This window comes from Triturus cristatus, chromosome 2_1, assembly GCF_964204655.1.
Source record: "Triturus cristatus chromosome 2_1, aTriCri1.1, whole genome shotgun sequence".
NCBI classification, from domain to species: domain Eukaryota; kingdom Metazoa; phylum Chordata; class Amphibia; order Caudata; family Salamandridae; genus Triturus; species Triturus cristatus.
The window spans coordinates 1,171,455,905-1,171,600,083 of NC_140581.1; the positions used below are offsets into that span (position 1 = coordinate 1,171,455,905).

At 44.5% G+C, this 144,179-nt stretch overlaps 1 long non-coding RNA gene across 2 annotated transcripts; it reads right to left on the reverse strand.

Moving 5' to 3' along the window:
* Positions 1-14,351: 14,351 nt before the first annotated feature.
* LOC146866537 (uncharacterized) lies at positions 14,352-17,919 on the reverse strand. 2 transcript variants are annotated; one of them, XR_014976815.1, is made up of 6 exons: positions 17,876-17,919; positions 17,687-17,721; positions 17,566-17,590; positions 16,639-16,702; positions 16,468-16,544; positions 14,352-16,352 (listed from the first exon to the last, which is right to left on the reverse strand). It is a non-coding gene; the product is annotated as an uncharacterized LOC146866537 (long non-coding RNA). The 2 variants fall into 2 exon arrangements; XR_014976816.1 differs by lacking the exons at positions 17,566-17,590; positions 17,687-17,721; positions 17,876-17,919 and adding exons at positions 16,993-17,093; positions 17,268-17,368.
* Between the last annotated feature and the right edge of the window lie 126,260 nt (positions 17,920-144,179).

Consider the following 144,179-nt stretch of genomic DNA (forward strand, 5'->3'; position numbering starts at 1 on the left):
GAGATTCTGGCTCTGATAATCTGCTGTTTGAGTGCCACATTTATTTCTCAACTAATTAATTTTAAAGGTGAGTTATGAGTTTGAGAGGGGAAGTATGTGGTGTATTTTGATATAAATAATAGAATTGTTATTCTTGTTTTAAAGTTGTGTTTTACATTTTGTGATTTAGGAGAAATGTAACTGTCTTGAACTTGTAAGATATTATGGAGTATGTCTTCACTGTAAGTTAAGGTGTAGTGGTATTAGTGAGGAATATTGTTTTGTGACTAGAATTACATCATGAGTCTGTCTGCACACAGGATTTGTTGACAGAGATTTAATTTGTGTTGCTTTTGTACTGTTAGCCTTGCACTCGCAGAAAAGGGGTAGTTTGTTATGTTAAAGTGTGATGGTTAGCATTCAGCAGAAATCATTTACTGATCAGTGAGAGGCAAATGCAAACACATTTGAAAATAGTATGGTACATTTTCCTACCACTTTAAAAGTTGTGTTTTACATTTTATGTTAAGGAAGATATTTAAGTGGCTTGAACATGTTATATATTATGGAGTATGTCTTCATTATAAGTTAATCTGTACTGGTATCACTCAGGAATACTGTTTTCTACCTAGAATCATACCATGAGACAGTGAGCACATAGGAAATGTAAAGAGAGATTTCATTCCGGTTGGTCTTGCTCTATTACCCTTGCACTCGCAGGAAAGGGGCAGCTTGTTTTTTGTAACACTCTAGTCTAATCAGTCACCCTCTAACACATGGTCATGGACTCAAGGAGCTGTTAGGACATGTGCTCCTTTGTGCTTGTCTAAACTAGAAGGAACATGTGTCAGTCTGTTACAGTAATTATCACTTGCTCTACCCCAGTAGTAAATGTGCTTTCAAATTGCCAAAGGAAATATTGCTTTCTGCCTAGAATGAGACCATGAGTCTCTGTGCATACAGGAATTGTTGTTAGCGTTTTAATTTGTGTTGCTGTTGTTCTGTAAAACTTGCACATTCAGGAAAGGCTCAGCTTGTTTTCTTCCAATGTGTTGGTTAGCAATCAGCAGAAATCAGTATCTCAAAAATGTGACGCAAATGGAAACACATTTAAAAATAGCATGGTAGATTTTTCATGAATTCTTGCAATGGCTGAGGTGGTTCCTACATGTTGAAAACTCCAATTAACCCTTACCACACATGTACTCTTACACATATGTCTGTACTCTTCATGCAGTTGTGGGAGTCTCCATGCAGATCTCTCTTGCAGCTGACAATACACAGTCTCCAGAAACACACTCTTTGCACACACGCAGCAGCTTCTGCTACATTCCCATGTCTATTAGTCAGCTCTGTGTGCTGTTTCAGATAGCAGTGTGTAACGCAAACAGATTCTAAATCACCAAGGCTCATTTCCTTTGCTCTAGTCTAATCAGTCACCCTCTAACACATGGTCATGGACTCAAGGAGCTGTTAGGACATGTGCTCCTCTCTGCTTGTCTAAACTAGAAGGAACATGTGTCAGTCTGTTACAGTAATTATCACTTGCTCTACCCCAGTAGTAAATGTGCTTTCAAATTGCCAAAGGAAATATTGCTTTCTGCCTAGAATGAGACCATGAGTCTGTGTGCACACAGGAATTGTTGTCAGCGTTTTAATTTGTGTTGCTGTTGTTCTGTAAAACTTGTACATTCAGGAAAGGCCCAGCTTGTTTTCTTCCAATGTGTTGGTTAGCACTCAGCAGAAATCAGTATCTCAAAAATGTGAGGCAAATGCAAACACATTTGAAAATAGCATGGTAGATTTTTCATCAATTCTTGCAATGGCTGAGGTGGTTCCTACATGTTGAAAACTCCAATTAACCCTTACCACACATGTACTCTTACACACATGTCTGTACTCTTCATGCAGTTGTGGGAGTCTGCATGCAGATCTCTCTTGTAGCTGACAATACTCAGTCTCCAGAAACACACTCTTTGCACACACGCAGCAGCTTCTGCTACACTCCCATGTGTATTAGTCAGGTCTGTGTGCTGTTTCAGATAGCAGTGTGTAACGCAAACAGATTCTAAATCACCAAGGCTCATTTCCTTTGCTCTAGTGTAATCAGTCACCCTCTAACACATGGTCATGGTCTTAAGGAGCTGTTAGGACATGTGCTCTTTTCTGCCTGTCTAAACTAGAAGGAACATGTGTCAGGCTGTTACAGTAATGATCACTTGCTCTACCCCAGTAGTAAATGTGCTTTCAAATTGCCAAAGGAAATATCGCTTTCTGCCTAGAATCAGACCATGAGTCTGTGTGCACACAGGAATTGTTGTCAGAGATTTACTTCATGTTTTTTTATTTTGTAAGAGTTTGACTCGTATGAAAGGATCAGCTCATGTGATAGGATTTGAAAAGTTTTTTTTTAAAAAATGTAATGAATTTAAATTACAAAAAGGTAGTTTTTTTTAGTTTTTTGCAGGTATTGGTGAGCAACAGTGAAAAAATATAAAGATGACTATAAAGTCAAGAAAAAGAAAAGAAAAGAAACAACAACTATATTTGAAGACGACTGATAAAAAAAAATAGGAGGCGAAGCACGTGTTGGAAAACAGAAAAAGTCTTCTGGTAAGCAAACTAAAGAATTTTTAAAAAATATCTTCAAAAATAAAAAAAATGATCGGAAGATACATTCAAACAGTGTTTCAAGTACAAAACAACAACAGAGTCGACAGCAAAAAGAAAATGCTAATATATACTCAGAAGTTAGGAAGAGTGACTTAACACGGAAAATAGATTTTAAAAACATTCGTCGAAAAATGTTTCAGAGAAGAGTGATGTTAAATTTGCTGAAGGATGTGAAAAAATATAAGAAAAAAACAAAATTTTATAAGAAAAAGAAATTTATTGAAAGTATTGTTACAAAGGCTTTAGAAATAAAAAAAAACTATTCATTTTAATTTTGAACAGGATGCGTAGATTAGATAAATTAGTGAATGCAATGAAGTCACAAAGCAAAAGGAAAAGAGAAGTAAACTTTTGTAAAGTGTTCTTAGGAGAATGGAAACATAGTTCAAGTACTGAACCATTTTTAATGAAGAGAGTTATCTTCAAAGTAATAGTTTGTTGCATGCAGTTGACACCAATGGTAGAGCTTATGAAGTTAAGGATGGTTGTGTTATGGAAAAGGAGAAAATGGTTCCAAGAAATGAGGAACAAGTGATGGCTGATGAGGTTATGGGAAGACACCCTAAAGCCCCAGTGTACACTTAGAATTGTAGTAGTATTTGTACTGTGCGTCAGGAATCTATTGATAAATTACGTGACTTTCTAAGAGAATATAGTAAAAAGAGTGTTAAACAGAAAATTAAGGTGCTTCAAAGACTAGATCCATGCAGAGTGAGAGAGAATACTGGTTTGCAAGGACATTCTCTGGCTTGTCTATCTAGGAAAGTGTGTCAAAGTGTTTTTCACCATTTTAGGATGCTGGCTGTTCATCATACAGAAATGAGAAAGTTTGTGAGAACATTGTATTTTGCTAAAATTCCAGCACTAAAGTTAAATGAGTTGAATAATGCTCTGTTCCGTGGTTCTGTATCAGATGTAGTGAAGGTTACTGATGAAATTCAGTTTTGTTACTTTGGTCCAGAACAAAAAAGTGCAGAAAATGACACAGTTATTGATGAAAATGTGGAAGAGAATGTAGAACTCACTATTAGTAATAATTTTGAAGATGAAATGACAACATTTGCTATCATCTCTAATGAAAGACCAAATATTACTTGTATATGTTGCCGGAGAAGCCATTACAAAAATCAAACAAGGAATGTTGATCAGTATAAAAAAAGTGAAAATGAAGATAATTATAAGTGGAAAGATTTTGCAACATATATATTTCTGGAAAATTGTTTTGATTTGGGTGAAGATCAGCGTATTTGTAAATACTGTTATAACAAGTTAGAAGAAAATAGAATGCCAGCTAGAGCTGTACATAATAATTTAGAATTGGTTGATATTCCACCAGAACTTTCTGATTTAAATACGTATGAGTCTATACTCATTCAATGTGTCCATCCGTTTCAGACCATAGTGCGTATAGAGCCAAAAACTGGTAAATTACCTCCTTCGGATTTACAAAGAGGTTTAAAAGGAAGAGTTGTCTATTTGCCATTAGATTTGAAAAAAAATATGGAAACAATTGATGCAGATACTTTGGAAACTGAACCATTAGTTATTCTGGTTAATGGTGTACCTACAAAGAATAAGAAAATTTGGCAGGAGCTGGTGGATGTACGAAAAGTACAAAGAGCAAATTTGTATTTGAAAAAAAATAATAAATGGTATGAAGCCATTTATATGGATGAAGATGAAAAAGAAATACTAGAAGACACAGGAATACCAACTGGGCAACTTGAAAAAGTGGATAAGTCAAAAGAAGAAGAAATGTATGAACATTTCAGCATACATACTCTACATTCTAAAGAAGTTATGGGAAACGCTATTGATTTGTTTCAGATGAAGAAAGCACAAGGAACTCCCGTGAGTGTATGGGAGGAGAGCTTGGAAGCTCGTTGTTTTCCCCAGCTGTTTCCTACAGGAGAAGGAGGACGATATGATGAACGTCCAGTACAGATTCCTGCTTCTGAGTATCGGACTACAAGACTATATGCTGAAGATCCGAGATTTTGTCAAAGTATTCCTTATTTGTTCCATCTTTTATTTGAAAGTGACTTGTCAGCACTATCTTATGCAGTAAATCACATTTTGAAAACTGGAGTACATCTACGTAATGTGACTGCAAAGGATTTTATGAACAAAGTGCAACAGCGAGATGATCATTTGGAATCTCAATTGATCAATTTGATGGCTTGTCAGCGTGGGACGAATGAATATTGGTACCGACGCCATGGAGAATTGAAATGTATGTTACGGACTTTAGGAACTCCTACATGGTTCCTTACCCTAAGCTGTGCTGAGTACGCTTGGGAGGATCTTCTGGATTTTCTTCGAGAGGCAAATTCAAATATTGAAAACATCCAATACAAGACAGCAGGAGAATTGTGCTCATTGGATCCAGGTAATGTTTGTAGATATTTCAATCATAGATTTGAGGCTATGATGTCCTTCATCTGCAATAAAAAAAATCCACCTCTTGGAGAAGTTGTGGATTTCTTTTGGAGAAAAGAGTACCAAGCCAGAGGTGCTCCTCATATTCATATGCTGTTGTGGATCAAGGATGCTCCAAAATTTGGAACAGATTCTGATGATGCAGTTTTAAGTTTCATCGAAGGATATGCAACATGTGCTATACCTAAAAGCACAGAAGAGAAAAATGTAAAAGAGCAAGTTTTAAGTTTCCAAAGTCATCGGTGTGGAAAATACTGTCGACGAAAGTACAAGAGTAAAGAAAAATTCTACACAAAATGTCGATTTGGATTTCCACGACCTGTTCTTTCAAAAGGAAGAGTAAACAGTTTTATGTCAGCTGTGCGACATACTATTACAAGAAAATCGCCTAAGAATACCTACAACCTAAGAAGAAAAGAAGAGTCAAAATATATAAATGACTACAACCCAGTCATTTTATCCATGTGGAATGCTAACATGGATATACAGTATGTGGCTGACAATTCTATTGCTGTTGCTCGCTATGTCATATCTTACATCACTAAATCTGAGAAAACGGAATTGAAGGAAATGTGGGAAGAGATTTCTCACGAGAAGACTGTCAGTAAGAAGCTATACAGTTTCAGTTTAAAGATGTTATCGCATCGAGAAATTGGATCCTATGAATGCTCAGATAGGTTATCATCTGCAAGTCTGTACTCAAAATCCAGAAGAATAATTTGGGCAAGTTTAGGCCTTGCAGGAATGCGAAATCGGGTACTGAAATCTATTCGAGAAATTGAATATTTAGCAGAGTTCGAACCAGAAAGTACAGACATTTTAAGAACAAACATGTTGGACACATATTATCCACAAAGAAGTCATCACCTTGAGAACATGTGTCTCTATGAAGTGCTGCAGAACTTTATTTTTAAACGGAATGTCACAGAAGATATCAACAATGGAAAATATAAAGTCATTGGTGAGGAAGGATGTTTGGTGAAGCAAACAAAAGGAAGTTTGATAAATCACCGGAAGCTGAGTTGCGACACTCCTGACAAAAAGGAATTTTACTACTTGGCACTTTTGCAGCTGTTTAAACCATGGCGTTCAGAGGACGAACTACTTGGAGAATTCCAGAGCTATGAAGATTCCTTCAATGCTAGCAAAGACAGCATCGAATGCAGTACTTTCACACTTTATGTTCAAATGTTAAATGAAGAAATTGAACAAGAAGCAACAATTGCAGCTGAAGTAGCTAGAGACAGTTCTCAAGACAGTCAAAGTTCTGGGACATTCAGTCAAGATCCTCTAGGACAACTGATTATCAAAAATGAAGCAGCAATAGCCATGAACGAAGTGGAAACAGCTATGAATCAAGCACAGGAAGATTTAGTAGACTTAACATATTTGGAGGAGCAACTGAATGAAGAACAAAAACAAATTTATGAAGAAGTCAGACAAAAAATTGATCACGGATTACTACATGAAAATAAAGAGTGCTCATGCACATCTTTTGAACCAATGAGAATGTATGTAAGTGGACAAGCAGGAACTGGAAAAAGTTTCTTAATTAATGTAATTAGAAGCTACCTACAGAAGAAAATGGATTCCATTTTGTCTTGTGTTGTTACTGCTCCAACTGGGTTAGCAGCGTATAACATCAAAGGAGTTACCTTACATCATTTGCTAATGTTACCAGTAGAGCATGAGAACAAAATACAGTACCACAAACTAGCAGGAGAAGCATGCTTGGAAGTTTCAAGAGTATTGAAGAAAATGAAAGTACTCATTATTGATGAGGTTAGCAAGGTATCAAACTTAATGCTTGCCTTTGTGCATTTAAGAATGCAGCAAATTCTGAAGACAGACTTTGACGTCCTATTTGGAGGAAAACACGTCATAGTTTTTGGAGATCTTTTGCAACTTACTCCAGTTAAAGGACAACCGGTATTCTATACACTTACACATGAAGACACAAAAAAGTCATTAGGAAGTATAGGCAATGTAAATATTTGGACATATTTTGAGTATAAGGAACTCATTACCAATATAAGGCAAGCAAATGATGAGGACTATGCAAGTATTCTGAAAGATATAAGAATTGGACTACTCACAGAACATGGCAGAAAAGCATTACAGAGTTGATTGCTGAGTAATTTGTTTCCAACAGAACAAATAGTTCCAGAGAAAATATACAAGGAAATTGCAGAAAAATATACTGTAATCTGCTTAATGCCAACACTACATGTATGTTCTGTATTCAATCAATAACTTTTGAAATTGGAAAATGAAGAGATTATAAAACTGGAAGCTGTGGATAAAATAGAACATGAACGAATAACTGTTATATTGACAGGCAAATTGGGTACTAAATTGGATTCTCTGGAGAAAAACATTTCAAAAACAGCAGGTTTGGAAAAGAATCTTTATGTGTGTATGAACTGTAGAGTAATTTTAAGACGGAATTTGGATGTAGAGAAAGGTTTAGTGAATGGAGCTATGGGAAGAGTTGTGGGTTTTATTAATTACCAGAAAAAAGTTGGAATTGAATGTTTAAAAATAAAATTTGATCAGATACAAGAGGTTAAAGACATTTGTCGTTGTTCAGTTCGTTTCTTGCTTGTGAAAGACTTATGTGTGCGTAGGAAGCAGTTTCCGTTTTCTCTAGCATATGCTGTAACTATTCACAAGTCTCAAGGATTAACTGTAGATAGTGCTTTTGTAAACATTGGATCTAGTGTGTTTAAAGAAGGTATGGCATATGTTGCTTTGTCACGCGTGAAAAAATTATCTGGTTTATTCATGATAGACTTTGATGACTCAAAAGTAGGTGCTGATGCAAACTGTGTAAAGGAGTATAATAGATTAAGAAGAAGCTATGCTCCTCATTTAGGTCAGTATCCTGTGTTTGAAAAACGTGTTGTTTGTCGGAAAAGGAGATTTGAGGATATCTGTAATGAGGATGTACAGAAGAGGAAAAAAAAAGATAGTGATGTGACTGCAAGCAAAAAGAAAAAGGACAATGCTGAAGAGATTGTTGGTTGTCATTTTGAAAATAGCTCTGGTGTCAACTGCTACGCAAATGTAGTGCTGAATGTTGTATTTTATCTTGAATTTTTGCAAGAGCAGATAACACTAAATCATGAAAAAAGATTCTGTTCTTTGCTGAGTCTCCTCTATGAGAAGCTGAGTAATGATAAAACTAAAATAGAAAGTGCTTCTGATGTTAGAAATCTTTTAGATGTATGTTCTGGACGTACACAGTTTACACAAAATGTCCAGAAAGATGCACAAGAATTCTTGATGTATATCCTGATGGTACTGGAAGATTAAGGGGTAGAAGTAGAAAATGTATTTGGTGTCTCTTATAAATGGGAACATTGTTGTGATAACTGTATGAACACAAGCAGTAGTAATGTTGATTCTGAAAGGTTCATATATTTAGCATTACCAGAAAGTAAAACAGTGACTTTTAGTAAATTAGTTAAAGATGCTAATCACAACATGGAATGTTCTCAATGTAAATCAGACATGTTGTCAACGTTATTTTTAAAGAAATATGGACAGTATGTAATTTTAATGATGCAACGTTGTAGAGCTGATGGTTCAAAATTGGACACTTTAATAAAGAAGTTTACAGGACAACAATTATCAATATCTGGAAAACCTTTTGTTGCAATTGCAATAATTTTTCATGATGGACCTTCTATAACTTCTGGTCATTACACAGTTTATCTTAAATGTGAAAAAGGATGGACACTGTGTAATGATTCTCAATTGATTTTCAAGCAACGTTTGCCTTATGATTTACCCAATTGTTACCTAATTTTTCTGAAACCCAAATTTTAAATACTAACATCATCATTGGAAGAAAGCATTATTAAAATTTAAAAGGATTTAAATTGGATATTTCGCTCAAAAGAGATTTTAAACTTATCATTTGGCCGTAAGGAAAGGTAAAACAAACATTTGTGGACTTCTTTGACAGATATTATTTTGGAAAATGTTCTTTTGCAACAAGGTTTACAGACGTTATTTTTTGGAAATTGTTATTCTTCTTAAAAGGTATTTTTAACATTTCTATTAAGGTATGTTTTAGTGAGGATACATTTGGGGCTTTTTTAAACAATCTTTCAGATTGGTTTTTTTTTTGCCCGCTGTTAAATGATGAATACAATTGATTTCACTATTTTCAGTGAAAATCAAAACATTCTGAAAACAGCAAAAAAAGGGCAAAAAATTGCTTTGCTAAATATGAAAAAAACATGTACTGTTTAATAAAGTGTATTGTTGAATATTAATACTTTTTTTCTTTTTTTCAGAACTAGAAAGAAAATTTAGAAGATGTTATTCAGTTATCTTTGCAATTAAATAAAAACATTTAATTCTAAATTATGTATTTTGATGGTCAGGTAAGTTTAACATATCTGTATGTGTCACTGGTTTCGTTTCATGCTTCCTCACTCCTTCTATACTACTCCCCTACCTTTACTACCTCCATCACTAATTTTTCATCCATGTTTATTTTTCTGTATCCATATATCTTAGTCTTTTTAACTGCCTTACTCCTTGTCAGTTGTTTTCTCTCTGTGTCTGTATCTGTCACTCTTGGTTTGTTTGTTTTACCTTTAATTTCCTTAGCATCTCTGGGGCACATTTACAAGCCACCTGCGCCACCACTACGTCAATTTTCTTGACGAACTAGTGGAGCAGGGTGCTCCTCCATATTTACAAGGAGAGGATAAGCCTCTCTGTGTGTCTTTTCCTCTCCTTGTAAATACAGCCAATTCAAATGCAGCACTAAAATGAGCTATTATGTTTTTTGGGTACCTATACATAAATACTGACGCAGAGTTTAAAGTTTAATAGGAAGACTGTCTTCCGTTCATCTGTGAAATGTACACCATCTCTTTTTTAATTACTTTGCCACTCCCCTCTCTTTCTCAGGGAGTTCCTGAAGGTTTACTAAAGGTGAAAAAAAAAATGGGGTTTTTTTGTTGTTTTTTTTAAAACCATTGGGTGCGCGCTGGGTGCGCGCACTCTTAAAAAAAAAAAGAAATAGATTGTAAAAAACAAGTTGAGGTGTTTTGATTTTAGGTGGCTCTAAAAAGAGCCCTTGAGTTAATGTAGGGACAGAGGAAGAGAAATACGAAAAAAATGAAATTCGAAAATGATGGCCTCTCGCAAGGATGCTCCTCAAATTTTCTTTGAATGTGATCAATACTGCTCTCACCCAAAGTAATAAGACGACCACAATCCATGCAGTGAGTACTCATCCTCAAAAAACAAGTACGAATATCCAGAGGTGTGGTAGAAGGTGAAGGCACCACTGCAGAAGAAGTGCTTGCCTGAGCTGCCGAAGATGTGCTCGGCTGAGCTGCTGCAGATGTCGTCGGCTGAGCAGGTGGAGGGTTTGCTCCAGAAGCTCGACGAAATGTCACTGGATGCATTGTCTCAACGTGCCTCGTCATAGTATGAATACTAAAAGAATACTTCTTGTTAGGATTCCCACGTGACAAGACGAGCTGACACAGTTTGCAGGTGACCTTTGGTGCATTCACCTTCTTTTGTCCCTCTGGAAAAGTGAAAAACTGCCATATAAAGGAGTCTTTCTGCTTCCTCTGCCTCTGTCTCTCAAGAGTGTCCTGCTCACTCTCAGAAGATGGCTGCTGCTCTGCCATTGTATCTCAACACACAGATTAGCTCCTTCTCCTAGGGAATCAGAACTAACAATGAGGGGGGTGGGTGTGATTTTGGAAGAATCTGGAACTGAAAGTACTTGGAACCAATGAAAAGTGATGTTTCTGGATCACATGACTTGCCATGAGGGGACTGGGTGTGGTGTTGAAACAATCTGAAACTGAAAGTAATGAAAACCAATTAGAAGTGTTGTTTTATTCATCACATACCCCGAGGTGCGCGCACCGAGCAAGCTCCCTGCGCGCACGGTACAATTACGCATGCGCGAAGGCATATGCGCGCATGCGCCTACATACTATGCGCGTACGTAACGCGCATACGCAGGACGCGTGTATGCGTAAACGTCAGCGCGCGTAGTCTACGCATATACGGAAGTGTACCGCGTGGAGTACGTACGACGCACGTAAGCATGCATACGCGCAGTTAAATGTATGTATGCGTACGTAAATAACGTACGCCGTAATTCATGAAAAATATACGCAAACGTACTAATTTGAGATGTCATCAGTGATGTCATCAGTGATGTCACTGACCATGTCATGAGTGATGTAATATGTGACGTCATCAGCAGTGGATTGCGGGCGCGCGAGTTATAGTTAGCTGAACTAACTATAACGGGGGAAATTCATTGGTTTTTTACGACTAAAATGTACAGCTAACTATAACGTGTGTGAAACCTATGGTTTTTTCAGTGAATTAGCAAGGTTTTTTAAATGCTAATTCCTAACTATAACATGTGTGAAACCTATCTTTTTTTCAGTGAATATATATATATATATATATATATATATATAGCAACACACGCAGGAGGAGTAGTCATGAATTAGCGTATAAAACAGAAATGGGTGAGTAATAACCTTAATTGTCACCAGGGGTGTTGTTCGAGAAGCATTAAGGCAATAGTACTAAATGTTATCAGCACGTTCAATATCAGGGACAGAAACTGCAAGGGAGGTGGTAGAACCAAAGATGCCCTCATCTATCTGCATCATCTCGTGTATATCATTCTGCAACATAATTGCTGTAGTGTCATGGGCTGTCCTCTGCAACTTAGGGGAAAGCAGTGTTGTACAGTAAGAACAACACGAAGGAAGACACCGTACCAAAATACAACATGCAACCATAATCACAACAAGATATATCACTTTTTCCAGAAGCAAACCCCATCTACCAAAAAGGGACCAACTCCAATTTCCACTCTCCATTCCCTTAACGTTTTCTAAAAGTCCAGAATGTGTTGGGTGATATTCTTTTCCATATTTGTGATGCCGACTACACACTGATCTCCTACTACAGCACACACACCACCTCTCTTAGCTGGGATAAAATCAACTGCATATCTTGTTTAATCAGAGTATAAGTGCATACTTTCCAACTGAGTGGTGCTGTCACGCAAAGCTGCCACTGTAGAATTAGACAATATCTGTAATTTACATCCAAAATACTCTATAGCCCTTTCACCCCTGGCCGTGGAAGTACCACCAATGTAATAATGGAGCAGAGTATATATCCAAAGGTGATACCATTACTATAATTGTTGACCTCCAGATCTGTAGCACCCTCGCAAAATTCTTTTGTTAACGTTCTTTTAACCCATCCTACATTTTGCTTACTGTACTTACAAGTTGGAAAGCACAAGGGAACACAATCGGCAATTGGTCAGGGACCTTGGGTAGGTTAACCTATTTCTAAAGACAGTGGTCCCTAGACAGTATTCTAATACAGTAAGAATTAATATAAACTCAATCAATGCTATATTTCTGTCCAGCCGGACAGATATTTAATTTATAATAAATGTATAACATAAAGTAGGGGAGAAATATCCAAGTGGGACACAACCTGCGTCCTACTGACATGAATAGACAAACGTGTCTGTATACAAGTTTGATACAAATGAAAAACAGGATATCATAGAGACACCATTACATATTTTAACATAGCAGTTTACCAATTAGGTCCAAGTACGCCGAGATCCCCTCAGGCTGTCCGTTACGGAGATCGCGATTGCGGCTCCTCTCTAACCCCGCAACTTTCAATTTTCAAGGCTATATCATATCCCAACGCGGTCTCTACAATCGCTGTGCCTCACCCGGCACTCGAAATTTCACAGCTAACATCAGACTCTCAAGACGCCAGATGCAACTTCCTTAGTGCTCTCATATCGCACTTGGACCTAATTGCTTCTCTGCCTGCCACCGGTTGACTCAAACCGGATGGTGTCCTGCCGCTTCATTGTTGATTGCGAGCCCTGCCCAGCCCAGGATACTACTGTCCAACTAGCACTGGCATCACGACTCCTGTCAATTGCTTTTTGTATACAGGCATGTCACCCTAATGTCGTGAAGATGATCCCACTATTTATTTAAGGGATCGAAACGCCGTCGACAAAATGTACACCATATACATTCACTAAACTGCTATGTTAAAATATGTAATGGTGTCTCTACGATATCCGGTCTGCTTCATTTGTATCAAACTTGTATACAGACACGTTTTCTTTGCCTGAACCCTTTACTTAATGTTGTTTGTCTGTTCATGTCAGTAGGACGCAGGTTGTATCCCACTTGAATTTTTCTCCCCTACTTTATATTATACATTTATTATGTATTAAATGCCTGTCTGGCTGGACAGAAATATAGCACTGATTGAGTCTATATTAATTCTTACTGTATTAGAATACTGTCTAGGGACCACTGTCTTTAAAAAAATACTGTACTTACACCCCAAGAGGTAACACCATTCCTAAAGCCACGTCCTCAGTAACATTATAGACATTGGAGTATGTACCATTGGACAGGAAGTAAAAGCCTGGGTGTGCATAAAGCAAACCTTGGTAATCTACCGGAGCATACCTAGTATTCATCCCTATGGTGCTCATCTTTTCTGACTAAAACATTGTATTCTTGAACAATATCAGTCCAGAACAATTTATGTACAAAAAGGCATCAGTACTATTTACTATCAGGCAGCACACGGGATAGTAACCTGCTTCTCGAGAAACTGTCTAACAGGTTAGCACTACCAGGATTTAAGTGATGTTCTGTTCCTCCATATACAGATTGTCACAATACATATTAATGGTACAACCTGGGTATCCTGTCCCTCGCGGCTTTCTAGAATACAAGTAGGGACCGGGATATCCCATCCCAAACTCACCCTTCACATCTACGAATTGGGGTGGGCAAACATAAGTATAATTTATTAAAACTGCTTGTACCCCGGCACTCCAATATTTACTATCATAACAGCATGTGCTATTAAGGGAGTAGATTCCCAGTCCTGACCTGTTTAAAGTGTCCTGACTACTGATTTGTGAAATGAACACTGCTTACGTCTTAGGTCTTTATGTAGAAAGAGAACATCAGAATATTGTATTCATTTGGTGATTTAATGTCTCGTTGGATAAAGTTCCTCTCAATACAATTCTTGTCAACAAAACATAATACACTGTGTAAGCAGTATTGTTGAATGTTCTTCACTTTGATCCCGAAGAACTGATGCAGGCAGCCAACACGTGTTTCGTTACTAAACGTAACTTCCTCATGGCTGCAAAGGAATCGTCAAGAATAAAAACCCATTAGCTCTATCCTCTATCCTTCCTGTTTTTAATAGGGAGTTGTATGTGAAGCATACTATAAGGTGATCCTAGCAGTGATGTTCTCTTTGACACAAATTGTGCAAGAAGATGTTACGTGAACAGGCATTAGAAAGGTGATATTAAAAGTGAATGAAACATGAATAAAGTTCAGCAGGAGCTGAGAGCAAAAAGTATGAGATTTCATTTTTCAAACCTAATATTAATAGACCAACCAAAGTGCCTGATTTCATGCCAGAAAATGGTGTAAAGCTGCAGAATTTGTAGAGATTTGTAAAGTAAGTATCCAAAGGTGTCGCCCTCAATATTTAACAGAGAGGCAGCTGATGTCAGAGGCGTCTTTAAATTGCGAACCACACAGGAGTAGAATGACACAAGCTCCCAATGCCCTACTCAGAACCTTCCCCACTTGGTTTCTTTAATTCCACCTAGCAAGTAAGTACCGAGGGGGGAAAGGGGATGGGACAGAGAAGAGACAACTCCAAAACACTGCGGTTCAGCACGAACCTCCTTCCTCACTGGTAGTGTCAGCTGCAAACATAACATGGATTAAATGGCGAAACATTCATAACTTACTTGCATTTAGATTCTAAGATAACTTATCTTACCAGGAAATGTTTTGGGATGTGCCCCTCTTCTACTTCTCTATAGTGTTGAAACTGTCTGCAGAGAAGTCGTAACTCTATGTTTATTCTATCCTGACAGGAACGCTACGTATTCACTGCTCTGTGGGAAGTGAGAAGACAAGTAAGTATACATCATATTTTCGATATTCAGTAAATTGCGTTTTCCCTTCTCTATGGATACTCACTGGATAGTTAAAGAGTTGTTTTTATAATTGGAGTCTAAAAGGTTTAACAGTTCCAGAGTATTGCCTTTACTATTTAATTGGAACTATTCTTATTTGCTTATTTTACAGATGGTAGGATGAGACTCCCAACGTTATTAGGATTTTAACCAACTGAGAAGGTAATTTTGGATTCTAAACGGACTTGCAAGCGTCCGCTGTCTTTTATTGTATTTTGGCGGGTTACTGAAGCAAAGCGAGAAAGATTGTTCGCCTTCGCTAGTCTTTGCCTCAAGACGTGTTTTCCAACTAATAGACGCGTTTAAATAGCTGCCAGCTGATGCTTCAGTCAGTGCGCGTAGCGCGTCTTAATGAAATGCTTGCTCGTCTCATTTTATGCCAACAAGAATTCCTGTCAACACGCGAGGTGAACATGAATAAATTCACTTGCGCTTTTCAATTAACTTCATCAGAACAATGGCACGAAGACTCTGTGCCCGAGTGCTCTAAGATTTTAACTGCCTTAACACCAATGTGGATATTATTATAAATGCAGCGAAATGAAAGAAGTCGCCCGCGTTTTCTCAAAAGGCTTTTACCACAGTTATCTTTTATTTTTACCGTTTTCACTTCAGCTGAGGAATTACATTAATTTATAATTGTTCCACACATATTATAACTGCGAATGAATGGTTATCTAAATTCAGACTTTTCTCCTTACAAGATTTGAATTTCTAAACCTTTTTTAGAAATACTAAATTATGTTTTGACATTTCACACTAACCTTAGATTATTTTACCGACGGAACTAACCCCGAGAATGACGCCACTACCCTGACTAGCTTTCTCGACGCAATAAACAGGTGCTGCTCCTGAAGAATCTTCGGTGAAGTGCACCATGGAATGTTAGAGCACACCTCACCAACTGTCATTCACTGCAAGACTAGACTGCTAAACTGCAATATGCTGTAGCAGCAAGTTGGCAGCCATGTTGGAATTTCTACGATGCCAACAAGCACTCCAACTCAACGGATTGACTGCTTTCTCTGGTTGTAATGAGAGCATAGAGGCCACGGAAGCAGAAGGAGGAGGAAACCTTCCGTGATTCCTGACAGCTGATGAGTTCCTTATTCATCTTGTCATGAACAGACATCTTAGTCGTGTCGTAAAGATTTCCAGAATGAATACATTCTTAGACCTACGGAAGACAGAGAAAATTACAGAGAGATACATTATGTTCCAATGAGTGCTTATATTGTTTTAGCACGACGTTAATGAGGTCTTTTACAAATGACCCAAGACAGTGAAATTACCTTGTTTTAAAAGACATGTTGCTTCCTGATCAGACGAGTGCAACTTGTCGTACCCCCAAGGCCAGATAAATACAATTCTGTAAAAAACATCAAAATCAGGTGTTTTTATACTGTTCTTCTTAAAGATCAATTTCATGAGCAAAAAAAGACTATTCTTGCAGTTTTTATTACCTTTCTTGGAGATTTGGTTGTCTGAATAATATATTATTTCTCCAGATAAATTCTTTAGATAATCCTAAATATAGGTCCCAAAAATTTTAAAAACATTATTAGATATACTGGAGCGGAAGAAAAAGACGCATTTCTCACAATATTTAAAAGTCAGACATTTTACGCTGCGAACTTCATGGTGCTATCAAAGTGAGCACGTCAAATAAAATTGCATATTAATTCTTATGAATTTCCAGTCCAAGAAAAAAATATTTGGTGTTATATATTCTAAATTCCTGTGGCAGCATCAATCCCCAAGAATTAGGCCTGAGTCAAATAATACTTGTGGCACAGAAAACGTCATTTATTTGGTACCTGCGAAAACGACAGCGTGCTGCTTTTTGAGTACCTCCAACAATAGGATTTTGATAGGTCCTATGTACTCGACGCAGTGATTACGTGTAACCAATGACTTTCTATTGAGGAAAGAGTGGCACATGTTTATGCCCCGTACAATTGCAATGAGATGAACATAGTCTTATTTGCCTTTGCCCAATAGGTTAAAATTACTCGTGTGTTAGAGTATATTTTCTCAAAAACACATCGTTTTTTGAATACATTAAATCTTGTAGAAAGGTGCAAGTTGGTACCTCCGGATGCGGAAGCGTGCTGCTTTCTCGGTGTCTCTGGGGGTAGGAATATGATAGGTCCTATATTAGGCGCACGGTAATCGAGCGTGGGAAAACAACTCTGTTGAAGAAAACGGAGCATGTTTATCAATGGCGCAAGGATGCGGTATAATGAATGCCGAATTTCGTTTATGACCAGTTTATAAAATGTGCCCATTTCTTACGTACTTTGTTCATAAATGTCGATTTAAAGGTGAACTAAACATCACATTCTCGCATGAAGAGAGTACTTACTATAGCCTGAGCGTTTTTAACATACCCAATATCGAGGCTAGTCCATGCCTCTAAAAGAAGAAAAGAATAACAGAAAGCTACAGTAAGTTACCAAACAGTGGTATCCACGTGAGTTTTCTTATCTGCACTATTTCCACTGTACTTACACATGTAAGGGTCCTTAAGTGACACGAGGGGAACTCTGATATGTTCATAAACGCAGCAAATCCAAACGAGAAAAGAAAAGAAGCAAACATACTCAGGTCAATTTACTTAGTAACTCAAAGTTTAGCTACCGTGCAAAAAAGAAATACTTAATGAAAACGCATGAGTCCGTGATCCATATTGGAACTTACATTGAACGCTACCGCGCGAGTCGAAAATCCAGAGTAATCCGAAGAGATGTGTCTGAGAGGCCGTTTCCGGCATCTCCTTCCGTTTTTTGTAGGCCCGTGCGTTAAAGATAGAAAGCGGGCTTGACACCTATTCTAGCAGTTTTGCTTCCTGACGGAAATACTGAAGAGTGACTATTGAAATATCTCAGATGTTGTGGCAGACATCTTGGGCTGGAGTTCGTTTAAGATGATATTCTGATCGGGGTGATTCTGACCTTATTCAAAAGAATTGTGACCTAGTAGAAGAGACTCGAGTGTGTTCCTAACATACTTCAAGATATGTCCACACCGGGACAAATTCCCCATTTAGATTCTAGACTGTCGTGGTTTCAAAGAGAAAACCTAGAAAGAGTAAAATGTGGTGTTATAAATTTTGTGCAATCTTCAAAGGTGAATATGGTTACTACTTGCAGCAAGCTAATACTTCTTCTCAATGTTAACACATTCCATGACAAAGTTAGGCATTGCCCCATTCATCAATCAATATTCCAAATTGGACATTATTCCATATTCTCATATTGTGTCCTATGTTAGAAACACGGACATATTTAAAATACTTTCAGCATCTCAGAGTAGTTTTTACATGCATTGATTTATATATAGTTCTCTAAACAATATTCCTACCAGCCCAACCGGGCAAGTTCACATCGTTTTTGGCTCTCTCACAATATATCCTCTAACAAATTTCAAAGAATTCACTTAATTATGAGATTTGGGCTTTTACATCATTCATTGCAATATTGTTACAGATCATTTACTGTTTATGAGTTCTATTAGTCCTTTAGATGCACATGTAATTCCCACTAGTCTTTCAGAAACACATGTAATTCTTTATCAAAATTCAGGCCTCGTTCCACCATCCGTAGGCGAATAATCCATTGAGCCTCTAGTTTCCTGAGGGCAGCTGTCATTGTGGGCCTGTGTTATTCCATGAAATCTAATGTTCGCTATACATGTGTCTGGATGTGCCCTGTTGAAGTGTACTGCCATTGGGTAGCTGTCGTTATTACGGATTGCCCTTATGTGCTCTTGTATCCTTTCTTTTAATGCTCGTATTGTGCTCCCAATGTAAATTAAATTACAGGGGCATTGGATGCAGTACACTATGAATCTGGAGTCACAGTTCATGAATTCCCTGATGTGATGTATCGTGGGTGTATTGTAACTGAATTCCTTAATGCCATTCTGGGCAAGAGAGCACATATTGCAATGGGCACATTTAAAAAAAACTTTCGGTTTCTTTGGCAACCAAGTGTCGCTACTAGTTCTCAAAGGTAAATAGCTAGTACACAGAATGCCCCTTAGGGTTTTGCTCCTTCTGTGTATTATCTTGGGTTTGCTGGTGAGATGCTGACTTAAAGATTTATCTAAGGTCAATAGATGCCAATGCTTAGCAATGATCGTATAAACAGCATGGCTTTCTACATGAAAATCCGTAATCAGGCCTATTTTGTTTGTGTCTTTACGGTGTACATTCTTCCGTTTATTATTCTTACTTAATAGTGTGTATCTGGGTGTCTTCAATATACGTTTTTTGGCTTGATCTAAAATCTCTGGAGAATAACCCCTGCATTTGAAACGTTCCTGTAAGTTACTAATTTCACTGAGAAATACCTCTTCTTCGCTGCAATTGCGGCGAATGCGAGTCATCTCCTGCATGGGTATGGCCCTGATTTGACTTTTGGGATGCGCACTATCTGCATGCAACACCGCGTTACATGCTGTTTTCTTTCTGTGTAGTTGTGACATGATTTTGTTGTCGTTGATATAGATGATAGTGTCCGAGAATTCTATTTCTGTCGGGCTGAAGTTCGAAGGGAATTTCAAGTTAAAAGTGTTATCGTTATTATACTCTGTCAGAGCCAAGAATTTCGATTTGCTCCCTGACCAGATGATGAAAACATCATCGATGTAACGGCCCCAGTATACAATGTGTGTGGTTAGGCTCGGGGGGACATCGGTTCACAGATGTTTATGTTTAAATTTCCCAATGTATAGATTAGCCATGGATGGGGAAATTTGGAGCCCATTGCTATAATTTACCAATGACAAGGGGTAAGCAGTCCACAAACTTGTAACAGAATCAGCGGGATAACAAGCTGAACTTTCAGCAAAAAATGTCCTGTGTGTGTCTAAAAATTCATTGGTCTGCATTGCTCTTTTGGAATGATCTGAAGGAACAACATGGTATTTGACACACAATGGGGCATTACAGAACACCCCCCCAAAATCAACAAGAATAACAATACAAAAACCGCATAGAGTATCTTCTCCTTAACCGACCACCCAAACCCAATCTGCCCCAGACACAGGGCAGCAAAAGGCTGTTTATCTTCTGCAATGGGACAACCAAATGGATACATATTTACTATAACCTTTGGAATGAAATCACCAGAGGAAAAGTCATGTAATGGAGCCAACAGTGGAGAAGATAAAAAGAAAACGGAAGTTAAACACAAAAAGGAAAAACACACAAAAAAAAATCCAGTGTCCTTCAAAGCTTCACTGGTAGACTTCTATTGTCTATCCCTCGTGGTGCTATTGAGCACTTCGCTTTGGAGCTGCACTGTTGCAGCCCGTCCTGAAAATATTCACATCTCTCAGGATAGGGCACCCTTCCTCCTGGGAAGACACCCTCAACTTATCCTGTTCTGCGTCATTGTCAATTCACCAATCTTCCTGTCCTTAATTTAGCATGGGTATCTCAGGCAAGGGGTTTATACTTTATTCTTTATCCATAAGGTCCATCCCTACTACTCTGACTTTCCCCTTGGAGCACTGTTCCTCTGCCACGGACGCAAATTGCACCTAGCCACTTGGGTCACAAAAAAGAATCTTAACTTCAGAGGGGGACAGAGACTAAGACTCAAGCCCCTGTGGACCAGATGGAGGGGAAGCCTGGGCAGCCCTTATTTTTTGGGGGACTGCCGCATTCAAAGCAGCGTCGTTCTCCTCCTCCGTCTGTGCCCAGGACAGTTGTGCATCAGAAAAAGGAACAAAGCGTGGAACCTTCTCCGTCTCGTGGTCCCCTATACCATCAAGGACCCACTTGTCGTAGGGGAGAGGCAGTGGGACTTGCAGACAATGCGATGAATGGATCCAGTTCTTCCGGCCGTCCACTTTTACTGCAGTCCGGGTGGTGAGAAGGACCTGTAGAGGCCCTTTCCACCTTGGCTCCAAACACCCCTTCCTCTGGTAGTTGCGGGAAAGAATGAAGTCTCCGGGCTGTATAGTGTGCCCGGGCCCCTCAGGCATTGGAGACAAAGCTTCATGTATCTGTTGTTGGAAAGAACGCACATTTTTATTTAATTCATAAAGGTAGTCTACAAGCAAGGGGTATTCTATATCTGAAAACCTACGCGGTCACTGGATGCCCCTCAAGTTCGCCGGGCATCCAAACACGACCTCATACGGGGACAATCCTGTTCTAGAGTGGGCTGTGACTCTCGTGGACTGCTAGGGGTAAAGCATCTGACCACTGCAATTCTGTGCTCTCTTTGATCTTGGCCATTTTCAGCTTGAGAGTATCGTTGTACTTCTCAACCAAGCCGGCGGATTGGGGGTGGTTCGCTGCATGAAACTTTTGCTTAATGTACAACCTGTCGCATACCAATTGGATCACCTTTGAGTTGAAGTAACTTCCATTCTCACTCCAAATCAAACAGGGCATGTCAAAGCACGGGAAAACTCCTTAATAAGGGCCTTTGCCGTTGCTATAGCTGCGTTCTCTTTAGAAGGGTAAGCCTCAATCCTTTTACTAAATGCACAAACGACCACTAGCCCATATTTCAAGTTGTTAATTTGTTCCATTTCAATGTAATCCATTTTGAGAACCTCGAAAGTAAAGGAAGGTGGTGCTAAATTACCAGAAGGTGTAGGGATACCTTTTCCAGGTTTATGATTCAAGCAAACCATGCAGTGCTTCACTAGATGGGCAGCTACTTTAGGAATATTGTCATTTTGCCATACAGGATCCAATAACCTACATATCCCCTTCGCACTAATATGAGCTGGGCCATGCACCATTGTAACTTCAGGGAATACATATGCATCTGGTAACATCCATCTATGCTTTTCCGATATATCGGTGCAGCACCCCTCCTCATCTAAGCGTCCTGTACTCTCCTGCCACACTACCAACTCCTCAATTGTCGCCTCACTCTGTATCTCTTTCATGTTCTCCAGCACGTCCTCAAACATCCTGTTTTCAGGCACCCATATAGCTGGTCCTGCCACAAACATTCTCTTCATCTGATACCTGGCCGTCTCTTTAGCTGTCAGATCTGCAAACAATTTTCCCTTCCCCACATCGTCAGTAATTTCTTTATGGGCACTACACTTCACTATTTCCAATTGTTTGGGGAGTGTCAGTGCTGACAAAAGCCTGTCTATCAGGGGGCCGTGCTGTATTCTTGTGCCATGAGAAGCCAAAAATCCCCTCTCTGCCCAGAGTCACCCAAAATAATGGGCTACTCTGAAAGCATATTGGCTGTTAGTATAAATATTGACAGCCAATCCCTCACTTAATTCACATGCTTGCAAAAGAGCAACTAGTTCTGCATCTTGTGCTGATTGGTAGGCAACATGTGATGTCTAAACTAAAGTGTTGTAAATTGGCTGCGATTGGATTAGCATTAGCGGAATCCATCTGGTATTTAGAGGCTATCTTGTCCATTTTCTGGAATCCATTTTGTATTTCTGGCAGCCATTTTGTTTGCCATGTGCTCACCATGTGCTTTGTCCTCCTTTACTGTTAACTGCTGTTGTAATCTGCCTAGAAACAAACTATATTTAGTATCTTCTATCTTCGCACATGCCCAGTTGAGTTTACAGCTGTTAGTAGTATGTAACTGTCAGGATGTGTTTACTACCATTGGCAAACTGTTAACTCCTCCTACTTGTCGACTGTGCAGTTTCCGTATGACCATCTATGTGCATAACTCTTCTCATGTGTACTTGTAACGCCTTTGTTCAGCCCCTGTGTGGGTATAAAAGGACCATGCTCTTTCTGTTCAGTGTGCTACTTAACTCAATACCGAAGGGTGCTGTGTGAATGTAGTTCCACCTCATGAGGTTTATTAAACTTTGTATTTTCTATTCCAGTTTCTGTGCCAACTTCTTCCTATTGGGCTGAGTACTCTGTGCAGAGAAGGGCGAACCCCTTGCACTGGTAGGCCTAGCTGAGGTCCACTTCTACAAATTGGCGCCCAACCAGTGGGGTTCATTGGCGACTCGGATGCCCAAATGATTGGTCACGACGAAGGATTGGAATCTCACTCTGGACGCAATCGCTGCCCGATGAGACCCGAGTCTTGGCAACCACTGCGTTTTTCCTTTCTTTCTGATCTGATCATCCAGGTGATTCCGGTCCTCGACTGAGATCTCTTCTGTTGCTTCGCCGTGCAGTGACCATTTGGTCGATTTTAACAATTGGCAGTTGGAACCTGGACACCAAGTGATTGGTAAGTGTCCTTCTGCGGCGCTTGCTGTTGGTTTTGATGCCTGGGATTGGTAAGGTAGTTTAGTAACACTTACTGTGGCTTTTGGATTTCGGAATTTGTGTTGGCCAACTTGGTTTGTTATGAGATTTATATATGGATTGCAATCTATATAGGCAGGTAATGAGGAGAATTTTCTCTATTTGAATTGATTTGAACGGCACATCGTACTAAAGGTACCTTAAGTGCTACTTTGATTATAATACTGCATATTCTGCACTATTTTTGGCATGCCTGTTTTTAGCACACTTTGTAGGATGTGTTGCTTTTGTAGTGGTACCAATTTGAGACTCGATGAAGCATAACCGGCCCCCCCGGAGGGGACACCTAATAGGGATATGTATATTAAGCATGGTCTTTCTTCTATAATGTACACCACATTATGGAATAAATACACTCGTAAGGATCCTGAGTTGCGTTGGCCTATGTATGGGTCAGTTGATTTACGAAAGATTGAGTATGTGGAACAATGTCTGTGTAAGCGAAAGACTAGGCAAGATATGTTTGATTGTGTACGAATGTGGGAGAAAGAAGTGCGTGAACGAATGAAGCGTGAGCAAGTCTTGATTGAAAAAGAACAGCGAAAGAACATTTATGTGAAAGCATTAGAGCTGAAGAACAAATAAATAAAAGAGTTAAAAGAGAGAGAAGATAGGGAGCTCAATTTACAGGTAACTGGCAAATACGCTGTTCGGCGGCCCCTTTATCCTATGCTTAATAAACCACAAGATGATTCCTTATTATTAGATCGTCCTCCACCTCCGTATACTGTTCCTTCTGCCCCTCATGAGTCAGATGAGGACTCTGGTTCGGAGGAACACAAGACACGAGAAACTCGTTCTATGTTGACCGCTGCGCGTTCGACCCAGCTTAGATCTGCTGCTCGTAAAGCAGTTCGTAGCATTGCCCCTGCCTCTGAACTTCTAGATAGTATGAAAGGGTGGCAGGAAAGGGAGTAGCTGTATTTTAATGAGGTGCTTGCCGCAGAGGTCCTTGAGCTGTTTAGGAAATATTCTGAGGAGTTAGAGCCCGACGATGTAGCAGTTAATTGTAAGCAAATGCGTGATGGTCTTTTTGTTTTCCCCCAGGTGAATGATACAATCAGGCGTTTGGTTAAACTGCGTGTTGATGCAGTCCGTTTGCGAGAGGAGAAAAAGGCTGCAGACGTAGCTGCACAGACATCTCAGACCGGCATGGCACAAGCTTCTATCTCCGGAACAGATAAGACTATGATAGTGCATGCGAAACCTATGCGGGAGGCCGCGCCTTTGTATGTTCCTCCTAAAGGACAGGGTACAAGTGATGATAAGGCCTCTATCGATGCAAAGGGTTATTTTATTTATAATTGGGTTTACACTCCTTGGAATAGGACGGATGTCATGGCACTTAAAACTGCATTGCCTGATTCGCGGAAAAATCCAGCCGCTTTTTATGAGGAAGTTGAGGGTGCTATTAGCTCTTGTACTATGACTTTGCCTGATATTGTGGAGAACTGTTCGTAAAATTGATGATCGTGCAGCTTTTGGGGCTTTATGGAAAGACTTAGAACAAATGGATGTAGAAAGGGAACCCGCACAGAAGCCATGTCAGTTAATTCTAGATCTTCCCGCAGCTATATTAGTTAAGTTAAAAATGATTATTCCCCCTAAAAAGATAGATTGGACTGTTTTAGCATCTTGTAAGCAAAAGGCAGATGAATCGGTCTCTGATTTCTTTACACGCTTTGAAGAAGCATTCCACGATTTTAGTGGTCAGTCATTGACAGATGACACAGGCAGTCATCTGTTTGTCGATAAATATGTCGCAAACCTGTTGCCAGGAATAGCTAGTCGCCTAAAAGCCAGTGAGAGTTCATGGACTACCTCTTCCCCGGTTTCTCTCTTGACTATGGCTCAGTATTATGAATGCCAGGAATTAAAAGCAAAGGGTAATGAGGATAAGAAGACTAAAGAATTAAAAACAAAGGTTATGTTGGCTCAGGCTTATGGTCCGCCTTTTAGAGGTAGTGATAGAGGTGGACGTGGATCTTATGGTTCGTCTTTCCCTTCTTATACCCGTTCGAATTTGTCTGCTGACCAGTGCGCGTACTGTAAGAAATTTGGGCATTGGGCTTCCGATTGTCCAGCACTGTGTGCTCAGCAGTATCCACGTGGTCGGGGACAAATGAGAAATCGTTCAGGATATTCAGGGCCTAGAGGAAGCACAGGTGATCGTGCTAGGTTTGATGCTAATATACGTGGGCAGAATGGGTTTAACACTTTTGATAGAAGGAACCAATATCAAATGTCTGACTATGTGCCGTCTGATTCTCAAGATTCTGCTTATGCATAGGATTGCCTAGGATGGCATAAGGAATCAGTTGAAGTTCCAGTAGATCAGAGGGGCCCCTATGTCACAGCGAATGTTTTGGGTTCTACTGATCAGTTTCTGGTTGATACAGGAGCTACTCGTAGCGCCTTGTCTAAACAATTGGTTCCAAGGGCTCCCCTGTCTGGCTTAACCATTACATCGATAGGTTTCGATGGAACCCCTTCCCTTAGCCCATTGTCACAACCACTTGCATTCCATTTGGATAAATTTACTGCTCCGTGTCCATTTTTGCTTTCCCCAAATACACCAGACAATATTGTAGGTCTTGATATGCTCAAATATTTCAGGGCTACGATACGATGTTCTCCAGAAGGTGTACGTGTTATCTTGAATGACAACCATTCTGTGATGGAGAGAGCTTGTCTTGGTAAAGAGGATATTGCATTAGCTTCACTCCCTAGTACTTTGTGGGCTACTTCAGACACCGATGTAGGGCAAATGGTTATTCCACCGGTACACATTAGTGTCAAGGAGGGCGCTGTGCTGCCACGTTTGCCTCAATACAAAATTTCACAGGAAGGTCAAGAAGCACTCATACGTATTGTCCATGATCTCACTGAAGTGGGAGTTGTTGAGGAAGTTCCTTACAATGTTTGTAACAGTCCGATTCTTCCTATTTTGAAAAAGGATACTGACACTAGGGTTTACCGATTCATTATTGATTTGCGAGAAGTTAATAAGATTGTAGTACCACAATACCCCGTGGTTTCTGAGATAACGACACTTCTTACTTTGGTTCCTCCGACAGCAACTACATTCTCTGTGATAGACTAGAAGAATGCTTTCTTTTCGATCCCTATTCATCCTGATAGCCGATATTTGTTCGGTTTCACTTTGAATAATCGATCGTATAGATTTTGTAGAGTTCCTCAAGGCTACACTGAGAGTCCTAGTATTTACAGTCAAGCATTAAAAAGACAACTTGATTCTTTTGTTTTGCCTGAAGGTGTGGCTCTCATACAATATGTCGATGACATCTTGTTGGCAGCCGATACCCCTGAACAGTGTGAAAAATGTACTTTGTCCTTGCTATCTTTTCTTGCTTCCCATCATGACAAAGTGTCACGAAAGAAATTGCAATATTGTAGACCGAAGGTAACCTACTTAGGTCACCTTCTGTCTAAGGAGGGCCGTGCACTCACACCAGATCGCATTCAAGCTATTTTAGACACACCAGTGCCCCGTACTCAGAAAGATGTCCGTGCATTCATTGGTCTTACTTCTTTTTGTAGGCAATGGATATTAGGATTTTCGCATATTGTTAAACCCTTGCTAGTACTTTTGACTAAAGATACTTCAATGCCCCTCCCATGGATAGATGAATGTGAGATTGCTTTCCGACAGTTACGACAAGCCCTTTGTTCAGCACCAGTGTTAGGTACTCCAGATTATACGAAGCCTTTTACACTATATGTACATGAGAAAGATGGATGCGCATTGTCAGTTTTAGCGCAGACACACGATGACAAACAGCGTCCCTGTGCATATTTTTCAGCAGTACTTGATCCTGTTGCTCGTGCGTTACCTGGATGCTTCCGTTCAGTTGCAGCAACAGCTGTGTCAATACGTCAGAGTGAAGGGATAGTTTTGTCACATAAGCTGTTGGTGCTAGTACCCCATGCGGTTGATGCCCTTTTAAATCAGACGAAGAAGCAGCATTTAACTAGTGCTCGTCTGACAGGATATGAATTGACATTGTTGGCCCCTCACATTACACTAAAGAGATGTGCGATACTAAACCCAGCCACTTTGTTGCCATACCCGGTGACTCAGTCTCAGTCATAGGAGTCTCATGAGTGTATATTCCTTACTGAGGAACAGACAAAGGGTCGTGTCAATTTGCAAGACACGCCCCTTTCAAGTGTTGATGGGGAACTATGGGTTGATGGGTCCTGTTTGAAGTTACCAGATGGTACAACGTCAGCTGCATATGCAATTACAACACTTCAGACGGTAGTTGAGACAGCTCGTATTCCACAGAAGTCAGCTCAAGCAGCTGAGCTAATAGCTTTGACACAAGCGTGTGAACTTAGTATTGACTTATCTGTGAACATTTATACAGATAGCCGCTATGCGTTCGGAGTGGCTCCTGATTTTGGGCTACTCTGGAAGGAGAGGGGCTTTCTTACATCCCACGGGGTGCAAATAATGCATGGAGAATTAGTACATAATCTCGTAACATACCCGAAGAGAATAGCAATTGTTAAATGTAGCACACATAAGAAAGTAATTGATAAGATAGGACAAGGCAATGCTTTTGCAGACCAAACAGCCCGTGAAACTGCCATGCAGCGAAGCACCATGTCTATGTACGTAGTGAAGTCACAGGCTGAACGTTGGCATGATACCAGACAGGAAGTGCTAGATATGCAGAGATCTGCTTCTGCAGAAGAAATTGAGCAATGGTCTAAGGAGGGAACATTGGATGATGAGGGCTGTTGGAGGAATAAAGAGATGAGCAAGTGGAGATTGTCGACAGCCTATTTACAACCTATGATTCATATGGCACATGGGCCGGCACATGTTGGAGCCTCCTCGATAACAAAATTGCTCACGCAAGTTTGGGAGCATCCAGAAATTGCCGGCACAGCTAAAAAGATGGTGCAGTCTTGTCTGATTTGTCTTCAGCATAATCCTGGTAAAGGGACACAAACTCCTATAGGAGGGTTTGCTACGCCAACCGCACCTTTTGAAGTTTTGCAAATGGATTACATCCAGCTTGAGCGCTGTAATAACTTAAAGTATGTTTTGGTAGTGGTATGTGCCTTTAGTAAATGGATAGAGGCATACCCTACAAAGGACAATACAGCTCTCACTACAGCAAAGTTGCTTTTGAAGGAATTTTTCCCTAGATTTGGTGTTTGTAAACTTTTATGGAGTGATAACGGACCCCATTTTATTGGGAAAGTTGTCAAATATGTCCTGAAGGGGTTGGGGATAAAGCAGAAGTTCCACGCTGCTTTCCATCCACAATCAGCAGGGTTAGTGGAAAGGTATAATGCCACACTTAAATTAAAACTGGCGAAAATACTGGCTTCCACATCCTTGAATTGGCCAGATGCATTACCTTTGGCACTGTTGTCCATTAGATCAGTGCCACATTCACGATCTGGTCTTACACCATATGAGGTGGTGTTTGGAAGGCCTATGAACATTTGGGAAATTCCTAAACCACGCCCCATACATGATGTACCATGTGTGTTGATGAGTGACTACCTAACACAATTGACTGACAGTTTGGTTTCTATTCATCAACAGGTTCGAGAAGCTCTTCCTGATAGGTCTGCAGGTGAAGGCAATGGACTTCGACCTGGAGACCATGTGATGATCCGATCATTCCAGAGGTCGAGCAGCTTGGAACCGAGGTGGCGCGGCCCGGAGCAGGTGCTCCTTTCAACGAGAACTGCGGTCCGAGTGACGAACAGAAGGAACTGGGTGCACTCCACCCACTGCAAGAAAGTGCCGTCTACCTTGGTGGATCCTGTTGCTTTAATCGACCATCGAGACATCCTGGATACAGAGAAAGGCCAAGCCATATCACCTGACGAACCTGAGGAAGTCTTCCCGGACCACACAATTCCTGGAGTATCTCGATACCAACTGAGACAACGGAAAGAGCCTGCATTGCTGAAATAGACTGGTTGAGCAACCTCCCTGGGTTAGTGAAACGGAATGCCGATGTGGCAAGGGGGGAGGATCAGTCTTGTATAGTGTAGCGACACCCGTCTTGACCCTCGGTGAAGAAATCAACGGCTGCCCAGGGATAAGAGCTCCACTGATTGTTGTCAACAATAAGCTGATCATGTCCACAATGAGATCAACTGTTGCTAAGAGAAAGATCATTTGTGCTATAGGGTTTGTTGTTGCTATGGTGGCTGTAGCAGTAATAACCTGGTTCGTTGAGAAAGTGGCTCCTGCTCGAGAACTTTTGATCGCCACTACTCCAGTATCAGTTGAACACCACTACTTTACGCTTCCCTACCATGAGCAGAAACATCGACAATCCTACTTAAATAATACCTTTATCCAGATGTTGCATCATACTCATAATGCCACAAACACTACCAACTGTTGGGTGTGTGGGATAATACCTGCACATCAAAAGAAAGGAGGAACACCTTTTATTCCTCTTCCCTTTTCTCATAATGGTTCTTGTCAAGCTTGGTATGCGCTTTTGTTTGCATCTGGAAGACGCACAGTAGGCGGGCTTCTTTTTCGCCTTAATAAAGTGTGCTACCAATATAAAGATGGTTATCCTCAAGCCAAAGGGACCAAATGGGAATGGGAAGAGTATCAACCGGACAATATTTCAACGCCATATATCTTCACAAATATGAGAACTTTTACCAGTAATAAACAATTTGTGATTTCTGTTACCAGAGCTAAAGCAGATTAATGTGTAAGCAGTATTGGAAGAATTCCAGTGGAGAAAAGCGAATGTACTGTAATTCTGTCTATTGAAGGTATAAACAATAGCATTTTCATAGCCTCACACAATACTTATTTTATCTGTGGTTGCCACGGATATTATCAACTACCTGCTGGGTGGTCAGGCATGTGCTATGTATCCTTTCTATTGCCCCCTGTGTTTCTGGCACCTGCATCATATCACCGGGACCTTAAATTATTTAACGATATCTCTAGAAATAGATACAAGAGGACAATAAGTACTGACGAAGTAGACCAAACTGATACCACTCTGCAACAATATGTCGATTTTAATTTAGGTTTGTTCTCCTTTGTGGGTGCTGCATTAAACAGTAGGAAAGTAAGACGATTAACTAGAGTTGTGGAAGCTCTTACCAATCAGACAGCTATGGCACTTGGGAACATTACGGAGGAGCTGCAAATTGCAAGGATTGTAGCTCTCCAGAACCGAATGGTCCTAGATGTGGTTCTGGCTGATCGAGGTGGTGCATGTCGCATCATCGGTAGCAGCAGTTGAATATTCATACCGGATCACTCACCTTCAGTATATGACGCATTATCAAAGCTGCATAAGATTGCTGCAGAAATTCATCCAGAGACTGGTACTTGGACTTTGGCTGGATGGTTTTGGACTCTCGTTTCTGCTTGGGGCTGGAAGTTACTAACTATCCTGTGTATAATTATTACAATACTTTTTACATGCTGTGTATGTATCCAATGTGGTCCAATGCTTTGCTCCACTTGCATTTCTGTCTGTATACCTGTCAAAAGGAATATTGCAGAGACAAAGGCCCAACAAATGTTGAATAAATAAGTGGCCGAAATAATGCTAATAGATGTACGGGATGCATATTTAGATTACCCCAGAGGAACAGATGTCTTCAGCTAATGCTAAAAGGGTCTCTGTTGTAAATTGGCTGCGATTGGATTAGCATTAGCGGAATCCATCTGGTATTTAGAGGCTATCTTGTCCATTTTCTGGAATCCATTTTGTATTTCTGGCAGCCATTTTGTTTGCCATGTGCTTACCATGTGCTTTGTCCTCCTTTAGTGTTAACTGCTCTTGTAATCTGCCTAGAAACAAACTATATTTAGTATCTTCTACCTTCGCACATGCCCAGTTGAGTTTACAGCTGTTAGTAGTACGTAACTGTCAGGATGTGTTTACTAGCATCGGCAAACTGTTAACTCCTCCTACTTGTCGACTGTGCAGTTTCCGTATGACCATCTATGTGCATAACTCTTCTCATGTGTACTTGTAACGCCTTTTTTCAGGCCCTGTGTGGGTATAAAAGGACCATGCTCTTTCTGTTCAGTGTGCTACTTCACTCAATACCGAAGGGTGCTGTGTGAATGTAGTTCCACCTCATGAGGTTTATTTAACTTTGTATTTTCTATTCCAGTTTCTGTGCCAACTTCTTCCTATTGGTCTGAGGACTCTGTGCAGAGAAGGGCGAACCCCTTGCACTGGTAGGCCTAGCTGAGGTCCACTTCTACAAAAGGGTGCAGCGTAGTGATGGCATACGCTGCATTGGTGGTGCCATCTGACAATTTAAAACAAGAAACATCAACATATAGTTCACCTTGCGGATCAGGTGAGTGAACGTCAGTCAGGTCTACCCATTTCTTTGTCTCCTCTTCCTTTCGAAATAAACAATCATGGACATCTGTGACCTCATCTTCCAAAGGGAGGGATAGTAACATGGCCGGATTCAGAGTGCCACATCTTTTTATGGTAATATGAGGTGCAAATAAGGTCAATTCATAGCCAGTCAGACAAGCACTGGTAAGGTGCTGCGTCTTTGTCTTATTCAAAAGTGTGTCCACAGCATGAGGTACCATTACTGTGAGATCATGATTAAGAGCGAGCCCTGCCGATTGTCAAATAGAGACCGCCATGGCCATGGCTGCTCTTAAACAACACGGGAGGGCTCTGCGACAGGGTCGAGGACAGCAGAAAAATAAGTACACGGCCTCTGCTTACCTCAAAGGCTTGTGTGAACACAGAAAGTGCACACCTTGCCGTTTTGTGCACATACAACACAAAAGGCTTCTGATAATCAGACGTACCGAGCACAGGTGCAGAGCAAAGCGCAACTTTTAATTGTTCAAAAGTTTGCTGACATTCATGCATCCAGGGTGAGGGTTCATGCACATCTTTAGTTATTAGGCGAAGCAGAGGTTTTGTTAATAAAGAGTAGCCGGGTATCTATTGACGACAATACGACGTGATGCATATGAAAGCACGCACATCCCTCTGAGTCGCAGGGACAGGCATCTTAACAATGGCATCAACTCACTCAGGTGTTAGCCTCCGTCCGTCTTTCGACAGTTGGTGACCTAAATAGGTGACCTCATGTCGAGAAAGTGTCCCTTTCCAAGTTCCAATATTATGTCCATGTTGTGCCAAATGCAGTAATAACTTGACTGTGGCATCCCTACAACCCTCTTCAGTATCGAAGGCTATCGAAGGCTATCAAAAGATCGTCCACATATTGCAATAATACATTACCTGAGGCAAGAGAAAGGGAATCCAACTGACTTTTCAAGGCTTGACTATATATACTGGGACTTTCATTATACCCCTTGGGAGCTCGACAGAATTTGAAGCTCCTGCCAGCCAAGGGGAATCCAATAAGGTACCTGCTATTTGGAATGGGGATGCTAAAGCATTCTTCAAATCAATCACAGAAAAGAATTTGGCTGTGGAAGGAATCATTTTCAAGAGAGCAGTAATATCGAGGACCATCGGAAACTGAGGGACTACTATTTTATTAACCTCCCTTAAATCAATCACAAAGTGATAAACATCAGGGTGCCTTCTTAAGGATAGGGAGAATAGGGCTATTGCACACATTCGCCACTGTCTCCTCAACCACTCCCAACTTGATCAGGTCCTGAATAATCTGCAACAAGGCCCGTTCCCCTGCCTGTGGTATTTTCTACGAGGGAGCACAGGTTATCTTTAACTTTAATAGAAACTGATGGTATCTGCAACAGCCCGACGTCCGTGTCTCCTGTTGCCCACAACGTGGGCAGCACATTTTTAAATTCAGCAGGAAGCGCGCATCCTTCGACAAACACTGTTTGATACTGACTACATCAGGTCCTATTGTCATGTAAACACCATCTGGAGAACATGAAATCGTGGTATGCAACTTCTTCTACAAATCCAGTCCCATTAAATTCTCCCCGCAATTTGTGGTCAATAAGAAGGGCGAATCCACATTAAAAGGGCCAATAGTCAAAGCAAGAAGTTCAGAAATGGGGCTCACAACCGGTATGCCTGAAAAACCTACCGAGACATTATTATGGCCAGACAGAGCTGCCCCAGGGACCAGCGAACAAAAAACAAAGCTATTCATTGCATCTGTATCCACCAAAAGGTTCTTTGCCGAACCATGCAAATCCAGTGTGACATATGGTCTACGCTGATCTACAGGAATTAGAACTGGTCCCCCACTCTGCCCCTGGCTGTCCTAGCTATTGGACATCCCTGTCCCCTCGTCCAAATCATCGTCATGATAGTACTGCCTTCCCCGAGGGTCATCAAAGTAGTTCTGATCATAACGATCCCACAAGGATGCACCAGCTTGGACCTCATCACGACCACTCACACCACAACCCCGTCCACTAGGACCCCGACCTCTGGGAGCTGCAACTTTCTGCAATAACTCCGGACACTCACTCCGCCAATGTCCCTCATTTTTACAATACGCACACTAATTCGGCCCCAAAGGTACGCTGCCTCTGCCAGCACCACGAAACCGCTGGACCGGACCTGTGCCTCCTTCCCTACCCTACCCTCTTGCTACCTACCGCATTAGTACCTTCGTCTTCACTCCTTGCTCTTCTTCTCTACCCTGTCCTTCTCCTCATTCTCCCTATGCTCATAGTACTGGGCCATACTCAGTATCACTGAAGGGGAGGAGGTAGTCCAGGTGTTCTCAGAAGCCTGTAACCGAGTTGGAATCTCAGGAAGCAAATTCAGAACAAATCTGTTAACAAATAACCAGACACCTCCTCCTACCAACAAATCTTGCCCACTGAAGTCCAGAAACACCCCTTCAAACCGGGTGAAAAATATCGGACACACTTTCATGCTGCCAGCTTATCCCAATCTACTCGCCTGGGTGGGATGAGAGAATGCATGTAAGTAATATGACTTGGCAAAGCTGGTATCTCACCTCTAGGCTTTTTGCCAGGCTTTCACTCCTTATCCCATGCCTTAATCTCATTCCAGGTGCCACCCAACTCCACAATATGATCCTATGTACGCACCTGCCTCCATATATCCACGGGTACCAACAACCCGAAAAACATCTCAATATCTGCCAAAGTCATTACTGAATACGAGGCAGCCTCCGTTAATTCTTTATAATATACAGTAGGGTTTTTTCTAGGGTCCAGCAGCTGACTCTTAAGGGCTAACACCTCTCTCCTTTTCCATGGAGTGTAAACCTACTGCTCCTGAAAATGAGCCTCTACCTGTTGTTGAACAACAGCACCCAGTGTGTTACACTGCTCTGGGATCTCGGGATGGAAAATAGGGTGCACCTCTCTCATCTGGAACAGGGACGCATTTAGTCGGTGTTTGCTGATACAATCTACCTCAATAACCAATCATTGTCACATTACTTAAAACATCATTAGGGGCCATATCAGCAGCGTTTACTGCACCACCAAAACACTGCTCCAACAAACTTACCAATGTAGCCGACACACGCATGAGGTAATGTTGCTGCACAAATGGCTCAAAATTGCTCATTACGCTCTACACATCTTCTACACTATAGATCGGACTCTGAGCCCACTGTGCAGCTTGATTAGCTACCATCTTTTTCTCCTCAGTACCCACATCAGATCGAGTCAATGCTTGCCCCATTCCCTTCCTTGCCGCCGCCCAATTCCCTTTGTCCGACCCATGCACTGGTGTCCCAACACTCAACAATGCCGGGGATGAAATGTCTGGAAAATACACAATGGATGAAGGGACAGATAATGTTTGCAATGGCTGTGTTGAAGGTGTGAGAGGAGGGGAAGAAACATGAGCGGGGACAGCAGACACAGCAGGGAGGCCTGCAGCCATCGCAACCGCAGCTTGCAAAGCCAGAGGGGTGACAAGCAGGGCTGAAGCTGAAGCAGTCAGGTTCACAGAAGGACCCGAGGTGGGAACAGGAGGGGCAGAAGACTGAGATGATGGAACAACAGGGTATATCCTCTGCGGGGTGTAGGGAGGTGGGGGGCAAGCTTCCAATAGTTCCTCCACAAAGGGATCATCTTTGGTCCAAGATGGCCGATGGACAGGAGCTCCTGGAATGAGCTCCGGGGAGGGGACCACCTAAAACGGTTGATATCCCTGTATAAACCCGCCATTCTTCACCCAGCTCATCGCCCTGCTGCCCAGTAGTCACCCAGGACATCACCCTGGAGCCCGCAGACCTCACTCACTGCATCTCGGACCGTCGGACGGCGGAGTGCCAGACACTGGTGATGAGGGACGCCTGGTGAGAGCATCGGGTGCCCGGACATCTGCTGAGCATCTGCCCTGAGCCACCGAGAGCCGGTGATCTGCACGGGCAATGAAGATGAAGTGGATGGCCGCGTCCTGCTGACGATCGACTGAGGAGAGCCCCCCACTAGCTTCGGAGAGTTTGATGTCGGATCCGGCGGGGAAGCAGGTGCATGGCAGCCGACTCCACCGGACCCAAGAACTGGGTGAGTCACTGCCAGATAGATACCTTGCACTGCGTTCGCGCACCCATCACGGGAGGCGCCACCTGTATTAGAGGAGACGAGCCCTCCCACATCTCGGGAGCACCAACACACTGCCGGGCGCTTCCCCACCATGGACCACCTCGAGGCATCCTGGGGTGAGTCACTGCCCGATAGATACCTTGCCCTGCCTTCGCGCACCCATCGCGGGGGCGCCAGCTTTATCTAATGAGAGGAGACCTCCCCTCCCCCATCCCAGGAGCATCAACACGCTGCCGAGCGCTTTTCCGGCATTGTGGAGGGAAGGTCGACATTGACCTCTCGGATCAGCTGAACTAACCCGTTCCTCCTTACTGCAGGGGGGAGGGGGGTCCTCGGTGTCCGGGGATTCAATCCTCCATTTTGGGTTACCTTTTGCCTAGCGGACACTCGGCTCCACAAGGGAAGATCCCTCATTAATGGGCATAAAAAGAGGACTGTACATAGAAAGGAAAAGAGGACTGAACAAGTAAAGAGAAAAGCGGCAGCCATCTTAGAACGGTGTTTAACTGAAAGCAGGAAATCAGGAAGCAGTGAAGGTGACTCCAAAAGCTAAGGAAAGTAAGAATTACAGACAAAAGGGATAGGGTAAAGAAGAAGAAAGTGAGAATGAAGGAAGAAAGTGAGACGATGGAAACAAGCTTACAGCCATCACGCTGTCATGCCTTCACCATCTCCTATCCCCCCAACCTATCTAAAAACGCAGCCAAGAAGTATAAACACATAATACTGAAATCTCACCCGGAGACACTGATATCAGACCCTTATTTTTGCACCAACAAGGGCATAATATCGAATGACCTCATCTTCCACAAAAAAAAACGTGCACAGTGGAGGAACACCCTCTACTCCTTGCTTCAAATCTCCAACACCAGAAAAACCCTAATGCCCTCAAACTGGCGCTTACAGCTTCGGACTTCTGCAAGGCGAATGCCACCATATCCATATACAATAATGATAATATCCTCATACAAGCTTCTGATAGCAATCTAGCACTCATAGACAAGATCTTTCCTACTCTTAAAAGAGCAGCGAACAGCAAGAAAAATTCTCTCCCCGACACAACTTCTCCCATTTTTCCGGTAGACACACAACCTCTGCAACTTAATCCATTAACGACCCCTAGGGACCATATATCTCGCCAAACCCCCCACGACCCCTACATGTCCCTCACAACAGACTCAACCACACCAGGACCCACGGATCCAGCTCGGACAGCCATAAGCATAGATAACGAGCACCACACCCCCAATGATCCCTACACGTCCCTCACAACTGACTCAACCACACTAGGGCCCCTGGGCCCAGCTAGGACAGCCACAAGCATAGATAACGTGCTCCACTCCCCCAATGATCGCTACACGTCCCTCACAACTGACTCAACCACACCAGGGCCCACGGGTCCAACTCGGACAGTCATAAGCTTTGATAACGACCACCTCAATGCAGGCTCACATCTGATTCACCAGCTGACCAATGTAGAATGCAACAACCGAAACTACACCCCTGACATTCCAATCGCCCAAATAGCAGATGAGCTATCTGACAAATCTCCTCTTTATCTGACACTTACATTGATCCCCTGTCAACCCCTAACACCTTTGATGCCTTTCCCGGTCCAAACTCTACACACAGCGACCATACCCCCTTCACATGCAGCACCCCCTCTCATGTAGCACCTCTTGAGACCATCCCTTACATCTACTCTGACCCACCTACTACCCTCCTTACTCAACTAACCCAGTCAAAAACTAATAATGATATCCTCACTCAATTTGATATCCAGATCTCAACGCAACCAAGCCATAATGAAGGAACTACCACTATAAGGGAACACACGCCCACACACTTAACTAACTGTTCTAACCATGACTAGACCGCTTGCTTCAACGAGTTAACCATACGTCTAGCCCATCTCAAGGATGAAATGCAAAATCTATCATCAATCACCAATGAACTCCTAAACTCTAATAAAGTCACTAGCGCCACCGTGAACCGAATTAGTCAGCACACCAGTAGGTACTTCAACACAAATCCACACCCAGTCTATACAACACAGAGTAAAATACCCTCCCCCAATGACCCGGATTGTCCTACGAGGGCAATGGATTGTCTGTCTGACAATGACCTACATGACCTTCTCATTTCATACACAAGCCATAATGACAGCAGCAAGTCTCTAGATGGCACTATCCAATCCATCCGACTCAACCCCTACAGAGAACCCACTCACAACCACAGATCCATAATTAGGGAAAACCTCACAAAAGTCAATATAATGCAATCGACCCTCACTTACTCGACTAACAAATTAAAGTGTGCACTAATCAATTGCAGATCGGCCAACAAACATGCTACGGTCATTTATGATCTCATTGTCTCAAATGATATGACCATCATCATCCTCACCGAAACATTGCTAAAGACTTCCTCTGCTCCCATCCTTGACCTACAGGTCCCCCCTAGTCATGGTATACTTCGCATGGATAGAACTAAGAAACCCGGAGGGGGGTTAGCCTGCATCTATCGAAACACAATCACAGTTAATCAAGCAGACTCCATCTCCCTATCCTCCTGTGACTATTCCTGCACCAACATCTCGGATGGCAAGGGCATCATCTGCCAACTTCACATAATATACCACCACCCGGGTGACAATCTGAAGTTCATTGATGAACTAATGGAAGTCATTACAGCCAACGCCAAATCACAAGTGCCGCAGATCTTTCTGGGAGACTTGAATCTCCATTGGAACAATACTGGCGATCATGATGTAAGCGGTCTCAAATCCATTCTGGCAGACCAGGAGCTGTCCCAATTCTGTGATAGCCCAACCCACAACAAGGGGGAGACATTAGATCTCATCATAGCAAAAAGAAACACTATATCACTAGAATCCATCTCCCCATGTGAGTGGACTGATCACTACAGCATATTCTTCTCCATCAACAGTGAGGTAACTCCAAAACGAAGCCAATCTACAAAAACAAAACAATGGAAAAGGAATATCCAAAATATCAATCCCAATGCCTTGATATCCCAATGCAATTCCGCCCTGATCCCATCAGCAGACATGGCTGACGTCGATGGTCTCACAGACTTCTACAATGTCACTATGCTTGAAATCCTTGATACCACAGCGCCCCTCCAAGAAAAAAATATCTCCACCAAAATCTCCAAACCATGGTTCAATGAGAATCGAAATTCGGACCGGTGCAAGTTAAGACTAATTGAGCGAGCATGGAAATCAGCACCCTCCACTGATCACCTATACCAATTTAGAGCACTGAGAAATACTTACAACAGAAAAATCTTAAAAGCTAAAGCAGACGTCTTCAAAACACAGCTGAACCAAGCCATTGACCGTCCCAAAAAACTATTCGAAATCGTAAAACAATCGCGTAACTCTACAAATTTAGTGGAGCTAAGCAACCCAGCTACCCCTAACTGCGACGAGCTTGCCAAATTCTTCCTAGAAAAGACTAGAACCATTGAAAATGACATTCAATCCAAGAAAGATCCCCAACAAACTACTGACCAAGAGTCTACTCTTTACTCACAGATCAAGGACCTTTTTAGCTTTCCGATCGAAGTTCCAAAAAACAATGCCAACTGGCACTCCTTCTCACCCATCCCTGAACACGAAATTTATAGCACCCTGCTGCCAATCATTTCCACAATCCCCTACCCCCATCTGTATTCAAAATGATAAGGACCTCTATTCTACCACTATGGGCAAAAATTGTTAACGCCTCTCTGAGGCAAGGTTCCATACTTGACTGCCTTAAAATAGGGCAGGTAACACCTATACTAAAGAAAGCCAACTCCCTCTCCACAGAACTCAACCACTATCGCCCTATATCCAGCATCCCCACACTGGCGAAGTTATTGGAAAAATGTGTACAAATTCAACTTTGCAAACACATCGAGAACTTCAACCTCCTAGATAAACACCAATCCGGCTTACGTCAAGGTCACAGTACTGATTCAGCACTCACTCATATAGTGGATGACATTTTAAAAATGTTAGATCATAACGAATTCTATCTACTCATGGAACCCCTTGCTAATGCGCTGAATTCTGCAAACATTCTATATCACTTATACGCGGACAAAACTCAAATATATATGAAAATCTCCTCACCAGATGACCTCATTTCCGTCAACGCCATTCTACATAATACCCAAAGTTGGCTCAATGGCAACCACCTCATGCTCAATACCAAGAAAACTGAGTTCCTCCTCATCTCCCCTCTCAATCACACACCCAAGATAGACTTATGGCTGAAGCATCAAACTTCCTTTGATTGCGCCCCACACATCATTGACTCCGCAAAATCCCTGGGAGTCACCCTTGACAAACATTTAAATATGCAGGCACAAATCTACAATGCCACCAAGGGAGCCAATTTTCAGTTGAGTACCTTAAGGAAACTTAAACCCTTCCTCCCACAGACTGATCTAAAAATGGCGGTTCAAGCTCTAGTACTACCAAGACTGGACTATGGAAGCTTAATGCTGCGGCCAGGCTGGTCTCCGGAACAAAAAGAAATAACCACACCACCGGCCCTGAAGGCTCTGAACTGGCTACCCTACGAGTCGAGAATACAACTAAAGATCTCCTGCATGACACATAAAGCCCTAAATAGCAACACCCCCTAGCTATATAGCACAAAAGCTAGAGCGGTCGGGAGGTTGCAGACATTCGCGAAGCGCGAGCTCACTACTACTAAAACCTCAATCCTTCCACAAAAAGAGAACTGGGTGCAGAGCTTTCTCAGGTATCACACCGAAGATCTGGAACAACCTTCCACCAGACGTACGCAGAATCTCCTCTTTTACCGCCTTCAAAAAAGAAGTGAAAATGTTTCTAATGAACAAATTAACGTCCTAAATCTTTAACACTCTGATGCCTATTATATCCAAACACCAATGTCTACCTCTTTTGTATTATATGCGATTTCCGATTGTATGTATAATATGTGATAATTATGTACTGTAAAGTGCTCTGATACCCCCGTGGGTCATGTTCGCGCTATATAAAACGTTATATATAAAATCTTTTGTCTCGAGCAACATAGGAAGTTTCGATTGCAATGTGATAAGTCCTATCAGCACACTCTATACCCTTTTCTATTCTCGCTCTATCGTAGGCTACTGCTTTGTGAGTTACTGTCTGCATTTTCCCTTTCCTAGCCTCCTTCTCGGCCCACATGCGCCTTTGCCTAGCCTCCTTCTGCCACATCTGAAGGGAATCAAACATTGATTGCCAACTTTTTCTGGCCAACAATTTATCCTGCAAATAATTCAATTTCTGTTCATCAAAGATACCTGACGGTGGCCACTGAAGCTCAGCATTGTCCCTCGTATATTTGTGCCATAATGTAATAAACATAATAGGGCCAATACTGTGCTTAGTATTCATATCGAAATTCGGGATGCCTTCTATAGGTGCAGGCAGCCTCTCCTCCAACCGAGTTCCAGCCGAACAACAGGGGCACCCAAACACCATAATTTGCTCAGACAAGGCATCATAATATGAAATGCATTCACTGTTCGCACAAACTAACAAAAACACACAAACAAAGAACCTTTGAGAAGCAGCCCACAGAGTGCACCAAGACAAGACAGTCTGGAGACTGTACCAAGATAAGAAGATAGGCTCTAGCCACAGGCCTTTTCAAGAACAAACCAAATTCAGCAGGTGGCCTGGCAGAGCATTCTCAAAGACTCCGTATCTCAAGGGTCCACAGACCCACCAAGTCCAAACAAGCTAGGAATTGGTCCTCAGACCATATTCAAAATTATTCAAGATGGTGCCATATCATCAAGAGGCAAGAAAAAGTCACCTGGTGCACTGTCAGGAGTCACAGCAGGTTTCCTCCTCAAAATCCTGTTGTGGCTCTCACTTGCGTTCTCCCTGCCCATCATTCGACCTGGAAAACTCACAATGCCTTGAGTTGACGAGTATGCTGGCAGCGATGGACATCCAAAATGTCTGCCGGCATGCCCGCTGAGTTAGCAGTCTAGTTTATTTCATAATCTGAACCCAGGTGAAGCGCGCTACAATGTTCTATTGTGCACTTCACCGAGAGTTTTACCCTGAGAAGCTGTTATCTTCATGGCGTCGAGAGAGTTGGTCAGGGGGTGCCGCGTGAGCGTCGGGTTTCTTCGACGGCGGTTTCCCAGCCATCAGACCTTCAGGTTAGTGTCTTAGTGATGCGCATGTCATTTGGAAAAATAGCGAGGGTGCGCAATATCGAAGTGTAGCATTTCTCTTAGTTACGCTTTACCGCCTCCGGAGAAAGCCAAAAAAGCCTGGGACCCACAAAAAGGCAGGCAACGGACCAAGGAGTCTGAGCAGCGCCAAGGCACCAAGCGTGGGTGATCTAGAGTGACCTCCTACCAGTCCCGGTGCCCTGACAGCCGAGGAGAAGGCCCACAAGGAACCAAAAGTCACATCCGAGAGGAATAGTGCCAAGACCTCTAACTGAACCAACACAGGAGTAGGGTCCCCCTGAACCTGCAAACAATCAAACAACTTCTAAAATCGTAAAGAAGGACCTGTGAGGCATAGGCCGCAGAAGTGCCAGCACGCACCCCAAAATAAGAAGCCTTCGATGACAAAAGAAAACTGACTTTGGGAACCCGAGGAAACAAGGTGTCAGAGTCTGCCAGGCGATACCACTTCCCCAGAAAGCGAGGAATACCCTGCATATCAACCTCACACCATTCCTTAGACAGCATATCCTTCAGGACAGCATGGAAGGGAAGGTCATCCACCACAGAGGAACAATACAGGGAGTAAAACCCCTCATCCAAAAATGAGTTGGGGCCCAAACTAAGTATCTCCCAAAACTGACCAGCATGTCCGAATGAAGCATGCCCGGGACGTACTTCCTTTAGGGGAATTGTCCATGTCCTCCACATCATCCGCAGGCACTTGCATTCCATCGTTCACCTCATCCTGATGGACGATTTTTGGCATCCCTGGATTTGGATGTCTCCAGTTTTCCCATTCCCTTCCATCCGGCAGGTCATCAGTTCCTGTGGTTTGCAGTGGTCGTGTTCCATTACCGGTTTCTGGTGTTGCCGTGTCGGCCTCTCTGCTGCTCCCCGGGGTTTTCCACAGTGTTGGCTCCCGCTGTGGGGGTTTTGCTGAATCTGGGTTTTTCTGTGTTTCCCTATGTTGCTTTTGTCTGGTTTCTGCTTCCACCCTCCTTGGGGCTCTTCTGGCGGTGGTGACGTTGATGACCTTGTTCCAGGTTATGGGGTTCATGTTAGATCTGGCCTTTCTTTTCTGGTTCCTGTTCTGGGACTTTGGTTTATTGGAGGCCTGTTCGTCGCTTTGCGGGGGCTGTTTTTCTCCTTCCAGCTCGGTTCTCTACCCAGTTGGCTCTTCTGCGGGTCCTGCTGGGTCGCCCTTCTGCCCAGACTCGGGTTGGTTGAAGGTCCGGGGGTTGTGGCTGCCACCACAGTTGTGGTTCCTTGGTCTCGCCTGCGCCTCCAGTCCTTGGTGGTTCTTCTGTTGACTCATTGGGTCCCTTCCCATGGTGGCTTTGCTCTCCCGACCTGGTGTTGGGGGTGCATTTTCTGCTTCCTTCTATCCTCTTGTTGGCCTCGGACACCTGTCCTTGGGAGTCCGAATTAGGGTCCTTGGTGGCCAACGAGTTTGTTGGTTTGTACCAGCTTTCAGGTGGCTTGTTGTTACTAGCGCCTTCATGGGGGGGGGGGTCCAGGTGCACATCTCTATGCCTGCTGTCTTCCGTGATTTGCGTCTGGGCGAACTCTCGTCTGTTGGCATTGAGGGCTGTTTGTGTTCAGGGGCATCTGAATTTTCCTACGGGCAGTTTGGGCCGCTTCCTCCGGTCCCCTGTATTGTGCCATCTGTCTGATCCCCGATTCTGGGGCCTTTGTTTTCGGTTCGAGGCCCTCTGGTTCAGTCTTTTTTGCTTCCCCTCACGGCGCTCTTCTCCCCCGGTTTTGTTCCGTGGTGGTCTGTCCTCAGGCATGGGAGTTGCTCTCTCGCTTCCTTGGCCTTCGGGCTTTCTGTATGCCTTCCCTCCTATTTCTCTCCTCCTGAGGATGCTGCAGTGGATTGGGGGGTGGGGGGACGTGAAGGTGTCTGTGTTGTTGGTTGCTCCTTTTTGGCCTCGCTGCCTTTGATTTCAGCTCCTGCTGCTGCGGGGGGGGGGGGGGGGGGGGAGGTTTGGCCAGCTTCTCCAGGCTCCGGCTCCGCTTCTGTGTCCGCACCTTTCTTTGCCCTGTGTTTTTCACTTAAATCTGATGGCTTGACTCTTGGGCGGCTGTCGTTGGCGTCTTTGGGCTGTTCTTCTGTGGTGGCCTGTGGCATTCGGTTGTTGCGCCGGCCTTCGACACTTGAGAACTATGGTGCGCGTTGGGGCTCTTTTGTCTCCTGGTGCTCTTCTGTTGGTCTGGACCCGTGTTTGGAGATCCAGCTTCTGTTTGTGTCTTTCACTGGGATGGGTTTTTGATGGACCTTTCCCCTTCCGCCTTGGCTGCATTTCAGGCCTGTCCGGGTCCCAGGGCCTCTTTGGAGGTAGTTGCTTCTTTAGTGAGTCGGATTCTGCGTAGTTTTTGGCTTCTGTATCCGGTCTCTCCTGTGGTTGTGCCTTCTTGGGTTTGCCTACTGGTTTGCGGGGTCTGCTGTTGCCCCCTTTTGTGCCTTTGTTGGAGGTTGGTTGTTGTGGTTGTCCGCAACGGTGGCTCTTTTGTTGACAGTCATCTCTGCGCTACGGTTAGGTGAGTTTGGTACTTTGCTTCTCTGATTCCCTTCTTTGTAGTTTCTGCTGGATGGGGTTGTTTTGCGGCTGGGCCCAGCTATTCTCCCTCTGTTTCCTTCATGTTCCATTTGCAGCTGGAGGTGGTTCCTTCCTATTTTGCCTGGGGATGGGGATTCCTTTGTTCCTTCCTCCTGGGGTGTTTGCACCTTTTGGTTTGTCATCCTCTGTGCCTTGGGGTTTCGTCTTTCTCCTGCCCTGCTGGTCTCCCATTAGGGTGTGGCTCAGGTTGGTTGTTTTGTCCTTCCGCCTTCACTCGCTCTGCGTGTTTGGCAGTCTGCCTCTCTTGTGGGTCTGCCTCCTCAGTCCCTGGTGCCTGGTCGTTCGACACGTTTTGTGTACGCTTCCTGGGTTGAGGTGGCTGGGGTCTCTGTCCTGGAGTTTTTGTAGTGCTGCCTCTTAGCAGTCATGTCACACGTTTGCCCAGCATTGTCGTCTTGATGTTTTACATGCATCTGTTGACAGTTTTGCTGTTGGCGTTCTCAACGCTGCTGTTCGTTGGTCATTTGTTTGATTACAGTTTTGTATTTTCTGCATGGATCCCTGGTGTCCTGCATTTTTTCTTCCTGGTTCTCTGCTTGTGAGTTCCTCACTTTGTAAGGACTGGGACGAGGAGGTCCCATGAGGGAGTAATGTCTTGTTACTTACCGGTAATCTTCATTACCCCGATTAGGGTCCTTCTCGTCCCAGTCCTCTTCCCTCCCTCCCGCTGTATTTGTGTCTAGAACTTGTTGATAACAGGCATGGCGGTGGGTGGGAGGGGTTAATATGACCTTTGACTTTTGGTTTCTGGTGTTTTGATTGGCTGGTTGGAGGCAGGACAGCCTCACTTTGTAAGGACTGGGATGAGGAGGACCCTAATCGGGGTAATGAAGATTACCGGTAAGTAACATGACAGTACTGTCCGGTACGGAGTGTCAGCACTTTTTTAATTTGAGAGGGAATTTTCACAGACCAGTTCAAATATAGCCAATGTTAAATATCCCTTGACATGTTAAGTTTTGTACTTTCGTCAGAAAAGAGCACCTTCTGGTTTACATGCCTTGCTGCTTTCGTTGGTAGATCAAATGCCCAACTGGCCTGTCTAGCCAACCATTACCAGCTCTTCAAACTATATTTTTCAGCGAATATAATGACGATGCGATTAAACCGGCTGCTCTGCACTACATTTATCAGGATGTATGGAAAAAGGGTAGTTTACATTGCCAGCCAGCATGTGGGCTTGTCTACAATTTAAAGGCTGCATTACACAGTTATGACCTTTTGGTGGCAGCAAAGATCATGACACAAAAACCTTTTTAAGCTTTACGTAGAACCTAAAAGATGTGTGCTCTAATGCTGTATCCACAAGATAGCGGTATAAACTAAGCTTTTCGTAAACCTTTAATCGCTTTTATTTGTTCATTGCCCTTTCACTTTATAAATAGCAAATTTAAAACAATATTGTTAGCGAAATAGTGTTTCTCAAATTATCTGAGCGATCTGGTGCCGGACGCTGTAAGAGAGAACATAGTTGTATTATTTGTATTGATTTGGAAAGTCGGCAAGCGGACTGAATCGGAAACTGGTTTGTCAGTACAGTAACCATAAAGACTAGCTAAATAACATTGACAGATTGAAGGAGAGAGCTTCATCGGAAGATCGAAAGCCGTGGATGCAGGCAGGACTACGGTCTTGGGTGCGACAACCGGGTTTTTTTGTTTTTAGGCGCTACTGTTTTACTGTTCAGCTTATTTTTTTCTTTTTTTCCAGTTTTATCATTCTGTTTTAGGCTCTGCTGAGAGAATAAGTTTATACCATGAGTGCACCAAAGTAGAAGTTACCTCACTAGGATTCGAACTTCCCTTTCTGACCCTAAGCTTTAGGTACCAGCCGCAAGGAGTGGAAACTTTCAGGTTTACACGAGTGGTGTGTCTTCTGATGTAAGTGTGACAATGAAGGATACCACTCTCTCCTTGACCAGCCCACTGGTATCCCCTAAAGCTTACAGTCATATACAGAATCTTGGAGGTTATAGCCCAGGTAGGATTCACTTAGGACACTGAGCAGGTGTTTCACTTAGATTAATATCTAGGGTCCTTTTGACTCTTAGCCTAGAAGTTCTGGGGCATTCATCTGGGCTAGTGGATCCCTACAGTGTTATCCTAAATTGTGAGGGCAGAACCATTTCGGCTAATCTAGGGCAGGCATGAGTCATTGTACTCTGTGACACCCATCATTAGATTGGATTTTGTACCATTCCTAGTGTCATCACGAATAAAAGTGATAACTGAGGAACCTGAAGCTTTTTTTTAAACTCATCTGGATCCCGGTACCGTCCAGTAGTTTTATGTAAGTACTTCCTCCTACCACCAAGTCTTTGCAGAGGTCGAGTCCGCCTCGGTAGTACCATCTTACCAGGGTCGGGAGAGGATGCCGATGATGAAGCATGCAGGCGCGTAGCTAGGGGGGGGCGGTGGGGGCGGTCCGCCCCAGGCGGCACTATTTTTGGGGCGGCAGCCACGCGGCACTGGTGGCCCGTTGCGGCGGCCTTTATAATTTATTTGGGGACACTGACACTACTGTTAGAGTAGCGTCAGTCAGTGTCCCCAAATAAATTATAAATGCCGCCGCAACGGGCCACAAGTGCCGCGCGCGCGGCCCTCTTTGAAATGCAAGCGCATGCGCACCGCCACCACCTAGCATAGGCCCGTGACGTCGAAGGACACGAGCGCTTCTGCTAGGTTGACACGATCCGGGCGGAGGTGGTGGCAGGCAGTGGCGTAGCTAGAGCTTGTGGCGCCCGGGGCTATCCCTCAGATTGCCGCCCCGGTGGGGGGTGGGGGGGGGGAAAGGACAGCACGCACTTGAAAGAGGTCCGAGAGACACGTAGTATCGCCGCTAATAGTTACCTCGATCATGCAAGTTACATGCACATACATGACACAGTCCAAGGCTACACAGTTGAATGCACCAGTGACCGGCAGTACAAAGGAGGACACACAGACTGCATGATCTATCTGGGGACTCAGAAAAACCACATGCGACATCTATCAGAAAGCTGCGTGAACAATTACCTGGTAATCACCTCAGCACAATGTAAACATGCACATACATGACACTGTTCGGGGATCCGTCATTTACAGCTGACAATAAATGTCCAAACATCATGCCCCCCCCCATTAAAGCAGTGGGGACGTGCACAAACGTGATGTGCTCTGAGGACCCAGAGCCAACTTAACAGTGTCGAAGCCTGTAATTCTTTATCTTTCAAAAACAGCAAATTAATTATTCACAGGGAATGACTCACTGTGTGCCCTTAGAACTAAACTCAGCACAAAGGGGTCAGTCAGCTCCACAACCTTGCCAACACAGACCAGATACAAAGCCCGCTCTGGTGGCCCAATGGCAACAACCAGGGATCACGCCCTGTCATTACTTCTAAGCAGCAGCAACCAACTCCCTGGGACCCAAAGCCAGCTTGTAATAGTGCATCTCTCCTTCAGAGCAGCCTCAGCACACACATGGTGCACAGCCTACCCAGGGGGCCCAAAGCTAAAATACAGGGAGTGGAGACACATTGTCATCACAATCCTTAAACACAGCTGTAGGGGCCATGGGAATATGTACAACCCTATCCAGGGACTCCGTGAATAATCAGAAGAAACAAGAAACATTACATTTTTCTGCAATTTTGTTTTCACATTACTTTCATGGTAACCAAGTGTTAAAAGTCCGCAAAAACAGTAGAATCATAATAACGTGTCTAGTATGGAACGCCAAGGCTGTGTAACACACGTCCCTGTAACACACGTCTTCAGCTGCCTCCCAGACCCGAATGTAGGCATGGCAGAACCAAGGTCTGGAGAAAAATAACCACTTAAAAGAAGTCCGGATATGAAGTAAGTTATGTGTGCTTTTACGCATGTGTGTTTCAAAATGTCCACGGCTCAATCATTGGACAGTGGTAGCTTGCTACTACTGGTATCGCTCTACTCACAGACATCCGGGAATAAAGCCCTTCATCAGATCCCTTACGCATTTCAAAAGGTTCATAACCTTAGTGGACACAGACCTGGATGCGCCTGGACAACTGCTGACTAACTGGAGCAATCACACTGGCAACCTGCAATCACAACTGGAGCTCTCGTAACCTAGGCCCTGGTGCCCTGGGATCAGAGAATACCAGGTTCTTCTCTTGTATCTTGTATCTCAATCTTTTGTGTTCCTTTCCTCTCACAAGCCAAAATGCTTAAGGTAAATAGCTCACACAACATTCAACTCTCTCTAGAACTCTAGGCTCTACAGATGAATGCATTATTTAGGAAGAGAGAGATGAAAGGCTTGCCTGTGCTCGCAGGTAAATGTATCAATGAGAGAATGGAAGCAGAGAGGTCAGTTTATCCCTGCTGTTTCCTGAGGAGAATTACAAGAAGACATCAACATAAGAGCAGGGTACAGACTGACATTTACCCAGAGACAGGTGCAATAGCCCACATGTCTAACTGGCGCTAACAGCACAGCCACCACTTGCTCAGATGAAGACTTATTCCACACTCATGGCTTATAGTACAAGTATCACTCATATGTCACAGATAGCAAAAGTACTACTTACGTGCCACAGTGACCACAGCTATCATCACATGTCAAAGGCAGCTGATTAGTACCATTCATCTGATCATTGCCTTGCTCTTCTGGTTAATTTCTTACTCAGTACAAACAGCAAATCTATCCTTTAAGGTTTTTGTCAGCAGAGCTACTCTCACCAGACAACAGAGCATTCCCAAACAAGTTACAGGGAGCAAAACTATGCCTTAATACCAGCTGAGCTATCCCTGGATAGGTGATTGTCCTTCTGACAATCTGTCCGCACGGTGTCTAAGCAACTAGGGAACAGGGAACCAGTGAACAAGAGGGGTTCGGGAACTAATGCTTTCAGGATGGCGTTTGGAGAAAGAGAGACTCTCATACTTTAGTGGGACAGGTAAAACAAAGGAACCGGGAGACGCAATACTTGGAGACAGACAGACCTCAATATTGAGCGGCTTTAGGCTGGGAAACATCAGGCAGAGTAGAAATGGAAGGCTAGAACAAGACAACAGAGACAATGAAAGCAAGAGACAGGCCAGTTCCAACTACAAGGATACAGGCAAATAAGAATCTAGGGTAGAATGTTTGAATTTGAACCTAGATGAGGAACAATGCATACCAAAGGAGAAACATAAAATCCAAAAATATTGCACTAGAATGACTCTTACATCAACCACCTGTGTCATTTAGAAGGGCACATGGCATTACGTTCAAACAACACTACCATAGCTGACACTAATTAGGGGGAAGGATTCAAGGCCCTAACCTCCACTGTGAACCACCATGCAGAACCCCCAAACACACTCAACATTAACACAGGTTAGGCTGGAAAGTGTCAAGAGTCTCTCCTCCCCCCAACTCCATTTATAGAACAGCTCTATGAGGATAACCAATGTCTTCCAAGCCAGCCACTCACATTAATGTGATTCAGTTCCTCTACTGGAAAACCTCTGACGGATGAATCACAAACGCAGACTGATGTCTGCATAAAGTGCCGAGGCCAAGTAATTGGCTAACTCTGAACCATATCTGGCAGGTCAACATAACAGAACTGCTGCTACACATGCTAAACCTCTTCTCTGTGTGTTTGGAAACGTTGCATACCAGCTGTCCATACTGTCCCTATGCTGTGTGTGAATTAGCGAAGCTTTAAGAGACCGTTCCACTTCAAAAAAAAAAAAGAAATCAAAATGACTGTCCTTGTCAATTTTGTTTTATATTTAGCTGCTTACAATTGTGTTTCCATTATTTTTTTAATAACATTTCCCAAATTAAGCTTGAATATTGACGTTCAAACAGTTTGAATCAAACTTCTATGTAGGTACACCAGGAATACACTGTTGTATGTATCAAGTCTGCATCATCTAGGGCTGTAAGGGCACAGCCTGTCACCATTTCACATAATTATATTAAAAAGTAACAAAGAAAGCCTTTGTGTGCAAGGATAAACGTTTCCTGTCTCTGTCCCCATTTCTCTCACAAGAGGAACCTAATAGACAAGAACTGCGGCGGGGCTTACCTGTTTGAATGAAGCTCCCCTCACGCTACATTCCACAAACAGTGCTCCAGGTTTAAATGTCCCGTCCTCGCAAGCACCAGGAGACGCCAAGGCACCCCAAGCTCCGCTGCACAGCGCCGTCCACAGGAAGTGCAAGCACTATTTTGTGTCCCGACCCGGACCAGACCCCAGGCGGCGCGCACAATGAACCCGGACGCCTCCGCCCAGCGTGCAGTCAACCTTGCAGAAGCTCGTGCGACGTCACGGGCCTATGCTAGGTGGTGGTGGCGGCGTGCGTACGCTGCAGGCAGCAGTTGCAAGCAACAGGTGGCGGTGCGCATACGCTCGTACTTCAAACATGGTCGCGCGAGTGGCACTGGTGGCCCATTGCAGTGGCCTTTATAATTTATTTGGGGACACTGACACTACTGTAACAGTAGTGTCAGATTCCCCAAATAAATTATAAAGACCGCCGCAACGGGCCACTAGTGCTGCGCGACCGCCACCCCAAAAATAGTGCCGCCTGGGGCGGACCGCCCCCCTCTTAGCTACGCCCCTGGAATCAGGTGAGTGAGATGGGGCGTGAGAAGATGGGATGAAATGGGAAAAGGGAGGGTGGGGAAGGGAGATGCAATGGTGACTGAAGTGTAATGGATGGAATTTGATGGGAGAATGGTGGGATGGAATGCAATGGGATAGGGGATGGGAAAGTGAAAGGGAAGGGGTGGTCTTTGGGATGGGCTATGATGCGAGGTGATGTGATGAGATGAGGAGAGGGTAGGTGGGGTTGGGGTTTGATCTTTTAGCGTCCGGATGGGATGGATTGAGAAGATGGTGAGGTGGGATTTGATGCAAATGGGATGGGGTGGGGTGAGATGTGAGGGAAGAAATGAGATGTGAGGGTAAGGGATGAGATGGGCATGGTGGGGGTTTGGTTTGATGGGACAGGGTAGGGTTGTGGTATAGGGTGGGACAGGAAGGAGTGGGCCAGGGTGGAATGAGGTGTGATGAGAAGGCAGGGTACAGTGCTGCATGGTAATTGTTACTTCAATGCTGCACACTGGAGAACTGAATGTCAGCCTTGGATACATGGAGAATGTGAGAAAGGACAATTGTAAGAGCACTTTTCAAAAACTTCAAATAAATAAGAGTTATTGGCACCTGAAGCATTACTACAATAACAGTAAATTGGATTTTTTTTCAAATTAAATAACATATTCTATAATTACTTACAGAGTGCTCTGGTTATCAACCTTGAAAGGATGAAAGGCTAAGATCCACTTTACTGCGATTCAAACTTCTGACCTGCAGGTAAAACTAGAGGTCTTAACTTGCTGGGCCTTCTTGCTGGCTGCGGACGTATTACCACTCCTCCACCCACTCCTTCCGTATCGTAGTGCAGTGTGTGCACATTTTGAAACATAACTAATCAGTCCAGAAAGAAGTGTGGAGGAGCTATTCAGTTTCACAGTCCCGCAGGTTTTATATTACTAAAAAGAGAGAACGCACATATTAGCCCCACCTTCAGGGGCTGGAGCCTACTTCTGCAGCTAAATTAGCTGGGGTAAGGCTGGTTTTGGATATTCGCGCTGAAGAGGAGAGAAAGAGTTGCTTTGCTGCAGAAGGCGCAGGGCCTGCGCCACTAAAACATTTTAGCAATGCAGTGATCCAACCTCACGAGTGGGCGGTGGGGAGGGCAAAAGTTTAAGCATTATCAAAATTTCACAGGCACTTTTGTAAAATGCGAGGCATTTTTACAAAAGTGTTGATATTGTGATTTTTTTTGCAATCATGACATCCTGAAGGGTTTGATTTACACCTTAAACAATAAGCATGCTAAATCTATTCATCGGTTTCTATGAAATGGTGAATGCAATTCATCCCGAAAGTTTCCAACAGTCAGTTTATGTGGCATTTAACCGTTTTCCTATGAAATCACATACAACCCTGTGGAGCAGGTAGGCACAGACTATGGCTGGTGCTTTGAAGAGACAGCCATTGTCACTTGGTGCTGTGTATCTGTGAAAGCATGCAGAACTTCCACAGATCTGACCCAGTGATGGCTCTCTGTGATCTCACTTCCAGCAATCACCTGCTCGCACACAATCACCAGGCCTCGGGTCATCTACTGCATGCATTAGCTAGGCTGTGAAACAGTGGCGGTCTGTAGCCAATCAGTTCATGGACTGTCCAGTGCATCACACGTGAAAAACTATTTCAAGATGTTATGCACCTACCACATGTTTACTGCAGAATGTGTAACGTCATGCATATGGTTGCTAGATATCACAGCTCAACACTGACACACAGGTTCACCATAAACCCATGGCAAGTTTAATTCAAGAAACTAAAGAAGCTATAAACATATCACAAACACACCCTCCTTCACCCCCACTCAGTGGAGTGTGAACACGGAAGCACATTGGAGCAACTGTGCTTATAGCAGAACTCACAAAACGTATTTTTTTTTTTGGCATATTTATATAGCGCAAACTCGACCCGAAGGTATTAGAGCCAGGGCCGGCTTATGTGCTGGTGGCGCCCTGTGCGACAATGTTTGTTGGCGCCGCCCCAATGACCACCTCCACCACCATAGGTATCTCTCGCTAGCACCCTTTAACAGTGACCAAGTCTCCATAACCACACTCTCTCAGATGCACTGAATTAGTTATAGCGCCACTCATACCAGTGTAGGCTGTCCGAGCACTTTGCATCACACACACATTACACAGAGACAATCAATCATACGCGTGTAAATCAGTGTAGGAAATGTTACATAAGCCAAAGGACTAAAAGTGTAGGAGTCACATGTCATCCATACTGATAGGTAGTATAGTTTAAGAGTTCTTGGTGTGGAGAAGTACAAACTCCGAGGCGAAAATGAAACCGCATAGTTGGGAGTTTTCTTTAATAATAAGAATCGATTTCAAGCCAAATTAACCCTTTTTGCAACATTAATTAATGTTCTAATAATGTATACTTTGCAGTCTGTATGCAGTTCCAGGATGAAAGTTAATATCTCACTGTTCTATATTAGGACTTTAAGTTATAAATTGCAAGTAACAAAAGGATGTCTCTTTTGAAAGCAGTAACCTGCTGATCTGTTTACATCATACCCACTCTGTAATCTACTTGGTACACGTAATTTGCAGCAGGCATATTAACCCTCTGCACTAACCACCTAAATCAAAACCTCAACTATACAAAATGCGGATCTCTCGCCAGGAAGGTAATTAATCACACGAGTTATCTTGACATTTATGTGAGGCCTGGTAATTGGGGGGGGGGGGGGGAGAAAGAGAAACGCTGCAGCAGGTGCTTCAAAAGCAATAAACTTACAAACACGGCGCCCCCAGGAAGCCAGCAGCACCTGGTGTGGTGACCTCGAGGCTCGAACTCTAGTTTCCAGCACCAAAGGCGGCAGTTTAGTCCGGCCGACTTTTTATTATTAAAGAAAACTCCCAACTATGCGGTTTCATTTTCGCCTCGGAGTTTGTACTTCTCCACACCAAGCACTCTTAAACTATAGTACCTATCAGTATGGATGACATGTGACTCCTACACTTTTAGTCCTTTGGCTTATGTAACATTTCCTACACTGATTTACACGCGTATGATTGATTGTCTCTGTGTAATGTGTGTGTGATGCAAAGTGCTCGGACAGCCTACACTGGTATGAGTGGCGCTATAACTAATTCAGTGCATCTGAGAGAGTGTGGTTATGGAGACTTGGTCACTGTTAAAGGGTGCTAGCGAGAGATACCTATGGTGGTGGAGGTGGTCATTGGGGCGGCGCCAACAAACATTGTCGCACAGGGCGCCACCAGCACATAAGCCGGCCCTGGCTCTAATACCTTCGGGTCGAGTTTGCGCTATATAAATATGCCAAAAAAAAAAAAATACGTTTTGTGAGTTCTGCTATAAGCACAGTTGCTCCAATGTGCTTCCGTGTTCACACTCCACTGAGTGGGGGTGAAGGAGGGTGTGTTTGTGATATGTTTATAGCTTCTTTAGTTTCTTGAATTAAACTTGCCATGGGTTTATGGTGAACCTGTGTGTCAGTGTTGAGCTGTGATATCTAGCAACCATATGCATGACGTTACACATTCTGCAGTAAACATGTGGTAGGTGCATAACATCTTGAAATAGTTTTTCACGTGTGATGCACTGGACAGTCCATGAACTGATTGGCTACAGACCGCCACTGTTTCACAGCCTAGCTAATGCATGCAGTAGATGACCCGAGGCCTGGTGATTGTGTGCGAGCAGGTGATTGCTTGGAAGTGAGATCACAGAGAGCCATCACTGGGTCAGATCTGTGGAAGTTCTGCATGCTTTCACAGATACACAGCACCAAGTGACAATGGCTGTCTCTTCAAAGCACCAGCCATAGTCTGTGCCTACCTGCTCCACAGGGTTGTATGTGATTTCATAGGAAAACGGTTAAATGCCACATAAACTGACTGTTGGAAACTTTCGGGATGAATTGCATTCACCATTTCATAGAAACCGATGAATAGATTTAGCATGCTTATTGTTTAAGGTGTAAATCAAACCCTTCAGGATGTCATGATTGCAAAAAAAATCACAATATCAACACTTTTGTAAAAATGCCTCGCATTTTACAAAAGTGCCTGTGAAATTTTGATAATGCTTAAACTTTTGCCCTCCCCACCGCCCACTCGTGAGGTTGGATCACTGCATTGCTAAAATGTTTTAGTGGCGCAGGCCCTGCGCCTTCTGCAGCAAAGCAACTCTTTCTCTCCTCTTCAGCGCGAATATCCAAAACCAGCCTTACCCCAGCTAATTTAGCTGCAGAAGTAGGCTCCAGCCCCTGAAGGTGGGGCTAATATGTGCGTTCTCTCTTTTTAGTAATATAAAACCTGCGGGACTGTGAAACTGAATAGCTCCTCCACACTTCTTTCTGGACTGATTAGTTATGTTTCAAAATGTGCACACACTGCACTACGATGCGGAAGGAGTGGGTGGAGGAGTGGTAATACGTCCGCAGCCAGCAAGAAGGCCCAGCAAGTTAAGACCTCTAGTTTTACCTGCAGGTCAGAAGTTTGAATCGCAGTAAAGTGGATCTTAGCCTTTCATCCTTTCAAGGTTGATAACCAGAGCACTCTGTAAGTAATTATAGAATATGTTATTTAATTTGAAAAAAAATCCAATTTACTGTTATTGTAGTAATGCTTCAGGTGCCAATAACTCTTATTTATTTGAAGTTTTTGAAAAGTGCTCTTACAATTGTCCTTTCTCACATTCTCCATGTATCCAAGGCTGACATTCAGTTCTCCAGTGTGCAGCATTGAAGTAACAATTACCATGCAGCACTGTACCCTGCCTTCTCATCACACCTCATTCCACCCTGGCCCACTCCTTCCTGTCCCACCCTATACCACAACCCTACCCTGTCCCATCAAACCAAACCCCCACCATGCCCATCTCATCCCTTACCCTCACATCTCATTTCTTCCCTCACATCTCACCCCACCCCATCCCATTTGCATCAAATCCCACCTCACCATCTTCTCAATCCATCCCATCCGGACGCTAAAAGATCAAACCCCAACCCCACCTACCCTCTCCTCATCTCATCACATCACCTCGCATCATAGCCCATCCCAAAGACCACCCCTTCCCTTTTACTTTCCCATCCCCTATCCCATTGCATTCCATCCCACCATTCTCCCATCACATTCCATCCATTACACTTCAGTCACCATTGCATCTCCCTTCCCCACCCTCCCTTTTCCCATTTCATCCCATCTTCTCACGCCCCATCTCACTCACCTGATTCCAGGGGCGTAGCTAAGAGGGGGGCGGTCCGCCCCAGGCGGCACTATTTTTGGGGTGGCGGTCGCGCAGCACTGGTGGCCCATTGCGGCGGTCTTTATAATTTATTTGGGGAATCTGACACTACTGTTACAGTAGTGTCAGTGTCCCCAAATAAATTATAAAGGCCACTGCAATGGGCCACCAGTGCCACTCGCGCGACCATGTTTGAAGTACGAGCGCATGCGCACCGCCACCTGTTGCTTGCAACTGCTGCCTGCAGCGTACGCACGCCGCCACCACCACCTAGCATAGGCCCGTGACGTCGCACGAGCTTCTGCAAGGTTGACTGCACGCTGGGCGGAGGCGTCCGGGTTCATTGTGCGCGCCGCCTGGGGTCTGGTCCGGGTCGGGACACAAAATAGTGCTTGCACTTCCTGTGGACGGCGCTGTGCAGCGGAGCTTGGGGTGCCTTGGCGTCTCCTGGTGCTTGCGAGGACGGGACATTTAAACCTGGAGCACTGTTTGTGGAATGTAGCGTGAGGGGAGCTTCATTCAAACAGGTAAGCCCCGCCGCAGTTCTTGTCTATTAGGTTCCTCTTGTGAGAGAAATGGGGACAGAGACAGGAAACGTTTATCCTTGCACACAAAGGCTTTCTTCGTTACTTTTTAATATAATTATGTGAAATGGTGACAGGCTGTGCCCTTACAGCCCTAGATGATGCAGACTTGATACATACAACAGTGTATTCCTGGTGTACCTACATAGAAGTTTGATTCAAACTGTTTGAACGTCAATATTCAAGCTTAATTTGGGAAATGTTATTAAAAAAATAATGGAAACACAATTGTAAGCAGCTAAATATAAAACAAAATTGACAAGGACAGTCATTTTGATTTCTTTTTTTTTTTTTAAGTGGAACGGTCTCTTAAAGCTTCGCTAATTCACACACAGCATAGGGACAGTATGGACAGCTGGTATGCAACTTTTCCAAACACACAGAGAAGAGGTTTAGCATGTGTAGCAGCAGTTCTGTTATGTTGACCTGCCAGATATGGATCAGAGTTAGCCAATTACTTGGCCTCGGCACTTTATGCAGACATCAGTCTGCGTTTGTGATTCATCCGTCAGAGGTTTTCCAGTAGAGGAACTGAATCACATTAATGTGAGTGGCTGGCTTGGAAGACATTGGTTATCCTCATAGAGCTGTTCTATAAATGGAGTTGGGGGGAGGAGAGACTCTTGACACTTTCCAGCCTAACCTGTGTTAATGTTGAGTGTGTTTGGGGGTTCTGCATGGTGGTTCACAGTGGAGGTTAGGGCCTTCAATCCTTCCCCCTAATTAGTGTCAGCTATGGTAGTGTTGTTTGAACGTAATGCCATGTGCCCTTCTAAATGACACAGGTGGTTGATGTAAGAGTCATTCTAGTGCAATATTTGTGGATTTTATGTTTCTCCTTTGGTATGCATTGTTCCTCATCTAGGTTCAAATTCAAACATTCTACCCTAGATTCTTATTTGCCTGTATCCTTGTAGTTGGAACTGGCCTGTCTCTTGCTTTCATTGTCTCTGTTGTCTTGTTCTAGCCTTCCATTTCTACTCTGCCTGATGTTTCCCAGCCTAAAGCCGCTCAATATTGAGGTCTGTCTGTCTCCAAGTATTGCGTCTCCCGGTTCCTTTGTTTTACCTGTCCCACTAAAGTATGAGAGTCTCTCTTTCTCCAAACGCCATCCTGAAAGCATTAGTTCCCGAACCCCTCTTGTTCACTGGTTCCCTGTTCCCTAGTTGCTTAGACACCGTGCGGACAGATTGTCAGAAGGACAATCACCTATCCAGGGATAGCTCAGCTGGTATTAAGGCATAGTTTTGCTCCCTGTAACTTGTTTGGGAATGCTCTGTTGTCTGGTGAGAGTAGCTCTGCTGACAAAAACCTTAAAGGATAGATTTGCTGTTTGTACTGAGTAAGAAATTAACCAGAAGAGCAAGGCAATGATCAGATGAATGGTACTAATCAGCTGCCTTTGACATGTGATGATAGCTGTGGTCACTGTGGCACGTAAGTAGTACTTTTGCTATCTGTGACATATGAGTGATACTTGTACTATAAGCCATGAGTGTGGAATAAGTCTTCATCTGAGCAAGTGGTGGCTGTGCTGTTAGCGCCAGTTAGACATGTGGGCTATTGCACCTGTCTCTGGGTAAATGTCAGTCTGTACCCTGCTCTTATGTTGATGTCTTCTTGTAATTCTCCTCAGGAAACAGCAGGGATAAACTGACCTCTCTGCTTCCATTCTCTCATTGATACATTTACCTGCGAGCACAGGCAAGCCTTTCATCTCTCTCTTCCTAAATAATGCATTCATCTGTAGAGCCTAGAGTTCTAGAGAGAGTTGAATGTTGTGTGAGCTATTTACCTTAAGCATTTTGGCTTGTGAGAGGAAAGGAACACAAAAGATTGAGATACAAGATACAAGAGAAGAACCTGGTATTCTCTGATCCCAGGGCACCAGGGCCTAGGTTACGAGAGCTCCAGTTGTGATTGCAGGTTGCCAGTGTGATTGCTCCAGTTAGTCAGCAGTTGTCTAGGCGCATCCAGGTCTGTGTCCACTAAGGTTATGAACCTTTTGAAATGCGTAAGGGATCTGATGAAGGGCTTTATTCCCGGATGTCTGTGAGTAGAGCGATACCAGTAGTAGCAAGCTACCACTGTCCAATGATTGAGCCGTGGACATTTTGAAACACACATGCGTAAAAGCACACATAACTTACTTCATATCCGGACTTCTTTTAAGTGGTTATTTTTCTCCAGACCTTGGTTCTGCCATGCCTACATTCGGGTCTGGGAGGCAGCTGAAGACGTGTGTTACAGGGACGTGTGTTACACAGCCTTGGCGTTCCATACTAGACACGTTATTATGATTCTACTGTTTTTGCGGACTTTTAACACTTGGTTACCATGAAAGTAATGTGAAAACAAAATTGCAGAAAAATGTAATGTTTCTTGTTTCTTCTGATTATTCACGGAGTCCCTGGATAGGGTTGTACATATTCCCATGGCCCCTACAGCTGTGTTTAAGGATTGTGATGACAATGTGTCTCCACTCCCTGTATTTTAGCTTTGGGCCCCCTGGGTAGGCTGTGCACCATGTGTGTGCTGAGGCTGCTCTGAAGGAGAGATGCACTATTACAAGCTGGCTTTGGGTCCCAGGGAGTTGGTTGCTGCTGCTTAGAAGTAATGACAGGGCGTGATCCCTGGTTGTTGCCATTGGGCCACCAGAGCGGGCTTTGTATCTGGTCTGTGTTGGCAAGGTTGTGGAGCTGACTGACCCCTTTGTGCTGAGTTTAGTTCTAAGGGCACACAGTGAGTCATTCCCTGTGAATAATTAATTTGCTGTTTTTGAAAGATAAAGAATTACAGGCTTCGACACTGTTAAGTTGGCTCTGGGTCCTCAGAGCACATCACGTTTGTGCACGTCCCCACTGCTTTAATGGGGGGGGGGGCATGATGTTTGGACATTTATTGTCAGCTGTAAATGACGGATCCCCGAACAGTGTCATGTATGTGCATGTTTACATTGTGCTGAGGTGATTACCAGGTAATTGTTCACGCAGCTTTCTGATAGATGTCGCATGTGGTTTTTCTGAGTCCCCAGATAGATCATGCAGTCTGTGTGTCCTCCTTTGTACTGCCGGTCACTGGTGCATTCAACTGTGTAGCCTTGGACTGTGTCATGTATGTGCATGTAACTTGCATGATCGAGGTAACTATTAGCGGCGATACTACGTGTCTCTCGGACCTCTTTCAAGTGCGTGCTGTCCTTTCCCCCCCCCCCACCCCCCACCGGGGCGGCAATCTGAGGGATAGCCCCGGGCGCCACAAGCTCTAGCTACGCCACTGGAAGCATGACACTATTATGTGTGTGAGACACCCTCTTCCTTTAAGGATGGCCTTCCCGTTCTGAATGGCCCCCACGCAACTCGTAATAGGAGGTACTGGACGCAACTTGGGGTCCTGTGTCCTTTCCTCTGACATCGACACCCTAGTATAGTGTGGTTTGTGTGATAGTGTTGCAAGTTTATTTTATATTTGCATTCCTTCCATTGTAATTACTTGTTTGTAGAGTGAGCTCCTGCTCATGATTATTATTCATATTGAGTTTGCCTAGTTACTGCTGAGTGGCTGGTACAGAAGGTGTGCCGGTTGTTGGGCTCCTTGTTCTGATGTACTGAAGCCTTAAAAATAAACAAAACGTTTGCACTCACCTGAAGAGGTATGCTTTCAACATTTGGTGACAAGCTGTTGAGCAGTGAGGACTGGAGTTTCAGGAGCCCCCAGCCTGTAACCGACCCTGAGTTTGCTGTTGTTCTGCCACTCTGACGTGGTGTTATCAGTTATTTTAGTGGCCACTTATTATCGCAGTCAGTTTTAATTGTCATCAGTGCATTTGTTTTGCACCCATTTTGCTACATCAGCCTGACATGTCCTCGCTCTCACACGCGCACTGGAGCACGGCGGTCTTCCTTGAATATGCGCTGCATGTGCATGTCTACCCGCTTGTTAGAAGGATAACAAGGCATTCCTGTGACGTCTTTACTTCTTGCATGCATGGCAGCCATCTTTAATCTCGCCTCTTGTGTTTTGTTCAGCCATTTCGGGTTGGGCAAATATCTTCACGTGAGTGGTCCTACATTTATTTGCAAACTTATTCAAAGTTTTTTTTTTCACTTGTTTCTGGGTTGTCTGCAACAAAGTATCAAGGGGATTTGGTACATTTTAGCGTTTTATTGAAAAGTTAATAGCTTAATTTGACATTTATTTGTTAGGCTTGCAAGCACTTTTGGAAGCAAAACTCACTTGGTATTATGGCTACAAAATGCAGGGAAACTGGCAATTAATTTGTGCATGTAGTTAAGATAATTTCAAAATTATCGGATTATTGTTGGGGCTGAAGAATTTGATCCGAAGCGCAAAGCTGCGATTTTATTTAGTCTCTTAGGCCATGAAGGGCAACACATTTTTGATAATTTACCAAAAGCTTTGACACGACACCATCTGGGGAATCTGGAGATTGGGACGAGTTCTCAGAAGCTGTTACAAGACTCAAGTGAAAGTTTGCAGAAGAGCCTAGCAGGCTGTTAGAGAGGTTTGGTTTCTTTAAACTGAAGCAGTCTCCTTTTGAGTCAATAGTGGAATTTATTTCTACTTTAAGGATGATGGCAATAACCTGCAATTTTGGCGCATCTCTTAACACTTATGTAAGGAGGGATCACTTTGTGTACATTTATTTCTCCCACAAAGTACAGAAAAAGCTCCTTAGCTGCAGAGAACTTTTTTTAGGCTAAGTCCTTTACTTGGCAAAGAGTAGTGAATGTTCAACTGTATTCTCAAGCGTGATGGCTCAGGAGAGTATCATACCTTCACCTACCTTTGTGAATGCCTTAGGATGTCAGGAACACATTGATGCAATTTGTATGAAGAACACAAATTGCAAAGCTGTGTAACGTAACTCTAACCATTTTTGTTTTGGGCTCGATTTGAGGTTACATTAATTCAAGTAATTTTGCCCAGTGTCCAGCAGTTGGTAAGTGTTGCACTAAGTGCATGAAACCTGGGCACTTTCACAGTATGTGCAGGATGTGTATGAATTTGGTGCAAGATCTCAGTATTGAGCTTCTGGATAATGATCATATGTTGAATTTCTCTAACTTAATCTTGTGGTTGAATCTGTTTCAGTGGGTAACGTTAAAGACCCTGGGCCCTATTTACGAGAAACTTACGCAGCACAGTGCCGCAAGTCATTTTGCTGCACCGCATTAGTTTAGAAGCACAGGGATGCCATATTTACAACAATATGTCAAATCTCCGTGCTTTTCCATGCGCTGTTGGACAAACTGCTGCCATGCACTTGCGCAGGCACCCTTGCACCATGGTGCAAGGATGCCTGCATTATGGGAAGATTGTTTTGTGCAGGAAGGTGCCCCTTCCTGAACAAACACAATCAATTGAGGTGATTTCCCCTTCCAATGCCTGCTGTAGAATTCAACATGCATTGAAAGAGAAAAAAACCAGGAGAAAATAAAACATTTCTCCTCGTTGCACCTCGCTATGCCACCCCTGGGGTGGTCTAGCATTCTGACACATTTCCATGTTTACGATTGCTCATAAATCTGGAAATGCGTCAGTGGACATGGTTGTTGCTTGGGAACACCCACAACAACACCGATGTCATACCCCTAACATGCAAAGTGCTACGTAAAAAGGGGCAATATTTACAAGAACTCGTAAAGCCACGCAGGGTGGCTTTATGTGTGCCTGTAAATATCACACAGCAGGTTGTGCCGGCAGTGTGTCACGCAACATGACCCACCGGTGGTGCAAGGAGCTTGTAAAAAAGCCCCCCTGTTTGTCAATAACTCTGGTTTGTGCTCTCACTTTGGATATGTGTGATTAAGGAGCTCCCATAGCAATCATTTCTGACACTTTATTTAACTCGCACTGGGGTATGAATGTGAGTTTGAGTTACTAGATGTTCACCACAAAGCATATGGGGACATGATATCTACATTGAGGGCTATGTTCAGGATTATGTTACATGCCTGGGTAGGAAAACATTCACTAAAATTTACATAGCAATCAAGAGTAGGCATATAGTAGAGTGGCAAGACTTTGCCAGGCTAGGCCTTATGCTGCTCCCAGGTGCTGACCCACTGGTAAGAATTTCTAATGTGCCTGTTTCGCTGGTCAATATGGATGACCAAAATCCTACTGATGAGCACGTCTTGTCAGGTTGCTTGCCAAGCCGCTGGAGTTTAACTTCACCGTAAAGTACATTTCTGGTGGGAAGAATGTGCGAGTGAATTGCCTTTCCAGATTACCCGTGGCGGATGGTGTCATGGGCAATGATCATGAGAATGAGTGTGTGGTTGTGTTGGTGGGTGACATTCTGGGTAATTCAGGCACAATCACCCACAAGGACTGGTTAAATAGCCTCCAACCAGGATCCGCTTTTGCAAAACGGGTGGCCGTGAGAAAGGAAAGTTGAAGTCTCATTAAGACACTATGTGCAAGTGTCTGAGGCTGATGCTTGTGTGCCCCGAACGTCACTCTGAAATGATCTCATTTAGGAAGCCCATAAAGGTCATTTGGGGGTCAGCAGCACCAGTAAAGCTCTTAAGCAGTTTTACTGCTGGCCAGCTATGGAGTTGATGGAGCGGGTATTACAAAATGTTGTATACCCCCCTTATTCTGCATGTTAATACTAATTAGAATAATCTATTAATTGTAATACATTAATGTGTTTGCGTGAAGGTTAATCAACATTACTAATGTACGAAATATACGTGGGATTTGCATTTTGCATGGCTAGAATAATTTGTAATTAACATACGTACGCATACTAATACTAGAAAAATAGAATATCGCATGATATATGTTGCTTTTGTGACGGTTTTCGTAATGTCGCACCAGATGACATCAATGGGTGAATATGAACGCTTTAAATGTCGCTATACGCTAGATAATTACAAGCACATAGGGGAGTTAGTGAGGGTTTAACATTTTATTCGTTATTTCTATGTATTAATTACTTTTTGTGTTTGTTTCGCTTAAGTTGTCCTTTGGGCCTAAAACCAAGATGGCCGCAAAACTGACACGACGTGATGGCCACCATTCCACGGGGTTTCGGGTGAAGTGCGCCTGCGCCAACAACATGTACTAGTGGCCTCGACATGAACCTAGACTCGATGTGCCCAAGCAAGGTCACGACGGGAAGCCTGCCAAGTATGTCGACAAACGACTTTTACAAAAACCGGAACCCGCATGTAGAATGACATAAGCTCCGATTCTGTGTGAAACCTCACCGGACGATCTCAACCAACCAATGGGACAAGCCCAAATTTTCTAAAATGTATCTTCTAGTCCTTACTTTCATTATAAAATGACGGTAGAATAGAGAGGGTTGTTGCTTGCTCGTACTTTCACTTTTGCTGACGGAGACGACAGTGACGCTACGTGACGGCTGCGTTCCTGAATCTTTGATAGACCGAATTGCTGCCCAATTTCTTGATGAACTGAGGACTTCCTAAAAATCTATGGGCACTGATCAATGCTTGCACGTCTCTGGTCCTTGACCCAATCTTGGGACTGTAGCGTGCTGACGACCGAATTTGATGACTTAGAGGACGACTGATAGACAAATATGGTGTTCTGTGATTTGCGTAATGATTAATACATTTAATAGATGGAACTAAATTCTTGCATTAATTAGATAAACAAAATATTGATTAACAAGAAAATGTGTTTGGTTGTTTATTGAAAGAGGATAGATCAGGATCTTTGAGTATGTTTTAGCGGAACTAAATCATCAATATCAATCCAACTAAATGATCCATTGATCACGTGGTAGGAGTACCTTAATGTTTAGGTTTTCGATGTGTAGAGATAAGGATATAAGTGTATAAAAGTGTAAATAAATTTCTCTCTATAGGTTATAAGGTATTCCTTTCATGTCAGCGCTTGTAAGTGCAGACCAGTGAATGTGAAGTGTGAATGTTGGTGTTATGGGCCCCACCAATAATTGAATGAGAGAATGTGTTAACGTGACGTCTGGTCTGTGACGAAGGAAGGATATTAGGTTTGGGTTTTGTCTTGATTCCCGTTACCTAGGTTTCCGCGCTGCAACAGAGTCTCAGGTTGCCAAGTTCATTAGTGAATGTATTACTTGCTAGGTGACAGACACACTTTGGAAGGTGCCCGAGTCTCCGCTTCATATGGTGCCATTACCAGAGGAAGCATGGCACAAAGTAGCTCTAGATTTTGCTGGGCCTTTTGAATTGTTTCTTAAAACTCCTAAAGATACATGATGGTGTTGGTAAGCTATTTTTTTAAATGGGTATATTTCGATTTTGCTTCAGTTCCCAACACCGATTCCATCATCCGACTTTATGAGAGAATTTTTTGGTACTCAAGAGGCACCCAAGGAGATTGTGACTAATAATGGTACTCACTTCACTACAATTCGCATGAAGAATTTTGTTACTGGATTTCACTTTAAGCATCTCAGAGTGGCCCTCTACTCTCCCTCCTCGAATGGCTTTTTGGATTGTATGACATTTTTTTTTTTAAGTTTAAGTAAGCCTTATTGAAATAATTTCATCAAAAAGGTACATCTTATGAGATAAGAGAAATGTGCATGAAAACTGAGATGGAAATATTAACATAATAATGCAGAGAAATATAATACAATTAAAACATTAGTAAATATTAAAAAACATAATTTTAAAGACTAATGAAGAAAAACTAATAAAAGTAGTGCCATAAAAATACAGCATTTTGTATTAAGAGGACAATGAAAGAATATGAAAAGAAAACAAGAGGGAAGAGAAGATAAGATAATAAAGGAAGTAATAAATCAAATAATGCAAATAATCAGGTTTACTGAAAAACAGTTGTGATGGATTAGCAAAAGCCATGTACACAAGGATAACAACAATTAAAACATGTGGATGTTTCGATTTATTAAGTCTTTATTTTGACAATCCTGATCATGAAAGACCATAAATATATAACATCACAAAAAAAGAAAAAAAAGAAACATATATACATAGTCTCCAAAGCTTAGCAACGACAGTACGTGACAAAATATTAATACATGATAAAAGACAAGCGAATTTGTTTTAGTTTAAAAAAACGTACACAAACATTTTATGAGTTAAAAAGTTTAAAAACAGTACAGGCCGTTGACGGTGGCTAAAATAAATTATCTTTCATTACATCTGAAATTCTAAAGCCATGGATCCAATGCTGGCTGAGTGGTATAATACACGCCAGGGCGGAAGAAGCAAAGTAGAAGACAGTGATTACAAATAATCACTGTCGCAGTCTACTTGTTTTCGATCTTGTGTCGGATTCTCCACACCCATCCTAGAAACTTCGCTAGGGCGATCACGATTGCCTCCTGTGTGCTTGTTTTTAGTATTCGCAGTGAAGTAGCACTTGACCTGGTGCCCATATTCAAGCAAATCGGTTTAAGGCATTTGCTCCATGGAGAGCTATATGCTGGGCATACAAATAAAATGTGAGGAATTGTCTCGTCCACATTCTGGCAGTATGTGCATTTACTGTATTGGTAGTGGTGCCAGGTTATGGGGAAATCTTTAATCTGTAAAGTACCTGTCCTAAACTGAAAGAAACATTTCCGGTCAGTGGGCTTAGTTATGAAGTCCCAAAAGTCTACATACAAAGGTTTCGGCTTGTGTTCCAGGAAGATACTGGTCAGTGATGATGAGCTAGAAGAACACAGATTGCCAGCTCTAATCATAGCCCAGTAAGCTTCTTTAAAAACAATTTTGGGGGAAACATATTATTTTACGGGTCATCCCACAGGTGCCTCATGCCCATGTTCACTAGGGAGCTATTCACCCGCTGTAACCAGCTGATCTTGTGAGAGTTATCGGCATCTCTAATGTCTAAGTGCTTGGGCATAGTGGGCCTGCTCCGGAGTGGACCACAGTCTTCTCCAATAGGCCAATGGTCTAAACATAGCAACCTCTACCAGGATATTGCACCCCAGGTCAAAATATAGGGGTGTGAGTGGAGTGCTTTGGGGAAGGCCAGTAAGACCTCTCACAAATCTGTTTTGAGCCAGGGCTAATGGGACTGATTTTCAAAACCCCAGAGTTCCACACCACTGAGAGTGGAGGCCATAACCTTGGAGTTGTATATCTTAAGTACAGGTCCAACCGGTTTGGTCAGGGAGAGCCTATTTTCTTTCAGAAGTGCTCCTGCAAGCTGGGAATGCTTAAGCGCCATCATTGCTATCTGGGGTTTCCAGTCTAGTTTACGGCCAACATGTGGATGTTATAAACAATATATGAAACATTCATGGTGGTTGAAAAATTGAATTACTGCCCTGGATCCATGTAGGAGGAGTTGAAAGGTAGGTAGTGAGAGGTGACCAGAAAATGTCCTTCTGAAGAAGTTGATGTGTAGAAGTGGCCGATTGTTGTAGTAATGTTTCCAGTTCTCACTGGTGCAGTTTTGAACCAACACTTTCATCAATCAGAGCAAAATGCTTTTGTTGCCTTGATATTAAGCATCTTATATAGAGTTTAGTGGATGTGATACTCCTTCAAAACACGGCAGATGTCCTAGCCTCAATATTAGAAGTACAGCACACATGACATCCATCATGTTTGTGACAAAGTATCTCATCCACCAAACTCTAAATATGGCCTTAAGCTTAAGTTGTTGTCCCTGTAAGTGAATTTGTTTCAGTGCATTTAATATAATATACAAATGTTTCTGAGCTTTGAATTATTACAGTGTTTGTTATCCAACCCCCATTTTTAACCCAATTAATTTTACTTTAAAACCATAATATGTAGGTAATGTAATTGCTAGGTGAACATTAAGGCCCAGGTCATAAGGTGACAAGTATAAGAAGAGAACACATCAGTGAAGCCTCAATGCACGTACAATCCTTACTAGTTCAACACTTCAATTGGACATTTACCTAGCTTCTAACATAAACATTGAAGAAATCATCATAGACCCAAGGCTGTTTTTCTCTGCTAAGAGAACATCATTGCGACAAATAGTGCAGAGGCAGTTGGCCACAGAGTTGAGACAAGAGTTAAATAAGAATGTAAAGTTCAACATCATTGCCTGCCTAATTCCATTCCTTTATACACATGAAGAAGTAATACAACCTTCCAGGAAGTCTGACCTGAAGCCACGCAAGCAAATATTATTTGGATAATTGTTTTAATTACTAATGAATCGATGCATGTGTTTGATCTATTTTTCAGGTAATATTGAAGATCTTACTTAAAGCGATGTGTATGGTTACAGGTTTAAAAAAAAAAAACTAAACTTGAATTAAAAAAAGTAAAGAGGAAAAATAGACTGCCCTCTTGTGATCTTACTCTCCTAAAATGGATCACAATAGAGTACTGCAACAGCACAGATAGATAAAACACTAAACTGCACCAGCATTGCATGTGACATTGTGAAGCTCCCGCGCTGCTTTCATCTAAGACAGGATAGAATTTCTTAAATCTTATTCTCTCTATTCTCTATATCCAGCTATTACTTCTGTTTTACTTTCTGCAATTGATTTGCAACAGGCTCATACTCCAAGTGTATTGGAATCCTGCAATCAAAGGATGAGACACTTCTGATATATTGTCTCTATGAGAGAAAACAATGGATCACTGTGAAAGTCACATAACACTAGGAAATGGATATAATATGACTTTGATATTGAATGTTATTCATATATTATTTATGTTTCCCTCGACATTCCAATGGTGATGCACTTCAGATACAATTGTTATGATCATGTTTACATATTGTGATAGATAAAATAAACAGAGACCCTCAAGCAACTATTAAAATACCTTATATGTACGTCACTGTATAGTTTTCATATATGTTAAGCAACAAAGCAAAGCAACTTCATGTTAAGATGATATATATTGCCATCAGTAATACCTCCCGGGCTGTTGTGTTCCATACTTTCACATCATGCTGGTCTCGAGGACTTAGCTGAGTAAAATTCCGTCTATGTCAATGTGTCTTCTTCAGGAGTAATGCTGGCAGAGTACATGCTGCCAAGGGAAACAGCAGTGAGCTGTGGGTTTACAGTCTTCTGAAAATGAGTGAGGGTCCCATAAAAAGTCTCTATGGTTACGTTGATGGAGCTGTGTAGTGTTAAATACTGGATAGAAGTACAAGGCTTGTCTTTAGTATTGGTTAGGTGCTCTGCCTGCACTGTCCGTTTGTCCTTTACTATAATTCCTGGGGACATCTTACAGGAGGCATGAAGTATACTTTCAGTTAAATTTCCTCCCCTCAACATACACAAATTTAAATTTCACGTTGAAATATTTTCATGACATTCACTTTATAAAATGTTTAAAAAGTGTTTCATTGTCTTAAAGGGGTGCACACCCCTTTCCGATTTTTGGGAATTTTCTCAGAAACAGAGTACGTGCCCCAACCTGTCTTGCATACAATAGAACCCTCAGCTGGATTCCATAGGCAATCAAAACAACATGGCAATGTGTGCGTGTTTTTAACGTGGTCAAATACACCAACATCGATCTCTGCAAAATATTTATAGGTTCTCATGAAAAGGAATTTGTTTACATTGTTTAAATAGAATGGCAGGTAGAAGGCTTTCAAATATGCATGCAGCCTCTCTGTGGAGCAGGGTGTGGGGACAAGAGCCGGTGTAATGCATGCCTTCCAGAGCCGCCCCAGCTCCCAAAAGACGCCTACCTTCACAAATCCCAACAAATCTGCCTCCTTTCCCTACCGGTGTCCTATTTTATCTCACACCAATAAAAAGAGAAACATTCCTACCGTTCTTCTGGTCCCTCTAAATGGCCATCTGATGAGGGTTCTGTTGGTGTGGAATGAATGAACACTGTAGATGAGCACTGAGCGAGACCAGAGCAGCCGAGCCCAGAGCCGTGGCAGACTACCGAGACACAGCCTCTCATTCACCTGCTAGGAAACCGGGGGCCGGGACTGGCCACGTCAGGTACAGCGGGCCCATCGGACACAGTGAGTGGCGAGTGCGTGATAGGCCACACTACCCCATCACAACCTTAGAATTCCTTTCTCCCGTACTCCACAGTCTATTAGACTGCATTGGATGCTGAGAGCCGAGGGTGTGGCATCGAGCCACTGCTCCAGACTGTCGAACTCTCAGGATACCCTCATAAGACAAGCACCAGAGTGGAGACAAGCAGTCCTGAGGAAAGATGCCAGGTGCCGGAGAGGGTGAGTGAAGTGTGTGTGAGGTTTGGGGAGAAGTGTGCACACAAGACTTAAAGGTATGCCTCTGAGAGCAAACCCAGGCCCCAGCGGAAGAGGCCCAGCTAGGTCTGGATGTGGCTTGCGGGGGCTCCAGAGCTCCCGCTCAGGATCGCACCAACCCCACAAATTCCCCAACACTTCAATCATAATTCCTTGCTTAAACATCTAAAAACCGCTACAATCATTAATTGCCTCCTCGCGCCAACCTTATCTACAAAGGCTCAATACTTAAAATCGCGGTTACCCACTACCTAACCACAGCCAGCAGTGAAACAAAAAATCAAGGTTATCACTCACGATCTTCAGACTGCCAAACATCAAAACAAAAGAGAGAGAAAATGAGATCGGGGAAAGTCCGCCAGGTAATCACACAGAAACCAAGGAAACACGCCTAGTCAAAAAACCTTACCCCAAGTATTAGAAAAACAAATAGGCAAAAAGAAAGGCTGGTGTCTGCACCAACACCAGAACCAGCACTCTGCAATATTAGTAGAAAAAACGAAAAGCAGAAATTCTTCTTTTTTAAGGACCCAATGGATGCCATATGTGCCTCGTCGGACCAGGCCCCAGACCTACTGAGTCCAATAATCCCAAATAAATCAGGCAAGGATAGTCCCCAGATACGAGGATGAGCAAACGAACAGGCTCAACCAATTTAATCCAATGAAAGTGCTTCTGTACTATTTTCCCAGGGGCGTGGTGTAAACACAGAAAGGTCCGCCCAACAGGGGCAAACTATCCCAAGTAGATCAATAACAATAACTGCACAGGTGCACACAAGTGGATCTCCACTGACCAAGATCAAGTATGCGGCAACCAGAACTAACTTGGGTAATAAAAGACTCCCTGAAAAAGTCACTCAGGACAAAAATAGTACACAAGAAACACAACAGGAAAGAGCATGGTCTTACTCTTTCTCATTATCAAACGATGCTGATCTCCTCCAGGCCTTGGAATACAACACACTCAGCCAAGAAGCAAACCAACCAGCTAAACTAGTGCAATGCCCCAAAGCAGCGCTGACTACCAGCATGGCAGTCGGGGAGGGAGGTGGGTCAGCCTCTACACCTGTAAAGCTTACCCTAACTCAAAATCATCAGGGGGGAAACAAAAGAGAAGAAAACATTTGACCTCCAGTAAGTTGGAAACAGCAGTCCTCTCCAATCTCGATATCATCCGCAAGTAGAACTGAACCAACATCAGTGAGGTTCCTGCAAATGAGTCCCACAGTTCAATAGGGTGAAACTCTGTTAACCTCACTACAGCAAGTCATCAAGGTATTACATACAGATAAATTTGAGGTACAGATTGAATTAATGAATCTGATAGTGGAACACATAGTGGGAATTAATTTAAAGCTGGAAACCTTAACAGCACAAATTACCAAAGCACAAAACATAAATACATAAAGCAGTGGCCATTTGGCAAATCCCAACATATGTGGATGCGGACAAATAATTGCTCACTTACGCTCCAACACTGCAGTGTAAGTGAGCTAGGAAGGCTAGGCTCAAGTTTCATTAACAAACAGCCTTTGGAGCAAGTCAAATTCACCCAATCTTCACTCAAAAGTCAAAGCCAAGCGTAAACAATATAATTACAATAGAATCAGCAGATGACATAACTAGTTCAGGGTCAAATGTGCCAGATCTCTCAGTCACTTTGTTTAAACAAAGCAATACAAACAAAAGCTGGTACTTTGGATCAAACAGTAATGTACAGTTAAAACTGAAAAGAGCAACCTATGCAAAAAAATCTACACAACAAAGGGAGCCAAAGACAAAACAACCAGTACAAAGGCCAGATGAAAACACAAACCGACATATTAAAAGGAAGACCCAAGAAATCAAGGCGAAAATCAGGGTCCTGTCTTAATAGCATACTGTGAAATTACCCAAGATAAAGAGGCGGAAAAACACCAAAAGGAACCTACTACAAGTAACCACAAATGGGCAGGGCTGTATCTGTAAATTAAACACAGAAGAAATACCAAGGGCAGAGCATCCAGTGACAAGAAGAAGATAAAATGCAGGGAGCCATGATTATGAAACACCAAACGGAAAGTTTAATATCTCAACCCAAGATCAGGCACCTCAAGAAAATGTAGGTCCAACAAGACAAGTCATCAAAGAAAAAACACAGAAGTTAAAAGGCACAAACCATGAAAATGACTCAAAAATCGTAGTGGAAAACAGACCAACATTGATATTCATGCTGGAATACTCAATGAAAGGGAGGCAGGATATACTAAATAGAGGCAACCTGCTAAGAATGTTCAAAGAGATCCTGGAACTTTGCTGAAATTCCACTGCTAGGAGATCAGCTGATGTTATTTCACGAACGGAAAACATACAAATTGGAAGCAACATTTAACACTTGGATCTCCAACGAAATGGTCGCTTTGATCTATGGAACTAGAAATACTTTTGAAGCATGGGGAATAACTGTAATGCAACATAAGTGCCCTAAATACCCATATCCCCGGTTTAAAAAAATGGAGTCACCAAAAACACATCAGAATACAGTAAACGGTCCAAAGTCATTTATGATAGGAGCAAGAAATGTCTCACCCAAAGCATGGAAAGATTTGGCCCAAAAGCAGAAGGAATCCATACAAAGCCATATACAATCTAAACAAATGATGGAAGAAAACCAGGACTGGATATGGGTAACCAGGGCCCTAACTCTCCAGCGTACCTGATACAAGTCTGGAGCATAACAAAGGAGAATCAGCAGGGGCCCAACAGAGTGCACACATAGAGAATTTCATTAAGATCTGTTCATGGAATGTCCACAGATTTGGAGAAATGGGCCAAGATAATGAGACTCTGACTTTCTTAAAAACTTTTTTACTTAATATTATTACTACAAAAAACATGGAACTTAACATCAAGACCCATGGTAGGTTACAAAGAACATCACATACTGGCAGAAAAATCTTCCAAATTCGGCCACCTTAGAGGGGGGGGGATATGTGCCAGTGCAAAATTCAATTGGATCTCAGAAGAACTAGACGTGGGGGAGAACTGGCTGCAAGTCCTGAAACTTGACTGTAAATGCAGTACTCAATCAAGGATTGGAAAGTTAATTATCATAAACATATTCATTCACCCGGATTAGAAAAGGGAAGAGAGAAAGATCGATAAGTCTGGTAAACGTGATAAAGGTGCTGCAAACCACACACCAACATGGCAATATGATCATTTCAGGGCATTTTAACCTCAATTTTGTAAGGAGTAACTCAAATAGGAGGAAGAATCAAAGTGAGCTAGAAACGTTGAAACTACAACAAGAACTGGAAGCACTAGGCCTGAAAATTTTGAATGGAAACTCAAAGGGTGATGAAAACGTGATTACTGCTGGACTGAGTGGTGAAAGGCAATCAACCTTAGACTACACCTTCGTTAGTAAAGAGCGTCTCCACATGGTCAACTCCTTTCAAATCTGCCCCCGTCCCGACAGCGACCACTACCCGCAGGTGTTGATCATTTAAATCTAATTGCTTCAGACAAGTAATGCAAAGGTCTTAAATTATGCCTTACTGGGATTTCTGTTAAGAAAACCAGAGGAACTTCTTTAACTGTTTTCATAACAGTACTCATGCTTGAGCCATCCATTCATCTGTATTCCACTACCTTGTCCCCTTCTGTTAACAGACATATAACTTTATTAGGGTAACTGTTTTAACCCTTTTTGTGGCAAGGACGTAACCGTTATGTCCTCTGCTATGGGGGCCGTGTGTGGAGGATGTAACTGTTATGTTCTCTGCGCACATCCAGGAAATCCCTCTGCTGTATACAGCAGTGGTATTTCATTTTTTGCTGCATTTTTTCTACCTTGGGAGCAGGGAAAGTGCTTCCCCTGCCATTTGTATCAGGAGCCATCACATAAATGTGAGGAAAATGAGTTTTGCAAGGCATTCAGGGTAATAAAATAAAACGTGGTGAGAGCCATGCACGTCAGCCCACCCTGGATAGCACTAGGTTGGCTAGGTTTCCCTGGGTGCTGGCTGAGCTAGGGTCCAAAATCTAGGGGAACAAAAATGGTAGAACAAGTGTGATTATCATTTTTCTGGGCCCAGGAAGCCTTCATCTGCTTTGCTGGTTCCAGGAGCTCCTAAAGGCAGCCTGAGCTCGGTCCTTCAGCCTGCCACACTGCCAAGGACCAGGACAGGGTTCCATCAGGCCCCCCTGCTTCGTCTGCATGATAAGATGCCTCAGGGTCGGAGCTCCTTCAGGGCCCTCCTAGCAGCCCATTGCCTGAGGCCCAGCTGGGGCTCCAAGCATCTGGGCCACAGGGTCCCCTGACCTTGCCTATATGGTTGCATGCCATGCTTTCCACTAGGGGGAGTGACCAGATGGTTGGGCTGCCCTGGAAGCTCATTTGCTTCCTTGAGTGGCATGAGCACTTTTGGACCCCTTTGTCACTCGGTGCGCACAGATTACAAGAAAGGAGGGTAGTCTTCCTCCAGATTACTAGGTACAGGGTATCAAGGCCTACAGACTGCAGCGTGCCCAGGACGGAGTCCTGTGGGCCCGGTTAGGTCTCCCTTGTGTGGCATGGTCGAGCAACTCCGATCGGGGCCCACCAAGACCTGGGGTAGTCACTCTCACCGTGGCCCGGTGCACCCTGGGGTTGGTGCCCCCAACCAGCGCTCCCTCTTCTGGCCCCCTGCATGGCCAACCCCCTGGGATGGGCATCCTGCGAGCCCAGGGAGGCCTCCTTGGCATGGCCGTACCAACAAGCTTTGACTGGGCCCCGGGGCCTGCCAGGCTGGACACCTGTGCCCTGGGCTCTGTCCTCCAGCCTGCTGCACTGCCAAATTATGGGGATGAGGGTCCATCGCACCTGGGCAGGCATCCCTTGCTTGCCTCCTGTTTAGAAGTCTTAGGGCCATCAGACTTCATCTGCAGCCCCTGAACTCCTCTGCTGGGAGTTCTGACGTACGAGTTACTTACCTTCGGTAACGATGTATCTGGTAGACGTTGTCTAGCCGCAGATTCCTTAACTTAAAATTTGCAGATCCAGTCTGACACCTGGGGATATTCTTTTTGCAGCAGCACCTCTGCGTGCCGGGGGACAGCGCCACACCACCCCGCCCTGACATCGTCCACGTACGTGACGTTAGCGAGGTCATATAAGTCCCTCCCGGCGCGCTGATGGCAGTTTTCTTCAGAGCTACCAACAACAAACTGTGAAAGTATGGGAACAGTGTGTGAGGAATGAAAAATCCATGCATAAAGAAGGATGGTGCAAGACACCATCATAAAAGACAGAATTAGACACTGCCTGCATATAAGAGAAAAAGCTGTGAGAAAGAAACCCGCAAGCTAAGCGAAGACCCTTCCCCAAGTGCAACAAGGGAAGAATATCTCAACAGACAGAAATAGACTGTCATTACCATGTAGAACTGTGTCGTCTAGCAAAAACGGAGCACAGAGAACAACAGTGCACTGCAGGAAGGTATGAAAAAATGGGCACTGCCCCTATAGTAATGGGGGTCTGAAACAAAGGTCAACAGATCCCCAAAGACGACTGTAGAGGAGACCAGAACCCTGAGTCAATAGAGAAGGTGGGAGGGAGGGAAGGCAGCAGGAGAAGAAAAGAAAAGGAAGATGAATCTCCTGGTGAAGGTGAATCAAAAGGCACCATTTTACAGGAAAGAAACCCCTTAGAGAGAGTCAGCTGTATTATGGAAATTCTCAAAGGGACGCAACAATGTGAGCACCCGTGAGAGAAAAACCAATGGCAACTGAAAGATGCCAGCGGAGAACCCCGCTTGGCAAGGTCCTCGCAGAACGGGGAGGTTGGGTGCGTGTTAAGGAATCTGCGGCTAGACAACGTCTCTACCAGATACATCGTTACCGAAGGTAAGTAACTCGTACATCTGATAGAGACATTTAGCCACAGATTCCTTAACTTAGAATAGATACCACAGCCATACCCCAAAAGGGAGGTCGGTCTGCGACATAACAGAAAGCGCCAAGCACTTGAGCCGGCGTCAGAGTGACGGAGAATGGGGGAGGCTGTGGCGGAACAGCCAGACAGCAACCCAAATAGCTTGGAAGAGCAAAAGATAACGAGATGCAAGACATCCTAAATATGCCAGAATGGCGCTACACCAACCCTGTATAAGGATGAGAGGTAGAAACGGCACCAGCCATATACCAGAACAAAAGAAAGAGAGAGGAAAAAGGACCACTCTCAGCTTAATGGCGCACTATGTGAACACCGACCAAAGGTTGAGAAGAAACATGAAGAGCTGCAACCAGAGCCTACCAGGCTAGCCCACGGAAGGAAGGCCGGAGAGGCTACAGCCAAGAACCAAAGGTCAAGAGGTAGAACTCTGCAATGTTTTTAGAATTGCAGGCAGAAACAAGAAACACGCCAAGTGCACCCCCAGTCCCAAAAGGGGGAACAGGGGCGAATAGTAACAATCTGAAGCACGCTGATGCAGGCCACCACAGAAACATGCACAGAGCAAACAGCCATAGAGACCATAAGGTGGCGTAGCTAAAATAAGCATAAGGTTGCTCGACCAGGCAGCTGGAAGTCTAAGGTGAGAACCAACACACGAAATACAGATATGCAGGGTGTAGACCTAGGACGACTGACATCAGAAGAGCCATGGGTGAACCTAAGAAGGAGGCACATCCAAAGGAAGGGTGCAGCAGAGGCACCAAAGTATCAAGGCATAGAAACGGAGGAAGAATCTAAGAATTCTAGACCACACCCTCCGTCTGGAAGGAAAGTAACCCCTGTCCATAAGAGAGAATAGTTCAGTATCTGAACACGAAGAAGGGAGCAGTGTAAAACTGGGGAAACACCCCAGTAAGTGGAACGCAAAAAGGGACCTTATTGGCAATCCTGCATGCATCACTGAAAAGCTCCCTGACACATGGAGACATTGGACCAGACCTTGCAGCCTTGAAGAGAGGTGAAGACGTAGGAAGAAGAGTACCCATGGAACGTGTATATATATATATAAATACATATAAATATAGCAAAATTAGCAGGCAAATCTTAGGCGAGCTCTCATTCAGCCTCGGCGCATTTCCTTGCAGCGCTTTGTCATTGTGTAGCTCCTGCTTATTTTAAAACTCCCGTTTTGTCGTCTAGGTTATTTTTGGTTAGCACTATTTTTCCCCTGTTTTTAACATTGCCGGCCACGCTTACCTGCATGCTGTCATCCTTACTTGCACGGTAATTTGGAAAAAGCACCGCATTTCGCGGGTCCCTCGCCATTGTCTCGTTGGCGGACATATTAGGTGAGGGGTGAGCCACATCGCGGTCTAGTCCTCATTTAGGAGGCTCGACCAGCATAAATAGCAGGCAAATCTTAGGCGAGCTCTCATTCAGCCTCGGCGCATTTCCTTGCAGCGCTTTGTCATTGTGTAGCTCCTGCTTATTTTAAAACTCCCGTTTTGTCGTCTAGGTTATTTTTGGTTAGCACTATTTTTCCCCTGTTTTTAACATTGCCGGCCACGCTTACCTGCATGCTGTCATCCTTACTTGTTATAACTGTGTGATCCCCGTGCACTCAGAGGTATATGGAAGGTTTAACTGTGTAGTTTCGGCGCACCTTGTGAAACACGAAGTCCCGGGGTGTCTTTATCAATGCAAATGTGTTGTAAGAAAGAAAGATTTTTTAAAACTCCAAATGATAAGTTTGAAACTTATCATTTGGAGTTTTAAAAAATCTTGAATAAAAAAGAAAACTGATGAAGAAACCAGCGTGTTTCATCGCATATTAAGTGCGCCCTTGTCAGTGAGAAGATGTTCTTTCTTACAACACATTTGCGTCATCCTTACTTGCACGGTAATTTGGAAAAAGCACCGCATTTCGCGGGTCCCTCGCCATTGTCTCGTTGGCGGACATATTAGGTGAGGGGTGAGCCACATCGCGGTCTAGTCCTCATTTAGGAGGCTCGACAAACATAAATAGCAGCCATGCCTACGCGCAGCGTCATCGCGCAGCGGGATCGCCGGACTTCCGCCGGAGTTACGCCTGAGTTCAGCCCGTCTGCGTCCGTCCGCGCTGAGGACGTGCTGCAGGGCGGGCTGGACTCGGCTGGCAACCCCCCTCCACTCTATGAGGTGCCTAGGCAATACTCTATGTCGGAACTCTTGGCTTGTAGACCACCAGTGCAGCGATGCTCTCACCGCTTTTCTCCTGAAGGCATCTTACATTCCCAGCGATGCATGACATGTAAGGTTTCCTTTCGCTGCCCCGCTCCCAGTACTATTAGATCCCATTCGCGCTCGGGATGCCTTTCTGTTTCGCTGCCTAAAACCGGTTTCCTAATTAATGCGCGATCGCTGATCAAGCACAATGTTGTCTTCCACGAATTTGTGGAAGAAAAACAGCCGGACTGGGTCTTTATCACAGAGACCTGGGCTTAGGATTCCTCCGGTCACGATCTATTCTTGGCCATTCCTGATGGCTATTCTGTCCATAAGCAGGATAGACCACTGCGTAGAGGTGGAGGAATTGCCGTTCTTTTTAAATCTTCTTTTTCTTGCACTGTTAAATCTCTATCAATGCCTGGAGATCGCTTTGAGGCACTCTATTTTTGCATTTTGTGTGCTCCATCTGTCTCTTTCACTGGGATACTCATATACAGGCCACCCGGCCCTAGGGCTAGTTTTTCTTCAGATCTCCTCAGAATCCTAGAACCTTATTTTGGAAAATCCTATCTTTCCATCTTGGGTGATTTCAATTTCCATCTTGATGAAATCAACTCAAAGGATACCCTGACATTAATTGAGTCACTCGGAGCTTGTGACCTCGTTCAGTTGGTGAGCAGCCCAACACACAAGGATGGCCATATTCTTGATGGGGTATTTTCTAGTGATTCTAGGCTATCTACTGGCCCGCCTCTGCCTTTGGATCATTTTGCAGTACCGCTTGAACTTGCTCTTTCTGCCCTGCCCTTAGCTAATCATGTCGCTACTTCATTTACTCTTAGGAGAAACTTTAGAAATATTACCGATGACACTATTGCTTCTCACATTCGGATCTCGGAATCTTTCTCCTTGAAGGATACGGATGAGGCAGCTCAAGAACTTATGGACTCTATTACCAATGCAGTGGAAAAGCTTGCCCCCGCCTCCCTTCGATATGTAGCTCGGCAGAAACCCACTGCACCCTGGTTCTCTGAACATCTGAGACTCCTAAGGCAGGGGTGTAGGAGCAGCGAGAGAAGCTGGAGGGAATCCTGGGATCCGAAAGATCGAGAGGTTCATAAGTCCGCTTTACGGGACTACAAACAGAGAGTTGTAGTGGAAAAGCAGGAGTACTTTTCCAATCTTACAGGTTCCCTAACCTCATCCAGGGAACTTTTTAAAATTGCTGATTCACTATGCTCTCTACAACTCCCTAATCCTGTAATTAGCTCTCAGGATCTTTGTAATAACATCTCTGACTTCTTTCACAGCAAAATCTCGGACATTCACATCGCCTTAGAAGCCCAATGCCACTCCTTGGATAAGGATATTCCTTCTGCTATAGCCAATCTGGACACTTTGGGTGAAGGCCCTTCCAAACTATTCAGGCAATTTCCCTTATTGTCTTTGGAAGGACTGAACCTCCTACTCGATAGGACTAAATCTTCCTCCCCAATGGATCCTTTACCGCTAAAAACACTGAAGGAGTGCAGAAACAGCATTCTTCCGCCCATGTTGGAAGTCATGAATAGGGCTATTGTCCAGGGTTCCTTTCCACCAGTGTGGAAGAAGGCTATTGTAAAGCCTCTCCTTAAGAAACCGTCTTTGGATCCTGGCCTTCTTAAAAACTTCAGGCCAATCTCTCTGCTCCCGGCCCCTGCAAAAATATTGGAGGCACACCTCAACTCCCACCTCTCCACTTTTCTTGAGACCAGTGAGTATCTTGATAACACACAGCACGGATTCAGAAAGTACCACAGTACCGAATCCGCACTTACTGTTGTAGTAGACAACATCCGACGTAAAGTGGATAGTGGCCAAACTACAATACTGGTCCTATTAGATCTCACAGCCGCGTTCGATACCCTGTCTCCCGCCATTTTAACATCTCGGCTTAGGGAGGCAGGGGTTACTGGGCCGGCCTTGAATCTTCTTAACTCCTTTCTCCTTGGTAGAGAACAGAGAGTAAAGCTTGGAAATTTCCTCTCCCCTGCCAAGTCATTGCAATGTGGGGTGCCAAGGGGTCGGCCCTTAGTCCGACCCTGTTTAACATCTATGTGGCCCCCCTTGCTAGACTAGTAAGATCGCAGGGGATGGAGGTGGTGTCCTACGCCGACGACACCCAGATCATGGTGTCACTGGCTCATTCCTCTGTCCATACATCTGCCATTAGCTTTAGGTCATGCATGCAGCATGTGGCAGATTGGATGATCATCAATTCCCTAAAGCTAAACGGCGACAAGACAGAGGTCTTGGTCTTTGGGAAAGACCAAGATGTTTGGTCGAGCGAGTGGTGGCCTTCATCTCTTGGCACCTGCCCCACTCCCTCCCAATCAGCCAGAAATCTCGGCGTGGTCTTTGACACCTCACTCTCTATGATGCTCCAAGTAAATAGGACCGTGGCCACATGCTGGGGTGTTATCAGGATTCTAAATAGGATCCGTAACTATCTTTCTCTCCAGGCTCGTAAGCAGATTGCAGTCGCTCTTGTTGGCTCCAGGCTCGATTATTGCAACTCCCTGTATGTGGAGTCCAACAAGGGCCTTATCCATCGACTGCAAATCGTGCAGAATGCTGCAGCACGTTTTGTTCTGGCCCTTCCCTTGGCATCTTCAGCCACGACTGCTAGGAGAGATCTTCATTGGCTCCCTGTTCAGCATAGAGTCTTTTTTAAGATTCTATGTCTTACATACAGAGCTCTTGCGGCTGGCACGGACGATGCACTTGGGTCTCTGCTTACCCGCTATATCCCAACCAGATCCCTTCGATCTGCTGGGTTATTTCAACTGGTAGTGCCCCGCACAAGGCTAGCCAGATGGGGAGCGAGAGCTTTTTCTGTTGCCGCTCCTAAGCTCTGGAACTCTCTTCCAATTGAGGTCAAAACCCTTCCCTCAATTGATCTGTTCAAAAAGGCCCTTAAGACGTGGTACTTTACCAAAGCCTATTAATGAGAGAATGCTGGTTTGATTTGCGAGCTGTATTATTTGAATTAGGCGCCTTGACGCCCATTGGGCAAAGTCTGCGCATGACAAAACTCATTTCATTCATTCAAAGACGGGTAAACGAGCCACGACTATGCAACATGGTTGTAGAGGAACACACCTAGTGCAGTAATGGCAGACGGTAGCTGCATTTAAAGCATGATCAACACCCCGAAAACCTCAGAAGGAGGAGAATGAGACAAATAAGCAAGATGACCCATGACGTCTAGAAAATGACGCAAAGGCACAATATTGAGCACCGTACAACGGCAGATAAGAGCACCAGGTGACGCATAGAGGCCAAGGGATCTCTTAGGCCCAGTTGACATAAAGCAGAGCTATATAATAGCATACAAGTACCCCACACGGAGTATGCACACCCCAAAAACGAGAAATACCTCTTAGGACAAGCCACAGTCAGAGGAACAGACATAGCAATCTGTGGAACACTGCCACAATAGGCTAACTGCCAGCTGAAAACGCATACTGCATCCAAAGGATGCTAAATGAAGCATCAAAAGGATGCTAAATGAAAAAGTACCCCCCCAGAACAAATGCCTGAGGACCACAGGCCTAAGGGGGAGGGCGAAAGCCCATAAGGAGGCGCTGAACAGCCAATTTGGCGTGAGCATCAAACAACAAAACCCCATCAAAGAGTAAATCAACATGTCTCTCCTGGATATTCTCCGGGAAGACACTATCCCGCGACCAAGCATGGCGCCGCAAGGCAACTGAACCAGCCATAGCCCGGCCTAAGGAATCAGCAGTATCCAAGGCGGAGCGGATCGTAAACTCAGCAAGGTCACAGCCATCCCGGAGAAGATGAATGAGGTCAACACGAGCGCCCTTCAGTGGTGGCGGAGAGCAAAGACTCTGCAGAGTCCCACAGGGCAGAGGAAGCCCGAGCCAGACTTCACACACTGTATTTAGTGACCGTAGGGCAGCACTAGTGGAGGCAAAGATGTTCCGACCCCAGGACTCAAGCCAGCTGGACTACCGGGAGGGAGGAAGCATTAGCCAGGGCAAGGAAGGGAATGCAGTTTGTAAAACAAACCCCTGCACGTCAGGATGCACAAATAAACAAATTGGATCATGTGGAGCAGGACGGTGGTGGTGCAAGACAGAACGAGCCACCGGATCACCGCAAGCTGGCCGAACCCAGGTACCCAAAAGGGCATCATAAAGAGAAGCTTCAAAGGGCAGAAGCGGCTCCACATTCCCTGACCCACGGTGAAGGACATCCAGTAAAGGGTCCACAGACAAGGGTGCTGAACGGGGTTGCATGCTCAAAATCCGAGTGGCCAAAGAGACCACTCTCAGAAAAGCCACACCTACCTCGGTAGCCCTCTGTGGAGGGGACAGTAGCTCATCAGTAGGTGAGGGCTGTAAGCTAACCCTCCCAAGACACTGAGGGTGTGACCAATGCCCAACTGAGGGGAGCCCCATGGACGAATGGGGGTCCTGATGGGGCTCTAGAGGAAGCGAGGAGCCTGCAAGGTCCGGGGGCTCCTGAGGAGGCGGGGATCCTGCCGGGTCCACATATTCTAAGGGAGGCACAGGCAAGAATATATCCGGCGTCGCGGGCGTGAGGCCAACGCCAAACTCTCTCCAGGCGCTTCTGGAGAGGAGTCAACAACCCCGGCGTCTATGCGGCACCAAAATGACTTTAATCAGCACCGATCGAGCCTCGTCCGGCGCCAACTCGACTCCATCCGGCATCGAGTTGGCCCCGTCCGGTGCCGAATCCCCGACAAGCTCCCCTTCCGAGCCACCACCCCCTTTATTTGAGGAGCAGGCTGCCCTGGATACCCCAATCACCCAGAAGAAAATCAAAATAGCACTTATCTCCCTAGCTGCAGGAAAGGCTGCAGGCCTGATAATAAAAGTCTAGCAGAATTTTAAGTTTTAACATTAGAAGGGGACATGGTCAACACTTTCTTAGAAGTACAGCAAGGACGTCTGTCCCTAGCCTCTTGGGTAGAGATCAATATTGTGTTTTTCAGGAAGGAGGGGAAGGCACCACTGGAGCCATATCATTGATTAATAATGACATAAACGTGTTGCAAATATCTTGGAGTATATATTTAAGTAGGGTCATAGGCAAAATAGTCTCCCCCTGGCAACACTGCTTTATAACAGGAAGACAAACTATGGACCATGTGAGGAGAGAAATCAATTTGTTTGATAAAGCTGGAGCACTTGATAATTTAATGACCATGATTCTACTTGACGCTGAAAAGGCCATTGATCGGGTCGCATGGATGGGGAGGAGAAGGGACGGCCCTGGATTTATCACAGCTATCCAGGCATTATATTATAAACCGATAGCAAGCTTGCAAATAACCGGGAGGGAATCAGAGGTAATTCAGATATCTAGAGGGATGAAGCAGGGATTCCCTTGACCTCCCCTCCTATTTGAATAATATATTGAGCAGCTAATAAGAAAGTTGAAGGAGAATGTTTTAAATAGGCAGCTAGTCGCCCAAACATTTCGGCCTCCCTCTCTACCTCCCTAATAGCCCCTACCGAGTCGGGTGCTACTAGCGCAATATCATCAGCCTATGCCAACATCTCAATTCTGTTTCTACATACCACTATTGGATTATCACCTGAACAAGAGTAAGACCTAAATAATTGTTGTTAGTAGTATACTGCTGGTGGATGGGCATACATAAGATGGTCAGAGTGGTAAATATTGTGGAATTAAACCTTACTCTTGGGCTGAAAAAAAAGTGATTTCATGCAGTTGAACAGCTTGCATCTAACACTATTATGTGTAATTTAATTAAGATGTTGCCACTGCCAAAGGTTTTTCATCTTTTTATGGCAATCCCTTCAGAAATTAAGCAATGTTGGTTTAAGAAAATGTGGGCAACCTGTAGTAGTTTTATATGGAAGTATAAGAGGGTGAGGAGAACTCTAATATCCTTGTTGCTGCCTAGGGCCAGGGGTGGCTGGACAGAACCTAACTTCAAAATGTATTATTGGGTGGCAATTTCACAAGATGAGCTTGGACTGTTAAAAAGGGTTTTTCTTATGTATCAGTAGATGCGGGGCTTTGTGTTGAAGATAGATAGCGGGGCTATGCCAAGGGGGTATCATTATTTGACCATCTGAGATGGGAGGAGGTTGGTAAGATAAGTCACCTTTTTATAGATCTAAGCGATTTAATGCCAGACAATTTAGATAAGCCAATTGGAAATTGGGATAGGAGACTGGGAGCCAAAAGGACAAGTGTTCGGAAATCAGTTGAGATGGGGCATGAGGGGTCATCATCAGTGGGATTGAAGGCCCAGCATTACAAATCCTTGTTTAACCTCTACTACACCCCAACCAAATTGATTAGCTGGGGGAAAAGACTTGATACGAGCTGCCCTCACTGTTGTACCAAAGGGGATGATGGACGGAGCCTTTGAGCAAATCAAACAGTCACCCTCAGTCAACTGATCTGGGTTTAATCCATCATCATTCTTTAGCTCACTCCACCACCCCAGTTCAGTCATGGCCATACGCAAATCAGTAGTCCAAAGGGAGGATCAGGGGGCTTTATTTAAGGAGGTCCAACGTACATGCCCCAGAAGCCTATTTTCAAAACGGGGTACGGAGTTCCTCAGGTACATGAAGAAGAGAGATGCGGACCAGGAGGAGACCCAGTCAGTCACCAATTGGTTGTAAGGAAAGGTATAGGGGGAGGGCCAGGGGAGTGCCCTTTGCGGAACTAGAGCTCTCACACACCCAGCAAGCTAGGTGTCATGCTTCATCATATGAGCACTGCCCCTCGTCAAGTCGGCGCTGCAATCCTTGACGGGCTCCCGGAACCGGGGCTCTTTAACGGGGATCTTTTGTTCCTGCCGATATGTGCTTGGGGGTGAGGGGCCTAGTACCTGAGGAACTCCGTACCCCATACGCAAATCAGTCTGACCCTGTGCCTCATGGGAACAGTCCAGCCCGAACTACCAAGCCATGTCTTCCCTGGACCGGAAACAAGCATCCTGTGACTGGTTTCGGGTTCATAACCCTCGTCAGCCAGGCTATCTTGAATCCTGTGGTAGTCATGAGGAAGATTTAGGACACATGTTTTGCCACTGTGTAAAATGGGAGTCTTTTAAGGAAGGAATCACTTTGTACCCAAGGTCAACTTTTCAAACACATGTTTTGTTGACGCCTCAGCTTATGTTATTTGGCATAGACAAGAATGTTGTGAAGGGCAGGGGAAATCAACATTTCACCTTTGAGGCTTTCGCCCGCATATGCATTGCTATGACTTGGCTCAATTTAGACCCCCCCCCACTCATTATCAATGTCTAGCTGAAAAAGCTAAATTAAAATCCCGCAAGCTCTACCTCGTATGTGGTATGATTTTGGAAGGTTTGTGCAATATCACTAATGAACTTAAAGCGCAGCTATCTGGGGTAGTAAGGCGTTCCCACTATTAAAATTAACAACCAATTTGGGCATTGCAACAAAGATTCATTACTTAAAAGATGTAATGGATAGCACAGCCATGCTTAAATCATTTGCTTTCTTATATCAAGAAATCAAGTAACCAACACTAATTAGAAACAATCGATTGGGTAATACATCAAACTAAAAATACCCAAAAATAAAAATGGAACCAGAACATTACTTTTTGAAACAATGTGTTTTTTCTAAATGTTCTTTAATTATCATCAAGAATGCTTTGTTTTTAAATAATAAAATAATCATAAAAGCTTTAAATGCAACAATATCACAAACGAGAAAAAAGGGACATTTCAGTCTTTTAATTGTTTTGAAGTGTAAATGAATTTAAGATGTTAAGAGAAGTTTGTTTGCATACAGATAACTTGCAAAACTTCCAGACAGAGAAAAAACAAATCAAAGGATTGTATGGACGTCTCATCACAATGGCAGATTAAAATAGAGCAAAGATCTAATGGTACCCAGCTGAAATGTGGCTGTTTTCCCCTGGGCCAATGTGAGAAATCTTCTAAAAGAACTCTCTCCTAAGGAGTCAAGACCCAGATCAAATATAGCTCAAGGCAGTGTGATGTTTGTACAATAATGTCATCACACAAAGATGATTTCCTCAGTTCCTCTTGCCATCTATAAGTCATGTTATGGCTTATGAGGAGCTTTTTAACTTTCAGAATACTAACGTTAGTCAAAGAATATGGAGAAGTGAACAATTCATTCCATCCTATGACTTGGGAAGAAGATTGCACATAGACTGCATAAAATATGAAAAGGGTATTTCCATCCCCTGGCTAGACTAACATAATCTCCCGATTAAGATTGGTATGTTTGTTAGTCCATAGATAGCCCTAGCCCAATTCCTCATGCAAAAAAAAAAAGTGAGGCGTCGATGGAGGAAGGCCGAGTAGTCACCCACAAAATCGAATCTTCTCCCCCTGAACCTTGGTAACCTCCATATAGCCCTATAATCCTGTGCCGTACATTAAAATAGGTAAACACTTCCGCTTGTAGACCTCCATAAGAGGCTTAGTTGGACTGGTACCTACTCTATTAGCAAAGTTGAACAGAGGCCCCACAGAGTGGACTCAAGAAGTGTTGGTGAGTGTATTACATGGTGAGGTCAAACATTCACACAATTTCGATGGACCAGTCAGGCGTGTTTAAGAACCTTAGCTCAACCATGGGCAGCTGGGGGCATGGACAAGCAATATGACCGACAGGATGCGAGCTTCGGCGTTCCAGGCCAATCCAACAGATGATCCTGCAGAATCCTTTTTTATATAGACCGATAAGCATAGCATGCATGGTGCACCGTGGGTAGCAGACTCACCGGAGATTGAGCACATAGAAATTAGCTCCTGGTGACGTCTGGAACCACCCTGAGATGAGCAGACTTGGAGCGGTCTGAATGAACCTCTCTGGCCCATTGATGCCATAGGGATTGTGGCCCCAGATTATTGGAGGTCTGACTCACCTGACCCTGGAGGGAAGGTGTGTGGTACACCGCCAATGGCGAGGCAGTTGTTGGGACTGAAAAATGAGGCCTCTGATCGTCTTGCTTCAGTATTAGATACTGACAAGTGGGGATAGATTTATACTCCCATTCTAGTGGATGAATACCCTTACACCTTTGATAATCCTCAAATTAGCAATCTGTTTTGTGCTAGGCATGTCTGCGCTAGCTACTATCTTGATACTGTAAATTGAGATATATTACTACCCCCATGTATAGTGGGTGAATCGAATACCCTTATACCTCTGCCACACCTCTAATCAATTTACAGAAGCAAGTTTGTACAATTCCTTAGCAATAATTATTGCTGGAGGTTCAATTAATACATATTGAGGACAGTCTTGGAAGGCTGCCATAGACTGCACCCATAATTGATTCCTTGACGTTGGATGACTGTTATATTACTGGGCCTACGGCAAACATCAAGTGCCTTGGTCCCCAGAATCTCCATCCTAAAGAGACCCCGCTAAAGATAGAGGGTCGAAATGTCATTGACAATTTATAAAGGATAGTACAGAACAGTAGAGCATTATCTAGAACCCATGATTTATTCTGAAACCTGAATGGACATCCTTTTAATTCCAATAACCAATTTCTTGTTTTAATAACTGTCACTTTAGCCTTACTCACCTATTGGTTATGGTCACTCCACCGGAGTCACGAGTCACAATTTTTTCTTGTTATATATGTAAATAGTGTCAGTACACAGCAAAAGTTTATTCTGTATATTTTTTTATCAACTATGGTTGTAATAAAAAGCACTTGCTTTGGCTGCAGTGAGTGCTGAATAGGAGCTTCTGTTGGGCTGTTTCTCTCCAGTCATATGCGATTCTCAAATGCCTCTTCAAAATTCCATTTAATTTACGACTTTAAAGTATTGAACAAATTGACTGTATCAGTAGCTTACTTCACTTAAATCACTGCAAGACAGTAGGAACTTGCTGAAAACAATCATTTTTAACTTAAATGAGTTCCTTGTGAACAATTGTGCTTATGCTGATTAGCTATACCTAGTTGACAGGGGCATATGGGTTGCTCTTGTTTTTTTTGTTGAATTGAAATGTCTCTTGAGCTGATGGACATTAGATCATTTATCACCCTAGCTGAAGTTCTGGCTGCCAGAGTAAATTACTCCATCATCCTGGCGGAGGACAGCATGGCCGCCAATTTATAAATAGGGCCCTTAATCCTAAATCAATTCATAAATAACATATATTAAGCAATTTACTAATGCTTCATGAACGAAATGTGGAAAACTGCACTCTCTAAGACATTTGTGGTGACAGAAGACAAAAGTATATACTCTGCTCTGATTCTTTTAGCATGTCATGGTAAATCTTCTTGGAAATAGCTAATTTTAAGAGAACCCATTCTACGAGTGATCTCTCTTTTTACATGCAGTATGATGGAGGTAGAGGATTCAATAATAAAGCCCTAGGGTGGAGGTCCGGCATTACTAAGACAGTGCATTTGTGAACAAAACTGTACCTAGAAAAACATTTGGACCACACGCCAGCTGTTATCTTCAGATGTTGCTAACATACTGGTCTTGCACAGTTGAGCAATTTCAGAAAGAGGAGATGGGTCATTTGAGGCAGTGTTTGCGGATACCACCCCCTGCACGAGGATATTTAGGATAGGACGCCTTGAGTGTGGCCTTCACTGGGCTTCTTTGGTGAGTCATATTTTGAATCACTGGAATGGGGATGTTCACCAGACCCCCCTCCACTTAGGTGGTCTCTCACAAGTTTGACAAGTGACCAGACCTCCGTAATCAACACAAAACAACTTCAGACATTTCCCATATATTCACTCACCCATCACTCTCGCTCAAACTCACCTCCTAGAAGGACACTTTTCTCCATTACTCACACACTCAGTAGCAATCATGAACGAGTGAATAAATAACATGCTACTTATATAGCATGTTGCTACTCAAGACAGAGCCTCTTGGTGCTATTTCAGTCATGGAGCTCCTTAATAACACCTGCAGTTACCGCTAAAAGCCTCAGATGGAGAAAAAACTGAACCTCAAGATAATTAAATCAGCCGGCCACACATCTCATGTGACACAGAGAATAGCCAGCTTTTCAGGAGTTTCCTGAAGATAGCTTCATTTTCAATCAATGTCAATGAGCAGGGGAGCTGATTCCAGGCTTAAGAACCCAACAAGGTAAAGGATTTTCCTCCACTAGTTGTGAGCCTGAAATTGGGAATTTGTAGGAGATTAATATTGGAAGATCCGAGAGTCATTTTCAACTCATCGACACCATCCTACCCCTGTCAGTACAAATCAACACCATGATATCAACTTTATCACAGGTGTGCAAATCTGAAATGGCTATGTGTACTTAGCACAAGTACAGTGCACAAATGCAGGTGTTTAGGCATGAGAATCTTATTGGCATGTTACACATGCCTCTATGCAGGTACATTTGAGCATGTGCAGTGTATGTGCATATCATACAGGTATCCAGAATCCATGTGTGTAGCTGTGAACATGAACAATGGTGCAAACATCCATATGTACATGTGAATGTTCAGAACATGCCAACATCCAGTTGGATCCTTCTGCGGCAGAGAGAGTGGGTTGACAGATCCTCTGTCCTTTGGTTAGTGGTAGATAAATAAAAAAAAGCTGTCAGCGAAACATCACACTGAGACACCAATGGAAGGCGAGTGTAAGAGTCACTAGGAAAACACAGAAGTGCCCGTTCAACCGCACAACTCATACAGTTTAGCCAGTTGCACGGCTTACACTCCTAGCATCACACACACACACACCACTCAGCTTACAGCACTCCTATCACTCACAATAACGCAACTCACACAGCCAACATTATGATTTTTAGTACACCAACACCAATCAAACCAGTAACATAAGAAACATTACTGACATAATTGAAACTGTTTAAACTAGTCATGTCAGTCATGGTAACACTAATCACACCACTCAGACTACTTCCATCACTCAAATGTTACCACTCACACAACCCATACCATTCAAATCAGCCACAGTACTCAATTTAAACCAAAGAAAACACAGTCCACACATTATCCACTCTACTCAACCAGTTAAATTATGTAAGCTTCTCACATAACTCAAGTCAGGCTTAGTACTTTGCATAAGTTCATACCCTGTTTAAGCAATGTGCAGCTTTATTCACATGTATGCGTTTCCCACATGTACATCACTTAATACTCTCACATCATTCGTGCCACTCACACTACAGATACTACTCACATTGATCACACCAACTACATCATTCACATCACTCTTATCACTCATGTCACTCAAACCATGTATAGACTACTCACAGAATGCATTGCACTCACATTACTTACCGTTCCATTCATTTTCAACACTTATTCAAGTTGTGTGAGTTATTTGAATGGTATAACACACCCCTTGCATAACACACCTCATGTGCATCACATCATTCGCATCACTAAAGTCACTCAACATTGGCACACTCACGTCACATCAGTCACACCCATTATTGTTATTCACACCAGTCATATCCCTAAGAAATATTACATCAGATGTTCAAGACTGTACCCTATTATGTCTTGGAGAATGTGTTAGATGAAAATCTACAGGCTTATCAGTCTGGTGTATGCTTTGTCGTGAACTCTGGTTTAATTTAAGCAAACAATACGACTAATGACAGGAACAGGGACGTAAAAAGTCAGTTTCTCAGAATTTGCTTATTTCAAGTAAGTGCTCTGACAACATAGCTCATCTAGCCACCAGTATCTGTCTGGCTCCTCTTCTTGTTTACTTGTTTTATTTAAAGATTTATTTAGCACTTACATTCTGCCTCTAGGGACTTTTTTGAACCTCCACATAGAAGGTAGGGAGACAGAGTCATGGATGAATACACTTAATTGACAGACCTGAAACAAGTTTAAAAAGCCTACCCAGTGCTTATTCTGTCTTGTCCAGCTTTATTCACATAAGGTTGCCTAATGCTGGCAATTGTATTTCTGCTCTAATGTGATATGCTGTAAAGTTTAAAATTGATTATTTTCAGTAGTTTATTATAACTTTGCCTAGAGGAAATATCACTGTTTTCCATAATAGACTATTGTTTTTTGAGGCATTCGCTATCAAGAATACTGCATTTAATCTACATCCATTCATCCACTCACCTGTTCAATTCAGTCATCAATCCAGTATATATTCACTTATTCACCATTCTCCCATGCACTCACATGACCATTTGGATGTGCCCTAGTCACTAACTCATTCATCCATCTACACAATAAACCATCTGACCACTGACTCTTTCTCACAATCACTCCATTCACACAGCCACACTTTAACACACACACACACACTCTTAAATTAATGAAGAAGCACTTTCAGGTCAGGTCAATAAACTTTATTTGGCTTGTTAAAATAAAACCGTAAAAGTGAATAAGTAAAACATTTGTTCAAAGAAATACATTGTGTACAGTTCGCTAAAAACAGATCTCGGAAATTGAACATCAAAATTAATAGAATATATCAGAGTTAAAATACAGAGAAATTTACATAGACCCATATCTGTTTCTAATCCTCAAAGTACAATGGACAACATTTGCCACATCAACACTCAGATCCATATTGCTTAGTTGTTGCAAGAAAGCACAAGTTACTTACTTGTGTAACGATATATCTGTAAGAGGCGCCCAAACGTGCTGACGTCAGTTCTGTACACAACTTTCCTCGCCAGGAACGCAGAGCCATGCAAGATACTGCCCACTGGTGCATTGAAACTAGGGCCCTGAAAGGGAATACCTTAACCCTAGAAATCAGTTCGCAGAACAGGGAGGATGGGTGGGGTGGTAATGTCTCCTACAGATATATCATTACACAAGTAAGTAACTTGTGCATCTGAAAGAGACACGTTGTACAAGTTACTTACCTTCGGTAATGATGTATCTGGTAGAGACGTTATCTAGCCGCAGATTCCTTATCTTAGAATATCCCCAGGAGTCAGACTGGATCCGGAAAAAGTTTTGCAGCAGCACCTCTGCGTGCCGGGGGACGGTGCCACACGACCCTGCTGGAACGTCGTCCACATACGTGACGTCAGCTAGGTCATATAAGTCCCTTCCAGCACGCTGACGTCAGTTTTCTTCGGAGAAACCTTTCCGCGACAACGCGGAGTCACCAACCAAAAAACGGTGAAAATATGGGAACAGTGTGCGAGGGATGACAATCCGTGAATAAAGAAGAAGGATGGTGCAAGACACCATCGTAAAAGACAGAATTAGACACTGCCTACATATAAGTGAAAAAGCTGTGAGAAAGAACCCCACAAGCTAAGCGAAGACCCTTCCCAAGTGCAACAAGGTTAGAGTATCCCAACAGACAGAAATAGACTTGCTATTGCCATGCAAAACAACAGATATAATAGACTGTCAGTACCATGTAGCACTGTGCCGTCTAGCAAGAACGGAACACCGTAGGAAGGTATGAAAAGACTGGCACTGCCCCTATAGTAATGGAGGTCTGAAACAGAGGTCAACAGATCCCCAAAGAAGACGACTGTAGAGGAGACCATAACCCTGAGCCAATAGAGAAGGCGGGAGGGAGGGAAGGCAGCAGGAGAAGATAAGAAAATGAAGATGAATCTCCTGGTGAAAGTTAATCAAAAGGCATCATTTTACAGGTAAGAAACCCTTGAGAGGGAGTCAGCTGTCTTATGGTAACAGAAACCCCTGAGAGGGAGTCAGCTGTATTATAGCAAATCTCAGGGATGCAACAATGTGAGCACATGTGAGAGAAAAACCAATGGAAACTGAAAGAGGCCAGCGGAGAACCCCACTTGGCAAGGTCCTCGCAGAACGGGGAGGCTGGGTGGGCGTTAAGGAATCTGCGGATAGACAACATCTCTACCAGATACATCGTTACCGAAGGTAAGTAACTAGTACATCTGATAGAGACATCTAGCCACAGATTCCTTAACTTAGAATAGATACCACAGCCATACCCCTAAGGGGAGGTGGGTCTGCGACAGAACAATAGAAGACATCAAGCATTTGAGCCGGCAACAGAGAGACAGACAATGGGGAAGGCTGTGGCGGAACAGCCAGACAGCAACCCAAATAGCTCGGAAGAGCAAAAGATAATGGGATGCAAGATATCCCAAAAATGCCATAATGGTGCTCCACCATACTTGTATAAGCATGAGAGGTAGAAACTGCACCAGCCATATACCAGAACAAAAGAAAGAGAGAGGAAGAAGGGCCATTCTCAGCGTAATGGTGCACTATGTGAACACCGGCCATAGGTTGAAAAGAAACATGAAGAGATGCAACCAGAGCCTACCAGGCTAACCCACGGAAGGCAGGCCAGAGAGGCTACAGCCAAGAACCAAAGGTCAAGAGATAGAACTGAGCAACGCTTTTAGAATTGCAGGCGGAGACAAGAAACACGGCAAGTGCACACCCAGTCCCAAAAGGGGAAACAGGGGTGAACCGTAACAATCTTAAGCAAGCTGATGAAGGCCACCACAGAAACATGCACAGAGCAAACAGCTACAGAGACCATAAGGTGATGTAGCTAAAATAAGCATAAGGCTGCCCGACCAGGCAGCCGTAAGACCAAGGTGAGAACCAACACACAAATACAGATATGCAGGGTGGAGATCAGGACGACGGACATTAGAAGAGCCGTCCCGCATGCCCAGCTGATACAAGAGCACAGCCGAAGGAAGGTGCAGCAGAGTTACCAAGGTACTAAGGCGTAGAAACGGAGGAATAATCGCAGAATTGCAGACCACACCCTCCGACTGGAAGGAAAGAAACCCTTGTCCACAAGAGAGAATCGTTCAGTAACTGAACACGAAGAAGGGAGTAAAACCCGGGAACCACCCCAGTAAGCGAAATGAAAAAGGGGTCTTATTGGTAATGCAGCATGCATCACTGGAAAGGTCTTTAAAACATGGAGACTCCGGACCAGACCTTGCAGCCTCGAAGCGAGGTGAAGAGTGAGGAAGAAAAGTACCCATGGAAATACATATATATATAGCAAAACCGGGTAAACGAGCCACGACTATGCTACATGATTGTAGAGGAACACACCTGGTGCAACAATGGCAGACAGAAGCTGCCTTTAAAGTGGGATGAACACCCCGAAAACCTCGGAAGGAGGAGAATGAAGCAAATAAGCAAGATGACCAATGACGTATAGAAGATGACGTCAAGGCACAATATTGAGCACTGTGCAACGGCAGATAAGAGCACCAGAGGACGCCTAGAGGCCAAAGGAACTCTTAGGTCCGATCGACAAACAGAGCTATATAATAGCAAACAAGTATCCTACACGGAGTATGCACACCCCAACAACGGGGAACACGTTTATTATGGCAAGTCACAGTCAGAGGAACAATCTGTAGAACACTGCCACAGGAGGTTAACGGCCAGTTTAAAACACATAATGCATCCAAAGGATGGTAAATGAAAGGGTAATCACCTCTGACTATGCGAAAGGAAGACCAGAGGCTCACTATGAGCCTAAAACACATAACGCATCAAAAGAATGCTGAATTAAAACTTACCACCCTGTGGTAAATAAAATATTACGCTCTCAGAATTTTTATTATATAAATAAGATCATGCATAAAGCAAGAGGCTGAGTCTGTGGTATCAGGTTCATAAAGGGCTTTATTCCAATAACTCGAGTCAAAGGGAGAATATTACCATCACCAAAAAGGATCTGGAAAGGGACTCAAAAGTATTCTCAATATTCTCAAAACATTATTCACAGAGTACAGTATATATACATTTCTCAATTGTACGTAAGCAAAAGAGCAAGAGAGAGTGAGATAAGAGCATGTGGGCGTGTAAGTAGGCGTGAAGGTGGGCGTCCATGTGGGCGTCCACTTGATGATAATGGGTAATTTGTCATGTGTGGGTGGATACCTGGAGGGGGTTGCGTGATCTGCTGGAATTGTACTGGAACTTTGCCTTACTTGTGCTCAACTCGAGCATGACGTGTAACTGACGTGGGGAGGGTTGCTATGCAACCGGACAAGTCTGGAAGTGAGGCCTTCAGTGAGTGAGGCCTTCAGTGTCAGGACGACCAGCACATCTTGTATTATCTGATATCCCATGTCTGGAGCAGGGACTGATTTGTGACACAGGTTGCTCATCACCAAGAGCCGATGTGGCATCTATTTCTTCATTTACTTCATTTACTGCAGAGGCCTTACATGGGGGCTATGGGCTTTTTACTGACATGAGCTTTGCAATCTCACAAAGAGAGACAGTAGGGCTGGGCTCCCTCCTTGCAGATGGGTCGCGTTCATTCCTCCTTCACCAGGCAAGAATGTGGTTTCAGTAAGAGTAAGCAGATAACCGTGCTCAATACTGTCTCGGCACCTCGGTCGGGGCCCCTTTGGCTGAGGCCCAAGTGTGCAAGGCCAAGGATACGTAGCTGTAGCTTTCAGAGCGTTCTGAGGCATGAAACCTCTTTTCGGCTCTGGCTGAGCCATAAACATGGGCTTCATGAAAATGCAGGAAAACATGATGAAAAACGTGTAGGCCTCAATACAGATTTGTCGTTTCTCTCATGGGAGACTGGATGATGGCAGGCCACGTTATAGCATAAGCATCATGATAGAAAGGCCATGGAGGGGAAATACATAGGTTACATGTATGTGCATATAAGCGTTTGGGGGGGGGCACATGGGGACACATAGGCCTCATAGATTTTTATTTTCCTCATTCCCTCCTTGTACCCTAGTGAACCCCCTATGTAACGTCTATTTTCATGAGACAGTCGATCTGTTCTTGCAGCATTATTTTTCCATTTTCAATGCTTTGTAAATAGGGATGTGGAACACATGCAGTAGCACACAGGCCACAAATGGCCGGGCCACACTGCAGACATAGGCAACAACTGAATATCATTAATAGTATCAACCCACAGACGGTCAACACTTTCCATCCCCAAGCCGATATTAATCCCCAGAGCCAACCGGACCATGTCCACGTGCCTGGGTCTTGATGTATGTTTTGGGCAATCTTGTGGAGCCTTGTTATTGCTTTGTATTCTTTGGCATCACCGTTGATGGATGTCATTAAGGCAAACCATGCTCCGCAAGAACCATTATGGGAGAACGGAAAAGGAAAAAGAGGCAACACTCCCTTTACCTTCTGATACGGGGGAAATCGGCCACAGACCCAGCAGTCTGATGTGAATGGTGCAGTATCTGAATAAAGGTATTGTTGCGTAAGGCAAGTCGATATGATAGCTCATAGGATGGCAGATCACTAAATGTGTGCTTTATGGTATCATTAGTGGAGGAGTATAAGAGTGAGGCAATAGGAGGAAAAATAGCATGTAGTATTAAGCTGATACATATTATCGTGATGCACATCTTGCTCTTTTTATCAATGTTATTGTCCAAGATCTTATGCAAGCCAGAATACATGTTCAACCGCTTCACCACCTAGTGGACTTAATTGATCAAACGGGTTCTGACTTTCCTTTGTAAAAGAGTGGTGAAGGTGCAACCATCCTTTCCGCCCTTTGACTTTAACGGCCGTCCCCGTGGTCCAGAGCACTGACTTTGGCGCCTTTCATCCAGGAGCGATGGAGTATTCTTTGACCTGGGTGTTGTCAGGGAAGGCGGCAGCAACCTGCGAACAACAAGAGAGTAGTGCAGACATCAAGGAAGCCAGGTAATCTGTCAGCATGTTACTATCAACATCAGTAATCTTTTAGGCATTGGAGTGCCCCACATATTTGGTGGTCTACCAAAGACCACTTCATAGGGAGATAAGCCTGTTCTAGAATGAGCTACCATTCGCATGTAAAAGAGGGCAAACGGCAGGGCTACCATCCAATCTACACCTTTGTCTGCGCAAATTTTTAATGTCTGATTATGTCTTTCTACAAGGCCTGCTGCTTCAGGATGTCGCACACAATGGAATTTCCAGGTATACCCTAACAGAAGGGACACCTGCTTCATTAGTACCAGGACATATTTGTAACCTCTACATCTGTTTATTTGGATATAATCCATTTGGAGCACTTCAAAAGGGTGGTCAGGTGGATGGAATCCACCTTGTTCCATCGGAATGCCTTTACCTGGATTGAATTGGCAACAGATCATACATGTTCTGACCTTTTGTTTCGCTGCTGCACGCAGGTGCTTGTTGAACCATATATTCTGTAAGCTATCTATCATTGCTTTCTCTCCTAAGTGTGCAGGACTATGTGCGGTATTTATAATCACTTGTACCATCGAATCAGGAAGAAACCATGTGGATTTGCCCTTATTCATCCAACCCTGATCAGTCAGTACCCCTCCTTGTTCCGACCATTTCTTTAATTCGTCCATAGTAGCATGTGTCTGTATGTCTTGTACATCCTTGGAAGGATCCCTAACTGTCATGGCTTTGGACAGTGATAGTATCTGTGATTTTGTCATGTCTAGTGGGGTCTGAGCTGTCTGTTTAGCTGTTCGGTCTGCCAGATCATTGCCTTGGGAAATGGTATCTGTGGCTCTAGTATGTGCTTTACATTTTAGGATAGCTATGGCTGTTGGTAAATGTATTGCTTCCAGTAGGGCTTGAATAAGGGGGCCATGCTGTATCTTGGCCCCATGAGAGGTCAAGAAACCTCTTTCTCGCCACAGAATCGGTGTAAATGTTTACTCTCAGGTGCTTAGCTCTTATGCACGCTTGTGTCAGGGCGATGAGCTCTGCTGCTTGTGCTGACAATATGTCTATTCTTTTAGTCTCTATTATTACAGTATCAGTAGTCACTGCATATGCTGCCACTAATTCTCCCACCCCTGTCCTCATGCATGAGCCGTCAACTTATAGTGTTAGGTCGGGGTCTGGGAGTGCAACGTCTGTCAAGTCTTGTCTTGGTTTAGTCACGGTATGTATTACTTCAACACAGTCGTGTGGTGAAACGCTTTCTGTACTGGAGGGCAAAAGGGTAGCAGGATTCAGTATGTTGCATCGTCTGATCTCTATGTGTGGTTGAAATAACGTTGGCTCATAGCCTGTCAGTCTAGCTACAGTCAGGTGTTGTGTTTGTGTCCGGTTCAAGAGAACCTCTACTGCGTGTGGTACTTGTACTGTCAGAGGGTGGCCCAGCACTATCGAGTCACTTTGTCTTATGGCTAAGGCCGTTGCTGCAACTGATTTTAGGCACGCAGGCAAAGCCTGTGCTACTGGGTCTAATGTACTAGAAAAATAAGCACAGGGCTCGTGTTTTCCTGCATGATCTTGTGTTAGGACAGATAGTGCTGTTCCATCCCGCTCTGTCACAAAAAGCATAAACGATTTGTTGTAATCAGGGTTTGCTAAAACTGGTGCTTGACATAAAGCTCTCTTTAATTCTTCAAATGCCACAGTGTGTTCTTGTGTCCAAGGGAGGACTTTAGTAGAAGCTGTATTAGGGGCTTGGACTAATTCCCCTGAAAGATCACAATAAAACATGAGAAAAAGGGGAAAGCACCATACCTATTTCCTCGGCTTAATTTCTAAGGGGGCTAATTTCTAAGGGGCTTAATTTCTTAAGGGGCTAGCGGGAAGCGAACCTCCTCAGGGGCCAGCAGAAAGCCAATATTCTCCTCCTTCCCCCCCCTTTTTGACAGGAGGAAATCCGAAACAGATTTCACTGCTGTCAAACACTATCAAACCCTGTGTCTTGTCAACACTATTAATCCCTGTGTGTAGCTACTGGGCGTAAGCAAAATTATAGGAGATACACAGCGTATTTGAAACGGCGAGAAATCCTTCAAATTAATGTACAAACCTCATTGTGTTAGCTCATAAGCTGGCCAAATGACATCTCATATGCAAATGTCCCTATTACATGAACCTACACCAACCTGAAGTCAATATTAATGCTAGGAGGCCCTAATAGGAATGCTAAATTACCTAAATATTCGGAAAACCAAGTTTAAGAACAGTTGTTAATGTTGATAATTAATAATTCATCTGCTAAAGAAATCAGTCATTTTGCAATAATTTCCACCTATACAATAAACAGCCTAATTTAAAAACAAGTCAACTTTTGGGGCCACCACTTACAAGAATGAGCTTACTAAAGCAAACTTTAAAAAGGAAATCCTGTCAGATATTTTCTCATTACCCTAAATACCGAGCCTCATTTGTCACTCTGGGGTGGCAGTCCTTATTTAAAACAGGCCTTTCAAGAGGTAAGATGCGAGTGCATAGATCATAATGGTTCCTTAATGTCCAATCTGGAAACATATGACCGAGGCTGCCTGTCTATAAGAGAAAGGCAGTCATGTGATACATATTTAAGTCTTGCATAACTATTTTCTTCTTTTATTCATCACCAATACCAATTAGACATACACTGATAACGTGTTGTCCGCTATTTTGACAGCATGATAAAGGTAATATCATGTCTGTGAAATTTAGTAATTGTGAACAAGTTCCAGCCAAGCGCTGCGCAAAGATTTACGTCATCACGTCCATCTCCGTAACGCCCAGGAGAACTTGTATTAATGCCAAACATACTGGTCAATACAACACAAAAACAAAACATATATAAAATACATATGCCAAGCCATCAGTATACCAAGCACAGAAAGCATAGACAATTACACTAACATATATAAATGAGCAGCGATGCGCAATTATAGTACCTACAGCTCAGAGGCGAACACTCTGGCCTGCTTAATTTGTCAGGCTTATAATCAATAATTGATTTACCTGCCCTATACACCCCAATCTGAAATCACCGTGTCAAGTCTGGCACACAGAATCAGCAATAATAATCAAAAACGAAGAACACACGAACCTGTTTGTTTTCTTTTATAAAAATGAGCTATGCATCTTCGTCAACACAATGTACCCTAATGTCCCAGACGAAGACGCACCTCTCATCTCTCCTCACAGACTTTTAACCACCGGATCAGTCATTCAATGCAACTGGTGGCAGCTTGTGGCCACAATTAAAAAATGTCTGAATTTGAAAATCGTTTTTATATAGGCATATAGCCCTTAAAATTCCAAGCAAGAGCAACATTTTACTTTCTGGCCAGAAGCAATATAACATTTGCTAAAAAATAAAACAAATCTTCTCCATAGACATTTCCCCGGGGCACTGGTTTAGCACAGAATAGACCAAGGGAATCTTTCTCGACTTACATTTCTCAGCTGCCCTGTCTTATCAGAGAAGCTAAAAATAGCCCCTCAGCGCGGCCTCAGCCTGGGCTGCCAGCCATCTTTTTTGTTTTTCCTACTCCTGGCCCCCAAGGCTCTCCGGCTGCAGGCATTACACAGATGCGATGTCAGAGAAGCTTTCTAAGCAGTGCCTCTGTTCCGCTCCTCTCACCGGCCCCCACCTACACTGGCTACAAGGTCAGAATCTGTCTCCGATTTCTGTATCACATTCTGCTCTACACAGCCCCCACCTTCTCCTCACTCTGAAGCTGTCAAAGACAAAAAGACTACTCAATTCCATAAAAACTGCAATAATTCGCCCAATTGAAAAATTATTTTTATATACAATTTGCTCTCAGGGGGTCATAATCTTACCATCTTGACCCAGCACATTGGCTCACTGGACCACCAAGAACACAAACCTGTATTCTTGAACAATTTGCAAATTCGAAATACCCACAATTCTTTTTTCAAGCTAAACTTTTCACTAATTATTTTTTCGTTAACACTTTGTACATTAGGGGTGTCATCAAATCACAGGTGTTGCTATTACCCTAGCTACACCCCTCTCAAGTCCCTTTTAACAACGTAATCAAATGTTGGACCATGAAAACACCAGCTATGCGCTGTTCGTTTGGTGGGAGGCTCAAGAACCTCTGGGCTACTATATCATTATTATATGTATCGTGGTACTTGCGGTGGCACTCTAACTGGTCTTTCTACTGGGGCCACTCTTGCTAGGTCCTCTGAAAGGACGGGATAAATACCAGCAACGTCAGTATTTCTTTCTCTGTCAGCCTGCGCTCATTTTACCTGCTCCACTTCCTCCTGTAACATCTTTTCCATGGCTTTTCCAGACTCCAGTCTACTTCTCTCTGCTTCGTGAAACACTTACTCTGTCCTCCTATGTGACTCCTTGGGCCAAAACTCAATGGCATCTTTCTGTTACTGTCTGGCTTTCTTTTTCCATAATTCTTCTTCTACTCTCATGATGCAATCTGCATCCCATGTCCCAACTGCGGGCCACCTCCGACTTTCGGCTAGATCCTTGGTGTAGTCCACCCATAAATCAAGAAATAATACGGCATCTAGGCCATGCTTATGGTACATAAAGTACCCTGGGGTGTCCCTAGGTGGAATGGGAACAGCTTCCTCGAGTACCCCTTTTCTAGTTTTGATCTGTCTCCATTTTGAAAAGAACGGCATCTTTAAACTTTGCTACTTGATTTTGAACACAATAAATTACAATAAACACAATAATGAACACTCATTCATACCACAATTTTTAAAACATATTAAAACATTTAACATTTAACATTTAACGAACGATGATAACTAATAGGAAACTAGTTACTGACATAATACTAACACTAGAGAATACTGAATTATATGCAAGACATACTAGATATACTGCTAAACAGTACAGATACACTGCTGAAACAGTGCAGACCGGATTTGTGTACCCAAACCCGTCTTGACCGGCACAACCTAATGTGCACGTCTAACTGCCTCCCCAGCAACGGTACTCACAGGGTAGCACGGAACGGAAGGCCTCGGAACTGAACTGGACTAGACCAAACTGGACTGGACTGGACTCGACTCGTGACTTGGATACTTCGGAACTTCGGAATCTGGTGGGCCTCTGTATACCTCGGACACAGCTCTCTCGCAGGTGGGCTCTGGGTAGGACAATCTGCGTTCCTCACCGCCTCGTATGGATGCCTGGTCGCAGTCTGTCCCCTTCGTTGGCCTGAGGGAGTTGGCGGGAAGACCCGCGACGTGCGCGCTTGAAGTCCGTCACGGCTATGGAAGGGGGCAAAACTGGACCTTCATCTCCGGCGTGTGGGGAAAGAGATGTAACTGTTCGGGCGCCATTATGTGGTAAATAAAATATTACGCTCTCAGAATTTTTATTATATAAATAAGATCATGCATAAAGCAAGAGGCTGAGTCTGTGGTATCAGGTTCATAAAGGGCTTTATTCCAATAACTCGAGTCAAAGGGAGAATATTACCATCACCAAAAAGGATCTGGAAAGGGACTCAAAAGTATTCTCAATATTCTCAAAACATTATTCACAGAGTACAGTATATATACATTTCTCAATTGTACGTAAGCAAAAGAGCAAGAGAGAATGAGATAAGAGCATGTGGGCGTGTAAGTAGGCGTGAAGGTGGGCGTCCATGTGGGCGTCCACTTGATGATAATGGGTAATTTGTCATGTGTGGGTGGATACCTGGAGGGGGTTGCGTGATCTGCTGGAATTGTACTGGAACTTTGCCTTACTTGTGCTCAACTCGAGCATGACGTGTAACTGACGTGGGGAGGGTTGCTATGCAACCGGACAAGTCTGGAAGTGAGGCCTTCAGTGAGTGAGGCCTTCAGTGTCAGGACGACCAGCACATCTTGTATTATCTGATATCCCATTTCTGGAGCAGGGACTGATTTGTGACACAGGTTGCTCATCACCAAGAGCCGATGTGGCATCTATTTCTTCATTTACTTCATTTACTGCAGAGGCCTTACATGGGGGCTATGGGCTTTTTACTGACGTGAGCTTTGCAATCTCACAAAGAGAGACAGTAGGGCTGGGCTCCCTCCTTGCAGATGGGTCGCGTTCATTCCTCCTTCACCAGGCAAGAATGTGGTTTCAGTAAGAGTAAGCAGATAACCGTGCTCAATACTGTCTCGGCACCTCGGTCGGGGCCCCTTTGGCTGAGGCCCAAGTGTGCAAGGCCAAGGATACGTAGCTGTAGCTTTCAGAGCGTTCTGAGGCATGAAACCTCTTTTCGGCTCTGGCTGAGCCATAAACATGGGCTTCATGAAAATGCAGGAAAACATGATGAAAAACGTGTAGGCCTCAATACAGATTTGTCGTTTCTCTCATGGGAGACTGGATGATGGCAGGCCACGTTATAGCATAAGCATCATGATAGAAAGGCCATGGAGGGGAAATACATAGGTTACATGTATGTGCATATAAGCGTTTGGGGGGGGCACATGGGGACACATAGGCCTCATAGATTTTTATTTTCCTCAACAAACAGAGCTATATAATAGCAAACAAGTATCCTACACGGAGTATGCACACCCCAACAACGGGGAACACGTTTATTATGGCAAGTCACAGTCAGAGGAACAATCTGTAGAACACTGCCACAGGAGGTTAACGGCCAGTTTAAAACACATAATGCATCCAAAGGATGGTAAATGAAAGGGTAATCACCTCTGACTATGCGAAAGGAAGACCAGAGGCTTACTATGAGCCTAAAACACATAACGCATCAAAAGAATGCTGAATTAAAACTTACCACCCCAGAACAAACGCCTGAGGAACACAGGCCTAAGGTGTGGGGGGCGAAAACCCACAAAGAGGCACTGAACAGCCGAGTCGGCGTGCGCATCAAACAATAAAACCCCATCAAAGGGTAAATCAACAAGTCTCTCCCGGATATTTTCTGGGAAGACGCTATCCCGTAACCAAGCATGGCGCCGCAAGGCGACTGAACCAGCCATAGCCCAGTCTAAGAAATCAACAGTATCCAAGGCGGAGCGGATCGTAAACTCAGCAGGGTCACGGCCATCCCGGAGATGATGAAGTACGTCAACTCGAGTGCCTTTAGTGCTGATGGAGAGCAAACACTCTGTAGAGTCCCTCAGAGCAGAGGTAGCCCGAGCCAGGACACACACTGTATTTAGTGACCATAGTGCAGCACTAGTGGAGGCAAAGATGTTCTGACCCCATGACTCAAGCCATCTGAACTCCCGGGAGGGAGGAAGCAATAGCCGGGGCAAGGAAGGGAAGGCAAAACAAACCCCTGCACGTCGGGATGCACATATAAGCAGACCAGATCATGTGGAGCAGGACGGTGGCGGTGCAAGACCGAACGAGCCACCGGGTCAGCGAAAGCTGGCCGGACCCAGGTACCCAAAAGATCATCATAAAGAGAAGCTTCAAAGGGCAGAAGCGGCTCCACATTCCCTGAGTCACGGTGAAGGACATCAAGTAAAGGGTCCACAGACAAGGGTGCTAAAGGGGGTTGTATGTTCAAAATCTCAGTGGTCAAAGAGACCACTCTGAGAAACGCCGCACCAGGCTCGGTAGCCCTCCGAGGAGGGGATAGTAGCTCATCAGTAGGTGAGGGCTATAAGCTAACCCTCCCAAGACAGTGAGGGTGCGACCAATGCCCAACTGAGGGGAGCCCCATTGAATGGGGGTCCTGATGAGGCTCTTTAGGAGGCGAAGAGCCTGCTGGGTGCTCTTGAGGAGGTGGGGATCCTGCCGGATCCGCATATTCTAAGGGAGGCACAGGCAAGAATACATCCGGCGTCGCCGGGCGTGAGGGTGACACAAAACTCTCTCCGTACGCTTCCAGAGAAGAGTCAACAACCCGGCGTCGATGCGGGGCCAAAACTACTTTAGTAGGCATCGATTGAGCTTCGTCCGGCTCTGACTCGACTCCATCCGGTGTCGAGTCGGCCCCTTCCGGTGCCGAATCCATGATAAGCTCCCCTTCCGAAGAAGGAGAAGGCGCCGGAGCCGGGGATGCAAGCCTCCAGCGCTGCACCAGTGCCGACTCAGCCTCAACCACAACAGGCTCTGACTCCAGAGAATGAAGCGGAGAGAGAGCCGGGGAGGAGAGTCTACGGCGCCGGCCCCGGCTCTGGACAGGCGGCCGCCTGCCCAGAAGGCAGGGGCGTGCACAAAGTGAGGCTTTGAGTACCAGCAACCAGCTGCGATGCCACAGGGAGCAATGGGTCGTAGAGGGGGACCCAGCCAGGCCGCACCCCGACGATGCCATATGGATCATAGAGGGGGACCCTGCCGGGCCGCGCCCTGATTATACCACATCTCAAACATCCCAGGAGGACAAGGGCTCATTTGAAACCTGGGGCGAACCCACTGGCGAATCCGTCTGGGACCCCACAGGTAGCGGAGGCCCCGAGGATGCCCCAGGGATGGGAGAGGACCCAATGGAGGCCTGCAAAGCCGTGGCATAGGCCTCCATTTGGGCCCAAATCGCCCCCCGCACCCGGATAGGGCAGATAGAAGGAGGACGACTGTCAGGGGTGCTCGTCCGGAATATTCCGGGAACCAGTGCCCCTTACAACAGATGAAAGTGAGGTCGAGGACCTCGACGACATGCACCACAACTTACCAAGAAGTGGTAAACGAAGGCCCCGGGCCCCAGAGGGTATCCGACGGCGGAACTGCGTTGAAGAGGCCGTGGGACAAGAAGACTCCGACCGAGACAGCTGTGCTGAAAGAAGCTTCATCCAGCGCTCCCGCCGGGACTTCGGCTTGAGGTGTTGGCAGGCGTCGCAGTCTGTGGAGTCGTGGTGCTCGCCCAGACACCACATACAGATAAGATGCGGGTCCGTCGCTGACTTTTGCCGCAAACAGGAAGTACAGGATTTAAAGCCCGAGGGCATCGCACACTGTTCCAGAGGCGAAGCGTCAAAAAAGGGCCTGAAAACAGGCCAGAGGAACCACTCACTTCAGATCCGCGTTGCACGCAGAAAAGAAGGAAACTGAAGTCAGCACGCAGGGAGGGACTTATATGACCTCGCTGATGTCACGAACGTGGACGTCAGGGCGGGTTTGTGTGGCGCCGTGCCCCGGCGCGCAGAGATGCTGCTGCTAAAACAATTCCGGATCCAGTCTGGCGCCTGGGGATATTCTAAGTTAAGGAATCTGTGGTTAGATGTCTCTATCAGATAGTGATAGATTCCTTACCTTAGAATAGATACCCGAGCAATACCAACCCCGGTGGTGGGTCTGCGAACAAAGATCACACCAGAAAGTCACGGAGAACCGTACGGCCAAAGAAGCCATCTCTCTGTACTGGACTGTCAAGGCAATAATGCTTAGTAAAAGTGTGCAGCGAGACCCACGTGGCTGACTGACAGATGTCTTGCAGGGAGACACCACGTCCCAATGCAGTAGTAGCTGCTGTCGCCCTGGTAGAATGAGCACGCAATCCCACCGGTGGTTGCTTTTTAGCCAGAGAATAACAGGCTTTGATACACAAGACAACCCTGCGGGAGATAGTCCTTTTGTGTACAGCCCGGCCTTTCTTTGCGCCCACGTAGCCAACTAAGAGCTGGTCATCCACCCAGAACTGTTGTGCGCGATTTAAGTAAAATGAAAGCGCACGTTTTAGGTCCAGACGGTGGAGCCTCTCTTCCTCTCTGGAAGGGTGCGGAGGCGGAAAGAAAGTGGGTAAGGTGATTGTTTGCGCAATGTGAAAAGCAGTGACAACTTTTGGCAAGAAGGAAGGACGAGTGCGAAGCACAACCTTGTTTGGATGGATAGACAGAAAAGGAGGCTTACAGGAAAGAGCCTGGAACTCACTCACGCGCCTAGCAGAGGTGATGGCAACCAGAAAGCAGTCTTCAAAGTCAATAAACGAAGAGGACAGTTGTGAAGCGGCTCAAAAGGAGCGCACATCAAGAAAGTAAGTACCAGATTCAAGTACCACTGCGGCATCACAAACGGAATAGGAGGGAAAAGGTGAGTAATGCCTTTGAGAAATCTATTAACAGCAGGGGACTTGAAAAGAGAGGGCTGATCAGGAAGACTGAGAAAGGCCGAGATTGCAGAAAGGTAGCCCTTTCTAGTGCCCAGAGCAGAGCCCTGCCGGGCCAAAGAAAGAAGGAACAAAAGGACCTCTGAAAGAGGGACAGAAAGGGGATCCACAGCCTTTGCTGTGCACTATGCCACAAATTTGTTCCGCCTGCAGGCGTATACCGATCTAGTGGAGGGACACCTGGCTGCCAGAATGACATCACAGACTTCAGGAGGCAAGTCAAACAGAATCAACTGTCGCCGCTCAATCTCCATGCATGTAGGTGGAGGCTGGACAGGTTCGGGTGGAAGACCGTTCCCTGCTGCTGCGACAGAAGATCCTCCCGAAGAAGCAGTCGGATCAGGGAATCCATGCTCATACTGAGTAGCTCAGAATACCAAACTCTTTGAGCCCAGTCCGGGGCCACAAGAATGACTTGGGCCCGGTCGCGGCTGATCTTCAGCACTCTGGGTAGAAGTGGTATAGGCGGAAAGACGTTCAATAGACCGCAGCTCCACTCGCAACAAAAAGAGTCACCGAGCGAGTGCCACCTTGGAAATTCCAATGCGCAGAACAGCTGACATTACCCATTCTCTTCGGTTGCGAATAGATCGAAACAAGGCTCTCCCCACTGTCGAAAGAGACCTTGCACCACCTCTGAGTGAAGTTCCAGCCATGTCCAGAGGCGCAGAGCCTCCTGACATAGGGTCCACGACCCCACCCCACCTTGTTTGTTGCAATACCACATGGCGGCGGTGTTGTCTGTGAACACCTGCACCACATTCCCCTTGACAGAGGGAAGGAATGCCTTCAGTGCAAGAAGGATCGCCCGCAGCTCCAGAAGGTTGAGATGGAGCTGGGACTCCACCGGAGACCGAGGCCTCTGATCTCCGCCTCTCAATTGTGGCTGCCCCATCCCAGGAGGGACGCATCCATTACCACTGTGCGCTCCGGTTGCAGAAGGAAGAGGGATCTACCGCTGACCCAATGCTGATTCGTGAGCCACCACAGCAATTGTCGTCCTGACCGAAACCCGGGACAAGGGCTGAAAGATCTGAATCATAGCCCGAATGTCCTGAACTCGTTGTTTGGGAGGATAGACCCGAAACTGTGCTGTGTCCAGAACCGCCCGATGAAGAGGAGGTTCTGAAAGGGAATAAGGTGCGACTTCAGCACGTTGATGGAGAACCCCGGCAAATGCAGGAGGTCAGCTGTAATCTGGAGGTTGGAGACGACTGTTTGGGGCGAGCCCGCCTTCAACAACCAGTCGTCAAGATAGGGGAAGACTGAAACCGCTGATCTGCGCAGATGAGCTGCGACCACCGCCATCACTTTTGTGAACACCCGAGGGGCGCTTGTAAGGCCAATGGGGAGCACGGTAAACTGAAAATGCTCCTGCCCTACAATGAATCGCAGGAAAAGCCGGTGGGCCAGCAAGACTGGGATATGAAAATAAGCGTCCTGCAGGTCTAAAGCTACCAACCAGTCTTGCGGGTCGAGGGCAGACAAAACCTGAGCAAGGGTGAGCATCATGAACTTCTCCTTTCGGAGGAAACAATTGACATCCCGAAGGTCCAAGATAAAACGCAGGCCTTTGTCCTTCTTTGGAACCAAGAAGTAGTGAGAGTAACAACCACAACCTACTTCTGGGATCGGAACGCATTCTATGGCCCCCTTGGCCAAGAAGGCCATAACTTCCTGCTGAAGAAGTGCCAAGTGATCCCCCGACATGCAGTGGTACTGTAGTGGCATGGCTGGAGGGGTAGTCTCGAAAGGGAGGGAGTAGCTCCTTCGGACAAGCTGCAGAACCCACCTGTCCGATGTGATGGTGCGCGAGTGGTGGAGGTGATAGCGAATCCTGCCACCCACTGGTGTCTGGTGGGCCTGAAACACCGGACTAGGAAGGTTTGGAGGTAGTGGCTACAGGGGGGGTGGTGGATTGACCTGCACGCTGGCCCCGTGACCCGCCTCTGCGGGTTCCACGTCCGCGGCTGCGCTGAGACCATTTCAAAGCCACAGGCCTGCACAGCAACAAACGTGCTTGGGCGCCCCTTCCTTGGCCATGAAAGGAGCGAAAAGCAGAAGCAGAAGGAGTGCGTGTAACCGAAAGGCCTAAGCACCTGGCCATAGCCCGTGAGTCCTTAAAACATTCCAACGCGCAATCTGCTTTATCGCCGAACAGGCAAGTGCCATCAAAGGACATGTCCACCAATGTGTTCTTGATATCACCAGAAAAGCCAGTCATCCTCAGCCAGGCATGATGGCGTAGAGCCACTGTCGTTGAAATTGGCCTGCCCAGTGAGTCAGCAGTGTCAAGACCACAATGGATGGTAAATTTGGCTGCATCTCTCTACTCAGCAATAACTTGGGAGAGTATTGTGCGAGCCTCCAAGGGACACTGAGGCAGCACTTGCACAACCGTATCCCACACAGAATGAGAATAATGGCCCAAAAGACATGCGGTGTTCACAGACCGCAGGCCTGAACTGGTGGAAGAAAAAAGCTTCTTCCAAAACTGCTCCAGTTTCTTGGACTCCCTGTCCGGAGGTGCGGAAGGTAACACGCTCGGGGATGCAGAGGCTTAGACAACCAAGCTCTCGGGGTGGGGTGTTGGGAGAGGAAAACAGGGTCGCCCGGGGCCAGGCGATGGCGTCGGGCCACGTTCTTGTCCACAGGAGCCCCTGTGTTGAGCCTGGACCAGGTGCCCAAAAGAACGTCTGAGAGTGCATCGTTAAAGGGCAGCAGTGGCTCCGTAGAAGCAGAAGCTGGGCGAAGCACCTCTGTCAGGAGGTTAGTCCTGCCGGCCACAGTAGGGAGCTCAAGGTGGAGAGCCTTGGCTGCCCTACGCAACACCATAGAATATGAACCACCCTCCTCCGTAGCCACTGTAGAAGGAGACAGTGCGCCAGGTTCCGGAGCATAATCCTGATTACCTGCATCTCCCAGATCCTTATCCCTGTCTGTGTCTATCTCAGACCCCTCCCAGTCCTCCAAAGCCTGTTGAACAGGTGGAATATATGGATGTCGGTGGACATAGGGATAGACGTTCCCAAACAGCGTCGGAATTGGCATCGGTAGACACCCTTCCTGCACCGGCTCCACGCCGTAGAGTAAACCAGGGACGGCGTCGGCCAGGTCTGCGGCCAGCAGTGGTTCCGTACACGTTGAAGCTGGTGGAGGTCGTACAGGGCCAACCGGCATGGACGGGGATCCAGGCCTGGATCCACAGGGGTCCCTCAGCAACGAGGCCGGAGTCGTCGATGACATCGGGGCTGGAGCTGGCGACGTCGAAGTACGAGGACCCTCAGTCGAGCCCACGGGGCCCGAAGGCGCACCGGCGGGGCCGGACGGTCCGAAGACACGTGCCATGGCTGACAGGAACTCCTGCAGCTGGGCCGGTGTCAGGATCCCTAATGCGAGTTTCAAAGTGATGCGCAAGGGGTTAAACTCAAGTGTTGCTACAGGGTTGACCAGGCATCAATGGTCGAGTTGGAGGCATGTCCGCAATTCCAAGATGGCCGCTAAGGCGCTGGGGTCGGCGGTCTAGTTGTTGCAATCCAGAGAGGCTGACGTGACGCGCGCACGCCTGAAGTATTGCGCACTTCACTAAAGACTTTCCCTCAGAGAAGACTGTTTTCCGAGTGTTCCCAGTTTGAAGTGTATTATCCTAGAGTACGAAGTTTTCAGAGTCTTACCCCTTCGAGATCAATCCCCAGTCAAGGAATCAATACTTACCTGAAGAAATAAGAAGACGCTTGGTGTCCGAGTTGAGAGACTTACCTGAGTAGAGATTGGAGACGCCTCGTCTCTTCCGTTCCGAGTGAAGATTCTGCTACACCTGACAGCGAACAAGCAGAAAGCTAAGTGAATTACTGGAAAGGTTTTCAGGCATATAAATAATGTCAAGTAATGTCAAAAGATGCAATATCGTTGAAAGTAATTAAAACTTACCGTATCTGCATTAATAAGATTACCGGGTCCTGTAAAAGGAAAACGAGAAGTGAGTTAGAGTGGTGCAGAACCATAGCCAAATAAAAGCTGTAAACGAGCAGGGAAAAAGGTAGACAGGAGAAAGACTTACCAGAGCAATTTCACCACAGCATTAACCTGAGGAGAAAAAGAGAACAGAGATAAAGGGTTAAAATTCAGGAAGAAATAATCTAAAAGACAAGAGTTAGAGAATTGAAGGAACAGAAAAAGAAAAGTCGACGAGATAAAAGAGAAAGCCCCAGTAAAAACCAACTGCTGGTAGGTTATGTATATATTTATATATATATATATATATATATATAAGGTTATTAGATAAACGCTCAGGAATTAAATAGGATATAATCAAAAGGTAACTATTTTCCAGATAAATAAAGACATCCATAACAAGAAACGAAGAAAAACAGAGTTGGTCAGGAAGAGAAGCACAGAGTTCAGGATTATGGGTAGGTAGCAAATCACAAGGGAAATGAAGAAAAGAGATAGAATAGTGTAGAGGAAGGGAAAGAATAAAATTGTTGTGTGTTTAGTTTTCCTTAGGAGTCTTCGGTAGGCAGTGCGAAGGCTGAAGAAGATATCCAGATAGAAAACCAGAAGGTCCAGAACCAGTCTCTTCTTATATTTATTATTTTATCCACTTTCCCCCTTCCCCCTCACTAACCAGTTACCCCCTAAGTATAACTTGGGGCTGAGTTGTTGGAAGTGGGAGTTGGGAAGCTAGCGACTTCTGTTCCTGTGCAAGACAACAGAAAATCAGCGAGAAGCTGAAGGTGAACCCTGACAGCCGGAGTCGCCGATGGACCCGGAAAGGGTAGGTAGGCCATCGGCAACTGCATAGGCACCGCTGGAGACGCAGGGGCGGTGCCACCTGCACCCTTAGCCGCATCGCGCAACTGGCTAGGGGAAGGCGAAGAGCGACCACACTTCTTCGCCTTCCTGTGCTTCGCTTTACCTGACTCCGAGTGTGAAGACTTCGAATGATGGTGATGGCTCCGCGGCCAGTCCCTCCACCTCCCACGGGACCGGGACCTTGAACGGTGCGGAACCAACTCCCGGGCCCCCAGCCACTTTCGGGAATGCTCCCGCAAAGTTTTTTGAGCCATGGCCCGGCAGTGGGGGCACGACTCGGAGACGTGGTCGCACCCCAGGCTGTAGAGACACTCACGGTGTCGGGTCGTCACCGACATCGTACGGGGATCGCCGCGCAGGACTTATTAACCAGGCATCCCTATGCACCTGTAGATTGATAAATACTTGAAAACAGAGACAAATAGTCCCAAAAACTCAGTCAAAAAATGACTGGGGGTACTGCTCTCTCCGGATCAGTGCTTGCTGGTGCGGAAAAAGAAAGAACTGACATCAGTGTGCGTGGGCGCGTCTAAGTAGCTCCAGCGACGTCATCTCGGCGACTACGATGCCAGCGACGTACGCGGAGCCGTACGACAATGCCTACCGATGCGCACGGGTACTGCTGACGAAAAACTTTCCGGATCAAATCTGACACCTGGGGATATTCTAAGGTAAGGAATCGATCACTAACGTGTCTCTTTCAGATACTAGGATCTCCTTTTAGATAAAAGTAAAATTGAATCCAAAAAGTGTTCCCGTGCATAGGACTATAACCAACTATTGGACTTGGCCCTTTTTGCAGGGCTATCCCCAAACGTTTTGCTTCTATCTCCTATTTTTTCCTTACTTGTGGTTATTAGCTATAGAACTCTGGGCACTAGCACTGAATAGCATTGGTAAAGTGCATACGCTCTCTGTGTAAAACTTGTTATTACAATTGGTTATCCCTGATGGGCATATTTGATTTACTCGTAAGTCACTAGTAAAGTGCACAGGGCCTGTAAATCAAATGCTACTAGTGAGCCTGCAGCACTGATTGTGCCACCAACATGAGTAGCCTTGAAAAGCTATCTCAGACTTGTGACCGCAGTGTTTGTGCGCAGTTTTTACTGCCTTGTCGACCTGCCAAGTGCACCCACTTGCCATGCCCTAAACCTTCCCTTTTCTTACATGAAAGGCACCCCTATGGTAGGCCCAAGGTAACCCCACGGGCAGGGCGCAGTGTATGTGAAAGGTAGCACATGTACTGGTGTGTGTGTGACATGTCTGGATAGTGAAATACTGCCAATTTTGTTTTTTGACAATTAAAAGGCTATCTGTCCCGTAGGATAGAACGGGAAATATTTTGTCAAATCTTACAAGTATATATTCAATTGGGACGAGATAGAGAAATGAAGTTTGGGCTCTCTGAACTCAGAATTAAATAACATCTTTTAGTAAAGATGGCTTTTAAATTGTGTGTTTGAAAATGGCACTTTTAGAAAGTAGGCTTTTTCTATGTGCCTTTGCCTGTTTGTGGATTGACTGTCTGATTTTGGTGACAGGGGCTGTGGATGTGCATTCACTATAGACAGCCACTGGGGTTGTTAAGGTGTGCCTGGCCCTTTATGGATGACTCAACCCGAGTTGAATAGACCTTGGCTGTATTTAGAGCAGAGGAAGGAGTTTTCCTTTCACCTGTATATATGGCCCGTCTCCCTTGCACAATGCTGTCTCTACCCTCTGTGGTCATACTGCACCAGTGAGGGCGGAACTGGTTAGTGAGGGCGGAACTGGTTTGGACTGGGCTCAGAGACCCTTGCACAAAGAGAACAAAGACAAACTGGTGTATTAGAAGTAGACCTTAAACCCCATGGGCCCGATTCACAGAGCTAACTTAAGACAAAATCGTAAACGTACTACTCTTGGTATTCACAGAAGGCACTTAGTAGTAGTAAAGTTAGGATTCTGTCTTAAGTCTGTCTTAAGTCTGTCCTAAGTTTGTCTTAAGTCTGTCCTAAGTCTGTCTTAAGTCTGTCTTAAGTCTGTCCTAAGTTTGTCTTAAGTTTGTCTTAAGACTGTCTTAAGTCTGTCTTAAGTCTGTCTTAAGTCAAACTTAAGACAAAATCCTAACTTTACTACTACTAAAGGCCTTCTGTGAATACCAAAAGTCGTAGGACAGACTTAAGACAGACTTAAGACAGACTTAGGACAGACTTAAGAGAGATTTAAGACAGACTTAAGACAGACTTAAGTCAAACTTAAGACAGGCTTAAGACAGACTTAAGACAAACTTAAGACAAACTTAGGACAGACTTAAGACAGACTTAAGACAGACTTAAGTCAAACTTAAGACAGACTTAAGACAAACTTAAGACGAACTTAGGACAGACTTAGGACAGACTTAGGACAAAATCCTAACTTTACTACTACTTAATGCCTTCTGTGAATACCAAAAGTAGTAAGTTTAGGATTTAGTCTTAAGTTAGTTCTGTGAATCGGGCCCCAGAACTTTAGATTACTTCTGGACTCAACAGGAACCTTTGCCAAGGAGAAGAGCCAAAGAGCTGTTTAGAGGAGTACTGCCCCTGTGCTGTTTGCCCGCAGTTGCTGTTTCTGACAAGGAAAGGACAAAGACTGTAACTTTGCTGCTTGAAGATATCCAAGGGCCTGTGTGTGCTGGCCTCCTGTTCTGAAGTCTCAGGGACACAATGGGGCCGATTCACAGAACTAACTTAAGACAAAATCCTAAACTTACTACTTTTGGTATTCACAGAAGTTAGGATTTTGTCTTAAGTTTGTCTTAAGACAGCCTTAAGACAGACTTAAGACAGACTTAAGACAGACTTAAGACAAATTTAAGACAAACTTAAGACAAACTTAAGACAGACTTACGACAGACTTAAGACAGACTTAAGACAAACTTTAGACAAAATCCAAACGTAAGTCTGTCTTAAGTCTGTCTTAAGTCTGTCTTAAGTTTGTCTTAATCTGTCTTAAGTCTGTCTTAAGTCTGTCTTAAGTTTGTCTTAAGACAAACTTAAGACAAAATCCTAACTTCTGTGAATACCAAAAGTAGTAAGTTTAGGATTCTGTCTTAAGTTAGTTCTGTGAATCGGGCCCAATGACTTCACCCCAGCTACCTTGTACTCTGCTGCTGAGAGTTCTTACCTGCCAAGAGGGGCCTTATCCAGTTTTGGGCCTCTGCTTTCCCTTCAGACAAACTCCACATTGCCGCAAGAATCTCCTCCAAATACAAGGGACCATTGAGCTGCTCTTGATTTTCCTCAGTCAGTGGCTCCACTGCAGTGTAGTTCAAATAACTAATGGTTAGGTCCTGCCTCTGATATCTTATTCTCAGATTCCTCTGAATATAATCTATTTGATAGTACTTCTGAAAAGCAGACCGAATTTTCACTGGATCAGATGCCAAGCTAAATGTAGGATCTCTAATTGTAACAATTTCATAACTAATAAGTTCCGTCTAGTTCTTATTGCTAGTTGATGTCCTATCTGTTCAATACATTCATATATCTTTTCCCAATGAGCTATGAGTTTTCCTGCTGATTTTTTAGCAAGGGTTTCCCCAATTGTAGCTTTGGATAAAGCCACATCTGTTTGGGCCACCTCTACCCCTTTCCTCTGTTGCAATGCTAGAACTAGATTTTCTTCAGCTCGTGCTAACTTCAGGCGAATGTCTTGCAAACTAAATTTCTCGTCCTTCCCCCTTTTTGATGAAACCTGGATTATTTTCTCCCCGAATACAAGCTTTTATGGAGTCCCAAATTACTGCTAAAGTTGCAATTCCCAAATTTCTTTTCAAGAACTCAGGTATGCCTCCGGTAATCATCATTATAAAGTAATACTCTCTCTCGAAGCTCCAAGATTTTTTTTTTGCCACCCCCATCCCTGATAGTTCCAATATTAACAGGTTATGATCGGATAAAAATCTGCAATAGCGTTCAACCCTGGTCTCCTGGATTAATGAGGATGATTAAAAAAAAGAATCAAGCCTAATATGTTCCATTGGTCTTAGCTTAGACCGTACATCACTCAGCCCATGTGTATGGCATATATTGACTAAAGACTGAAATACTTTCGGTTTCCTCCCTGTGTATCTCTGGCTCATGACCCAGTTGCCTGGTAAATTAATATTTAAATCACCACACAGGATAATAGGTAGCGACCAATGTGCTAACTCGTTAGATAACCAATCGAACAACCCTGAGTCATTTACTACACTGCCATTCACTGAGCATATTGTAAAGGAAGAAGAACCCGAGGGCCTATACCCGGCAATAACCCATCGACTTCGGGTTCTTTCCTGTTTCAGACCTACAGAAACACAGAGTCTTCTGGGTGAAGTCAAAGATCAGTTTATTGGTGGCAGACCAATTACAGGTATCCGAGAAGTACAACAGTGTGTATGTTCTCAGGAGACTGCTTGAAGTTACAGAAACAGGCTTCTCCTTAAATACAAGATATCATGCTTCAGGCACACATTCCTTGTTTTACGATATGGCCATATACATGTATCCATCACAAACGAAAAGGCAGAGTCATGATGACCATCCCACATTCCAGTTAAGCCAGCCCACAATTATTTACCCAGCGAGGCTCAGATCCCACATCAGATATCAACAGGCCCCAATAAACACGAACATCTCCTGTTTGGGAAACAAGCCATAAAACAGGAAGAGTCAGGTGTGAAAGAGATTAGCTGGAGGCTTGTGTGGGATGAAAAGGCTTTATGGTGTGTCAAACCCTGATGCTAATCACAGGTGGCCGTAGGACCGGGAGCTCGTGAGACCGGACTGACCTGGGGCAGCGGAGCCAAGCTGCCCAGGTCACAGAGAAGTCAAAGGAAGGCACATGTGTTCTAAAGACCCGTATTTGCTCGTAATAGGTAGCCTATGTGAGGGCAACCATAAGATGGCCACCGCTCCAAGATGGAACCCACGAAGTCAATGCATAATAACGTATACATAGTGCATTTATCAATGAAACGTTATATAAAGCACTTGTACATACCGCATTGACCATTCACGGTTCGCTAATACCGGGATAGACAGGGGTAGGGCCCTGTCTCCCACGCGGTCCCAAATTTCAAAGTACCACAGACCCTCCTTTTGCCCTTACATAGGCAATAACTATACTCACATCAATCCGAGTCTAGGTCAATATTCACGAAGTCATGGAGATGTTGCTGTAGCATCATCCTATTACTTAGCTCGTCCCTCGATACAGGTTTCCTTACACATAATGTAGCACAGAGGCCACATATCGCAGGAGCACACTGTATGCACAGACAGAACAGGAAAAGGATGGCTAAGATCATTCCAATGACCATCAGAATCTTCCAACCCCAGGCATATATCAGTTCCCAGAACCACCCCACCAGTGACCAATCTCCTTTATCCACGTGTATAGATTCAGATATTTTATGTAGTTTGGAGATGGATTGATAAACTGTTGGAGCGTTATCTGGTATGAAAATGCAACAACTAGATTGGATAACCTTACATACCCCACCGCGGTCTGCAAGTATGACGTCTAGAACCATGCGGTTCTGCAAAGTCATGAGGCGATCCGCTTGGAGCTCAGCTGTCTAATTACCAAGGGCACCAGCCGTAACATTGACAGTGGATTCAACCACACGAGTCAGTTGTCTCAGGTTCCTACTATTAACCATAGGTCCCCAAAACGGCAGGAAACCCAAAAAGAAGTCTCCTGCTTCCTGACCGGCAGTATCCTCCTTACTAATCACGCCTCTCACAACTCTGGTCTTGTGATAGTCGGAGGCAGCAGTAAATGTCGGTGGTAGAAGATTTGCAATATAACATGTGCCCGAGAAGTCAGGGGGCAACCATGTATATGCTCGGTCATTGCAGACAAAATATGTACCCTTGGCAGCCAAAAACGCAGGGGAAAACTGCGATGGAAAAGTGTACGTTTCAGTACAGTTACTTCTCCCCAGTTGAGCTCTTGGATTCTGACCATTACCTTGTAAACAGAACCGACCTATGTGGGGTACGACCCAAATTGGGAATGAGATTTTTCGCTGTCTTTCACCCAGACTAATACTATACCCCGTCGCGTTCCACCCTACATAAGCTCTCATTCATCTTTGGGAATAGATGAGTATGCGTCGATATCTCTGCTCATATCGGCAACTCCTTTCATTAAAGCTTTATTATTTGTGCTAGGTCTGATGGAACGCGGTTGTCGCGGGGAGTAGGCATCTAGTGCAAAGAGAAACATGGTCTGGAATGCCCATGACGATCCATTGTAACTAAACGGCAGCACTAGAGAAGGAATACCCTTATTAATGGTATGTGGCATTAAACCACACACCCAGCAATTGGTTGTATTCATGACTAGTTGGTGCTGGTGCAGGAGCTGAATAAACGAGTTGTTTACAAACTCTGATCGTCTAGCTTGTTCGTGTTCAGGCAGAGGGTGAAAAGAGTGTGAGGAGACAGTAGGAGGAGGTATAGGCTGTTCAGTGGGTGCAATGGGCTCTTGAGAGGAGAAGAATACAAATCCTACAGTAAACACTACCATACTACATAGTATAAACAGACATAATAATACAAAACGTTTGCTCTTCATTATTTTACATATGTTTGCTTTAAAGTTCATTTCCTCAGCGAGTCTCTCCATCTTGAAAAACTCCATCCTCTAATCGTGCCGCTCGCGGCGGGTGAGTATCTTCTGCTAAGGAGTACGCCTGTCGGTCCAGGGAACGCCCTAGACCAACCAGAACCGTTGACCTAACGTCTTCGGCCTGTACCCCAAAGTCTTGGCACCGCGACCCTGCGGCTGAACCCGGATGGTGGTTCGAAAAACAAAAATCAAGAAAGTCCTTCAGATGGGAGAGCTATGATATCAAAAACAAAAAGGTAAGGGAAAAGAATATTTATTTGTCCATAGGCCTTGGTCTTAAGTTATAGCGGAAATGGCCAGATACTGTCTGATCTTGAAACAAGAGTTCAGGCTCTGTAGTGTCCAATCGAATTGAAGGTGGCACAGCTTCTTGCAAAATATCGTCACTCTGTTGTTCTGAAGTTGTGCCTCTTACGCGTGCATCACTGAATGGTACAAAACGAGGTACAGTGTCTGGTTTCAGAGTCAACGATACCCTCCTGGACCCACTGGTCATATGGTAGAGGCAAAGGGATCCTCTTGATGTGGGCGCCGTGGATCCAGTTCTTTTTCCCCTTTACTCGAACCGCTGATCTTGTAGACAGAAGTACGAGGTGAGGGCCAATCCAACGGGGCTCATCGTTGCTCTTTCGCTGGAAGTTCTTGATGAGCACCCACGTGCCAGGGTCAATAGGGTGTCCTGGAGCTTCAGAGGCCTGGGGGAGAGTATCATGCGCCTGTTGGTGTAAAACACGCAATTTAGCCGTCAATTCATACAAGTAATCAAGCAGTACTGGATGTTCGATTTCGCTGAATTTCGTCGGTCTTGGTACACCCCATACATTGGCCGGGCGGCCAAAAATTATTTCATATGGGCTAAGTCCCACTCGTGAATGCACGGTCATTCTGGTGGACAGGAGTGCTAAAGGCAGAGCGTCAGGCCATTTAAGACCGGAGCTCGCCTGTATTTTGGCCAGCTTGAGTTTTAGAGAGCCATTGTAGCGCTCTACTAATCCAGCTGATTGGGGGTGATTTGCAGCGTGGAACTTTTGCTTTATCCCCAACCCCTCACACACATTCTTCATCACTTGACCCACAAATTCACTCCCATTATCACTCCACACCATTCTTGGCATTCCAAACCTAGGGAAAAATTCCTTCACAAGGGCTTTGGCTGTGGATAAAGCAGTGTTGTCTTTTAGGGGATATGCTTCTATCCATTTTGAAAAAGCGCAAACAACAACCAGTACATATTTCAAGTTGTTGCACCTTTCCATGTGGATAAAATCTAGCTGCAAAACTTCAAATGGATATGATGGGGGTGCAAAATGACCAGCTGGAGTTGGGGTTCCCCTACCAGGGTTGTATTTCAAACATACCATACAATTCTTGACCACATTCTCTGCACACTTGGGAATTCCAGCATTCTGCCATACTGGAGCCAACAACTTACAGATTCCTTTCATACTGATATGTGCCATTCCATGTGCCATAGTAACCACTGGAAGCACATATGCATCAGGTAACAACCATCGCCTATGTTCTGACAGATCAATCTAACAACCATTCTCATCCAATTTACCCGTACTTTCTTTCCACTTGCTCAACTCTTTCTCTGTGGCTTCAGCTTGAAGGGACTTCACACTCTCTATCGTGTTTTCACACATTCCAACATCACCAACCCATCTTGCAGGGCCCGCAACATACATTCAAGTCTTCACATCTTTTGCTGTTTCTTTCGCGAATTCATCAGCAAACGCATTACCACGACCAACATCATCAGTGATTTTCTTGTGCGCACTGCATTTCATAATCGCAACTTGCAATGGTAGGGTCAGTGACTCAAGGAGATCATTCACCAACTTGCCATTCTGAATTTTAGCTCCATGCGAAGTCAGGAACCCACGTTCTTTCCACAATCGCCCAAAACTATGAGCCACGCCAAAGGCGTACTGGCTGTCAGTATATATGTTCACTTTCATTCCTTCAGACAACACGCATGCTCTTGTAAGGGCAATTAATTCTACTGCTTGGGCCGAATTATGTGGCACACGTGCAGTTTCCACAATCGTGTGCAAAGTCGTGATAGCATATGCAGCAGTCGTATCACCATTCGGAAGCTTGAAGCACGAACCATCCACCCATAAGGTACCATCACACTCAGTCAGGGGAGTATCTTTAAGATCTATTCTCCCTTTTGTCTCTTCTTCTGTTCTGAACAGACAATGGTGTTGCTCAATCTCATCTAGGTCTGCTGGAATTGGCAATAATGTAGCTGGATTCAACGTGTTGCATCTCTTTATGTGTATATGATTTGCTAACAGTGTTAGTTCATATCCTGACAGTCGCGCACTAGTTAAGTGCTGTGTCTTGGTCCTGTTTAACAATGTGTCCACAGCATGTGGAACCATAACAATCAATGTATTATCCATCACTAGGCCAGCAGACTGTTGAATAGACATAGCTGCGGCAAAAGGCTGTGTCAACACTGATAATGCGCAACCGTTCTTTTCGTGAACATACAATGTAAAAGGCTTGCTGTAGTCAGGGGTACCCAACACAGGAGCTGAACACAATGCATTACGTAATTCCAAAAAACTTTTCTGACACTCTTCAGACCATGGGATAGGATTTAGTGTGTCTTTACATGTTAATGCTAACAAAGGTTGTGCCAGCAAAGAGAAATTTGGTATCCAATGCCTACAGTATGAAGTGATGCCCAAGAAAGCACGCACTTCTCTCTGTGTTCTAGGCACACTCAACTGTGCAATGGCTTGAATTCTTTCTGGGGTCAGTTTCCTTCCCTCCTTCGATAAGAGATGACCTAAGTAGGTCACTTCTTGTCGACAATATTGCATTTTTGAGAGGGACACTTTGTGATGAAAGGCAGACAAATGACGCAATAATGACAATGTGGCGTCTTTACAAATCTTTTCAGTATCCGCGGCGATTAGCAAATCGTCAACATACTGAATGAGGATAGCACCACTAGGTAAAACAAGTGCATCAAGCTGCGCTTTCAAAGCCTGACTGTATATTGATGGACTTTCACAGTAGCCCTGTGGAGCGCGTTTAAAGCGGAAGCTGCGACCTCCTAAACTGAAGCCAAAAATGTCTCTGCTCTCCTCTGCAATTGGGATGCTAAAAAAAGCATTCTTTAGATCGATCACTGAGAACCATGCAGCGGAGGCTGGAATCATAGTTAACAAGGCAGTTATATCAGGGACAACTGGAAACTGTGGCACAACAATCTTATTAACCTCTCTAAGATCAATCACAAATCTGTAAACAGGTGGCTGTGAAGGGTCCGTTCGTTTTAAGACAGGTAAAACAGGACTATTGCAAACGTTGCCTCTTGTCTCTTCAATCACACCCTTTTTAATCAAATCGCTGACAATTGCTAACAACGCTTTCTGATCTTCATTGGAGATCTTGTACTGGGGAATACGTGGCAATCTGACATTGGCTTTTAAAGTGACCACGTATGGCGGTATTTCCAAAAGACCCACATCATTGGGACCAGTAGCGCAAAGGACATCCGGAAGGGATGACAACTCAGGTGGCATTGCATTCTTAGACAAATACATTGGGGAAATCACCTTCTTACCTAATGTAAGTTGTACTCCTGAGGGAGAACAATATAGCGTTGCATGCAATCTTTTTAGCAAATCTAATCCTAGCAGATTTTCACCACAACCTGTCGTTAGGATGAGGGGTGCTTTTAGCTCACAAGGTCGAACAGAAAGTGACATAGGACTAGAAATCGGGTTCCTAACTGCGGCGCCAGAAAAACCTACTGAAACATTCATTTCGCCAGACAAAGGCGCGCCAGGGAGTTTTGAATGCATGATTGAACTCTTTGCAGCACCAGTGTCCATCAGAAAGGGCTCTGTCACACCCGCTGTAGTCATTTTAACATATGGTCCGCTCTGATCCACTGGCACTGAAACAACTCCCTCTCTCTGTCTACGGCTGTCCTAGTAATCATTACCTTCCACATTGTCGTCTTCTGCAGAATAATCATTATTATAGTACTGAGCTGTATTACCAGTCACGTTGGCTTGCTGATCAAAGCTATTTATAGTATTTTGAGGCGGAAGAGGACGCGCGTTCTGGGGAACATTTCCACGCCCTCTACCTCTAGGAGCTTGTTGACCACCTCTACCTCTTGCGCCATACGCATTACTAGTACGCTGCATTAATTTAGGACAACTATACTTGAAATGACGTTCCTCTCTGCAATATGAACATTGATTGGGACCTACAGGGATACGTGGTTGATAATACCCGTTCATTTGCTGATTATTCTGAAATTGTTGGGGTTGCTGATAGATACCTTGTGTTTGCCTATAATTATTCTGTCCTCCACGTGGCGGATAAGCCTGCTGCAAGAGGACCTTTGTTTTCAGTTCTTTCGTCTTCTTATCTGTTCTATCCTTCTTGTCTTTATCTCTATTTTCATAATACTGTGCAGTAGCCAGTATGTGCGCTGAAGAGGAAACAGCCCATGAACTTTCTGAATCTTTTAATTTCTTACACAACTCGGGAAGTAGATTCTGCACAAATTTATCAACAAATAACCGTTGGCCACCTTCAGTGCTCATGTCTTGACCACTGTGGTCGATAAACGTTTCTTCAAACCTGGTAAAGAAATCGGACACTGTCTCATCTTTCTTCTGCTTGCATCCAGATAGTTTATCACAATTTACGCGCATCGCGGGCATTATAGTCTTCATGTATGTAATAATTCTACCAGGGAGTTCTGCTACCAAAGGGTCAGGCTTTGCACCACCAACTTGGCCAGCATCTGCAGCAATGATATTAGCCCATGTGTTACCCAATTCTGCAGCGTGGTCTACATTACGAATGGATCCCCATAAAGGCTGTGGAACCACATTCCCAAACAACATATCTATGTCAGCCAGATTCATTACACACGATTCTGCAGTTTGTGATAACTCCTTATAATATCCTGTAGGGTTTTTACGGGGGTCAGGCAATGTCTGCTTAAGCGCTAACACTTCAGATCGTTTCCAAGGGACATGCACCCAAACACGCTGAAAATATGGCTGAACAGGTGGGTTAGCAGCCAAATCACCAGGTCTCCAAACTGGAGGAACCTCACGCATTGGATATTGGCGTGCTTTTACCTTCTTCCCCACAGGGAAATCCTGCTCAAACAACGATTGCTGGCAATCATCATTTCTGAAGGACAGTAAAGTCGCAACTGCTTTATCTACATTGGGACCCACAATTGTACCTGTTTCAAAATCAAATCACACTCGACACAATTCCTGTGGGTTTGGGTTTGAACCAGTATCCTCCAATTCCTCACAGAGGAATTCACACATTTTGTCAAAGACAGACCTCTGTTTTGGGGCATTCCATTGGTGAAAAACGTTAACAACTGATTCCACATTATAGAGTGAAGGGAAACCAATCCACCTACGCGCCAGATGATCTAACACCTCCTTCTCGTCAGAACCAGGCAGCTGACTACGCAATTGCTTACGCTGTAAGCCAGGAGTCGCACTAGATGACCCAAAGAGAGGCAACATTAAACTAGTAACTACATTAGCTAGTCGTTGTCGTGCTGAAGGAGAAGTTGAGGCGAAAACGGGGGGATAGACAGAGGGAATAAAAACGGAGTCAGATACAGGTACCGGGGTAGTGCAAGAAGGAGCGCCAGGGGAGCCAGCTGATGTGCTAGGCAAAGTCGCAGGAAGCGCGGGGGCAACAGGTAACAAAACTGGCGGCCCTTGAGAGGGCTGCACTATAGGGGTAGGAGCCATCTGAGGAGGAGCTGGCGGCTGTGGGAAGGCTTGCGGCACATTAACTGGAGGCTGCGCATTTACAAGCTGTGGAGGTGCGGTGGCATTTTGCGCATACGGGGATGGCGAACTTAGCAAATGGGACATTAGGGAATCTTTCTCTTTCTCTTCTGTTTTATCTTGCACAAGGGGTGACAAAACAGGGTAACATTTATCGATCCCTAGCTTGCGCTGTCTATGTAACTGTTCATTCATTTGTTCCTCCTCATTATCTTTAAATTGCACAGCTGCTTGCATCACAGACATACCTCTTTCTCTCGTATTCCTTTTCGCTAGCTTAATTTCCTTCTGTTTGGCTTCCTTTCGCCATAGGCGGAAAGAATCAAACATCGCCGGCCGGGCTTTCTTTTTAAACAATTTAACTTCCAAATTATCTAAGATATCTGTATCGAAACTACCATTTTGGGGCCATTTTAAAACACCGTCCTTTCTGGTGTATCGGATCCATACTTCGTTATATGCAATGGGGCCCACGCCATGTTTTACATAAAGCTCATAAGTTGGAGTTCCAATTGGAGGAACCGGACAAGAATCCTCCAACTGGAAATCCCTTCCACAACCCAAACAAAACAATCTTCCAAATACACTAGAACCAGGCATCTTCGCTCACTAGTCTAGTTTCAAACTTCAAAGGATTATCGATTACGATAGTCTCGTGAATACACGAGTCCTCTGGCTTTGGCGCTTGCAAGCTCCAAATCAAAATGATCCCGAAGGATACCAAAAATCCCGAAGGATACCAAACAAACTGGGAGACGCTCCACTTATACTTAACTGAATATCGATGATCGATGGCGTCACCGGAAGACTCTCTCGATTGTTTCGCTCTACCAAAATCGTCAAGGGTCCAAAACAGGGCGATTAATCAGGGCAGCAGTCCTTCTTAGCCGTCGGGACGCGGAGAACCTCGCAGAAAGACTTTCAGACCACGTCGACATGCAGGGGTCGATGAAGTGGCGGCCTTCCTCCGGAATTTCCACACGAAGCTCCTCACGAACCTCTGGCTTGGACTGGTACCGCTGAAATCGTCCCGAGTTGGGCGCCAACTGAAGTACTGGGAATTTAAAGCCCAGCGGTGCAGGGGAACACACCCTAAGACTTCGGGTTCTTTCCTGTTTCAGACCTACAGAAACACAGAGTCTTCTGGGTGAAGTCAAAGATCAGTTTATTGGCTGCAGAACAATTACAGGCATCCGAGAAGTACAACAGCGTGTATGTTCTCAGGAAACTGCTTGAAGTTACAGAAACGGGCTTCTCCTTAAATACAAAATATCATGCTTCAGGCACACATTCCTTGTTTTACGATATGGCCATATACATGTATCCATTACAAACGAAAAGGCTCAGATCCCACATCAGATATCAACAGGCCACAATAAACACGAACATCTCCTGTTTGGGAAACAAGCCATAAAACAGGAAGAGTCAGGTGTGAAAGAGATTAGCTGGAGGCTTGTGTGGGATGAAAAGGCTTTATGGTGTGTCAAACCCTGATGCTAATCACAGGTGGCCGTAGGACGGGGAGCTCGTGAGACCGGACTGACCTGGGGCAGTGGAGCCAAGCTGCCCAGGTCACAGAGAAGTCGAAGGAAGGCACATGTGTTCTAAAGGCCCGTATTTGCTCGTAATAGGTAGCCTATGTGAGGGCAACCATAAGATGGCCACCGCTCCAAGATGGAACCCACGAAGTCAATGCATAATAACGTATACATAGTGCATTTATCAATGAACCGTTATATAAAGCACTTGTACATACCGCATTGACCATTCGCGGTTCGCTAATACCGGGATAGACAGGGGTAGGGCCCTGTCTCCCACGCGGTCCCAAATTTCAAAGTACCACACGACCCAGTGGATCTGCCTGAAATGGAGTAAATTGTGGTGTATTATAATGGTATAAAGTTGCAACCCCACGTGTCTCTTGGGTTCCCCCACAAGTTTATAGCCTAGATTCCTTGACAAATCCTTTTGTGCTTCCTCTATCTGCATTTCTTGCAGGCAAACAATGTCTGCATGCAGCTTTTGAAGCCTTTGAAAAACCTTTTCTTTTCTAAGCATCATTTAGTCCACAAATATTTAGTGTGGCTATCTGTAATTTCCCCATTCCTGTCATCAGAGCAGCCATGTTCCCTTCAGACCCATACCAAACCAAATTCTATAAAACATGATACTGTCTCTTAGTAGGAAAAACATCAAAGAAATACAGATGTGACCCTTCAGACCTCAACCATTTTTTGTGTATGATTCACCCAGCCCCCCCACCCAACCCAACCTCCTCCCCCCCAAGAAACAAGCAATCAGGCAAAGCCTGAACGATGAGCTTTGACCACTGGCTCACCGACCACCCCCCCACCCATGCCCAACAGAGAGAATATATATCTAATAGCCACATATTGCCATCGCAGAATAAACATTGAAAAAAAAGATCTGCATCATATGATTCATTTTGAGACAATGCTACTGTCAACACCTGGAGTAAGCTATTTTAGGTATTCTTGAGCTTGAATATTGTTAGTAAAACTATGAGTATGCCCATTAAAAATTATCTTTAGTCTAGTGGAATTTTGGAGATGGACCTCTGCCCCTGTCCAAAAAATTGGTGCAAATAGCTGCTGGAGGCGCCATCTTCGCTCGACAGCTGCATGTGCAAAATAGGGTTTGACAAAAAACGTCACTCCATCATGTGATTTTTTTGCCATTTGGGTGGGCCTGTTCATAAAGAAGTTGTCTGAAAGAAATCACCAAAACACATGAGCATTGCTCTGGGTCTTTCTGTCTCATTCCGTGAGTGTTTCTTCATTGTAACAGGGAACCGGTGGGCTCGCTGAATTTCCAGGTCCCAATCCTTGGACTTATCCAGAAACGCACCTTTTAGTAAGTTCTCCATAGAGGCCATGGGGTTGCTCCCCCCCCCCTCTGGGATCTCGAGAAAGCGTAGATTGCTCCTCCGTTGTCAATTTTCTTGTTTCCCCTGCTTAAAAGCAATCATACTTGACTGCTCCCCGAGAGACACTATGGGCTTTCAGAGCCCACACCATTGTTAGTCAGTCGGCAATCTCTGCATAGGTTTTATTCAACTGCTGGATCCCCTCTTGTAGCTTCTTAGAGGCAATTCATGCCCAACAACTTTTATTCCGGGTTTGCTCTTGCATTTGTTTAATAGACAAAAAGATAGTAGTAAGGGAGGGCTCCTTTATCTCAGATGGTGTTCCTATGTTCAATGTATCGTCATCTTTTAGACCATGCTCATGATATGTAAACTGTTGGCTGTTCCCCTTTTCCCTCCCTCTTTTCTTTTTCTTTGAAATAGTCGTAGATCTACCTTTGAAATACTACTATTTGAGTCCAAGAGATTGTCGTTGCTTATGTAGATGCTGTCTTGCTTAGAAAAGTCTGAACCATCTGTTAATGAAAAAAACCTTCCCCCGGGCAGATCAGGAGAAAGGGCTCCCCTTGTTGCCGGCTGACACTGAGAAGCCCAGAGCTGATAGGCATAATCAATTTCACTGTATCGGTGCCCATACTCTCCCCTCCCTCCTTACCTCCCTCTGCTTCATTGGGTTGGGGGGATCACCGTGAATCTCTTTAGTAATCTTCGTAGGTTTGTTCAGGGTTATCCTGAGTGACCCATGCTTTGGGGTGCTGCCGGGGGGGGGGAGGGGGGAGGTTCAAGATTTGAGATAGTGCTCCCAGAGCAATCCCCTACTCCTTCACTGACTGCCGTCATGAGGAGCAAGAAGCCACTATCCTCTCCATTCTTTGCTATGCCGCTTTGGGGGTTCACTACAGGGGGATGAAAATAAAGATGCAATAGAAGGTTGTGTGGACTCACCTTCCAACTGTGCTGTACAGTGTATTTCCCTCAGGTACGCTTACTTCCCTCCAGTCTCTCGTTTGGTTTTACAGGGGCCCTCGTGCTGTTTCACTTCCTTAGTCGATTTGGACGTGGCTGAAGGCGTATTTCCAAAAGTGGCCCCTCGCTTGGCGGCTGTAACACCAACGGCGGGAAGGCCTGCAGCACGCATCTTTGCCGCCTTTCCACCATGATACGTCAATGCTGCAGCTGGATGGGATCTCTTGCTCCACAGCAGCAGGAAACCAACGCTGGCAGTGGACTGAATTAGCCAGGCAATGCAGGTGGTAATCTGGGGGGACAGCCCGGAATTCTCAGGCCACAGGAGTAGTGAATCTTTAATGGTGCTTATACATTTTTGATGATAGATGCAATGAGAGAGGGCCCACGGACCACAAGAAAGTAATAAAGCAATACTTATACGAAAGTTCATTAGGAATTATCCCAAAAAATGAGGACTAAATATTGGATTGGAGTGAATGATCAGCGGTTCCCAAAGGGAACTATTTTTGACTTGATGGGCTTATTTTTTACCATATCAACTTTCTTAACAGTGATGGAGCGGAAATTTCACGGTAATCTCTCAATGCAAAACACCCTTACCCCTTATTTTCCACTCAAAGGCGATGGACATTTGCCACTGTGTGATGACCAAAAGGAGACTTTGCATAAACATGAGAAAATCAAATGGAAATAAATATTTAGGGCAATAATGAGAGTTGTGAGTATTTTTAAAGGGATTTATTTTCCAAACAAAATTTAAGTTTCTCTGACTCTTAATTAGTCAGATATCAATTCTTTTTTTTTCTATTTTCAATTCGGTAACCTGATTAATACAGAACATATTATAGATTGCATACAAAGCACTCCATAAAGGAAGGAATCCCTATTCATATGAAAAATGAGCAATAAATGTCAGTCAGAGCTCAAAGAGTTCAAGAAATATAATGCAAGAGTAAGTTTTGCATGGAGCTAAATCAATAATTAATAATTGCAAAATCTCCCAGAAAGAGAAATAAGCATAAGACAAATACGTCTGACTAACTGGCTTTGTAAAAAGTACAAAACTTAGGGTTCAAAAATCTAAATCTGTCCTTGTTCCCTCAGCTGATTCCCTCTCTTCCTGCTGTTCATCTCTGTGTCTGCCACAGAAGCTGCCCATGGGCCCCGCCTCCCTCTGCAGAACTCAAAAAAAGCTATGTGATTCTGCAAGCATCCTGCTAAAAAAAATAAGCAAAGCCCCCCACATCTTAGCCAGCAACTAGTATATATTTCTAACAAAACATGCAACTTGGTCTTCGTACTTCGTCCAACTGGAGTTTCAGAAAACATCGACCCCCCATGGGCTGACCTCTCACGTCAACCAGGCTGAGTTCTTGTAACACATTTCAATCTTGTGCTAAATGATTTTATCTCCTAACATCTGGCTAAGGAAACAATTACATTTTCTCCAACAAAAAGTATTAATTATGCGGAAACAGTGAATACATTTTACAATAATTCATACGAAGCAAATGTGTCCTTTGCAGTTTCATTCTATGTTACTCTATATTATGAAATGAATAAAGCTTTTTTTAAACAACTGCATACTGATAAAAGTAAGCCACAGTGTAGGAAGGCAGAATCTGACTATATGGTTGCCCCCAACTTTTTGCCTGGTATTTGAATGGTTTTTGACTTGTCGGGCTGGGTTCCTGCTATCCAGGACCCCAGCCTATCTGCTTCTTCTCTAAACTGATGTGAGTACCCTAGGTACAACCCAATTGGATACTGAGGATACCCTGTCAGCCCTTGTAGATGGTACCCTAGGTACCCAGGGCATGAGTCCCTCAGGAGGCCTACCAGGGCTGCAGCACTTATTGTGCCACCCTGGGACAGCCATACCAATTGACACCACCAGACCACTACTGTAATCTGGGTAAGGTGGTGCTTGCACCCCCTTAAAGGGATACAGGTACCCTGTATCCCACCTATGTACAACACATGTATTCTCATTGGTCACCCCTCAAGCAGGCCTTGCTAATCCTACAAGGCAGGGTGTTGAGATATGTGTGAGGGGTGACCCCTACCTGAGTAGGGCCCCTCTGTAACCCTCGTAAAACCATTGCTGGGTTGTTTGTAGTGTAGCCATACCATATACTCTTAACCGCATTATAAGTATATTGCGATAGCGTGATAACTTGAGAATGGCTACACAGAACCATATCGTGTTTGGTGTCAAACATGTAAGAATCATACCCCCAGTCCAGTCATGGGCATGAGGGCATGATTCCCCCCTGCTAGAGGGGCGATATGGGAAAAGCGGCAGAATTTAGACACCAATTTAAAAGTGCACACATATCACAAAATGGATGCTACTCGCCATCCACACGACTCTGGCTGCCTGTTGCTGAGGAAAACCCCAGCCTCGGCAGCTGGACAATAGGGATCCTGTTGCAGGGAGGTGCCAGCACCTTCCCAGACAAGCTATGTGGATTGGAACTGGGTGGGTGCACCATAGGATACCTTTCAGAGTTTCACGAAGGCTGCTATAGCGCCTACATTCTGCATACACCGCCTGGAACCGGTTCAGGGTCATGCTGCCCATCGCCCAGGTGGGAAACACACAAAGGGGAGAGGGTGTAGCCACCCTTTCCCGCATCAACTACCATTGGTGGACACTGATCTGGACACTCCCCTAATCTTGTGGATAAAGGTGAATAACATGTCCCCGGAGAGGCAGATTAATCTTGGACTTCACAGACTTGACCTTCGACGAGCTGCTGCCCAGCTGACTGAAGAAATCTCCCTTGGAGTAAAGGAGTTACCCCCCTGCTTGGCAGGCACCTGAAACACTGCAAGTGACCCGGTTGGAACTTCGCTGCTACTTCGGACATCGACGACTCCTCTCAACCTTGAGGTGGGTTTCCTAGCATCACAGAGGCTAGTGAGCGTGCCCAGCAAGTCTGAGCACCGTGGACCACGTGGGTGCTGAGATCCCCGATACCCCAGGACACCGGCCACCTCTTGCGTAGCACTTGACCCTCACCAGTGGGGAAGTTGTGCTTTGGCCCAATATTGAGCCGACTTCTCAGCAGCAACTGTGCCAAAGATCAGTGCCCTAGCTCACTCCGGTGGCCCGTGGGCACCTTTTTGCGCACTCCAAATTTCTGCCTTCCGCGGTCCCTTGTCTCTTGACTTGTGGGCCCTGGCAGAGGACAATCTTTACTTTTAAGAGTTCTCCTGGTTGCTCCAGGCCTGCTCTACAGTCTCCTTGAAGGAGACCTCCCACAGACCTCGTGGGTCTGCACCAGTAGCTGATTTGTTCATCTTGCGCGGGTTGCGGTTGCCAAAGCTTAGTGCATCCAATCCGGACGCAGCGACTCTCATCCTTCGTGGGACAGTAGCCCTCCAGAAGCTGGCCTTCCTTGAAGCCTCCCGGAGCCCGTGGCTGCAGATCCAAGCTACACCTTTTCCACTTGAAGCACCCGACATTGAAGGGCTCTTTCCCTTGAGCTCCCTGGTCACTGTGTCGTGACCCAGACTCTGTCCCCTCTGCTTTCAGGTTCTCCTCTACAAGATCTACAACGTCAATCGTCACGGCATCATCAACGCTTTTGGCTAGCAGCAGATTTTCCCATTGAAAATCAACCCGCGACCCGACATCGAAAACGACCTATGCACCCGGCTTCCCTGGGGCAGGTAACAGTGGTACCTCGGTACTCCCGTGGTAGTGGGCTCCTCAAAAGCTTAACTCTAAGTTTTTAACTTTGAACTCCTGCTAGAAGTGTCTTTAATCTGTTTAAATCAAACCGCAACATTCTCCAAAGGCTTTAATAGAGATCCCGATAGCAGCTATTTCCACTGCACGCGCCTCCCGTGGGTCCCCTTCCTCATAACCTGGGGTGGATTCTTAAGGGGCCAGCGATCCTAAATGCCCTAGGCATTGTCTGTAGAATTGTCGTGGTTCTTATACCACTTTTTTAATATATGGTTTGGTCCCCCCCCCGGGGCCCTGTGATTCCAGTGCTATTTATTGTATCTATAAATGCTTGTTTGAATTGTAACTTTACCTCTAGCCTCATAAAGAGACTTGTGGGATTCTGTTTAGAATAAATACATATATTTTATATATATACCTGTGTGAACTACTCTTTCATTTGGTCATTCAAGAGGTTATCTATGGTAAAACAATAAGCTTAACACTCCTTCAAGACTTAGCCTGAAGGCTGCTCTCCACAGCTACCACTAGGATAGGTTTAAAAGACAACCTTTAAAGAAAGCTGTCACCTTAAGAGTCGAATTGGACTGGTGCAAGGTGGCCACTATAACTAGGAGACAGCATATGCCAGGCCAACTTCTCACATTGGTGTGCAGCGGTTGGATTCAAGCTTGCCATTGTTTTACCAGATAAAAAATTGAATTTCTAAAGTGAAAGCCACTTGGTACTAAAGGTACATATAAATTCAAGCTTAGAATATAATAAGCTCTACTAAACTTAGGAGTTGTGTGTAGAGGGTTTAGCACACCTTGACTACAACTCAAGAAAGGGTTCAGTAGGCCACACCTAGTGTAGGTAGATACACCAGTACCACTACACTAGAAATGTCTTTAAGTTCAGGTGCCCATAAGGCTCTGGAAGTACCCCATAGGGTTCCAGTCGACAAATATGATCATCTCTCCTTTGCTGAGCTTAGGGAGATGTGCACCACTAGGCAACTTAAGACAAACAAAGGTGCCAATACTCAACGTCTCAGGGAAATCCTGCTCATAGCAGACTTTACCCCATCAGACACTAAAGTCTGCTTAGACAGGTTGGGTGGGCATCCCCCAGAAGAGGACACCCCTGGGGTGGACTCTGATGAGGACCAGGAAGAGGAAGAGGAACTTGACCTGGATGAACAAAACCAACATGGAGGTGATGGCCCAAGAGGCACTCTCTCCATCCCTAAAGGGAGAATGGTGGATCCAAACAGAAGGAACAGATCCCCATCAGTGGGGTCCAACCATTCTGAGAGATCCAAAGGGACCTCTGCCTGAGGTTCTGTAGCGATCCGAACCCGTGTATTCGGTATCGTAGTACTGACACGATTTTGGTACCAATGAACCGTAAATGATCCATTATATGCATAACAGTGTTTTCGCTGCGCTACGAGCATGAATTCACTAAGAAATAGGGCATTCTGTTGTAAAATCATGGCATCCATTTTAGATACGGCGTCCATTTTGTTTCTTGCCCTCACATAGTCAATGGACGAGCAATGACCCCGGCAGAATCACCTTGTTAAGGACACGTAAGCTCGAGCCCCGAGAAAGGCTGACGCTGCATGACTAGGCAGAATCAAGCTGCCTCCCTTGCCTGAGGCCAGTCCTGCTATACTGGTTCTCGTGTCCATTGTCCTGACTGAGAGGCCGAAGACGGTAGCCATGCCCGTTTATGATCCATAAACACCTCTTATCCTACTTTTCAATCCTTTGCACCTGGCTCTGCTCCTCTCCTTCTGGGCTTTTACAATGGGGAGGATACGATTTTTATGATGGGGAGGATCGGTCAAAGAAAGGAAATCTGACAAGGAGACTTGATCGAATACCGAAAACCTACGACTAATTATTGTTTGATGTCTGTTTATTGTCTGTTTGGGATATCGGGTTGGGCATGAAAAATATTCGTGTAATGTTGCCTGAAGACATATTTCGTGTACTTAAGGAGCAACCCACTTTTTGCAATTCGAACAGTCTCGTAGATTCTGCCTTTGTGTGGTTCCTATGACTTCTGTGTCCCTGCAGTAAATAAATCTTGGTCTTTGACGCCACCATCGAGAAGCCCGCGTCTCTGTTTATTTGTGCACCAAGGCAGGAAGGAACTCAGGGGTCTTTGGGTGTTGATTCCCTGACACCTCTGGACTCTTAAAAAGTCCAGAACCTCAATTTGGCGCCCAATGTGGGGCGACGTCATCCGGTACCGGTCCAAAGCCTGAAAATTTCGAGGAGCTTCGTGTGAAGATTCCGGAGGGAGGTTCCCCGCTTCATCGATCCCTGTATGTCGTAAAAGTGGCCCGACGATCTCTTCCACGAGGGTTCCCGTTCCTAGACGGCTACAGAGGACCACTGCCCTGACAGTCGCCCTGTCTTGGACCCGAGGTGCAGACCTTAGTACGGCGAGACGTAGACGGGTTCTCCTTGGTGACGTCTTCCACATTTCAGTTAAGTATTCAGTGGGTTGCGCTCAGTTTGGTTGTTCCTTGTTGCCCTTGTTTTGAATTCGTAGATTATCATTGGTTGCTCTTGCTTAGATAATCTTTGTTTTGGTATTGGTTCAGTTGGTAGGCCTAAGTTCTTTGCGCATTTTGGTTGGAATCTGTCCTTAGTTTATAATGACTAACAGTAGTAATTGTTTCCTGTCCTGGTTAAGTTGCAACGGGGATTCCCGATTGGAGGATCCGTGTTCGGTTCCTCCGATTGGAACTCCTACATATGAGCTCTATTGTAAACACGGTGTAGGTCCTATCGCTTATAATGAAGTATGGGTCCGTTACACCAGGAAAGATGGTGTCCTTAGTTGGCCACCGCATGGTAGCTTCGAAAGCGAAATTCTAGACAATCTAGAAATGAAGTTGTTTAAAAAGAAAGCCCGGCCGGCAATGTTTGATTCTTTTCGCGTATGGCGTAAAGAAGCTAAACAGAGAGAAATTAGGAAGACGAAGAAGGAACAAAAAGAGAAAGGGTTGACATTAATGGAGTCTGCTAGACAATTGCATGTCAACGAGACTGAGAAAACAATAGAGATGGCGAATAGAAAACATAATTTAGCGATAGATAAATGCTATCCTGTCTTGCCATCTTGTCCTGCTAAGCCGATAGAGGACCCCGAAAAGGATCCTCTGTTGTCTTATCTGTTGAGATCACCTCCACCGTATGCACAGGGTATCACAGCACCACAGTTACTACCTGTTGTGCAGCCAGCTGCTGGTCAGCCTGGAATAGTTGCTCCACTTCCTTTGATTCAAGCTCCTGTTCTTCCTGTGGTTAATGTTCCTTCGGCACCCCCTCTCCCTGGGTTGCCTATTCCGCCTTTGCCTATCGTTCCGCAAACTGCTTTACCTGCTACCCCCACCCTTACCATTTCATCTGCTCCAGCTTCCCTGTTCCCGAACTCTGTAAACATTCTGACTCCGCTTTCTGTCCGTCGGAAAATTACCGACTCTGTAACTAATATCTTAACTCCTCTCTATAGGTCTTTAATTGGGACCTCCGTTTCTGACTCTACACAGAGACGTAGCCAGTTTCCTGGTCCCCAGGAACGAGAAATATTAGATTCGACAGCTTTTAGGTGGATGTCGAAAGCTGCGAAGTATGATGCACGAAGAGTGGCAGATACATTTATGCAATGGAATGAACCAACTCAGCGTTATGTCTTTGACGTGATGTGTTCCTTTTTGCGTGAGGAATGGGATGATGATGATGACTCAGAATCCGTCCCCTCTGATTTGATAAATATTCAGCAAAAGTTCGCCGCAGGAATGGTGATAGGTTCAGAAGTAGGGGAAGCGATAGAACTGATTTTAGCTTATAGGGATGATTCTCCTCTTCGAGCACCAAGGAACTTTGATGGTTCTCCGATTACGAGGAAAAGACAAGGTCAATACCCGATGAGGGAAGTTCCGCCGATATGGCGCGAAGCAGTTCAAGCTGATGCGGCTCAGGGTATTTTAGCTGCCCCGGCACATTTCCATAGAGTGTGGATACACATCCCTTGGAAACGGGCCGAAGTGTTAGCAGTAAAACAGGCGTTGCCGGACCCGCGTAAAAATCCTGCTGGTTATTATAAAGAGTTAACGCAGACAGTTCAAGCGTGTGTCATGAATTTGGCAGACATCGAAATGCTATTCGGCAATGTAGTGCCACAGCCTATATGGGCCAAGATTCGCCATGAGAATCACCCAGTCGCCTTAGGAGGTGATTGGCCAGCTATTGTAGCGGCAGACGCGCAACAAGTTGGTGGTGCTAAACCTGAACCTCTGATTGCTGCTTTACCTGGCAGAATAATTAATCTGATGAAAACGCTGATGCCAGCGTTACGAGTCAATTGGGATAAACTATCGGCATGCAAGCAAAAGAAGGACGAAAGCGTCTCTGAATTCTTCACTAGATTTGAAGAGACCTTCGTAGACCACAGTGGGCAAGATATGAGTACTGAGGGAGGTCAGAGGTTGTTTGTCGACAAGTTCGTGTTTAATTTACTGCCTGAGCTTAGTAACAAGTTAAAGGATTCTGAGAGTGCATGGGCAGTGTCGACGACAGCACAGATACTTGCAACTGCTCAGTATTACGAGAATAGAGAGAAAGAAGAGAAGGAAAAGTCAGAAAAGAAAACGAAAGATTTGAAGACTAAAGTTCTTTTGCAACAGGCATACCCGCCTCGCTCAATTCAGTCAGATTCACAGCAGCGACCCCAGTTTCAGCCACAGCCACAGTTCCAACAAGGGACGTCCCAAAGATTTAATTATGGTTTTCTCCGACAAGAGTTAGCATGGAATCAGTGTGCATATTGTAAAAAGGAGGGCCATTATAAGAACGAGTGTCCAGTACTGCACGCACAGACCAGTGGTGTCCCAGCTCAGAGAGGTAGTGGTGGGTTTATGCAAGCTCCTAGAGGTAGAGGACGTGGTACAATGACTCCACAGGCTGATCGCCCATCAAATTATTTCGATCAGCGAAATGTACAATCTACGCAACCAGGTAGATCTCCACAGTATCATGTTGAGGATTACTATGAAAATAATGAAGAGATTCAGAAAAGCGAGTACTAGGACAGCCACAGGCAAAGAGAGGGAGTAGTATCAGTTCCAGTTGATCAGAGTGGACCTTATGTTGCAGTAGTTACATCAGGCGTGGTCGAACAGTTTCTGTTGGATACTGGTGCGGCGAAAAGTTCAATTATGCATGCGAAACTCCCTGGCGCACCTTTGTCTGGCTTAACGAACACTTTAGTAGGTTTCTCAGGCGCCCCTGTTCACAATCCTGTTTCTAGTCCTTTGTCAATTTCTGTTGGGCCATGCGAACTAGAAGCACCCCTTATTCTAACAACCGGTTGTAATGAGAATCTGCTTGGTTTAGATCTGTTGAAACGCCTGCATGCGACACTGTACTGTTCTCCTTCGGGAGTACAGCTCACATTGGGTAAGAGAGTCATTTCTCCAATGTACATGTCGATGGATAAGCTCCCACCGGAGCTGCGTTCTCTCCCTGATACTCTTTGGGCGACTGGCCCTAATGATGTAGGTCTTTTGGAAATTCCCCCTTATGTGGTAAGTCTGAAAGCGAATGTTAAATTCCCACGAATCCCACAGTATCGGATTTCAAATGAAGGTGAACGTGCACTTTTACTGATCGTGAAAGACTTAATACAGAAAGAGGTAATAGAGGAAACTAGAGGAAATGTCTGCAATAGTCCTGTTCTGCCGATTTTGAAACGCACTGACCCTTCCAAACCTCCAATCTACAGATTTGTGATTGACCTCAGAGAGGTTAACAAAATAGTGATTCCACAGTTTCCTGTGGTCCCAGATATCACTGCATTATTGACGTTGATTCCTGCCTCAGCCTCATGGTTTACAGTGATCGACTTGAAGAATGCCTTTTTCAGCATTCCGATAGCCGAGGAAAGTAGAGACATTTTTGGTTTCTCCTTAGGAGGTCGCAGTTTCAGGTTCAAGCGCGCTCCACAAGGTTATTGTGAGAGCCCTTCAATTTACAGCCAAGCATTAAAAAGTCAATTAGATGCTCTTGTACTTCCTCCTGGTGTTGCTCTGATCCAATACGTAGATGATCTTTTACTGGCTGCTGATGACAAGGAAACTTGCAAAACAGCTACAATTTCTTTATTACGTCATTTGTCAGACTTACATCACAAGGTTTCACCTTCTAAACTGCAATATTGTTGCCAAGAAGTGACCTACTTAGGTCATCTTTTGTCAAAGGAGGGAAGAAGGTTGACCCCAGAGAGAATCAAAGCAATTTCGCAGATGACTGTACCAAGCACACAGAGAGAAGTGCGTGCGTTCTTGGGTATTACGTCATACTGCAGGCAATGGATCCCAAATTTTTCTCTCATGGCAAAACCATTGGTAGCCCTGACTGGAAAAGGTGTTCCGAGCCCTTTGCCATGGTCTGATGAATGCCAACAGAGCTTCTCCGACTTACGTGATGCGCTGTGTTCAGCTCCTGTGTTGGGCACTCCTGACTACAGTAAGCCGTTTACTCTATATGTCCATGAAAGAGAAGGTTGTGCGTTGAGTGTTTTAACGCAACAATTTGGTGACAAACAGCGACCTTGTGCATATTTCTCATCCACATTAGATCCGGTAGCCAGAGCATTGCCAAGTTGTTTGAGAGCTACAGCAGCAGCTGCAATGTCTATTCGTCAGTCTGCTGGACTAGTCATGAACAACATGTTAGTAGTCATGGTTCCACATGCTGTGGATACACTCATGAATCGAACGAAAACTCAGCACCTCACCAGTGCTAGACTATCAGGCTATGAGCTGACGCTTTTGGCAAGTCACATTCAGATCAAGCGATGCAACATATTGAATCCAGCAACGCTGTTGCCGACTACTCAGGAGACGAGTGATTCAGAGCCCCATGACTGTTGTTTTAGAACTGAGGAAGAGACAAAAGGTCGGATTGATTTAAAAGACACTCCGTTACTAGATCCAGATGGCACTTTATACGTCGATGGGTCACGTTTTAAACTACAGAATGGTGATGTGACGGCCGCGTATGCAGTTACGACTTTGAGTATGATTGTTGAGACCGCAAGAGTAAGTCAGAATTCTGCCCAAGCTGCAGAATTAATTGCATTAACAAGAGCGTGTGTTTTAGCTGAGGGAAAGAGAGTGAATGTGTTTACTGATAGCCAATACGCCTTCGGCGTAGCACATAGTTTTGGACGTCTGTGGAAGGAAAGAGGTTTTCTCACGTCCCATGGGACTAAGATCCAACATGGACAGTTAGTGAGTGATCTGTTGGAATCTCTGACCCTACCGAATGAAGTTGCGATTATGAAGTGCAGTGCACATCGAAAGATTACGGATGATGTTGGCCGTGGGAATGCGTTTGCTGATGAGATCGCCAAAGAGACGGCCAAGAATATGATGAGTCGAATGTACGTTGCAACATCTGCAAGATGGATTGCTGAATCAGGAATGTGTGAGAATACGATTGAAAGTGTGAAGGCAATCCAGAATGAAGCAACTAAAAATGAGAAGAATGAATGGAAGGAGAAAACGGGTAAAATGGATTCAAGTGGATGTTGGGTTGATTTGTCTGAGCAGCAGCGTTGGATGTTACCTGATGCGTATGTACTTGCGGTAGTCACGATGGCGCATGGAGCGGCACACATCAGTTCGAAAGGGATCTGTAAAATGTTAGCTCCAGTATGGAAGAATGATGGAATTACTAAGCGTGCGGAAAGAGTGGTGAAAAATTGCATGATATGCCTGATGCATAATCCTGGCAAAGGAACCCCAACCCCAGTCGGTCACTTTGCTCCCCCTTCTTGTCCCTTTGAAGTGATTCAGTTGGATTTTATCCACATGGACAGATGTAACAATCTTAAATATGTCCTAGTGGTAGTCTGTGCCTTTTCAAGATGGATTGAGGCATATCCGTTAAAGGATAACACTGCTATGTCCACTGCCAAAATCCTCCTCAAAGAGTACTTCCCCAGGTATGGTATGCCACGGATTGTTTGGTCGGACAATGGAAGTGAGTTTGTAGGGAAAGTTATGAAGAGTGTGTGTGCGGGTCTGGGAATCACCCAGAAATTCCACAGTGCGAATCACCCACAGTCAGCAGGTTTGGTTGAAGGGTACAATGGTACCTTGAAGCTGAAACTTGCTAAAATTCAGGCTTCTACTGGTCTATCTTGGCCAGACGCACTGCCTTTAGCTTTACTTTCCACCAGAGCGACTGTACACTCTCGAGTAGGGCTTAGCCCATATGAGATTGTGTTCGGTCATCCTGCTAATGTTTGGGGGGTCCCTAGGCCAAAGGAATTCAAACAGATCGAATATCCAATGTTGATTGATTACCTTTTTGACCTGACTGCTAAATTGAGCCTTATTCATCAACAGGTATTCGAATCCTTGCCTAAACTGCCAGAGAGTCCAGGCCACACGTTGAAACCCGGTGATCAAGTTGTGGTGCGGAATTTTGAACGAACCCGGAACCTCCAGCCAAGATTTGTGGGCCCGTTTCAAGTGCTCCTACCGACAAGAACTGCTGTACGCCTAGCTGGAAGAAAGAATTGGGTGCACGCTAGCCATACGAAGCGTGTCCCTCTCCCACTCCCTTACGACAACTGGGTTAGACAGGGATTTGGTGTATCCGAGACAGAACCTGTTCCTAGGCTCATTCCCTTCAGTGATGCAGAGTACATAACGGACAAACGAACTGAAACGCAGAACTCTGATACCCCACCAGGAACTGTTCCTTCGAACCCTGAACAGAGTGTTGTACAAAGTGAACATTTGTCACCTGTGGATTCGAACATTTCTGCACCTGTAGACCAGCTATTTCAAGATCAGACAAGACCCGAGAAGTACAGATATAATCTACGTTCTCATTCTATGAACCAATAACATTGCATAATTACCTTTCTATTTGAAAACTGTTTTGATCTTATCGCATTCCATTCAGTCAGGAAGTTTGCTCTATAATTTTTATCCTTTTTGTTTTTGTTGTTCTCTCACCTTGCCATCTGGGTTACCGTAGGGTCGTAACGTGTGCCTTGTTTTAACTTGCAGGGAACCAGACACAAGGTCGGTTTCTTCTGTTTATTTTGGGAACCCCCAGGGTAGACAGAGGCAATTTTTAACAGGTACAAACCATCCGTTGCGAACGGTTGTAGAAGATGGATCTTCCTGAACTGCGACGGGCTAACGTCATAAATGCTCGCAAGACGAAACTGTATGAAATATTGTATAGCAAATGTTTCCTAATGCAATGTGCTCTGACATTTCTGATTGTTTTAATAACTCTGGTAGGCGGAATTATTTTTGGTATTCAACTGATCTTTGCACCTGTTACATCTACAGTATCTCCCCATGTTTCTGTTTCTCCGACTGTTGTTTCTTTTCACTCTTTCCATCCTTTTCCTGCACATGAGCAAGCTCGACGCTCTGAGTTTATAAATAACACTTTCATTCAGGTCTTGCACCAACACCAACTAGTGGTAAACACAACGAACTGCTGGGTGTGTGGCTTAATACCACATACCATGGACAAGGGTATCCCTTATCTGGTTCTGCCTTTTAGTTATAATGGATCATTCTGGGCATTTCAGACCATGTTCATCTATGCCCTAGAGACCTATCCCCCGCGACCTCCGCGTTCCACTAGGCATAACTCCGCTAATAGAGCCTTGGTAAAGGGAATTACTGACATGGTTAGAGACGTCAATAACACTCCGTCTATTCCCAAGGATGAATTACGAGTTTACATGGGTTGGAATGTTACGGAATACGGCATTACTTTGGGTGAGAACAAACGTAAGAGCTCGACTCCGATCTGGGTCGTACCCCACCAAGGTCAGGTCTGTTTGCAAGGAAATGGGAGGAATCCGAAACCTCGACTAGGGAAGAGTGACTGTACCGAAACATACGTTTTCCCGTCACAGTCTTCTCCTGCATTCTTAGCTGCTAAGGGCACCTATTTTGTTTGCAAAGACAGAGCATATACATGGCTGCCTGCTGACTTTTCAGGCTCATGTTATATCGCTCAACTGTTGCCTCCGACATACACTGCTGCACCGGATTATCACAAAACTAGAGTTGTGAAGGGTGTTTTCAGTAAGGAAGATACTGCTGGCCAAGAAGCAGGAGACTTCTTCAAAGGTTTCCTTCCGTTCTGGGGGCCTATGGCCAACAGTAGAAACTTACGTCAACTAACACGGGTAGTTGAATCCACTATTACCGAAACTGCAGGTGCCCTTAGTAACTTGACAGCTGAGCTTCAAGCGGATCGCCTCATGACGTTACAGAATCGTATGGTCCTTGATGTATTACTTGCAGATCAAGGTGGGGTATGTAAGATGATCCAATCGAGTTGCTGTGTTTTTATCCCAGACAATGCGTCAACGGTATATAAGGCCATTTCTAAGTTACACAAAATCTCTGACTCTATTCATGTAGAGGAAGGTGACTGGTCACTAATGGGATGGTTCTGGAGTCTGTTATCTGCGTGGGGATGGAAGGTTCTGATAGTCACTGGTGTTGCGTTGGTATTTTTATTTTCGTGCTGTCTCATTGTTCAGTGTGGTCCTGCCTTATGTGGCATTTGCGTTTCAACATGCGTGAGACGACCACCACCTGTTTTTGGAGATACGCCACGAGATAGAGTAATGCTCCAGCAACATATCAGTGATCTGATGAACATAGAAATGGACTCTGACATAGAGTAAGTCATTGCCTATGTAAGGGCAAAAGGACGGTCTGAGGTTCTGTAGCGATCCGAACCCGTGTATTCGGTATCGTAGTACTGACACGATTTTGGTACCAATGAACCGTAAGTGATCCATTATATGCATGACAGTGTTTTCGCTGCGCTACGAGCATGAATTCACTAAGAAATAGGGCATTCTGTTGTAAAATCATGGCATCCATTTTAGATACGGCGTCCATTTTGTTTCTTGCCCTCACATAGTCAATGGGCGAGCAATGACCCCGGCAGAATCACCTTGTTAAGGACACGTAAGCTCGAGCCCCGAGAAAGGCTGACGCTGCATGACTAGGCAGAATCAAGCTGCCTCCCTTGCCTGAGGCCAGTCCTGCTATACTGGTTCTCGTGTCCATTGTCCTGACTGAGAGGCCGAAGACGGTAGCCATGCCCGTTTATGATCCATAAACACCTCTTATCCTACTTTTCAATCCTTTGCACCTGGCTCTGCTCCTCTCCTTCTGGGCTTTTACAATGGGGAGGATACGATTTTTATGATGGGGAGGATCGGTCAAAGAAAGGAAATCTGACAAGGAGACTTGATCGAATACCGAAAACCTACGACTAATTATTGTTTGATGTCTGTTTATTGTCTGTTTGGGATATCGGGTCGGGCATGAAAAATATTCGTGTAATGTTGCCTGAAGACATATTTCGTGTACTTAAGGAGCAACCCACTTTTTGCAATTCGAACAGTCTCGTAGATTCTGCCTTTGTGTGGTTCCTATAACTTCTGTGTCCCTGCAGTAAATAAATCTTGGTCTTTGACGCCACCATCGAGAAGCCCGCGTCTCTGTTTATTTGTGCACCAAGGCAGGAAGGAACTCAGGGGTCTTTGGGTGTTGATTCCCTGACACCTCTGGAAGTCCAGAACCTCATGCCTCTTCTCAGAGAAGAGAATCCTCCCAAGAGAGGAAATGCAGACTGATCCAGTTTGAGCAGGCTAAACTACAGCTCAGGAGAGAACAGTTAGCATTGGACAGGGAATCCCTGGAGCTTCAGAAAGCTTCAAGAAAGTGGGGTCTAGAGACCCCTCATGGCAGTAATACTCCTAGAGTTAGAGAGAAAGCTCCTGACAATAGGAACCTACATAAGATTGTGCCCCCCTATCAGTCAGGGGATGATATCCACAAATGGATCACTGCACCTGAGAGGGCCTGTAAAGTTCAGAGGGTCCCAGTAGAGCAGTGGGCAGCAATCTTATGGCTCTCCTTTGCAGACAAAGGTAGAGACAAGCTCCTCTCTGTCAGAGAAGAGGATGCAGATGATTATTATATCTTGAGAG